We start from the raw sequence: 144,179 nt of genomic DNA, 5'->3' as shown, positions 1-144,179 counted from the left end.
GGGCTAAGGACATCTTGCCCAAGCATTATTCTTGAGTAAAATTCTAATAAGAGGTGTTAACTGGCTTCAGTTTCTGTCAAGTCAATATAGTTTCAGCTGTGAAATATTTCACAATGTTGTTGCCTGACAAATGACATTTCTTCTGTGCTTGGATGCTGTTGATACCTTTTGGGAGTTCTGTCTCTCCACTTTATGGAATAGAAAATACTTACGTTGCCTAAGAGCACAGGTTTCATTGATTTTCCAAGAGCATTAAAGGAAGGTATATGTCACAGGCTGAGGCAGAGTTCACTGGTTATCATGCCATATGACATATTTCTCTGAGGCTTTTGAGGCTTTTATATTGCTTCCTACCTAAGCACCTGAGACAGTGTGTTTGTTTGTTTGATTGTTTTTTCGTTTGTTGGGGTTTTTTTTCTGAATAGGCAAATTTGAATGGTGCTGCAGGGGTATGACAAGGTGGGGCTGGAAAAATACAAAAGTGCTGATGCAGAACTGTGTAGAGCTGTTATGTCAAAAGGATATCTGCTTCTGCTGGACTCTCACAGGGCAGCTAGTATTTGCTTTGCTTCTCTGTTGCTTCTTCTTCTAGGCCTAGAGAGGCCCCAGAGAAAGTGGAGAGGGTTGGTATGTTTTCAGCCTCTTAATATAGACATACCCTAAGTGATTTGCCTGATGTCCATGGCACTGCAGTGGAGTGAACCCAAATTGCCCTGCTTGTACCTTCAACATTTTCTGCCTAGGCAAGAAGACAGAAAGCCATCAGCGGTGACAGTGCATTCAGTTTCAAGCCTTGCCTTGGTGCCCCTGCGTCAGAAATGGGGTATGCACTCTGCTTGTGAAAAGACAGCACCTAGTAGAAAGCTGAGATTTTTTTTTTTCTTCAGCCTTCCTAGGCAGGAATGCGGGCTTGGACCTTGCGCTCAGTCCCTTCATTTCCATCCAGGCAGCTTCACAGTGGTATTTGTCATGCCTCAGGGTAACAGAATGACTTGTTTATCTGCTGCAGCTAACCCTGCTGAGTCTTCAGAGGAGTGGAATTACATTCTGGATGGCGACTTGGGCTGCAGTCACGTTACTGGACATTGGTTAAAATTTCCCCTGGTTGTTGCCCTGACTTTAGCCCCCATCAGTGGTAACAATGTTGGGAGCAGTAACACCGAAAGATCTGCGTAAGCTGTTGGCATTTTATCCACTGTGTCATCTTGCTGTCTTCAGCTGGATGACACAGTGCTGTAAATATTGTAAATATTAGCCAGCTCTCATTTTGTTCTCCCTGTTGGTTCTCCTGGTAAAGCTTAGGTTCATTTTTATTGAAAGTGCGGATAGGACAACAAACCTTTCATCCAGAAGCAGACAACTGCCCTTTATTCAAAATTTATCTTAAAAAAGAGATAAAACACTGGATTCCTCAGGGTTTTCAGTGTTCATCTTCAGGAGCTGGTGAGGAAGACAGCCATATTTCCATTTTAATAGTAGCTGCAACTCTTGTTGGCGCAGCTCTGAGCAGGGCAGCTCAGACTAGGGGTCATGTGGGGTGAGGAACAGCTACAGAAAACAGAGAGGGGCTGCCTACCTGCAGCCAAGGATGCGGCAGATTTTAAGTCTTGCTTTCATAACACAAGTTTGAAATCTTTTGTTCATCCAGGTTTAGGGACAGGGACTTGGGTGCACTGTCTGTAAGCGTAATGACAACCTTGCGTGTCTGCTCTGTGCTGTCCCCATGGTCTTCAGGAAATTACATAGTCTGATGTCCTGCCATTCATGCCATGTGTAATTTGTGTCATCAGGGGAATCATTTGGACAGAGGAAGAGATTGTAATTAGGAGGATAGAATTCCTTTGGGACAAAAGTGGCTATATATTAGTGTCATACTGTCCCTTCTCAGCACTGCAAAGGAGAGGACAAGGATTAAATATTTAATGTGAATAAGAGAGATTATTCAGCTAAAAACCCCAGATATATTTCTGTAGGGATGTCAAAGTCAATTCCTTACTGGGAATTTACAAACCCATATCTGTCTCACTCATGCATGCACAAAACCCACTCCCCTACCTCCAGTGGGTCCCCACAAGTCCTGGGACTTGCAAGAATGGACCCTGGAAGTTGGCATGCCAGGTGAGGACAGTTCCTTTCAGCCACCAGCCTACTGTATAACAACTGCTGTGGGCACTCACTAAACCTTGTCCACAGCACCATGGCCTTGGATTTTTAAAGCAGGTGTTAAAAAAAGACATGAGGGTGGAATATGGAACATGATCCTGTATGTCATCCATTCCCTTCAAGATGGCAAGAGGGACTCGGGGGAACTAAAGCATAAATAGACCTTCTTTGCAGTGATCACAGTTAATGCGTCTGTACGATAAAAGAGGGGTGAAAAAGGGGAAGGAGGTATGCAAAGCTGATACTGATGGAAACCTTATTACTTAGGCAATGTTATTCAAGAACAATTTATCTGCGAGAAAATATGACACTTGTAACGTAGCCAAGTCCTTTGCAAGCTGTAGAGCCAGCTGCATAGGCTTGCCTGAGGCACTGAGTATGCCATCTGAGCAAGTTACAAGGAAATCTCTAGTTAAATAAAAAGGAAAAAAACCTAGTTCATGAATATTAGGCACTCTGTGTCCTGCCAGCATGTTCTCTTTTCATATCAAGGGTCTGATTCTTCAGAAGAAGTACTTTTTTGTCCTCTTTCAGACTGCTGACCAATTCAGTGGAGAGAAAGTGTAGGAAGCAAAAATCATACTTATCTATGAAGTACCTCTGAAATAGAGCTTTCTGGATTGTCCTGTATTTCGAAGACTCATTTATGGGTACATGGCATGTGATTCAGCCACAAGCAGAATGAGATGCCTCTTGTCAAACTGCAGACATCTGCAATGTCTCCATCTGAGTAATCTGTCAACCCATCCTAAAATAATCAATGGAGAGAAATAAGTAGCTACATGGGACTGCTACTTCTAAAGCGTTTTGGATGTCAATGTAATATAAGGTGGTCTGTGCCTAAGGAGTGCCTACTTCTTTCCCCTGACAGTAGAGACATATTTAGATGTCCACTGTAAAGTTAAGGGAAATGAATCCCTGCATGACAGTATACATCATGGTAAAAAGGTTAGCTCAGGTTGTCTGGATGGCCACAAGGCATCCAAATCTTGCCTTCTCATCTTCTCTTTTTCACATTGTCTGTGAGAGATTCTCAGTTTTCCACTCAAATTCCTCCTTTCTATCAAGGCACCATCATCTTCTATCAAACTTTTATCTCATACTTCCTGAAGGCTGCAGACAGCACAATACCCCTTGATAGCACCTACCAGTACAGCAGCTTCCTAAACAACAGGTGTCTTAGGCACCGTGAGGCAAGCTCTGCTGTAAAGTCTCAGCATGTTAGGTGATGATAAATTGGGATGCCAGTGCAGCTGGTTGGGATTTTTTTATGAATATTTGTTGTTAGAAAATGACAGTTCACAGAGGCAAAAAGGACTGGTAGGGACATACTAGTTCCAAATAAATTTTCCCTAGTTCCAAACAAATTTCCCAGTGGACTTTTTTGCTTTGTGGTACTGTGAGAAACAGAGCAGGCTTGATCGGCTACTAGGAATAACCTGGATTGGTGTCCTGGGAGTACTCTAGTTAGATTTGGAGGTTGAACTTCCCTCTCCCACACATGAAGTATCTACTATCAGCTACTCTAGTGAGGGTCAAAAAGGGAATAGAAATATCTCGCATATTGTGGAAAACTTTGGGAGTTGTCAGCATCATTTGGATCTGAAATGAGAACAAATGTTTCCCCTAAAAATGTGAAAGAGAAAACTGTTCCTGCCCAGGAGACCTCAGGAAAGAGACTAACATTTAAAAGCACCTCACGCTTGCTAATACAAGAGAGATGAGCAGTGGAGTTTTAAATTTGACTTTAAATTGAACTAATCACCTTTAAAAAGTCCATTTGTTTTAATAAAAAAATTATGATGGGGTCCAGACAGATTCGGTTCTAGGTGAAATACTGGTCATACTGTTACTTTCCCTGCTGCAACAAATGTAGGTTTCTCTGAAACCTTCATGAATGCAACAGAAATGATACTGGAAAAGCGAAGGAGGGACTCAAATAATTGCAAAGGTTTATTTTCCAAGGTGGGTATGCATGATGTGTCTAACACACACTAAGACTTGCAGCGAGTTCCTGCTTAGCTGGAGGTGTTCACAAATGCTGGCAATGCTTCCTGTTGCTAAAAGATGCCCAACTTTAGATGACAAGGACAACTGAGTTTGTATTTAAAACACTGCCATGCCCCAAACAATCCAAGTGCCGTGCATTGCCTTTGGAATAGATGAGGTGAAATGCTGTAACAGTGCAAGATTCAGAGTTGTTTGGGATTTTTTTGTAAACATGCTAGTGACCTTATTGTGAGTGGTAGGTAGCCAATAGCCACTTCAGTTAGCATTCAGTGCTATAATTAGCTATAAAGGGTTTTGACAGGATCAATAATTCACCCATTGATCTTTCACATTCATTATTTTGCATCTGAAGGGTGCCTAAGAATTAACTGGCAAATTATTTGGTTAGATGGTGTCCTATGAGACCACTCTCTGCTTCCTAAAAGGTGAGGGAAGGAGACGTCGCACAGATTTTAGGTGAGCTACTTGTCACCCCTTGTCTGTGGTTGGCAGGACCCAGCAGCAGGGAAATGAATGCTACGCTCGTCACCATTGATTGGAGCCAGCACTGTGCTCTCTTTAGGCACCCGCTGATCTGTATAAATCTCCAGGGCTGACCTACACCGTTCTCTGCTTAAAGGCTTTTGGCAAGATCACATACGTCTTTCCGAGAGCTTTGTTTGCGGGATGGTGTGGGAGAGCTGGGGGTGCAGGGTAACAGCATCCACCACCCCAAGTGTGTAAATAGTCCAGATGAAGGACAAAAGACAGGTGGCAAATTAGGACATGAACTTTTGTCTGTGGGACCAGCAGCCAGTTCCCTGTGTGGCCAAGCACACAGCTAATCATCAGGAATTTGTACCCTCCCCATCCTCTCCCCTTGGCTGGCACCCACCCACGGTCTGCCTGCAGTTTTGCAAGGCATTCACACCATTTCTCGTGGTCCAGTCTCTAACACAGTCAGTGCCATTAAGTATATAAATGTCTGAACGCGTGGGCAAAAGGCCTACAAAGAAGAGAGGCAAACAGCAAAGTGGCTAGGGGTGCAGCAGAGGCTGCAGCCTCCTGCCACTGGCAATACACAGGCTAATCCCAGCCCGCAGAGAGCAGCTACCACTGGTAACCCCGGAGCCGGCCTATCTGAAAGCAGCCCATCCCAGGCTAAATTTTATCTACCTTGCTGCATGCTTAATTAAGGAAAACAGCTTCCACACTGGTATCTCTGTGCCAGTTCACGCTGTACAGTAATTTTCGCCAGCTAAAGAACATGGTTTTGTTCTTCTGCACCAACTTTTACTCACCAGGAAAACCTTTGTTTCCCCAGGCCCCTTCCATCTCCAAGCTCAAATAAGTAGAAAGTTAGTTATTAAGAAAAAATAAATATGAAGCCAGGAAATACGTTATGTGAAAGGAAAAATAGTTGAACAGCAGCTGTAACATGTCTGTATTTCTTGTCCTGCTTTCCTTCCAAACGCCTTTGGAAACATGCCTGCTTCATGCAAGCTGGATTTGTATTTCAGGGAATGCATGTGCACTACTACTGTGCTATAAATAAATGTCTGCTGTAACAGGTCTACTGGCTAAGTTCATCCAACTTCTCTGAACCCTCCTACCTATGCTTCTTGCCTTCGCATTTGCACTGCCTGGCCAGAGCAAAGAGCCCAACCAGAGCTAAGCTTACCTGCCCTGTGTCTCAGAGATAGAAAACTGGGGTCTTGCAATATTTTTGTTGTTTAAATAATGCTGTAATCTGGTGCCAATTAAAATGGGAAGAGTTTTTGTGGGTTTTAAGTCTGACATATCACTTCAGGTTGTGTCAGCAATGAATTTGAAACATGCTTTCACACATGCAAGTTCTTCGCTTAAGTTTCAGTAAAGCTGGTGTGCCTTCTGCATGTAGACATGGCCTAAAGCTCTAAGGGAACATAAGAGGAAAGAGATTGCAGAAGTGAGAGCTGACAATACTGTGTCACGGCTTCTCTCTCTTCGTCCTCCTCTTACTAGTTTCACACTGCAGATTAACAGCGTAAACATCTGAGGTGTGGCATCCTGCGCCTATGCCCAGCAAAGCTACTCTCATTATACTTCTGCAGCTTTTCATAGGAATCAAATGTCTGTTCTGGGGTTGATGGTGAAAATCTCTTTTTAGGGTAGATCACAGCCAACCTTGGGAAAAAAATTCCTGGTTTTGTTGCAAGGATGAAGTCAGTTTTATTACTGCAACAATTTTATTGTCAGTTTTTAAACTGAAATTTAAATGAAATTTAAAGGGAATAGCACAAGTCATCTTCATGAAGATTTGTTGGCATTTTTAAAAGCTTTTCTCTCGTTCAGGTTGGATTCCCTTTTGTGCTCCCTCATCTTTAGTATGGTTGTAATATTCAACTACATTCTTTGTATTTGAAGGAAGAAATATTCACTTAGACGGGCATTCTTGAACTGTCAGAAAAACAATCCAAACTCATTTTGTTGACCACCCTACAGTACGGAGACTGACTCTGATAATCACAAAAACTTGCATCAGAAGCCATACAAAGCATGCCGCTCCAGATACCTTCTCTCCGAAGCTACAGCTTTGGGAAGAAGTTGTACTGAATCTCGGCTGAAGGTGAAGACAGATTCAGGGAAAAAGGTGCTCCATTACAATTTGTACAGGCTGATTATATGGGACAGCAAAAAGATTTACATTAAAGTCAAGCTACATGTATTTTGATCCAATACTCATACATTTTTTCAATTCCTTGGCATCACTATGCAGAAATTATTTCAATAATTTTACAAAGATGGAGAAGTTCAGATTCATTAATTTAAACTTCTCCAAACTGTGAGAGACACAGATTTTGAATCTGAATCATATGCTTTGGACCCATTTCTCTCCTATGTAATTAACACCATAATTAATTCCCAGGGAGCACAATGCCAGCATAGCAGGCTCTTGCATTACCATTTCCCTAATCCCAGTGCTGGGGACGTACGAAGGGGACACTGAGAGGCAACTATTCTGAGTGCCCTTCCCTGGTAGTCAGGCTTTTGGTAACCTTACTTGGTGATCCTGAGTCAGGTCCACTGCAGCTCTAGTAGAGTAGATTGAGTAGAGTAGAGTAGAGTAGAGCAGATTGAGCTCTAGTAGAGCTAGCTTGAGTAGATTTTTTGGAGCCCAGTACATTTTCCCCTTTTCCCAGTCTTCCCTAATCAATCTACCAGCTCTGTGTTTGCAGTGGACAAGGAGCAGAGTTGTGTGTCGGCCTACTCCTTTGCTCTCTGCCCAGATGTCCCTTCACATCCTGGAGTAAATATGTGCTGCACCAACATTATTTTATTTCCAATTTCCAGGTTAGACGCTAATGCTGCTGCAGAGGCAATGACGCTTCTTAGCTCCTTTCTGAGATATTCTATCATTGTTAAATAATGCCTAGTTCTTTTTTTCTTTTTAAGAGCAGAAATTCTAGATTATTACAGCTAAATTTCTGAATCCTGAGATATTTCAAGAAGTCGATTGTTCAGAAGTCCAGAGATATTTCATTTCCATGTTAAATTTTGGATCATGAGTAAGATGACCTGCAATTTGATGGGAGTGCTTGCTCTCTTCAAAGATGTTTTGGGGGATGTTAATGCTTGGAGTGGCAGAAAGATCAAATTTATCACAAGTCAACTTGTGATTACGCTGAACTTTGGAAAACAACAGGGCTTGTTTTCTGGCTGTTGTGTTCAGTGTGAAGTAGCAGCACAGCAAAAAATGTGGGGGTTAACAGCTTGTGTTACTCTCTGTGCCTTAAGTCTTCCAGTTTCAAGAAGGAAAACAAACCTAGTTGTTCTCCAGGTAAATAACTTTTCACAGTTTTTACTTTTATAATAGGCAGTTGTGTGTAAAGTGAAATATGAATAAAAGATAAGAGTTAATTTAGTCATATGCTTGCATTTTGTGCAAAGGCAGAATGGTGTCCATGCATTATAGATCTGTTAAATATCCAAGGGAAGTTGCATCATGTCAGTTTTAGCCAAAGTTTAGATATTTAGCCTGTAAAATCATCAAGATAAGGGGTTTTCAAGATTTCTTTCAAATTCTGTTTAAATAGTTTATTTCAAAATGTTCCCTCTAAGTATTTATAACACAAGAACTGCAACATAGGTTTGCTGCCTGACAACAGAACTGACTGAAGTACAAACGAAACTGTCACCATTCAAGTTGAGTGAAACATAAAAAGGAAGTAAATGACACAGATGATGAAAGCTAGTTTAGCTTTTAAAGAGGTTCCATTATCATTAATCTAAGATGCCGTTAATGCAGGCAGTTTACAGCACCTTGCATTCTCCATCTTTCTGTACATATTTGAGGTTTTTTATCTTTAAAATCCTAGCTTCAAGGACCATCTTTTTGAATTTATGTAGCACCCTGGGCAGCTGAGTTCTGGTCCAGGTCTGATGCTATTGCAAATTGTAGTGATTGTTCATACCAGACATGGTGGGAAATGTGTTCTCATGTGCCTTTTCCAGAAAAAAAAAACAACTTTTATCCTCAATCAGTTTATGATAACTCTTGTGAAAACCATTCACAGAGAAGACAGGAATGAGGTAATTTCACTGATGAATCCCTTCAAAGACAAGCAGGTTTTAAGGTAGGAAATAAAAAGAGAAACATGGCACATGTGAGCCCATTAAAAAAAGGGGTATAAAATCAGAATGAAAAAGGAAAAAGGCATTGCTAACTAGCGACCAAGGGCACACTGAAGAAAGCTGTCTTAGTGATAGAGGTTACAAGATGGAAAGTGGGCATGCAGGCAAGCAGGAACAACACTGTGTATCTCATTAGCTCTCAAACCTTGGTTTGCTGCTGTCAGAAGTAGTAATGGTGACAACAGCCACAACTCCAAAGTTTTACTTTGTGGTATTCCAGAGGAGGCATTCAGCTCTTCAGGCAGCACTTGCAGCTTGATAACCTCTGGCAACCATCACACATACATCAGCTGCACTTTGGTAAAGCTTGGGTCTTTAATTTTGGGAATAACATAACCATCTTATGTGAGTGGGGATGAAGGACTAGAGAAGGGATATGAGAAGTAGTTGTTATAGTCCTGGGAGCAGCTGAGGCACACAGAAAAAGTGATCTAGGTAACTACAGAACTGCTACTCTGACTTATCAGGATACAAGGAGCTGTGTAATACGATAGCAGAGACTCTTTTCTGGGAATTATGATTAAAAGCTTCAACATCTGAGCTATGAACTGGAGAACACATTACTAGCAATGACAGAGCTTAGTTATTACTGAATAACAGTTATTCACCAATATGACTTTGATCCGACAAACAGGAATGCCATTTCTGTGTTTGCTTTCGGTGAGCATCGAGGACACAACAGAGAAGCTGTTTTTGCTGAACCAACAAGCCTTGATATCAACTGGGGAGAGGAACTCAAAGACTTCAGCATGGAGGAGACTTGGAATTTCATTACACCAGCAACTGTCTTGAGAAAAAGCTTTGGGAGGATGCATGTCATGCTACCCCTTCCAAAGGGCAGGGAGGAAGGACACGAGTCTTGATGAGCTCCCTGCCCTCAGTGCAGGCAGAAGTGACTTTTCTAGTCACTATGTGGTAGAGATGGTAGTTGCAGCCTAACAACTGCAGATAACGTTTGCAACCTAGCCCATATTGTCTGCACTGATGCCTTCGATACAGCACCGCAGGAGAAGTCATTTCAGTTGGAGAAAAGGGCTGAAGGACTAGCTACAGGGAGACAACTGTGGGCTGTGTTGGAAGGGTCCCTGTCAGACTGGGAAGAGGTCATGATTGTCCTGTTTTGACCAGAAGAGTCTCTGGTCCTGTTTTAGGTGTTTGCTAATGACCTTGTCACAGAGAGTACTGGCTTGTTAATGGAATCTGCTGATGACATGGTTTTAGGACAGAGAGAATTCCTACAGGGAAAAAAGGGGATGACTATGATAAATAATGGGGTAATAGAAATAGGATTAGATTTAACACTACAAAGTGCAAGCTCATGTGTTTAGGGAAGAATAACAGCAGTTTCTTGCAATATGGCAGGAGTTCATCTGTCAAAAATTACAAAGAAAAAAAGTCAGAAGCATCTCTAGTAGTAATGGAGGAAAAATCACTTAGGGAACTGAAATACATCAAATGTTTCACTTCCAGCAGAGACTTCCACAGGGAGTAGCTCCGCAGGGATAAATTCCACTATATACACCCCTCTGCAAGGCACTGGTGAGACTTCTCTGGCAGACTGGGTGTTGTCCTGGTCACACATAATCATGTATTATGAACTCACATTATAATACTCGCAGAAAACAATATTGTGATTACATCAATGATGTTTTAGAACATACTAAAAACATGCCACTTTGCCCAGCAAAATGAATTGCTTTCTGGGAACACCTCAAGGGCACAAAGGCCAGGGAGGGAAGGAACTACTTAAACTAAAGAGCAATGCTGACATTGTAATAAATGCTTACACAGAACAGAAAGAAGTGCCTAACAGAGAAATGAGGCCTCAGATGTTCTAGTTGGATTAGTAGGTCCAAAAATCCTAGCCCTTCCTCCTCAATAGCACTGTTTGACAGAGATAGGCAAAGAGTTACAATGATTAAAAAGCAGACTAAGCAGCACAGAATAAAGATTTAGTCATGAAATATCAAACACAATTTCATTATGGTTCTATTACAATAGCTGCTCTGCCAGCTCATGGCTGGTTTTGCCACTGAAATGCCAGCTGGATGGGACTTCTCAGAGAGGTCGAAGACAGATACTGTTCCCAACACTACAATCCACTGGAGTTTCATGGCGAGAATGGGGCAGGAGTGATGTTCAAGTAATAAAATCTCAAATGCAGTGCCAAATTAAATCAACAGGTGATGTAACTGGACACATCTCCATTGAGTTGCTGGAGCTACACCCACTTAAACCAGCTGATAACTTCTGTTGGCAGTGTAAGGCCCAGCACACAGAGCATACTGGATGCGATTCTGCCCAGTAAAGGGCAATGGTGGAGATCCACAGCACACCTAGCCTCACAGAAGTGTTATCAGTAGTATCTCACTGGAAACTGAGGCATAAGTTATTAGCCACCTTCAAGGTTTCAACAGGATATAGTTTTTTAATCTAGTCCACCTATCTCCTCCTACTAAGAAAACAAGCAGAAAGGATCTCTTTGTCATGTTCAAGGCTGGACCCTTCTGGACGTTCTGCCTTTCTTAAAATAACTCCTGTCGTACCTTGATTAAGGACCTCTCCAGATACTGTTACTCATGGTGCTGGTGCAAACCAAAGCACAAACACGTTATTACCCTTTTTTTGTGTGTATGCACCTGAGGGGGGGTGTGTGTGTGTGTGCATACCAGCCTTTTTAAAAAATTTATTTAATTTACAAAGTATTTACTAGCAATTAATTATATAAATTACATAACTGTAGCTGCAATCAGCCAAACAAGCAGGTTTGAGAAAATAATGGAAAGGTAGAAAGGCCATACACTCAGATGTCTTTTGGCTCAATGGATTTACTGAATTACCCATTTCTGGCCAACAAGTATGTACTTACTAATGGACACTGCCTTCACTTCTGACCAGGGTCTATTAGGGAATAGCAGAAACAAATACCTGATTTAATACTGATCAGTTTTCCTGGGGTCAGATGTAGGGTTATCAATGTGATAAGGAGGTGTACGTGCACCCTATGCGGTTGTGGGTTAGAAGGAAAGGTAAGTTATTGTTGTGCAGAAATGGCTCCGTTTTGGACTGTTTTGAGGTTTGTCTGCCATAAGTTATGAATTGAGGTACTTCTTACAAGTGGTCTCCTCTATATCTTTTTCTTACATTTTTATTTTCATAGAAAAAATTTAAGCAACTTTACCTTCATGAAGAATGCCACCTGGGAGAAGTAATGGAAATACTTTCAATTTTTGATATTATTATGAACTTACATGAACTTATAGGTACATAGATTATTTAACAGTTCAGGATGAATAATTATTTTTCTGATTAATTTAGATATTAAGAAGAACTTGTATAATATAGGTGTATTACTAATTACTAGATTAAAGACTTTGGGGAAGATTCATTTATGTAGTTCATTGGCACAGATTTACTGGATGATTCTTGAAGTCTTCGAAGAACTCTGTGTTACTGTTTCAGCTTATAAAACTGTTGTATTTAGGGATATATGACTTATGGAAATACTTCAAGAAAATGTTTACAAGGTATTGTATGCTTTTTTTTTTTTACAAAGATCTTGATCTAGAAGTGAAAAGCAAAATAGTAAATCCAATTATAAGCTCTTTGAAATTACAGGATTTTATTTTTAAGTCTTGTTCACTGCTTTTTGGTTTTATTTTCTTTTCCTTGTCTCTTCTTTTATATTTTATAGTAAAGAAAGAAGTTTAAATACTTGAATAAAGTGAAAAAGAAGATATTAATTTCATAGCAATTTCATTCCAATTATTACATTTTTGTCCAAGACCAAAGGGTAAAAAATTATACTGGGAAGTGAGATATTTACTAAAATTATTAGCTCTAAAGTATTTTTTTTGCCTCAGTTGTTAACTTGTGATTACTGGAGGGGTGACTTCATAAATATACTTTACTCCATCTACCACTGTGTAATAACACTCAATCTGTTTCACAGTTCCTAGCTAAGAATTCACTAATAAAAACATGCAGCTGCCTCAAATTTTACTATTTTCAAATAGCAAATTTAGGCCTCAGAGTTTTTCCAAGCAAACAGAAGGGGTATCTATTCTAAGGGTAGCAAGAGCCCAGTACTAACACATTAGAAAATGCTTTACATCTGAATGGCCGTGTTTGCCATCTGCGGTGACTCAGGGGGAATAAAACTTCTTTCACAGAGCTGAGACGCTGCGTGCTGGTCACTCACTACATGTTACCACTCGCAGCTGTGCTGCCTGAGAATGGGAGAAGAATTTGCCTCATTTTATACGCTATACATCACTTGCTTATTTAGCCTAAAGTACCCTTCCTTCCAGTGTGGGAGGCTGCATATACCTAGGGTCAGATAAGGGAATTCTGTTCCTTATTAATGAAAGCTGGTTTAAAATAAACCCACTACGCATAAAAAAAAAGGAGAGTTAAGCAAGGTTATAAAATCTCAAAATGCATATTCATCCTTTTTTTTCCACCCTAGGGAGAAAAATATTTATAAAGAGGTTTTTTCCTTCCTGGGACTTTGTTGCTCACATCAGAAAGCCCAAATTAACGTTGCACTTCGCTGTATAGGTGAAAAGCTGTATCTTCAAATGACGTAGATTGTGGAGCAACGTAGCACTCTCCAGATTTAATGCTGACAGGCAGGAGCAGGTGGATGCCATGCAGCATAACCTTGGAAAGATGACCCCATATGACTATTAATTTACATTTGATAGTTGCAAGATAAAGTAGGGGTTAATTAAGGAACTTCTAGGAGGGGCGCAGGATGTTCAGGTGAAAGGTGGAGCAAGGAATGTACTGACCCAGAAATAGGCCAGCTGGTTTATATTATAATTTTATTCTTTCCTAAGAACTTCAAGTGATTGTAAAACTCTACAGTAAAATGTGCTCTGTGATAACCTGAGTATAATGTGTCTTCCAAGTCCCTGAGTGGCTGAGGCACTGGTTTACCATTGCATGCTGTGAGAGTATTGGAGGCTAGGACAGTGCCTTGTAGACAGAGTGCAAACCAGGTACACTTTGTAGTATTTTTGTTTTATGAAACTTTGAAAAATATGCTTTTCACTGCAGGCAAGCTTGGAAAATTGGCAGGACCAAAAAACCTTTAATAACACTTCTTTCCGTTCCATTTCTGCCTTTTTTTCTTTTTCTGCCAGGGATCATCTGTGTTTCTCAGCAGCAGGGTAGAAAAGAATGAACATTCTTGCTCTTAGTAGGAATCCTGCTGTTGCAGCTTGTCTCTTGTACATTGTACCTGCTCATCTATTTTGTGGTTAGCAGTAATAACGCGTGCAGATGCGCTATTACATCATCAGCCAAAGAGCCTGTACTGGGAAGGGAAGAACAAGTTTTCTTTGCTTCAACCCCATCTGTCTTCTTTTTTGGCTAATGAGTTATTAATTTAGTAAGAATGCAAAAAAGCAGTATGCCCTGTTGCTGGAGGGACACTTCTGTTTGCAATATTTTGTTCTGTTAAGAATCCAAAATAACTACACCTTCCCAGGGTGTGGGGAAGACTGTTCTCATTAGCCAGTGAGTTGGACGGCTCTTTTATTGAGAACAAGCCTTGGATCTGGTAGGCTGTGGTTTCCTCATTTCTGATAAATATCTCCTTCCCTTTCTCATTTGTTCTCAGGCATTGCAGCCCTCCACCTTACACCATCTGGACTGCACACACTGATTCATGTCATTGGAAGTATGAGAGACTTTTGCTGTTACAGGGAGAGCTACATTTTATAGCCCTTTTGATCATCTCTGAGTGCATCTCTCAGGTGACACCTCTGTTCCACCTCTCCAGTGGAAGTTCATAATCCATCCAGTAAGACTGCCTGACTGGTTGGCTCTGTCGTGATTTTCTAGCCATGGTATGGTAACAGGAATAGCACAGCTCTGCACCCAAAAATCTTCTTTCCCCTGGGATTTTTGAAGGTGCTGGGAGTGGCTCAAACCCACCTGAATCACAATCAAAGGGAAGCTTATAATTTTCCTTCCTGTCATTCAAACCTTCATCGCTCCACACAGGCTTTATTAAGAAAGCCAGACCTGTTTCCTCTGCCTCTGAGCCAGAAGCAGCACAGTGCTCTGCTGCCTTTCTTCCTTCCCCTTTCTCCTCCCGGGGGACCACTGATTGCTGCTGTATTTACTCCCAGCCTGGCCACAGTTCACCTACCTCGGTCACTCACGTGCCTCTTCAAAGCTCTTTGCAATAATAAAAGAAACACAGAACTGCTTATGAGGTAAGGAATGTACTTTATCCTTTCCTGTCCCCTTAGTCCCTGTTTGTCAGACTGTTGATTTTGCATTGTTCAAGTTTGGTGACAAAACTAAATTCAGGTATTTACGTGTATGTTTTCAGTGTCTCCATGTCTCTCATATTCAGGCAGTTGGATGGATACTCTGAGTCAGTGTCTTCCAGGCATCCAGACCAGACACTGTCTTGTCCTGTGCCTTCAAGGCATCTGAGGGAGCAGGAACACCAGCACTTCTTCAGTTCCCAGGTTATCTGGATTTTCTTCTCTGGGACACAGAGACCAATGACACTCACCTCTCTTATGCTGCATACTGAAGGAAAAACATTGCTTTGGCTCCAGACTGACCAACGTTTCTGTATGTCACTGTCCTCCACAGCAAACAGTACTTAGAACTAACCGGGAAACTTCACAGCCATGAAAATTTGTCATGTAAGTGACTGAACTTCCCTACCTGCCAGTAATGAAGCATTATGTAGGATCAAATTTTTCTAGCATTCTTTTGTCACCCTTAACTCATGAGTGACAAACACCTTTGTAACAAAGTGACACAGTTCAGTAAAGATCCTTATGGCATGGTCTTCTTACAAACAGTTCTCGTAGCACCAGACTTAAATATTCAGGCCTGTTTATTAATTCAGGGCCTGGATCTACTGCTACAAAGTTACGCTCTAATTTTGTATTTGGTTATTTTGAAATTAATAAAAAATTTAGTTTTCTTAATTTTTTTATAAATTAAAAAAAATATCTGTGTGCCAAAACAGTAGGCTTGAAACTAGATGACTCCTGTATGTTGGAGAACTGGGGTTCTGGAATAATCTTCCAAACAGAGTCTGAGGACAGAAATATGAATTCGCTCAAGGGGGTTCCCTCAGCTGATGAAAGGGATTATGTGATGTGGTTGCCTGTGGTATTCTGGGGCTGAAGACATCCCTTCTAGTCTTATGCTTAGCAAGCAGGAAAAGTTAAAATGCCTTTAGTTGCAGTTAACCATTGTACCTAGACACCTTCGTCAGGAGATTATTTAATGCAGGAAGATGCGCTTGTGGATTTTGAAACATCAGTCCATAAAATAACACAACCCAAGGCATGGGAGCTCAGTCAGGTCAGGGGAGAATTGTCCCTGTACAAGTGAACGAAACACGAGGGCACTTGGTTGGCTTGAAGAACCCCTCAGGATCCAGGCGAGCAAAGCTCAGAGGGTCTCTATGCCAGGGCTTCTGGGCAAAAATAAGCAGTTCTGTAGCCAGAGATCTTCCCCCTGTGCCCCAGCCGCAGCTTTTCCTAGGGGCGGAGCAGGTGGGTAACATGTCTTGCTGTGCGGGTGTGTAAGATGCTCAGGCTTCAGCCTTGACCTCCCTGACAGACCCTGAAAGGCTGATGGGGCGCAGGACAGGAGACGGGGGCCTCCGTGCCCACTGCCCTCTGCCAAGCTAGCAGGAATTTTCCTGATGCAGGTTTTCTGGGGCAGAACTCTTTTCTTTATCTGCGTACTACACCTTACACTTTGGCATGAAATCCAAGAAAGCCTCAGGAGTGAAACGTCAGCCTTTCCTAGACCCTGTGGAGGGAGAGGTAGCACCAGGGCTGCAATTTTCACCTGTCCCAATATCAGTATTGTACACATGAGCATTTGCATGGTGTGTTTTTAGCCAGTACTGAAAAGTCTCAGACCTTTTGATACCATATAAAGTCAGTGATTACCTCCAATGTAGAGAAATAAATCAGCATTTTTGGTCTTTGAAATTATTTTATTTTTCTTACTTCTTGGATTTGTTTTTTTTTTTTTTTTTGTGTTTTCTGGGTCTTTTTAAACACAGTTTGGTCTTCAATCTTTAGATCTTCCATCTTTTATTGATAGGATTATATAAACCTGAGAAACTGTTAAGGCTGGTGATAAATTTCTAGGTTTTCTTAAGCACAACCAGAGAAATAAATCCAATGGTAAAGCAGAATTTGACCTAAGACTCTGAGAATGTAAATGCATGAAGTAATTGGCCTGCCAGTAACTTAAAACGATACTGTCTAGGTATATGAAATTCATCTTGCAGTGGATGAACTGCAGTAGATCCAACAGAAAAGATAGAGGCAATATTAATATTTTGTCACCAATATGTTTATAGATGAACGGGAGCTGTATGAAAAGGGCAATGTATCTGCAGGAACAAGAAAAGACACCACGACCATTATCTTTTAACTTTAAAAAGAGTAATTTTGATTAACAGCTGTTAAATTTGAAGTATATTTGAATTTGAATATACAGGAAATAATTTAAGTTAGCATTAAATTATCAATGTTTTTCACTATTTCAGTTAGACTTATAATTCCTAAAATTCCTAAAATTGTTAAGAATCTTTTAAACAATAACAAAACTCCTATAATCAGGTAACAAAGTCTTTAAGATATTTTGAAATTACTGGAAGGATATGGAATAATAGAATAATTTAGGAAAAGATTGTTTCCAATCTTCATATTCCACACAAGGCACAGAATGGTCTTCCTTTTTGAACTCAAGTTAACAAAGAATGTAAGCATATATGAAAAGCATTAAGCTGAGTATAAAATGAATGCATTAATATGAACATAAATATGTTTGTATGAATACAAAATTATAAGTATACAAGCATAGACTTTACGCACTGGAAAAAAATCTGGAAGTGAAAAAGTTCTTTCAATAAGGATAAAAACTATAGCAACCTGAACATGCAGGGAAACACCCAAAGAAATAAAGATTTAACTTAATGAAGGTTAAAATTGCCTCATAAATTATTGTCATGATCCTGGGGAAAAAGAAAAATGTTTAAAAATTATATTTATCAGGCTGTTGCATCATAGAATCAAGGTACTTAGTGCTAGCTTTTTGCTTAGAAAAAACCTCCAAAGGTTATGGAAGAGCAAGGGCTTAAATTCAGTGACAAGTGAATTAGGAAAGCCTTGGCATGCTATTTGTTTGAGGAATATCAATAGTACAAGCTAGAAGCGGGCAAACAGTGCAGTAAGAAAAAGTGACTCAAGGGAGACGAGATGCCTCTTCTGATGGGAAAAGAAAAAAGAAAAAGAGATTTTTATACATGACAGAGAAAGGAGAGCTTTTAAAAGCCTGCCTGGAAAGCAAACTCACTCTTCCATTTTCTCCGTAATTTCGTCGGATGTGTGAAAGGTTTGATACCTTGAGAGACTGAAAGTCCTGCTCCCTTTAGTGCTGCTGAGCTCAGGGAATTTGGTGGCCCCCTGTGCATCCCTTAATAACAGGTCACAGATGAAGGTAATTAAAGTAACACAGATTTATGTGGTGGGAGAAAGTAATGGAGGCAGCAAAATATGTGCTACTGCATCAGGCATGGACTCCTGCAAAGCAGCTTCAGAGAAGCCAGAGCAAGCTGGTGCCAGTGGTTATTGATTCAGGGATAGGATATCTCAAGGACAGGGCTTGTCATGTGGGAACCACAATGGGATAGCAAATGCACTGTCCAGCCCTGACAAAATGGGCTTAGCTAGGCAGGCTGGCATGCTTAAGCAAGTTTTTTGCTGCTTGATATTACTCTTTGTGGTGCATTCCCTTGTAGTCCCTTTAGTTGTCTGTAACTCTCATTTTCCTTTCTAAAATAAATGATGGTCTTACCAAGATGCCTTCTCCAGCTGAGCAGGCTGTCCATTGCCCCAGCACTGGCATCTCTGCCTGTCCACACCTTCCTCACAGACACATCCACAGACTCACCTGACTCACAAGGAGTCACACACGATTTATGTGAGAAGCTACACACAGGTGGTCATCGTGTAAGAGACCTGGATTAATTAGGTCTCCTTCTCCTTAAGGCAGATTTAATCTGGCCAGTCAAAGGCTGAATCAGAGGAAAACAGCCTTTGCAATCTTTCATTATTTTGCATGTACATTTTTTTGAAATCCAGTTATTACCATGACTGTTACCACCCAGCTAGGACTAGCCGAACTGCAATGAGCAGTGCTTTGTGAATGAAACAGAAGCCCAGCACAGGAGTGACTGCTAGCAGCCTGCCAGAGCCCCTTTCCAAGGATGCATGGAGGAGCCAAAATAGAGGATCCCCCATAACTCGGCAGCTCCCTGGGCTTCGTGGTGACCTGCAGGCTGGCTTCCCTGCGGGGAGGTGGGTGCCTGGTGCACGGGCTCTGTTGCAGGGGGTCTCAGAGTCAGACACCCCCACTGAAGGGAATGTTGATAAAAGTGCTCTCCTCCAAATTCCTCTTAGTTGCAGGTCATCCTGCCATTTTGTCCTACTTAGCTGAGTAAAAAATTGCTACTTTTGGTAAATTAGCTATTTAGGTGCCTGTCATCTTAACATGTCCTTTTTCAGGAGTCAAAAATGGACCTGATAACCACCTGAGAGACCTGGACCTTAGCTAGAGAAATGTCTTTGCAGGAAAGGCAGGCAATTTTTTTACACTTACTTATAAGACCAACAGCAGATAATTTGCAGCATTGCTACTGAGCTACAGACAGAGAAAGTTTCATGCAGAAGACCTCAGCAATATGATTTAGACAGGTCTTAGATTTCCACATTCATAGACTTGAGCAAGACACGGAAAGAAAGCCTGGTTTTGGTTACTTGTCCAGCTTTCTTGGAGCAAAGCTGCTGGTAATGACTGTGCAGCTGGAGATGGTGGAGGAGAGTGCTCATAACGAGTGCTACAAATTCATTCCCCTTAGCTTTACAGAGGGGATAAAGTATCAGTAAGATGAGCTTTCAAATTGCAAGCTCACAGTTTTTCACCCTGTCAGTATTGTGATACTGCAGCCCCCCCAAAGCACATGGAAGTTCGGGTGAGGAGTTTCAAAAGCTAGGCTGGATATTGCCGAGTGTCCTGAGAGTGCCAGGGCTCCTGTGCGCAAGAGAGAGGTGCTGGATGCGCGTGCCAAGGCTTTCTGGCTCTCCTGCTGCAGGCAGCTAATTTATTTGCTTACAGGTAATCAAAATAAGTTATTTTTAATCAGAGTAAATAGGACCATATTTCTTGACATGCTGTGAGGGCAAATGTATTGTTTCTGTTACTGACCAGGAGCTGCAGCTCTGGGGCAGGACTGGCTGTGCTGGGCATCATACACTGGATGGGAGGGGAGCTTCCACTCTGTTTGGATGATGAGGAAGCTCAGAGTCAGTGATGGGCAGCTTCACACACCATGGTCTGTCTGCACCAGTGAGTTTCACTACATTATATTCTTACTCTCACTATTCAGTGAATGAAAAATGGGGAGTTTGGGTGACATTTAAGTCAGCATCTTAACCACCTACTCAAATATAGGCATGCTGTATTTCCATGGCAGGTGTCAGTGTAGTGCCCTGATTCAGCTAATTTATCATCATTAAAATGTAAATAAAGGTAATACAGCAAGTGTAACGTAATATGACAGAAGTAGGAAATAAGGCAAAATCATATTAATCTCAGCCCATGTGATCCTTCTGTGCCATGTGCCAGATGGACAGTAAAGGTTCATTAATTATGTGAGGAGCTGTGGCCTGGAGAGAGATGACCAACAGGCACATTCTTGTCCTGGCAGTCCCTTTGTTTGGACATGGAGTTTTGGGAATATACATGATTACTGGGTAAAATCATGGTTGTCTAGAAACATTAGTGCTATAGGAATTGCCTTTGTCTTCCACTGAAGTCAATGCAGTAAATACGCCTAAGCATTTTATTGGTAGTGGTGAGCGATTTAGCTTCATTATGTGGGAATTAATGTGGTTTTGCTACTACTTAATGGATGTCTTGGCTGCTCGTCCTGCCCTTCTCTGTGTCTGGAGACTGAGCCTATGGCAGGCAGCCTCAGCCTGTGGTCCCTGTCTGGTCTTCCTCCAAGAGGTCAGCCAAAGGCAACTGCCAGAAGTGAGGCTATTGTGGGTAGGTTTAAATTCGTGAGACTGGAAACCATAACCAAACCACTGGGCACATATTAGCATCTCGCAAATCAAAACAGCTTGAGCATTGCTGCTGCAAGTATAAATAACCACTCAGGTAGGTACAAGAAAGAGCCTTAAGCACAGATGCCAGCTGTGTTTTGATGCAGCCAAGGCTCTGATTCGCAGATTTTGCCCTCCTGCACTATCTGTACATCGGCCTCACTTGCTTGAAGCTGCAAATGTCTTGAAATGGAGCCTAAACCCGCAGACTATTTTTTCATGTGCTTCCTCTTCCCTTTTCTTTATGATTTGCTCCGTGCCTTTTCCTGACTTGGCTAGCTATGTGAAGGTAATTACTTTATAAATATATACTATATATATATGTAGATATAGAAATATATACTTCATAAATACGTATTCCAGGGAAGCCTTATCGCAGCCTTCCATACTTAAAGGGGTCCTACAGGAAAGGTGGGGAGGGACTCTTTTTCAGGGAGTATAGCGTTAGGGCAAGGGGTAACAGTTTTTTACTGAAAGAGAGTAGGTGTAGATTAGATATTAGGAAGAAATCCTTTACTGTAAGGGTGGTGAGGCACTGGAACAGGCTGCCTATAGAAGTAGTGGATGCCCCATCCCTGGAAGTGTTCAAGGCCAGGTTGGATGGGGCTTGAGAAATCTGGGCTAGTGGAAGGTGTCCCTGCCCATGGCAAGGGGCTTAGAACAATTTTATGATTCTATATAACAGAAGTTACTATGAATGTGGTGATTTTTATCCCTCCTTTTTTCCCCTCCTTCTTGCCCAGTGCTGTCTGTGGGCTTTCTGTTGCTATTGCCTGTGTTTTTCTGGCTGTCGTTAACTTAGTTGTCCACGCTTCTTCCAAATCCATGGCAGGATGTAAATCTGTCAAAAATTAAGTGCTTTGAATTAATCTCAGAATACTCTATGTACAGATTTTAAATTATTTCCTTTGACACATACAAATATATACAGTTTGGCATTGATAAGATGATCCTCTCACAAAACAGACTGAAACAGTGCTACTGGCTTGGAAGAGGAGACATCATCTTCTTAAATCTCATTACTCAGTTAAAAACAAAAAAGCTCCAAACAGAAAAAACCCCCCATGTTTTGTCTTTGCTGTCGTTCTGTACTTATTCTGAAAGCAGTTAGTAGTATGTTTCAATTTTACTGTTTAGGTTTAGGGCTATAATAAATCCTGATTTATAATATAGCACAATTTTCCTTATCTTAAATTTAAATATGATTAAGAACAAATGCTAGTGTCTGGTCTAAGTTAGAAGCTATGTTAATGGGTGTTAAATAACACCTGCTAAAGCATGACCAGCCTTCGCAGCGTGACTACATCCACCCCAGTGAAAACGTTGTGCTGTTGCGAATAACAGGCTTTGAAATGAAAACTAAATGAGGAGCATGGGCCTGAGCAAGATGGGGAAAGCAACGAGCTCAGGAATTGGCTTTAGAAGCTCTGTGTTCTAGGAAGCTCTCAAAATGGTCCAGCTGAGTGCTTTTAAACATAAAAGCTGCCACATTTACTTCGGGAAAAGGCACCTCTCAGCAAATATACATGGATATTGTCTTCACTGCTCTCTTACCTTCTCTTTTTTTGGGAAAAAAATAAAAAAGAAAGAAAACCCTCAAGTTTTTAAAATGATAATTTTAAAGTATCAGGCATGAAGTTTTAAGCTGTACTCCCTATAGTCTCCTAAGAAATAGTTTTCAAAATCATGAAACTAATAAAAAAATCTCCACCTCCTATAATCAAGTTTTTATGCTTGCCTTTCAGATTTAGGAACTGGCCTTCCATGTGTCTGGGATTTGCAGGCTAAAGCTTGATGGCTGCAGTTCTAGAGTCCAAACAAAGTCTCTTTTACAAAAAACCTCCCACAACCCTACCGAGTGGGGTCCTGCCTGTCAGTCACCTATAATTTCTTTTGTTGGCAACCCAGAGAGATAAGACTGGAGCAGCCTCAGCCCAGCAACTGTTCCCAAGCAAAGGACCCTGCAAAAGCTGGGCGATGGGAGGAGGTTTGTTGTGATTAATGCAATCTGATAGTCCTTGCAAGGGGATGGCAGCGCCTGGGGGCCGTTCGCCTCCTGTTGTTGCAAGGGAGCCTGTGGATAGCAGGCTGGGTCAGGAGGAGCTGTTACTATTCCCTCTCTGGAAAAGCAAATATGTGCCAGCATTAATGAGAGTGGAAAAATTCTGTGATAGCGTCCCTGTGTATTTCAAAGGAGCAGATCAGGGTTGAAAGTAATCCTCGCCTTTCTTCTCTTTTCTTTTTGAATTTAAGGTGGCTAAATAATAAATATGCAGACACGAGTGCTTTTGTATTAGGATGTACAGGGGGCTTTCGGTGACATTGCTTGCTAGGAGGGGCTAAAATATGGGGAACTTCCCTTTTGGTGAATGTGTCGTATTTGTTTTTTAAATGGCTATTCGTTTATCACCACATCCCTCATTTCCCTAGCTTTTCCTGTAACTGGCCCTTAATATGCCTTCTAACACATTTTTTTCTCTCTTCAAATTGTTTCCCAAAATTACTTATACTGTGACAAATAAACCATTATCAGACATATTACCTTCTTTTGGATTAATAGCCTTTTCATCAGATGCTGCCCGCAGTTTTCAGGCCCGTTGTCCTGCTTTATTTTGAACCTCATCCTGAGATTCCCAGCTGGGAAGAGAAGAGAGAGCTTTTCCTTTGCTTTCTCCCCAGCCTGCTACTCCTTCTGTGGTTGTCAAATGTCAGATGTTATTATGCTGTCCTGAGAGAGCTCTTTGCTCTGGCTCCACGAGAAACCATGTAATTGGCGGTTTTGTGGGGGTGGTGGAAGCAGAATCAGCCAGACTTGGGCACGAGCGATAATCTAGCCTGGTTTTACACGCCCAGATCCCTGACCAGGCTCACAGTTTAAACTGCAAATGATGATAGGTAAGAGGGTGATAATAATAATAAGTCACCGTGGGTGATGCCGTTCCTGCCGCCAGGAAATCGGCGGCGCTTCTCGAGGACCAGGGTGACCTCAGGCACCCTTCTGCAGTGAGATGCTTTGATGGCAATGTGAAGCAGACTCTTCATTAGCCTGCCTGCACAATTTAAAGAAAAGGCGGATGTGTGAAGTTGAGGAGGGAGGGGAGGAAGCTGTAGAGAACATTTTAGGCTCCTTTTAATGAGGCTTTGCAGAAATAATTATGAATAAGAACAGATAATAAAAACATGATACGCAGCGTGGGTTTTCAGCAGAGTGGGGAAACTACAGAGTACTGAAATATTTCTGCTGTGGTAATAAACACGCAGTTACCTAGAGAAAACCTTTATGGAGCCATAATAGGAAACTCACCTCCAGCTAAATCCTCAGCATGATGGTCAGCAAGTCCTTGTGCAAAAAGGGGAATCATGGGGTTCAAACACTTTCCCCACCGTACAGCAAAGCAGCTGGATGAGGAAGGGTAAGTGAGTAAAACTGGTTATTGCCAGGTCAGACCCCATGGCCAGACGGAAAATGCTGTGTTCTGGCAGCAGCTGGGTTAGCTGGCACTGCCCAGGGCTCGGCGACAATTGGGAGCAGCCTGTGAAAAGAAGCATTGGATAAGTGGGATACGTGGGGCACTGTGTCCTCCCACCGCTGTTCTGCAAGGGGGCTTGTGTCGCTGCTGCTTTGCACTTGCTACTGCTATTTCTCTTCAAGCACACAAGCACCTATGAACAAAGTGGTCTGCGAGTTCAGGCCGTGTTGAAACGGTCATTCTGAAATGGCTGAAATGGCTGGAAGGGCTCTTAAATTGAGGCTTTCTAATTTAGTCATCCAATTGCTTTTATTTAAATGTAAATAAGAAGACAACACAAATGAAATCTGCAGCCAAAATGGTGGTTGTTTGGAAAGGTTACATAAAACCAGCAAATTAACTCTCTAATAAATAGAACAAGCATCTTTTAATATCCTCAATTCTTTCAAAATATAGACTAGTTTTCATAGAATCACAGAATCGTAGAATAGTTTGGGTTGGAAATGACCTTTAAAGGTCAACTAGTCCAACTCCCCTGAAGTGAGCAGGGACATCTTCAACTAGGTTTCTCAGAGCCCCATCCAACCTGACCTTGAATGTTTCCAGGGATGGGGCCTCCACAGCCTCTCTGGGCAACCTGTTCCAGTGCTTCACCACACCCATTGTAAAAAATTTCTTCCTTGTATGTATTCTAAATCTACCCTTCTTTAGTTTAAAATCATTACCCCTTGTCCCATCGCAAAAGGCCCTACTACCCCCAAGTCCTTCTCCACAGGGCAGTTCTCAATCCCTTCATCCCCAGTCTGTATTGATAATGGAGGTTGCCCCAACCCAGGTGCAGGACCTTGCACTTGGCCTTGTTGAAACTCATGAGGTTCTCATAGGTCCATATCAGGCCTGTTAGAATGGGGGGTACACTTTCTTTGACGTTCCTTGTCTGGATGACATACTCATAGAAGCCCTTATTATTCTTTACATTCCTTGCCAAGTTCAGCTCAAGCTGCGCCTTGGCCTTCCTGTCCCCATCCCTATACAACCAGGCAGTGTACCTATACCCTTCCCAGGATACCTGTCCCTGCTTCCGCTGCCTGTGCTGTTCCTTCTTGCCCTTTAGTGTGACCACCAGGTCTTGACTTAGCTGTGCTGGTCTCTTCCCTTCCTTGCCTAATTTCTTCCACCTGGCTATCGAGAGCTCTTGTGCTCTATGGAAAGCTTTCTTAAAGATCTGCCAGCTGTTCTACTCCCTTGTCCCTGAGGGCATTTTCCCAGGGGGTCCTACTGACTAACTCCTTGAAGAGCTGGAAGCTTGCTTTCCTAAAATTCAGGGTCCTGACTTTACTCTTCACCTGACCTGTATCCCTCAGGATTGTGAATTCCACCAGTGTGTGATCACTGCAGCCCAAGCTGCCTCCAGTCTTGATGTCACTGATTAACTCACTTGTGTTGATGACTATCAGGTCCTGTATAGCATCTCCTCTGGCAGGGCTGTCTATTACCTGGCTTAAGAAGTTATTCTCAATGCAATCCAGGAATCTCCTGGAGACAAGGTTCCCTTTGTTGCCTTGGTCCCTAATTCTTACCCATAAGCTTTCAATGGCTATTTTTCAGAGGCAGCTCTTCACACTCTATCCATTTCTTGATGTAGAGGGAAACACCTCTGCTCCTCCTTCCTTGCCTGGCCCTTCTGAACAGCCTGTGGCATCAGTAGCCACACATCAGCCATGGGATTCATCCCACCAAGTTTCAGTAATGGCAACAAGGTTGTAGTTTTCTAGCAGCATGGTGGCTTCCAACTCCTGTTTGCTGCCCATGCTGCTCCAAAATGTTTTCTCATGAGTTTTGGCAAAATCAGTGGAAGACAGAGGTACTCAGTGCTTTTGGAAATAGATCTGTATGGCTATCAAAAAAAAAAAAAGTTCAGTGACTATTGATGATCTATGTCCTTTGTTGTCTTCCTGAGTACCTTTGCTGTTCAGAAGTCTCCATTGTTTTGCTTGAAGTGAGCAACCCCAAGCTCCAAGGACCTTAATCTCTGCAAAAGAAGTTGAGTTGATGGTTTGGAAAGCCTGAAATCATAGAATAATAGAATAGTAGGATGTGGTTTGGGGATACCTAGTCTAGGAGATAAATGTACAGAGGGAATAACCTAGGTTAGAATGATTTGCCTATGAAAAAGACAACATCTTTAGAGATCTTAGAAAAAAAATGCATCAGTTACAACTATGGGACAGGGCTACCTAACCCTTGTCTTTGTTTTAAATTAATTTACTAAATTAGTGACCTCATTGTTTTAAAGCAAGACTCTAAATAACTGGAAAAAAGATAGTAGTTTAAAGGATCTGGCCTAGAGAAAGGTATGTAACTGATTAGTTCAGTGTTTAAAACTCAGGAATAGGAATAGCTATTTTATATAAGTGTCTTTAAAAATCTTTCTTTGGTTAATGACTGCACAGAAAAGCAGTGCTTTTCAGAAACATGTATCTGAAATTGTCAGAGGAAAAGTTAGTGTCTTAGGGAAAAAAAAGAAAAAAAGAGACAGAACCTAAAATTTAGAGCTTCAGATAAAGAGATCTGGCAATCCTGCCATGATACTACTATCATGGCAGACCCGTCATCTCTGTGATTAATCACTGGTTTCCTGTATTTTCTTTCAAGAATAGTTTTGCCACTTATTTTTGAACTGCATACACTGATTTTTTTTATATATATAATTGGGTATTTTGGTAAAGAATTACTTGTTTGTTATTTATCAAAAGTGTTTTGGTAACAATGTATACATTACAAAGGCTAAAAATAAAAGTAATTCAAGTTGATCAAATTATAGAATTATTGTTACCATACTGTAAATGTCACTGTGACAGAATAACAAATTTTAAAATACTGAGCCATAGACATCTGTTAGTTTCTGAACTGTTACCAGTATTTTACTGCAGTGAATATGATTCTCATTTTTCTGTACCATTTTTAGGTTGTTTTTGTGCCATATGGACTTCTTTTCATATTTGGGAAAAACTTAGAATAGAGTCACTTTGATGTACAATATCTGAATTTGAATGAATCCTTTGTTCTCCCTTTATTCCTAATTTGCAGGGACTATGGTCCATGTTACAGAGGGAGGACAGAAACTGGGCACTGCCTTTGTGCTATATAAGGCACTGACTTCTGTTGTACTCTTGTGAAATCCTCCCTCCAAATTTCATGTGTTTGCAAAATGTCAATACCGTTGCCTTCAGATATGATAGAGATTGTATTTTAGCACCAGGTCAAGGTCCCTCCTGCAGACTCCTTCAACACAGGACAGAAAAGAAATTCCACAAAATAATGAAGAATCTCTGTCACCCTTGCAGTAGCATGAGCAGGACTTTCTCTGAGCTGTACCATTTAAGGACTGCTCTTCACGTCCTCTTATCGGCATCTCCAGCGCCTAGCAGAACACCAGCACTGGTTTAAATAATGTCTCTACTCCTGGTGCCATGAAGTGATGAGTACAAAAAGCTCCTTCTTTCCTGACTGATAGAAAATGTTAGACAAGATGCTCTGAGCCAGATCCTGGGCTGGTATTAGTCAGCACATATACATCATCTGAGCTTTTCTTGTCCTCAGCAAAAGACACACCAAAGCTGGAGGAGCTGCATGCTAGTGAGACTCTTCAGACTGCTACGCGTGGTGATGGGCACAATGAGCCACACTTGACGTGCTTCTACACAAATGTATACAGCATGAGGAACAAGCAAGAGGAGCTGGAAGCCTTGGCCTGGTCCAAGAGATAACAACATCATTGGCATAAGTGAAACCTGGTGGGATGAGTCCTGTGACTGGTGTGCTATAATGGATGGTTACAAGCTCTTTAGGAGAGATAGGCAGGGCAGGCGAGATGGGGGCATGGCATTGTATGTAGCAGAGGAGCTGGAATGCATGGAGCTTGCAGTTGGTGGTGGCACAGTTGAAAGCCTCTGGGCAAAGTATTAAGGGACAGACAAATACAGCGGATGTTGTCATGGGAGTCTACTATAGGCCACCCAGCCAGGAGGATTACACTGATGAGTTATTCTTTAAGGAATGAAGGGATACCTCTAAATCATTGGCCCTTGTCCTTATGGGAAACTTCAACTTGCCAGATGTCAACTGGGAATACCACACAACTGGGAAAAACAGATCCAGAAGGCTCCTAAACCATCTAGATGACAACTTGTTGGTACAGGTACTAAGGGAACTGACCAGGAAGGGTGCCTTCGTGGTTGCTTATTAACAGAGAGGGCCTCATGGGTGAAGTGGAGATTGGGGGCCGCCTTGGCCACAGTGACCATGAAACAGTCAAGCTTAAAATCTATGGTGACAGGAGGAAAACTGCAAGCAAGACTCAACTCTGGACATGAGGAGAGCAGACTTCAGGTTGCTCAGGGAAATGCTTAGTAAGGTCCCCTGGGAAAAAGCTTTTGAAGGTGCTGGGGTCCATCAGCGCTGGTCACTTTTTAAGTACCACCTCCTAAAAGCATAGGAGCAGGCAATCCCAAAGTGTAGGAAGTCAAGCAGGAGAGGCAAAAGGCCAGCTTGGCTGACCAGGGATATTCTTCTAGAATTAAGGAGAAAAAAGGAAGTATACAGCCAGTGGGAGCAAGGTCAGGTGACATGGGAGGACTATAGGGATGCTGTTTGCCACTGCAGGGAGGAAATACGTGTGGTCAAAGCTCAGTTAGAGCTGAAGCTGGCCAGTACCATGAAGCACAATAAGAAGGGCTTTATTAAATACATTAACAGCAAAAGGCAGGCCAGAAATAATGTTGGCCTGTTGCTTGATGAAAATGGTCATATGACAAGCAGGCACATAGATGGCAGAAGATGTTTAACACTTTCTTTGCCTCAGTCTTCAACACTGATGGTGGGCTTAGGGACCCCCAGAGCCCTGGGCTAGAGAACCATGACTTGGGAATGCTAAACTCCTAATAAACCCTGAACTTACGCAGGACTTGCTGCTCCAGCTAGATCCTTGTAAGTCAATGGGGCCTGATGGGATTAATCCAAGGGTACTTAAAGAGCTGGCTGATGGCATAGTGAAATCTCTCTCAATGATTTTTCAGTGCTCTTGGGAATCTGGAGAGGTCCCAGTTGACTGGAAGCTGACAAACGTTGTCCCAATCTTTGAGAAGGGCAACAGGCATGACCCTGGTAACTACAGGCCTGTCAGTCTCACACCTGTGCCTGGTAAAATTATGGAGAAGATTATTCTGGGAGTTACTGAAAAAAACCTGAAAGACAATGCAGTCATTGGTCCCAGCCAGTACGGGTTCATGAAGGGAAAGTCCTGCCTAACAAACCTGATTTCCTTCTATGACAAGGTCACCCACCCAGTTGACCAAGGGAAGCCAGTTAATGTGATCTTTTTGGATTTCAGGAAAGCTTTCGATATGGTCTTTCACAGTATCCTCCTGGACAGAATGTCCAGCGTACAGCTGGATAAACACGTAATGCAGTGGGTGAGCAACTGGCTGATGGGTCGGGCTCAGAGGGTTACATCAGGCTGGTGGCCAGTCACTAGTGGGGTTCCACAGGGATCCAGCTTGGGGCCGGTACTCTTTAATCTCTTTGTAAATGACTTGGATGCAGGACTTGAAGGAATACAAATTAAGTTTGCTGATGACACAAAACTGGGAAGAGCTGTTGACACTCTCAAGGGCAGAGAGGCCCTGCAGAGAGATCTGGACAGACTGGAGAGCTGGGCCATCATCAACCATATGAAGTTTAATAAGGGCAAGTGCCGGATTTTGCACCTGGGCACGGCAGCCCTGGATGCACATACAGACCGGGGAAGGAGAGGCTGCCGAGCAGCTCTGCAGGGAGGGGCCTGGGGGTTCTGGTCGATGGCAAGTTGAACATGAGCCAACTCTGTGCCCTGGCAGCCAAGAGGCCAACCGTGCCCTGGGGTGCATCAAGCCCTGCATTGCAGCCGGTCAAGGGAGGGGATTGTCCCGCTCTGCTCTGCGCTGGTGCGGCCTCACCTTGAGTGCTGTGTGCAGTTTTGGGCGCCACAGTACACTAAGGATGTAAAGCTACTAGAGAGTGTCCAGAGGAGGGCCAGGAAGCTGGTGAAGGGTTTAGAGGGGAAGCTGTATGAGGAGCAGCTAAAGTCACTTGGTTTGTTCAGCGTGGAGAAGAGGAGACTGAGGGGAGACCTCATCATGGTCTGCAGCTTCCTCACAGGAGGAAAGGCAGGCTCTGGTCTCTTCTCTCTGGTGACCAATGACAGGACCGGAAGGAATAGCAGGGAGATGTGCCAGGGTAGGTTTAATTTGGATATTAGGAAACGGTTCTTCACCCAGAGGGTGGTGGAGCACTGGAACAGGCTCCTCAGGGAGGCAGTCACAGCACCAAGCCTGAAGCTATTCAAGAAACACTTGGACAATGCCCTCAGACATACAGTGTGAACGTGGGGTTGTCCTGTGCAGGGAAAGGAGTTGGACTGATGATCTTTGTGGGTCCCTTCCAACTCAGGACATTCTATGATTCTATGATTCAGCAGTTATCTCTTAAGGAAATATCCTACCGTAACTAAAACCAGTTGGTTCATTCTCACTTCTGCTGTGAGAGAATAGGCAAAGGTGTGCACGGGGTGAAGGAGGGAGGGCTCCTGACCCCTGAGGCATCCCATGCACACCCGCTTATCCTGGTGTCAGCCTATTGGAACAAGGGACATCATCAAACATCCCCAGTCATGGGGATCCCCATGGGTTGCCCAGCTCTTGCGAGGTCAAACCAATGACCTGGTGCACATATGTGCTGGGCATTGGTCCTGCTGTTGTTGGAGAGCAGGGGTAAGATTTGTGCACACGGCAGTGCCCAAAACCAGCTCTGGCCCCTCACTAGCAGGTCTCAGCTTTTCTGCCCTGCTGTGCACTTGTTGTGCATGTCACACAGTTCAGGCTTACGACTGGACTGCCATGATCAGTGGTGCATCAGCCACGTCATCTAATAACCGCTAAATTACAGTGTTTACTTTGGAAAATAGTGGTAATGTTCAGGAGTGACTGAAAGGCCATTTGTCTGTTCTAAATACTCAGTGCAACTCTAGTTTATTTTTCTCAAATTCATAGTGTTAAATTCTCAGGAAGACATTTCCTCCTATATTTTAAGCCTAAGTAGAGAGCACTGGCTTATTTTTTTTCACACAGAAATGTGCTTGTTAGAACACTAATTTAATACACTCAGTTCATCAGTGATTTCTGGTTCTCTGATTCATGTGATGGAATCAAATTCCACTGGAGTAAGCGAACTGCAAAGCATAACCTTCTTCCTACAACATGTATCTCCAGATATTAGAAATGTACTGATTCTGAAACAAAAATAACTGTAAGCCCCCATAGTGAATGGGGAAGAAGCCAAGCATGATTTTGCTCAACTGACAAGCTTGGGAAGTCAAGAGACAACTTAATTGAACAATTGGTTCATCTACGGGTTGAAGGCTTAAGTTACACGAATGACAAAACTATCAATTATTTTTAAAAAAACCCCACAGTATTTCTTGCAGCAGAAACAGCATGTAGTAATTAGGGGTTGGGTTTTCTTGCTTTTACAGCTCAAGACAAGGGCTAGACTCCAATTCCAATTGACACAGCATGAATTAATTGTAGTTTCTCATAATGTAGCTTTAGAAATCTCTTGCATCTTACATGTCACTTTATATTTTTCATAGGTTATAAAGAACAGTTACAACAGATCAGCTGTCTTACACCAGACAGAAAAAATATCTTAGTCCTCCCCTCCATGCCCCCTTTCCCCCTTATAGTTATTTATCTTCTTCACTTGCTTTTCTCTGGGGCTAGCAGGCAGATTGCTGACGAACAGACCAGGTAAGTCCCCAGCAGAGCTAGCAGGCAGCAGCTGAAGCCCAGCAATGGGTTGTTACGAGAGTGATGCCTTGAAAAACAAGACTCCCAGACTTTGCAGAAAAACCCAGGAACTGAAGGACTGGCGAGGTACTGAGGGGCACGCTGGAAGTGTGACATCTGCCCTCAGCTCTGGCACCAACCCTCAGAGCTTCTGCACGTTACTGCAAAGCTCTGCCCCTCCTGTGTATTTACTTGTTTGTAGTACTTCTTCTCACAGGTCAAGCAGCATAAACCCAGAGTTGAGACTTATGCAAAATGGGAACGTCTTTCCAATCCACAGGTTTCTCCTTATCTGTGCTCTATCTACTCAGTGCTACCACTAGCTGTATCCTAGCCCTCTATTCTGCCTGTCTTCTGATTTATGCTGTACAAGCGCCTCCAAATTGGTCTATTATATTTATATTTATATCCCCTTGAAACTTCCCAGTGTTGGGTCAGACTCCATAGAGTAAACTCTACTGAAAATAATCCTTTCAGATCCCTTGGGAGCAGTCTTTGAGCTCCTAGGTGTTGGTGAACAGCAAGTTAAAAAAACAAAAAACAATTATGTTCAGTGAGCTCTTGGGCTTGTTAATGCTATGAGACCCATAGTACAGGAAAATCCAACATTTTTCTCTTTAGATCTTGCCATAAATAAGAGGGAGAGCTGTCCTTCATCTCTCTGATACTCTATTCTGGTGATAATATCTAAACAGAAGCATTTGCAGGACTGTGAACATAAATGAGAGCAGAAAAGTATTTTTTTTGTGAACAGGAAAAATCTTCAAATTTACAGCACACACCCCCCCCACCCCCCCACCCCCCCCGCTTCCTGGTCTTAGATTCTTCTAAGTTTCAAAATGTCACCAGTTATCATGCATCTGGGGAACAGACAGACGGACAAAAGAGAGCACTACAACTTTATCAGTTTGCTAGCAAGTAACTTCTGATCCTCTCTTTGGTTAAAAAAAAACACCCAACATTTTAAATTTGGGATGCAGAGACTATGTATACAACCAGTTTACACAGTGAAGGCAGCTCAATGGTGAGACATCACTAGCACCTCAATATATTCCTAAATTGGTGAGAAAATGGGGAGAATAGCAGTGATAATGGCTACAAAAGATATAAAATTATCCAGAAGACTCTAAAATATTGATTATGAAGAGCCACAACACGATCTCACAGTAACAAGTCAAAAAAGGCAGATGAGATTCAGCGCTGATAAGGGCAAAACACGCACACAGGGAAAAGGAGGTTCAACTATATCCACGCATCAAACTTGCATAACCTATTAGAAAGAGATTTTTAGGGACCTGCTGTGATCTTGCAAAGTGTCAGCTCAGGGCTCATTGGTGATGCAAAAGATACACAGATTATCAGGAATCTTGGCAGCATTATTGAGAGACAGGCTTGTTTTCATTATTATTATTAATAAGTTGCAGAACTCTGTTTTGTAACACTGGGGATACAGATAAGGTGCAGGACGTGTGTGTATTCTGAAGCTCAGGAGTTCTGAAATGAGAAGACAAAAGTAAAGCATTATTCTTTGTCCTTTGAAATATTATTAGAAATCTGTCACTCCAATCTTCAACAAGGGCAAGAAGGAGGACCCAGGAAACTATAGGCCAGGCAGCCTCACCTCCATCCATGGAAAGGTGATGGAGCAGTTCATCCTGGAGGTCATCTCTAGGCATGTAGAGGAAAAGGAGGTTATCAAAACAGTCAACATGGATTCACCAAGGGACGGTCATGCTTGACCAACCTGGTAGCCTTCTGTGATTGTATAAGTGGCTGGGTCGATGAAGGGAGAGCAGTGGATGTTGTCTATCTTGACTTCAGAAGGCATTTGACACTGTCTCCCATAACATCCTCATGAACAAGCTTAGGAAGTTTTAGTTAGATGAGAGGACAGTGAGGTGGACAGAGAACTGATTGAACAACAGAGCTCAGAGGGTTTTGATCAACAGAGCAGAACCTGGTTGGAGGCTGTAACTAGTGGTGTTCCCCAGGGGTCTGTGCTGGGCCCAGTCCTGTTCAACATATTCATCAACGACCTGGATGAAGGGACAGAGTGTAACCTCAGCAAGTTTGCTGATGATACCAAGGTGGGAGGAGTGGCTGATGCACCAGAAGGCTGTGCTGCCATCCAGCGAGACCTGGACAGGCTGGAGAGCTGGGCCGAGGGGAACGTGATGAAATTCAACAAGAGCAAGTGCAAGGTCCTGCACCTGGGGAGGAACAACCCCATGCACCAGCACAGGTTGGGGGCTGAACTACTGGAAAGCGGCTTTGTTGAGAAGGACCTGGGAGTGCTGGTGGACAGCAAGGTGACCCTGAGCCAGAACTGTGCCCTTGTGGCCAAGGCGGCCAATGGTCTCCTGGGGTACATTAAAAGGAGTGTGGTCAGCAGGTCGACAGAGGTTATCCTCCCCCTCTACTCTGCCCTAGTGAGGCCACATCTGGAGCACTGTATCTAGTTTTGGGCCCCCCAGTTTAAGAAGGACAGGGAACTGCTTGAGCAAGTCCATCAGAGAGCTACAAAGATGATCAGGGGACTGGAGCATCTCCCTTATGAGGAAAGGCTGAGAGACCTAGGTTTTTTTAGCCTGGAGGAGAGAAGACTGAGGGGGGATCCTATCAGTGCTTATAAATATCTAAAGGGCAGGTGTCAAGAGGATGGGGCCAGACTCTTTTCAGTGGTGCCCAACAACAGGACAAGGGGCAATGGGCACAAGCTGGAACACAGGAAGTTCCACCTCAATATGAGAAAAAAACGTCTTTCCTGTGAGGGTGACAGAGCAGTGGCACAGGCTGCCCAGGGAGGCTGTGGAGTCTCCTTCGCTGGAGACATTCAAAACCCACCTGAATGCATTCCTGTGCCCCCTGCTCTGGGTGTCCCTGCTCAAGCGGGGGGGTTGGACAAGGTGATCTCCAGAGGTCCCTTCCAACCCCTACCATTCTGTGATTCTGTGATCTGGTTTTGTTAACATATTGACTCTGAAACCTCCAGATTAATTACCAATGTATCTCAATGTTTTGGGAAACTGTAATATAGGGAAAAAAAAGTCTCTTTTTGGAACAGAATGGTAGGAGCTTTTCATATTTGAAATGAATCATAATCTTTCTCAAGAAAGTTTGCAGTCCTCTTTAAAAAAAAAGGCGGAGGGGCAAGGGATTTAAACACTTCAGCCCAGTTGTGAAACCACTTTGTTGTTTGCTGGTCTTACTGACATCTGTGGAAGTTCTACTTCAGCCTTAAAAACAATAAGCCAGTAGGATTAAGAAATGAATACAGTATTTGGCATTTTAATTATTGAGGCATGAACATAATGCATTAAGAAGTGAAAGCTGAATTCAGGATGTGCTGCTTGTTGTTTATGTTAGAGTTGCACTGGTCTGACAGCAAAATATGAACAGAGACACTGTTTCCACATTTTTTTAAGAAACATATTAAGTGTTCTTTTTAGCTGATTAAATTTGTTTCCTTTTAAGTACAGCTTGTGAGCTAGAAGCCTGTATTTTCGTTATAGAATTGCCATCCCTAGACATTCAAAATGCATGAATCAGGACATTAAAATTATGACATTTTGAAATACACTAAAATCATAGATTTTTTTTTGCTTCCTGGATTTTGAGCTTGAAAATGCCATGTTTTCTCCCTTATCCTTGTAACCACAAGAGACAAACAACCTCTTTTTTTTTTTTATTTTTTTATTTTTTTTAATGCAATTGAGCTGCTTCAGGAGTTGAAGTCTCACTGTCTAGTGTCTAGTCCTAGCAGATATGAACTAAATAGCTGTGAATATGAAATATCCCAAGACTTGTAATAGGAAAATGCGAGCTGACAGCTGGATGGTTGACATATAGGTAGTGTAAAAAGGTTGGAGTCCAAAGCCTTACTCTCAGGGCTGTGCCTGTGAGGTTGATGCGGGGTTTGATGGCTGGAGAAGTCCAGGCAAGGCGCAGGGTACCAAGCTCCCAAAGACACGGTGCTGATTGATTGGTCCTTTTGTGGCCATGACCCCAGCATGCTGCCTAGCCATTCTCCTCTAAGCTTCTCCTAAAAGTTCATATTTAACTCCAGAAAATTGTGCCTACAATAGTAATCGAGGATCCTATCCTAAATGTTGGGTTTTTTTTCAACTTCTGAGGCCAGGAGAAACCCATGGCTTACATTTCGCTGTGGATGGACACTTCCAGAGAGATTAACTGCATTTAAGCACAGGCTTATGGGACAGATGGATGTGGAGAGTGTTTCACCTCATCCTGAGAAAGGTGTTTTAAATTCTTAGAATGAGTTGGCTGATGGAGAGTCCTCTCCTCTTTCATGTCTGCAGAAGGACCACTGGCACTTGCTTGGCTGTGACTGCGTGGGCTCTGGTGCTGTAGACAGCTGACTGACCCGGAGAGGGGAGGAACAGCTTTCCTCACCTAAATTCACCTTTTCCCTGAGCCTAAACTAAAGCTGGTCCCACTCTTCTATAGTTTTTGGGATTTGAAGATGAACATATTGTGCTATCACTGGGAGACTGTGCCTTTTGAAATTAGCTGGAGAAAAAGCTCCAATTTCTGTTGGATTCTTATTAGTTTCCAGGAAGCCAGTAATGGAAAGACTTTTGTAGAAAGCTGGCAGCAAACACCTAGAAATCAATCTGACATTGATTTACTTTGCCAAACAACTTTCACTCTCTATTCTTTTTTTCTTGGTGGGCATTACCTTTGGGTTATTTCAAGAGAGATATGAAAATCCCATTATAGGATCCTGTCAGACCCCACATATCAGCCAACGATCACATTCCACGGCATTGAAGTGACCTGTAAGTCCGATCACGGTGCTCTAAATGGGAGCATGCTTATACGCTGTCCCACTCAGATTCTTAATTTTGTTCAGGAATGCAACTTTCAAAGTGAATGTGGAAGGGGTTGTGGTTAAATGGGTTGTTTAATGGCTGCGTTCACACTCGCATGCCCAGGGTGCATTTGTATTTTCTCTAGGAAACCGGGCCTGGTAGATGTGATTTTGGTAGAGGTTCCTATTCTAGACATAGAGGTAAACTGCTATTTTAAAACATAGCATTTGCGAAGGAGACTAAAAATATATAGCTTTGAGGAACTGCTTTATTTTGAGGATGCACTGCATCTTACTAAAAAAATCATATTACCAAAGACAGGACTAGAAAAAGGTTCAATATAAATACTCAACACAAGTCTGCCAGTGAGCTAGTTTGCTGATGCCAGTTAGCAATGCTGGCATTGAATTAATTTCTCTGGTGCTGTTTTGAGCATGAAAGCACCAGCCTGGTAATACCGAGAGTTTGATTGCTCTTGGTTCGGTGATCAACTGCTTGTGTCCCCAGATGCATTGCTGAACAAGGACTATGTGTTTTTGCCTACGTTATTTGTAAGGACAGTAACAACATGCTACACTTTGTGGGAAAAGTGTGCCTGAGATTTGGGTGTACAGAAAGACTTTACACGGAGCATGCAGCACTGCTCAGTTATGAGACTGGTTTGTTCAGATTTCTGCCTTTGTTTATCTATCCCTGACGCCTATCACTTAAATACACCCACTTCCAGAAAGAAATGCAACAACAGATTGAAAGCTCACAGCATCCTTCCTAACAGTCTCTGTCAGAAAGTACAGAATGACATATTAAGTTGAAACTGCTGCAAGAATATCAACATTATGTACACAAAAACTTTGGCTAATATGTTTACCCTCCATTTTGGGAGCAGCGTCATGAGATCTATATTGATGACAACTGTCAGACTTCAGCTAGCAGCGATTGAGACTCTGTATCTTCAGCATCTGTTCCCCTTTCTTCCTACACAGTATTTTCATTTAAAATAAGACACGAAGATCTGAAATATTTTATTAAGTATCTTGCTTTTTTCATTATATTGAATAACTCGAGGAATATAGAAAGAAAATGTTAAGAAATTGAACCCCTTAGGGGAAAGTAAATTTCTAAAAGCACAAGCCCAGAATAAATGTGGCCTAACATTTTGCCAAATTCCTTTATCAGGGGCTCTGTCACAAGGTAGAGAAGAGGTGATACGTGTAACCTTTCGATGAGAACCATCTTTTCACTGTACCAGGCAACCTGCTGGAAAAACATCACCCTAAGACAGGCCTTTTTTTACCCATCTTTATCACAGGCCTGCTTATGAGAATGTTTCTAAAACATTTTTCATCTTGGACTGGTCATGGATTTTCTGAAACTTACTCTGCTTGAGTGTTCACTCCAGTGAATTTGAAGTAATCTCATCTGAAATGTGTGAACATTCATGTATTTAGACGTTACAAACATTGGGTTTTTTCCACATAGGACTTTCTGAGCAGGCTGCCTAATGAGCTAGGGCAACTTGCATCCCTGGAGAGGTTTGGGACCAGGCTGAGCAGATGCCCTGAAAGCATCATAGGTGCTGCTGGTGCAGTGTAGTTGTAGCTGTGAGAAAGGGGCATGAACCTTTGCAGACTGGTTTTCTATGAAGCTCCCTGATGGCATCGCTTTGACAAGCTAAGAGATAGTAGCTTGCAGCTGAACCTGTCCTGGGTTTCTGGCAGAAATCTCCATGTTTGTGAGTGTGAGCTGAGAGTAAAGGCACCTCTGCTGGTTGGAATTCATTATTTTTCATCCTAGACTGATTTGCAGGAGAGTTCAAACTACAAAACTCATAATTCTTTGTGACAATACCATCTGCCTTGGATGAACCATATAATCAGGAAGACTTTACCTAGGACCTTGTTGCTTCTATAGCTAGAAATAAAGTTTGCTATTTTATTCATATAGCAGTACTTCTATTTACTGCAGGCCAATACATATGACTTCTTAAATAATTAATAGAGAGATGGATTGTATTTTTAGAGCTGACACTGAAGAACCTCCTAAATTATGTTCAGATGATTAGCTGACTCTCATTTAGGATGAGATCAAATAGATATTAACTTAAATGTAAATGTATGTTTGATGAAATAGTCACTGTCAAAATTATAAGGGTTTTTACATTCCTCTGGTCTTAGGATGTAAATACCGTCAACAGGAAAGATTTGGTAAGTCTTGAAGGGACTGAAAATTTATGTAGCTGTTACAGAGTGATTCTTTGCAATTTTTGCATTCATTGCATTACTTGCTAGATATTATTTTTAAAATGGGCTGATGTCCATTCTTTTTTCTGCTAGCAGTGTGAGCTACGTGCTTCTTTCCTGCTGAATACTTGTGACACGGCCTATGTATATCTCATTTTAAATTATGCTGATACATTAGAAATATATAACACAGAGACACCAGAAAACAGCCTGTACTTTAAACACTTCTGTAGTCATTGGCAGGAATACTCAAACCTATTAAGGTATATTTAAAAATCCAGAATGTAGAATATATAGTTTGGTCTTAGAGTGATAAACTTGGTCCTTTTCTGCACAATAACTTTAGTCTAAGTACTTACAGTATCTTTATGGGCTCAAAAGCTTTTATTGTTAATTTGCAAGTAGGCCTTTTCAGATCTCTTAGGATTCTCTTTTCACAGCTGGATGGAGACTTGCTGTGAAAAGAAGCGACCATGTCCAATCAAATCAACCAGATCAGCTGATGATCCAATTTCTTATCTCAGTAATGGGGATGCAACTTCTCTGAAGTCCTTAATAGCCTTGAGATGAAAAATTGGCTTAACGGAGCTGCCGGCGATTTGTTTGTTTTCCTGAACAGTGCTACACTATGCCAGAGCCTCAGGATGGTTTGAAGTTAACAAGCAGTATCGATAAAGTAATGCTAATTGTAATAATGATTTAAATTCATTAATTATTCCCAGTACTAGATAACTATTTTGCTGATTGTGTGTGAACCAGAATATAATCAGACTGCGCCAGTTTTTCTTTTTCCTTCCTACCATAGCTGTGTTGATGCTAATGTAAGTCCGAGCAATCATGACCCTGAACAAGCAGAAACAATGGTCAGAACATACAAGCCGTGAACATAAAACTCTGGTGTGGATAACCTGTCACCCTTTAGGGCCTCGGTGGAAGATAATTTTCATGTTCCCTCCATGACTGCACAAGAACTGAATTCAGTTCAAACAGGTCCTCACATGGGACCAGAGTCTGTTTCTGAGCTGGGTCCTCACTGCCTAGCACCCTCACGGGTGCACCAAGGAAACTGTGGACAGGGGAATTGCCAGGGACACATGTCTGCTCCCAGGTGGGAGCTCCTACATGGTGTTTTGGCTATGCTAAGTACATTTTTCGGGACAGATAAAACTTATGGCAAAAATCTCCTATCAGCTCCATAATTTCTAAGATGGGAAGCTGGGCTTCCAGAGCCCTCGATGGAAGCCCTGAGTGCAGAGATTTCATGACACTGAAGAGCTCTAATGCTAATTGCAATCTGTAATCTTTCCGGTAGGAGCATTTCTTGGGTTTGGAAACAATGGTGCCCATTTGCTTAGCTCACCAGCTTTATGCTCTCCCCTCTCACTGTCTCAGGGCTCCATCTGTTTCCTTGATTTCCTGCTTGCATGCTCTTCTGGGCTGATCATTAGACCCACCCCAACCGTCCCCACCGGGGAAAGCTCCTTCAGATGTGTTTGCTCTAGCTTGGCCTCACTTTGCAGTGGAGCAGGTTTTGGAGCCGTTTCCTGACAGCTTCCCATCCTTCTTGCTCTTAAGGGGTTTCTAAAAGTAGGGTGGACCGACAGAGTCTGCTAAACAAAAACAGGAATCCTTTGTTTCTCAACTGGAAAGGAATAAAGTAAAATTACACTGGAAAAAAAAAAAAAGTTGCATCTTCAAATAGACTCCAGATGATGGTAACAAAGAAGTAAATATTATTTACTTGTAAGCTCTACAAGTGAAGTGTATGCTGTACAAAATAAAAGTATTAAGTCAGTCCCATCCAATCCCACCCCAGGATCTTGTCTCTGCTACTGCTCTGCATGTCTGGCTGCTTAGCAGGGCCTCCAGTGATAATAAATTTGTCGGCATGGTTTCCCTATTGTCATGTATAAAACCCCCAGCACTCTGCACCTGAAAATCTGTGCTGTGTGTGTACTTTGCCAGCTTAACAAGCAGCTGGGTGTTGTTGCTGGTTTGTAATTTTTTATTTGCGGTGTTAGCTGTGAGCATGTGGCCTGTCATATTTCATAGCAAACTGTACACTTTTGTATTGCCAGTTATACGTTTTCTCTGCCATCATTCATTCACATATGCATTAATCTTATGCAAATAAAACGTAAGTGACTACACTCCAGAAACATCAAAGGGAGTTAAAGTACAAAACAATGTGAATTTCTATCTATCAGTATTCAACCTTCTCTTTTTAAAATTTATTTTAGGGCACAAGGGGAAAAATTTGCTGTTGTTTAGCTGGTTAGTAGCAGCTGGTGACACTTTATTTTAGTTGTCCTATCATTATTAATACAGCAAATAGTCACCCTAATAACAGTCATCAAAATAAATTCATAAAACGTTCCCATCTTACATGCTTCAACTGGAATTTCATCGCAATTTAGCACAACCGCATGGTCATTTGAGCCAAAGTACTGTTAATACCTGAGTTAAACAAAATAATTCTCTTTATGCCTGAGCTCTGGGATATTATTTGCACTGGTTGCTTTAAAGTTGCATGGTCCTGAACTAAATATCCAAAAATGTTGAAGAACTTCAAAGGATCGTAATGCTCAAGTAATCCAACAAGTATTAACAGTCTCTCCTCCCTAAAAAGAGAATCATTTACGCAACTAATTAATTCGCCATAGCAAATAATCCTCTGACATTTACAATAAGCATCCTTATTGGAGGTTGAAATAAATATTAAGTTGCACGTAAAACTATAAATAGTAAGAATTCTGATGCCAGGCAGTTTCAAAATACTATGGAAAATAGATGAGTGCTGGCTATGTGAAATAAATTTGTAGGTCTCAGAAACATGAGCATGTGAAGAGCACAACTATCTCTGAAAGTAACCACTGAGCAGACCTGCCCAGCACCCTGCTGCCACGCCGGTGGTGGGCATTGGTCAGTATAGCCTCTGCCTGACTAATGTGAAGTGTCTGAAGTTTGTTTTTAATAGCTTTAGCTTGTCTCATCTGGAGGGAGTCTCAGCATGAAGTTGCCATTTAAAGGCTGGCACACAGTGTGTGGGGGCTGGAGTCTCTCCCCCACCACTGCCATGGATGGTATGGACAACCCCTTGTAGGACGGAGTCAGAGATGAGTAGCTAGGGGAGCGTGGGACCTTCTAGGCGGGGGTGTTGTGCAATTTTGGTTTCTCTCACACCTGCTGATCTTAGGTTGCTGGCCAAAGCTGCCCATCATGGCCCCTTCCTCAGTGGAGGTTAGGAACCCCTTTGGTTTCATGGCACAGATAGTCTTGTCCTGTTAATGCACTCTAGGTGCTGGAAGCAGCAGCCTCTTAGCTCAGCTGCAGGTGAGGTTGCAGGACTTGCAAAGCAATTTTTAAGTGCCAAGTATCAAGGCCGCAAGCAGAGAGTGCTCCTGAGCGTGGGGGGGATGCTGTGCAAACTCCAGTGCTTTGGGGTGTTGTAGTAGTATTGTGCCTTGACTGAAAATTACTGCAGGCCCTGCATAGCTCTGACCAGCCCATAAATCTATTTTTGTTTCTGGCCAAAGATAGCGACTAGGCAGGCCCAAGGCTTGACTTCCACAAACCAGTTCCTGAGCAGCACATGGACCTGGTTGAAGGTCTGCAACAGGGGATCCACCTTGGCCAAATCTCAACTAGTCATCCTTTCCCTCACAAAAAAATCAGCATTTTTGTAAGCCTTGTCGCATATTATTTTCTTATGGTTCATAATTATTTAGTACTGCATTTATACAGATGTAAAGATAAGTAAGAAAGAGCATTATTGTACTTATTTTTTTTCACAGACTTTTGATGATCATTCCTTAAGATCCCTATTTTGGAAGACCAGCCAAAGACCAAGATCAGAACATGTAACTGGAGTCTGGTCCCACAGAAGTTTGAATACGGAGCCCTGCAGTCCTGCAGCTCGGAACGGTTTAGTTGACCCAGAAAGCTGCCAATTCACAGCTAAAATGGGGAAAGCCAGGAGTCAGAGGATGCAGTTAACTGAGCGTGATGTAACTGGAGGAGGCTTTGGGGGCACAGGGAGCTAAGCAAGCTATGTAGTGAGCAGCACGCGTGAAGGGCGTGTTTCTGCTGAGAAATGAAAGCTAGTGCAGAGGGTGACATTAGAGTAAGTCAGATCCCTGGGAGGTGTAACATAGGTCGCAACGGAGAATGCTGTATCACAACAAGAAAGGGATAGAGAATAGTCTTGAGCATAACTGGTGCTTAATACAATCTGGTCAGCAGTGGTAACACTAAGTAAAAAAGGGTGCTCTAGGAGCAAGGAGGCTGAAGCTGGATGAAAGACTTGGAGGTATGGAACATCATATGAATGTCAAAATTAAGCAATAAGACAATTTGGCAAAACAAGCCAAAGAGTAAGACAGAAATGTACACAGATATTTAAAAGACTAAAGGAAGTGAATTATTCCTCTGATTTACTCTTTCACTTAATATAAGAGCAAGTAGACACATCTGATGCCGAAGATACTGGCGCTTTTAAACAAAATGAGCAGTTAGCATCTCAATTTGTACAATGGCTTATAAATTAGACCCAGATCCACTGATGCATGTAAACCTGATAGGCGTACCTGTAGGTATATTCTGATTTGATACTTGGTTTTGTTATCCTAGTCTCTTTGATTAGTTGCTGCTCTTGAGCATTTTTGTCCCTTGGTAGTGGTTGTGCAGGAGATGGGGATGTGGCCATTGCAAGACAGTGACTTGAGGACTGAGGTCTAGTGACAATTCTGCTCATGAATCAGTGAAATCTCTGACACGTAAAATCATCACCCGAGATGTTAGGCAACTCCACTCCCTTGGGTAGGTGTGTGAAGCCAGTCATTACATTTGGACAGGCAAATGGCTGGAGTGCTCACCACATCACGGGCTGCGGGGAGAGAGGACTGACTCTCGCCAGCAGGATTAGCCTGAGCTCTCTGGCACACAGAAAGATAGGTAGGGGAGACATGGGACTTGGGGTCACCCAAACTCCTACTAGAGCAAGGCTGTGATTAATGAGAATATTCACTGGATTACTCACCAGAACAGAGGGATCAGCACTCTCTGCCATTGAGCAAACGCAATCGATTACAAGAATTATGAAGAAATTTTTACTTTCTTGCTTCAGGGTTTTGTTTGATATCTCTGGTACAGGTGCCCACAATAACATCTCCTGCTTGCTTTCGTAGCTACTTCATTTAAGGTTTAAATGGTGAATATGCCAACTGTATTGCTTTTTCCTTAAATGATGTGTTGCAAGGGGCTAAGCTTTAAATGGGAGCGGTACATGGAGTCCAGCGGTGTAGGAGAGTTTCCACAGGTATTTGTTAAAATGCAGGATGACGGAGGATCCCAGGCAGAAGCAGCAGCCTTCGTAGCGTTAGAAAACCAGGATGTTGCTTTGAAGTTTCATGTTTGACTACACTGACATTGGCACAGATCCTGTTACTATGAAAAGGTATAAAATCTGCAAAAGTGCTCACTCAAGAATTGAAATCCCATCAGTATCACATATTATAAAATTACACAAACACGTAAAAGCTCACGTCCCTCCCCTTTCGGTGAAATATAGGTCCCTTTGCAAATTCTATCCCAAATATGTTAGCAGAAAGGCTTCAGTTTCTGCTTCAAGGATGAGCATCCCAACATTTACCATAGTGTCTGCCCAGAGTTGGGGATTCTGCAAAATCCCACTTGAATTCTGCTGAATGCTTAGGAGCAGATTTATTAAGGATTTATTTTCCAAAGGTAGTAAAATACCAACATTTGAGAGATTTCATTTAATTTCATTGTTTAATCTTGATTGGGATCTAATCTTTAAGCAAACAAGCTAAAATGTCCTGAATATACCCCTTCCTCTCCTAAAGAGAGCATTCCTGCATTTGCATGAATGTTTGTTTATTCATTCGTTGTGGTAACACTATGATTAAGCAGATGTTAATTACATCCTCAATGCAATTAAATTAATGTAATAAATTATAATCTATCTTTTTATTAGGTTTCAAGTAATTTTTTTATGCCCTTATCATACTCTGATTTTGTTTACATGGTATAAAAGCTTAAATTTGCTATTCTTTCTGGTGAAACCTGTAAATTCGTCAGTGGGAGAAGGTAAGTCACCTAATGTTTTGTTCTATGTGAACTTTTCAAGTGGATGGGTAGTCATTTTGAAATCATATGATCCTGACAAGAATAGTCTCTGTGAAGTCAAGGAGAAACAACATCTAGAGTCTCAGTGGCCTTAAACGAGCTGCACATTTCAGTGAATATCAGAGATTTATTGGTGAGCCAGAGGCAGATGGAGGAAAGGCTAAGGTTAAGACTGCCATTTCTAATTTTCAAATCACTAATGAGCAGGGTGAAAATTTAGCCCTTTGAAGTCTCCCAGGCTGAATGGTGTGAATGTTTACTATCGACCCCTTCTGTTGCTTCTCTTGGGAGCTGTGCCAGTGCAGCACATTTTGCACCGATGTCCTAAATGAAGTTTGTCCCTCAGTAGTTAAAAAGAAAACCAGTGAAGAGTGGAACCTCTTGCATATTCAGTAATAAAAATGTTACATTTTGCATTGCTGATTCACCTTTGTTTTAAAGACCAAAAAGCCAAATTGTGTTAATCACTGAAGAATACGGAAAAATTCAAGAAAGTCAGGTGAGACAGGTATACCTTAACGTGACAGGAGGAAATAGGTAGCTCTTGTTTCTGGTGTGGCTTTTCTACTTTTGCCATTCATCCAAAGTCGCTAGTCAACGTTCTTTCAAAATCAAGTAATTTTTCCTTGGAGAAAGCAGAACAGCTTGTAAGAGCTCCTGTTCAGCCATAGAGTAATTTTGTTTGACTGCAATTGTGTTTTCCACAGTTTATAAAAGGTATCGGTTAATCACCATTGCCACTGAACTAGAATATTAACTTTCTGTCTTGTGACTTGAGTAATGCAGCAAAGGTAGGCAAAAACAGGCTCTCTGATGTGGATGTGCCACGAGCAGCACCTGTGGCTTCCGGGAACAAAGCCTCTTCTTCAGGAAAGAACGTCTTCTTTAAAAGACGTGAATTGCTAAGGATTTAAAGGCCGATCTGGAGCAACGTGTGCCAGACTGCTGTATTAGATCTGATCTTATGCTTGATTTCAACTACTTCTGCTGTAGTGAGTATTAAGGTTATAAATATTGGAGTGGCATTTTGAAAAACAATAGGGAACTAACTGTTCAGGGTGGGGAGGAGAGAGGGGCTTATCCCATTCCTAGTTAAAGCAGGTCTCTAAACAACAATGGCAGTTCAGGTCTGCAAAATTCTTTCACCCGTTTCATAACTTCTGGAAGTAACAGAGTTATCTCCAACAGGTTCAAGGATTCCTGTTATGAAAAGTGACTAATATATTTTATTTTTTAGGCTCTGGGCAGTAAGAGAAATGCGGGAGGATGCAACCATACAGCCACTATGGACAACAGAATGCCACTTTTCACATTTTCTTACCTTTTCTCAGTTTTTCCCAGTGTCTCCACAGCGTGCACTCCAGATGCATTTCAGGTCTCCACTGCTGTCATTGTCTGGGATAATACCCCATGTGTAATTCCATTCTAGTTAAATATGTTAATAAAATTAATATACTGTAAATACGTCTGTAACTATCCCCGTTGGAATATCTGATGTGCTCTGAAACAGGCTTGTGTTTAGTCCCCTGATTCAATGAGAATGTCTAGAAGAATAGGAAATAATAACACAGCCTTGCAAGCTCATGACATGCCAGCTATTTTGTGCCAAATGTTGTTCTCAAGCACCTGGCAAGCACAATTCATTCATTTTCCAAATGTCAGTGGCCAGCCAGCTCCTCAGGACGTTCCCTCCCACCACAGGGACACTTGATAGGCGCAATCAGGCAGCTTTTGGCCGCCAGCCTTGTTCCCAAATCACGTGTGCAAACTGTAAGGACGGAAGCGCCTCTCGTTTCTGTTTTTGTCTTGCAAGCGGCAACTTTTTCTGTTATTCTTCCTGTTTATTTTACTCCACCATCAGTATTTCACAGAATTTCAACGGGGCTTTGATAGGTGCATATCTGGAATACTGAAAATACTCCCTAGGTGCCTAGACGCAACAGCTGGTTTCTGCTGCAATATGAAAAATATTCATGGCATGCTGTAAGCACCTAGCTTTCGGGGGCCGGTGAAGCTGCGGAAGTCGGGCACACGTGGAGATCTGCTGTACGCGCCATTATTCATCACCGCCCTCTCCAGGGTACGGTGCTCCAGACCCAGCGTTGGTGGGGCGAGCGTAGCTGTCAGAGGCCTCTGCCCACCAGCGGCTGAGCCCGGGGCGCTGCTCCACCACCTCCTGCTTTCCAGCTGTACATCACATCGCAGGTCCTCTACCCTAAAGCTCGTACCTATAGTCAGCTGGCAGCTGTGATGTTGTCTGAACAGTGAACTGAAGTGAATAGAAGCCTTGTCACCGCACAGAGGGTGTCCTCAGTAGGCTATTTATGTACAGCTTTTCTAGCCAGCCGTTGAGTCGCAGGCTTGGCTTCCGTGGACACGATACAACTGTGTACAAATGGTCTTTGAGGTTCTCTGACTCATAAATGAAACCTAAACGCTCTTGTCATTTCCATCCAAAATAAATTCAAATCATGTTTCTTCCTATGCCTGAAAAGACATTTTCTTCAGTGTTTTCAATATCTCTCATTTTAGTATGAAGAATGCAAGATGGGTGAACACAGGTTTTGAAATGTCAGCCAATTACCTAGTAGTCACAAGGTAAATTGAAAATCTTTTTCCTTTGTTTCTTTCATCCCAAGATGGCATCTCACGTATCTGAACACTTAGCAGTCGTATCTCTGGCAGCTGAAGCCATCTTTTATTTTTTGTGTCAGTCGCTACAGACTTGCAATTTAAACAACCGTGAAAAACACTCTGATGCTTAAAATAAAAAAAAAAAGTTTGTAAAAGTGGCCAGAAGCATTAATGATAGACTTTACAGCTGGCTTATATGGTCTATGCATCCAGTATTTTTACCTGTCTGGCAGCAATGGACTACAGAAGTGCTCCGTCTCCTGGGTAAGGGATGAAACTCTCATGTCCACGCTGAGCCTCTGAAATGTGTTTGCTGCCTTCAGGCTGCTTGACTGAGAGAAACGGCAGCAGTTGCTGGCAGGAAACAGTAAAACTGCTGTCTCTTTCTGTCTGAGAAGAAAGGACACTAGACAACAGCGTGCATGCACCTGTGCGTGAGTAGAAAAACCCCAAACCCAACCCCTTCCCCCCACCTTCCATGAGGAATTGGGGCATCGATGAAGCTCCAAATCCTCAAAGGTGTGCAGGTGCCACACAGCCTGTTGGGGACGTGGTGTAAACCGATTAGCACTCAGGTAAATCAGAGGAGATTGAGTGCGGTTTGGTTTACTGGAAGGAGTCCTTGGCTAAACGTCATTCTTGATCCTGGATTTGTTCACTGTTAGGGAAAAGCTCATCTTCCCTCCCAGCGTGGTCAGGTGGGAGACAGGCTGAAAGGTGCACGGTCAGAGAGGGAATGCTGATGCTTTGGAGAACTGACATTTGGAAGGAGGGCTGTATGTATGATCGTGCCTTTTACTGGTCATGTTTTGTAGCCGTTTGCTCTGTTTATGTTAACATTTGCACTAGTGTGTAGTACGGAGTAGTACTCTGGGTGCAATTAAAAACCCATGCAATAGATAGCTTTGTCAAAGATGAGGGGACACAGTACCTGATTACCAGAACATATGGCCATTGGTGCCAATGGAGCATTATAGTTTACTCTCGGCTGAGTCATCTCCCCCTGAGGAAGTTGCATGAAAATAACAAGGGTGATAAAGACTATAGAGATAAAAGAGAGTGAAGAATCTGTTAGCAATATTTCTGTAGCAAGCAGATGACTGGGTGTATTTCCAAATGTTTCAGAATTTCTTGCGTGACTCACAACAACAGTCTATAGAGCATATGCAACATTTGGGATAGCAGCGAATCAGCGTAAATACCAACAATACTTCTGTAGTCTTAGGAGATGCTCACAGAGAAGTAGACCTGCAAATCTGCATTAACGTGCTTTCAAATGGGGAGAGTGTATGATTATATGGGTGTTTTTTTCTTGTTTTATCACATCTTTATTAATAGCAGGAAATTCCCATTGTATAAAGTATTTTTCTTAGAGAAGTTTTAAGCAAAGAGTCAATAAAACATACTGCTACCATGTCTGCATTATTGACTTCAGTGAAACTCAAGCCAGCCTGCTGTAACAGCAACATGTTGCTTTCTGCAGATTTTGCACGTGCGTTTCCTGAACATTTAATAAAAGAAGGCCTCCTGATAACTTAAATTATTCCCACAATTTAAAAATTGTATGAAATACAGCTGAGTATCTTCAGCAGAGAAAATGAAGGAGATGATGGACACCTGTGCTGTCGTTGAAGAACTGACGCTTCCTTGGTGTTGCTTCTTGGGTCTTCTTTGGGCTCCTAAGCCACCTTTGCTGTGCTTCAGTGTGGTGTTCTTGCAGCACTGCCTGAAGCTTCTCAGCCCACTTCTTGCTTGTGCTCTTTTCTGCACTAGACATCTTCTTCAGTTTAGCATTTGTGGGTTTTGGCCAATTATCCCCTCTGCTCATGTGTGCCTTCAGTCAAAAGCCTCATATTCTTCCTGACTCTCTACTGCTCACGTTTCCTTCTTCCTACCATCTGTCTTGTCCTAACATCCTCCTACCTTACTTTTTGCAGCAGACCCTCCTTTAAGTTTCTCTTCCTACTGTGTAATTTATGTGTTCCGGTAAAGAAGGGCTCACTCCCCAGTCCCCCAGCTCCTTCCCATCACAACTAATGCCCAGATTCCATAATAATTAGCACAGTATCACAGAAAACAGGCTGTAAGGGACACTCAACAACCTTTCAATCTGTAATCTTGTCCAGAGTAAAAATATGAAATTCTACCATTTCCATAGAAATGGTAGAATTTTTCTTTATGCCTGACTTGGATCTCTATTTTTGTGCAATTTAAGTCCATCTTTTTTTGTCTTAATCCCTGTGGGCCAGGAAAGCAGCTTTCCAGAGCAGCTGTTTTTGTACCGAGGATGGTTACTTCTCAGTCTTCTACCCTCCTCATATTCTTATCTGTCAAACTTGACTTTCTTCTGTGTCTGGTATTGTCCATTTTGTTTGTATTTTTTCTCTCCATAAACAGTCCTTTTCCCTCTCATTCACACATATAGGCCCCCCACAGCTTCTCATTTCCCCTCACTTTCTTCCCCTTCACCATACTTTCTACTCTCTTCCATTTTCGATTGCAACATGTCTATACCTCCTTGTTCCTAAATATTTGTTTCCAGACAACGCCTGTTCTGCTGTACATCATGGGTGTATGTGGAGGCTCCTTGCAATCTATGCCAGGAATGTGTTGCCTTGGTATGGCAGGAATGCATGGAAGCCATCCGCTGTGATGTAAATGTCTTTCAATTACCTTCTCTTTGCAGAATGTCTTTTTTAGTCCTAGCCCCTGAGAAATGCTGCTGGTGCTCTTCTGCTTTCACCGTTTCCATGGTAGCCGATCCCATCCTTTTTGTGACTTTCTCATCAGTGGCCTAAACAAAATCTAGAACTGTCATAATTAAAATGGAAGGCAGTTTACAATATTTTTGAAGACTGGGTGGTATTACATGATAAAAGTACTTTGCAGCTAAAAATGGGTAAGTAATTAAGCACCATTATCTTAAATTATGATACTTTCAGAGGTATTCTGTGGAATATGTCCTGAATATAGTAAAATTGTAATGTTAAATACAGTTAATGACACCATTCCAAAAGTACAGAATATAATGGTTTAATTAACCCAGCCTTATTGCAGGCTGATTTTAACTAACTTTCCCCCCACCCGCCTTCCTTAAAAACACACCCAGTTCAAGCATTTCAGCTGTGTGCCCTTGGAATCAAACCCAGGTTTGGATTCTGACTGAAATCCCACGCTTCGAGCCTCTCACTCCAACGGCCGATCCAACATCCAGATCTAAATGCTTTCAACCTTTGGCATATTTGTAGGCCAGACTCAACATTTTCATAGGCTGCGGTTTTCAGCATAACACCTGATTTCCTCCCTCTTTCCGCCTTCCCCTCCCCATGAATGTCTTTGAATGGTAACTGTGAGGTTTTCAGCTGGAGAACTTTTAAATTTAAGTCATTAAATATAGACTAAGAACTTTAAATAAAGGCAGCCTTTCTCAAAAATATTGGTCAAGATCTGTCTTTTGTGGTCCAATACAGCGTCTCTGCCAAGCTGCTATTCAGTGAACCACAATTTGGAAGCATGAGAAGGACACGTGTCCTCTCTCAAAGTCATGTATTGATCTCAAAGGAATGCAGGTATTGTCACGGATACCATACAAATTATTATTGTGAAAGATAACACCTGGAATTCTACTGCTTGACTATATTATGTATTTTTTTCCAATTTGGATAAATCAGCATGAAAAAAAGCAGAGTTCAAAATCTACAGCTTAAAGCCTATCATTCACCTCTGTCACTTACTGCTCTTTCCTTAAATAACACTGAAGCCACTTACGAAAGTAAACCCTACTCCTTGTCTAAAGGTATGTGCTTCAATTTCCATATCGCTGTCTGATTAACCAGTACAAGATACGGAGGAAGCCATATGAAAGCTCAGGCAAGTGAGCAAAACCAAATTTCCAACACAGGGTGCATTTTATTCCATCTAACAATCCACATGTTTGTATACCAGGTCCAGAAATCATCACGCCACACCGCCCCAGTAAATCACAACCTTCACCAGGACTCCCTGATCTTCTGAGCTGGGAATCAGCTTCAGCTGCATGGCCAGACTTTTTCACAATCTTACTGTGGACATTTGTAGTGAGGTTCATAACCCCGCTGATACCACACTTTTCCCTCAATGAGGACAGCATTATGTTGGTTTCCATGAATTACAAAGAGCCATTAGAAATTTCTTTGTATAGAGTTTTCAGCTATTTTCTCTTTAATTCCCACATATTGTGTTTGTCCTGATATTGGAGACGGTGAGTACAGATTTGGAATTACAATGCAGCTGCATACACCAGCATCAACAGCATGCAGAAAACTGGACCAAACGAAAATTGTGACGTGACACAAGCAATTCCATGTAGGACAAACTGCAGGAGAGATGGCTTCCATAGCCATAGTGAGCTAAACTCGCTGCTTCAACAAGGGTGCCCAATAGAAAAAGCATGAGTTACTGGAGTAAGAGGCTGAAGTGTGGGGAAAAGGATAGTAAGTTGAATTTGCTGGATTTGTGGGGTGGGTAGGCAGTGGAGGATAAAAGATAATTTAAAAAATAGTGGAAGTACAGAAAAGATACAAGGAAAACCATTCCAAGGGTGATAAGGAAAATCCTGTTCTCCATCACTGAAAAAAATTTCAAAACCTTCCCTGTGGAGAAATGGCGCTTGATATGCTGCCGCTTTGCACCTAAAATCTCCCAGATAACCAGTCCCAAGTGATTGTGAAAGACATTAGCTGAAACAAACACATACTGACGTGATGAAATTTAGATTAGCGGATTAAAAAAAAAGTGTCTGTTCCCTGTTTTTTTTTTTCCTCTTTCTACCAAACAAAGGGAACGAATATGAGGCATTTTAACACATTCTGTTACCAGCTTCGTTTTTGCTATTGTTTTTTTTTGGGGGGTGATGGATTTGTTACAGTGATGGTCACAACATAAACTGTTTAGATAGACAAAGTTTTTGCTTCCTCCTCCTAGTCTAAAAGCCACTGACATTTTAGACAGTTTTTCTTAAAGATGTTATCTATGGAAATTACATTTACTTCCTACTATGGTAGGAGGTGTAATGGCTCTTATTTTGCAGTTTCTGCGTCCAGTAGAAAAACAAATGAGATGGATACTGTAGGTGGCTCAGCTACAGCATGTTGCCGTACACAGCTTCTTGCTCAGACTTAACATAATTTCTATTTTTTCCCGTTTCCGTGAATATTAAATGAGAGAATGAGAAGACTGCTTCATTTGAAAGGCTTATTTAATTTCCCTTCTTTTCATTTGCTTTGTTTACCGAATTACATTTCCATAGGAGAATGATATGCAGAACTGTCTCCCCTGACTAAATGGTTCAAACGAGCTGAGTAAAACCATTTAGATATAATTCACAACCGTGTTTTATGAATAACAACTAGCTAAGAATATTACTGTAGCTCAATACGTAGTGAATTTCTGCAGGCTTTTATTGTTGCATCCACATTATTGTCAGAATCTTTTAATATTGTGTAACTGTACCTTAATAGAGCTTTTAACAGATATGCAATGTGTCATTAAAAGTAAATAACTATTTCAAGACTTAATCAAATGCTTGTAAAGAGGCGTTTACTCCTTTTAAAGTCAGCACTCAGTTGCATTAATGATTTTTTTAACATATGTCTGTATCTGAAAGGCAAATTGTAGTCATGTGTCATGAAATTTCTGCTTCTAAAACAAACCCCTCCTTTTGGAATGCAAATGGAAAAGATTCCACACTCCTTGCGTTCCTTACTGCTTTCCTGATGGGAAGGTGAAGTAAGGACTACATACATATATACACATACTAAGTAAAGGAAGGACTAAATACACGAAAAAGCAATGGTAACCAATTATATTTTTTTTTGAGCCTTTGGCACCTCAACATCATTCACTTGCTGTTTTTCTGTGCACACTATATATATTGTTTAATCAGATAAATGGAGCTGCCCAAGAAACCAGACCTCAAATTCAAAGATGGGAGCTCACTGCCTGCTGGCGTCTGTGGGCAAACACACAACTGTGCCAGGAAAAACTACTTTGCCTGGGAAAAAACTTCCGTGCACTGGAGTGGGGTTAAATTTTCCATGCCAGAGCAAATCTTGGAGCATTAAGTTGCATTGTGTGTCCATGGTTTTTGTTTTTCCCTTAGGCATAGCAGATGCATTCCTACATAAACCCACTTGTAAGTTCACAACTGATACAAACCACTGGTTTTATACTGTGTATATAGCGTGTACCACTATAAAAACACTGATACAACCGTATCAACCACTGGTAAAAACGTCGCAGAGCAGAAATGTTCATTCATTCATTCATTCATTCATTCATTCATTCATTCATTCATTCATTCATTCATTCATTCATTCATTATGTGAACTTCTGTTTCTGGGCAAATCCTTTGCTTGTTGCTGTTAAGATTGATATATGCCTGAGTATATTATCACATTCTCAGAATTTAAGAAATATTTAATGTCAAATTCACTTTCATTATTGAACGTGTTAGACAATGTGGATCACAAAATGCCAGAGAAGAGCTGTCTCAGTGAACTTGACTTCAAAATTTTCTGCCACTGCAGTTATTTCTGTTTATTTTTCTTGAGAATGTATTTTTCTCTACTTGAAGAGCCAAAAATTTTCTTCAGGGAGTGTGTTATTCTGTAGAAAATACAAATTCTTGAAGTTAAGCTTCATGCTGGTAGAATTATTTTAAAGAATAAAGCAGTAACAATTACTTCCTAAAAATACGTTTTCATTAAACAGGATCTACTAAGAACACTTGCTCTCCTTTTCAGCTAAACATTAGGATTTCAGTACTAGTTGGCTGGTATTCTGAATTGGAATCACAGAAAATAAAATTCTCAGCTGATTTACTTGTTTGACAAATGTGGTAGCTTTAAGGCAGCTGTAATGGTGAGTTTCTCAGTGTCGAATATGGGCTCACAAACTTCATGTTAATTTTGAACCTATGAAGACCTCAGGAAGGAGGGATCTAAAAAGTTGTTCATTCACTTACAGCAACAACTGTTAATGGACCAGTCACTCACTGATTAAAACAAGATTGATTAAATCATCCCTGTAGGAGAGTATAATTTAAGATACTAAATTTATAAAGATGCGAAAATCCTGTATCAGAAGATAAGAGAAGACAAATAAGTAAACTTGCCCTTTTTTTAAAAAAAAACAAACTTTAAATTGTTTCCCAGAATTGTTTTGTTGGAAACACTAACTCACAATGATTTCAAAGGGGCCAGGGCTTCACCCATTTTTTGCTCCTCGATTATTGAATTTGTCAGAAAAATTGTTTCCAGAGACAGAACAAAGTAATCCATAAACAGGAAAAACTAGTCTGAAACTTTATTAATAACCAACTTATTTTTATTGGAGCAAATACAGTTGTGAAAACTGTACATTGTACATTTTGGGTCAAGAATTATAAATAGAGAAACTCATAGATAAAGAGTTCATTCTTTGACAGCAAGAAACTTTAAATAGACAAAATGACATTATTAAGTACATTGGCAGGCTTCATTGTGCTGTCCAAAATGTAGTGTACAGTATAACAACCATTTATAAATAGCCTTTCATGTAAAATACAGCTGTGCACATTTTAGAAAAATACCAACAATTTGTTTGAGCTTTGTTTTAAAAAAGCTTATAAATCATACATATTTATAAATGGTACTAACATGCTTACTTAAATTTATAAACATTTTCAATAGCTTTGTTACCCATTATTTCCCGAGCATAAAGTATTTTAAATAAACATTTAGTAGGAATTAAATACGTCAGTTACAAAATTACCTCTCCGTGTAAGGAGACAGGGGGTTATTTCACTGTTGGATGGAACATTTTGTCCATAACGTCAAGGCTTACACAGTAACTTTTAAAATTTTGTTCTTATTTAGAAATTACTTCCCTAAATTTAAAACACAATTTAAACTTCTTTAAAAAATAAATATACAAGTTTTATTTTCATTTGCTCTCTTTCTGCTTTCTTCTTTATCCACACTGGTCAAAACACAGGATTCTCAACATACTTCTGTAAAAAACACCATGGTGTTACTGCCCTGCTCGGAGCTGCTCTGCTGCACAATATTCAGTCCACACCTACGTTACTTTAATATGCTGCATCAAAAGATAGCTAATGTACTCTGTAAGAATGTTGCCCATTAAACCATGCAAACACTTAGAAAGTTTACAAACAGGTTCAAAAACTATATCGTATGAAAGATCTTCTAATAGAGATAAAATAAACCATAATACAAGCCCTTTGCTTTTTGTAGCTTTAAATTAAAATTTACTTGCCAAATGATCACACCACATCTTTTCAGCAAATAAGCATGCTTTTGATTAATATAGGGTACAAGAGTTATAGTATAATGACACATAAAAAGAAACATAATCACATCATTTGAACAAAGGGCTCTGAAACTACTTAAGACAAACTTTCCAAGTGAAAAATTTTGAGGCTTTTTTAATGCTGAGGTAAAATTATAAATGGACTTTAAAGACACTGAAGGTATCAAATCAATAAACAATCAGTTAACATTTCTAACCGCTCTACCTGAATGTATTCAACACAAATCTAGTATTTTAAAATTATGATAATTTATTATGAGCATGAGCTAGCTTAACTGTCATTGGCATTAATGTGCACTCAGACAAGACTTTATTTTAACTGCTGGCAAAATACCTCAGTGTTGAAACATAATAATTCAAATCACCAATTACCACAGCACCAGAATTAAAAAAAAAAAAAAAGAAAGAAAGAAAGAAAAAAGCATCAACATGCAAACCCTGTATCTCATCTTTCTTGGCTTATTTGGCTTATTCTGATATTCCACCTACTGTTTAGAACGTGCTGATATCAACTTAAGATTCTTATTCTTTTATTATGAAACATTTTGCTTGCTACTGTCATAAGCATTTGAGCACTTTCAGGAAGATATCAACACCTTAAAATTTTGCAGTCATGGTGTATTACTTACTAAACCTTAAAGCAAAATGGCTCTTCAGGTTAGGAAAATGAATTTAAGAATTTTATCTCCAGATTAGAAAAAGAGATTTTGTTTTCTGCTTCTGCTGCTAGGCAGAACTGGTAGCTTTCTCCAGGTTGGACTACACACTATGTTATGGCTATACATCAAATTTCATAAACAACGAATGAACAGAATCATGCACAGGCAAATGAAATTCTATCTCCCAGAACACTGCAGGAGATGTTAAAAGCAGCAGGTAATGGAATAAGACTGGTGACTGATGCTGCTAGCTATTTCTTCTAATGAGATAGGAGTGAACGCTGGAATCACTTCCACAGCAACAGAATCCTCTGACCACATTCCTCTGGCAGTCGTTTTCCCATCTCCCCACTAAAAACATCAGACGGTAAAATAGTAAGGCAGCTGTTAGCTTCCATCAACAAAAAGTGCAGCTCCGTACATTTCCAGTTTAGTCACACTCTGCTGGAACAGATGGAGAAGCCAACGCACTTCACTGGTGGGGCTGCTTCAGCAGATTATTTTGTTTGTTTTCCAACATGGCTGCTTGCTTCAGCTTTCAGAAGACCCCAAAGCCACGAGCCATCAGCAGAGAAACTGATCTGGGCCCCTGGCTGAATTTTCCAAGTTTCATCTCTCTTGCGTCCCATCCTAATTCCAAGCCTCCTTCCCTGTGTCTGAGTTATGACAGGTGCCATTTAAAAGGCTGATGACACAACTGCAGAGAACTGTGGGCTAACACCACTAGTTGTCATGACTTCACTGAAGGGTCAAAACAGTTACATTATTAAATAACTATGTTGAATCACATTCAGGCATAGCTAAAATTAAAGTAGGGAACATTAAAAGTATGCAAAGAAATTAACGCTTTATCATTTGAGGTGGGGTGGATATGGTGATTTTATACGAAAACAAGACCTTTCTTACCTTTCCTAATTCCAGTCAAGTTAGAAAATGGACAAAAAGAATGGCTAAACCAATATTCAACAGCATTACCAGGGCGATCATGACTGAGTTAGGGCCCTGAAATAAAATAAAGATATCAGGATTAATGCAACCTTCTACACAGTGCACAGTGATGAACATGACCTGACTTTATAATTTCTACCTGTTTTGACCTTGGTCTGAAAGGTTACCCAAATATTAAACATACAGACTCTGCTCCTGAAGCACAGCCATTGCCTGTTGTATTCAGGTGAGCTAAGTATCTCCTCTGTGAAAATGAGCTGGATAAATGCAGGTGAGAGTATATTATTACACTCTTCTTAATCACACTGAGGTTAAACCGTCTGACAAATATGACTGCATAAACAAAAGAAAACACCCATCAACACAAAACCAATATCAGCTTAAGGCAAAACAAAAAACTTTGGCTACTTTAGGAAAGCCAGAGCACTGCTCTTCATCCTTACTGTAGGTTCGTTCTCTAATTCCAACCTGTTTCAAAACAGACATGACAATGTGGTTTATGAAAAGAATACCCTTGTTTCGATAACCAAAGGGAAAAAAAAAGTTACTTATCAGTGCACTAACATACCTAGCAATGTTTCCATTACAGATTAAAAAACAACTTTACACCTGCAAAATTAAACTCATTTTGATTTACTCTGATGTTTATCTTACAGACCTATCAAAATACTCCTTCCCTTCCTAGCTAGAGCTCAGCTTGGTTAGAAAAGCTACTCATTATGTAATTTTAGTCTTTCTGTGAACCACAGAACAATGTTTTTAACTCTTTTCAGCGACTTTGGATACATTTTTTAAAACATATATGTTTCCTAATGAGCAACTTGAAATAATGTCCTGAACAGATGGAAAAATCTCAATTCTTCTGTTTTCCTCTTAACATATTTGCTTTACTACAACATATTTTCAAAAAGATTTGTATATGCTTATATTTTAAGGTTGCACATTTACTTGAAGTATCAACAGAAAAACTCTTCACTCAGACAATACTTTCCTAAATCACAAAAAAGCCCGCCAAAAAATCTCTGCAGAAAACTATCTTCTGAGCTACATAAGGATCACTGGCTTGCATAAGAGGGTATATATTTTATTAGAAATGACATAATTTTTTTCATTTTCCACATGAGGCGTACTTTGCAGAGGTTCATTGTGCTTCATGACAATGCTAACATTAGCTAGAGAATTTCTGGAATGCTGAGGTGTAAGAACTTGCTATTATTAATTTGCTGCAGCAGTGTAACCGGGAAGCTACTGAACAGTACTTCTGTCATTATTACATCACATGCTTTCATCCTGAAACAGCCTCATTAAACACCTTCTACCAGAACATACCTTTATGCGGTAGTTAAGATGGCAGGCCAGATATGGACTGCTAAGTTCATAAAATCATGGAATGGTTTGGGTTGGAAGGGACCTTTAAAGGTCACCTAGTCCAATGCCCCTGCAGTGAGCAGGGACACCTTCAACTCGATCAGGTTGCTCAGAGCCCTGCTTTGTTTATTCAGACCAATTTAAAATTCCCAGACTGTCTCCACTTTTTCTGACAATAAACAGTAGTTAAATTTTCTTGGTTTTGCGATCATCAATGCCATTTCAGCAGATGTCCAGTTTCTGGGTACCCAGCTGTGGTTCAAAGAGGCCAGATGCATGTTTCAAGGATGCTTCCAGTTCTTGAATAAGTCACAAAATATGTTATGTCAAGTACTCCTTAAATCTCTGGGGAATCTAAACCCAATCAGCACCTGTATCTGAAGGGCCATAAAGTTCCCTTTGCGCCTACTGAGAGGTATCTGTTCACATTTTGAGGAACTAGGTGTTCAAGCTCAAGCAATGATTGAGACAATCAGGACACTACTTAAATGCTGCCATAGGGGTAATGTTATTGCCAGCAACATTCACATTTTGCTTCATGGCAGAATGTCTAAATTATTCACTAGGAAATTGAAGACTAGGTTTACGGCCACCGTAGTCCATGGGATTTTGAGTAACAAGTTCCCACTTACCAGTGGTATGTTTTAACTATCGGGTCACAGAACAGAAGTGGAACCATGTTCCTTCCTTCTTACTGGAAGTGAGTCACTATGTGCCAAAGAATACAAGACACTTGGTAACAGAGAACAGGCATAAAAGGAAAGCATGACTCCAGATATGATTATATTTCTGACCACAGCACTATAAGCAGCCTCACTGTAGTAGTGAGTATCTTAAGGTTAATTTCTTCTTTCTCTTTCTGGCACGATCACAATTGTGCTAGCTTGGGTACTTCTACGCATTTCAACTGTGAAGGAAATCCAAGTTCTCATCAGGATTCCCACCAAATACATCTGGCAATTGTGAGACTTACGCATGAAAGCCATATTGGAAGACTCTGAGCAATAAAACATGCTTTACTTGAAACAATAGCTACTTTGAGAATCTCTCAGTTTTGCTGTCTTGAAACATCAGCATCAACACCCTTAGAGTGAACCTTCTATTTAATGACTTCTTTTGCAAAATGAATCCAGGATCTCCTGACAAACGAGAACAGTACATACATGCTAATGTTACATATCTCTCTACAGGAAGCGTCATTACACTGTTAGTATCCACTAAGATTTGGATTCAGCACCTTTCACTCTGGTGCTGAGACACTGGGACAGGTTGCCCAGAGAAGTTGTGGATGCCCCATCATTGGAAAGGTTCAAAGTCAGGTTGGATGGGGCTTTGAGCATCCTGGTCTAGTGAAAGATGTCCCTGCCCATGGCAGGGGGGTTGGACTACACGTTCTTTAAATGTCCCTTGCAACCCAAACTATGCTGTGATTCTAACAGGGACTCCCTGTGTGATCAAAATCAGGTCAATAGTTCCTTTATTGTTCGGGATGCCACTTAAAGATTTTACAGTTATACTGCACCAGGAATTGCAAGAAACTGTGAAGGAGATCGTTGCCCAATACCATTAAAATTCACTGGGACTTGGCCATCTAATGCTTTGCATATTTGAAAATAACATCAGTGGAAATCAAGTTGATTTACTACTACTGAAGAAAATTTGGACCTATGGGGACTTCACAGGAGCCAGGAATTCGTTCATTACCTGAAATACATTCTGAAACAGCATCCTGATAGCTGCAAGACAGCTTTTGGCTGAGCGGCAAGTTGGGACTGCAGCTCAAACCGCAACTCGGTATCATCAGTGCACAGTCTTACAGAGTTAAGCTTGGGGGGAGGGGCCTTCTCGATTGATGCATCTGTCAGTCAGGTTAGGTATAACAATCTCACCACAATAACATTAGATAAATTAGACTAAAAAACCTAGGGACTATGGCCTGAATCAAGAAATCTCATCTACATGAACAGAAGAAAATGACACCTTAAGAACTGGGATTTTATATGAAGATCAAAGAAAAATGTGTTATCTCTTTATCATAATGAGTCTATGCTTTATACAAAGAAGTAAATCTCATCTCCATTGGCCTGCTATGTGCATTTTGTTTCTTCTTCTGATAACTGCAACTTCCAGCCTAAGGCAGAATTTCTTGATATACTGAAAAATGATCAAACAATATTTGTGGAGCACATGGTTCTTACCCAATAAACTACTACCTGTTTTGTAGACACCTATGAAATGAGCATTTAATGCTTTAAGACAAATACCATAAATAAGACTTTAGTGTCCTGCAAGGGCTTAAAATAGCAAAAGCCAAAATTAGTCTGAAGAGTCCAAGAGTGACTAGAGCAGGTGCACTAAAGAAGCTGTAGTAGAAAACCTCCAGTCCTGCTTAAAAACTGCCCTTTCAGCTTCTAGTAAGTCAGACTCTTACGTAGTTAAAAATGTAACTATACAAGTAGTTTTCATTTGGGGAGGGAAGAAAGCTGTTTTCCTCAACTGCAGTGCCAGAAAGCATTAAGACTAGTCTTGTAAACCCACTACATTAAGAATGTCCATTAAATTTAGCATAACGTTCTTGCTAAGAGGTTTTTTTTAGGATCAGGCAAATACTGATCTGTTTTTCTAACATCATGGTAGTTATACCCCTTACTAACTGGATGCTAAGTGAACAAAGAGATGAGAGGAGAAGCACACTGGGTAACATTCAGCAAAATGTAATGATTTTAGATACAGGTAAACACCAGGCTAAACACTCTGTGTGGCTTAAAAATCTTTACCTGCAAAACGAAAAAATGGCAATATAGTAGAACACTTGTGCCTGGGCTTGTACCAGACCTAGGGCAATGTACGGACACATATCAGGCAAATAAAATGTGTATTCAGTACAATGGTGTTTTCTGCAATTCAATCCTACTTTTTACCCAAATCCAAGACAATCTCAAATTAGCTCATATTCAAGGGGGGATAGCAGCATGTAAGCTGATGCTGGGGCCAGAGGCTGCTAACGAGCAATTAGAAACAACAGTACTGGTTTGTGGTCAAGTGTCTCTGTGTACTCTACACACTGTGGTAAATATAAGGTAATTTGAAGGTAGCTAATTTTCAGTGAAGAAAGGATGATTTACCATTCATTTATTAGGGTAAATGCCTGCAGACAGCTATTTTGGAGCAGCTGACAAACTGTGACTTTGTCATCATGCTTTATGCATATTTTCACCTTGATGAAACTATGACTTTTTCTTATGAGCTCTGAAATGATTTTAAGCTTTGATTTTTGAATATTAGAAAATACGTACATAGAGAAACACATCTATGTGTGTGGCATAAGAAGTATGTGCTGCTATTTTTCAAATATAATGCCAGAAATGGGGATACCTAGTGAATCAATACTGTTCCTATAATTAACTTATTGCACAGATAATATTCAATGACATTCTTAAGGATATAACAGATTCACAGAAAATATTAAACATGAATTTGATTACTAAAACAGCTGCTGCAGATTTCTGTAAATAAAGTTGTTTGAAGTTCTTAATCTATATTAACGTTTCTGTTTAATTCAGGTGTGAGGAATGGCTTTGATTTAGATACATTAAAGGAACAACTGAAAATCTTACATTCTGGATCTACGTTCTTAATGCATTATCACTGGAAACTTGGAAAAAGCACAGCACAATTTTATACAGCACTTTTGGATAATCTAATGAAAGTGCTCAATAAATGTGATATATTTATTTTTGCATTCCAAAACCATGTTTCCTCATTCTCTTGAAAAGAGAATGAGAGTACTTTTGTCTTTGTATTCCTTAATAAATATATTTTAAAACTTTTATGGAGGATCTAAGGCAGATTTACTTTCAAACCACAATAAAATAATTCGTCAGGATGACTATAAAGCAATCGCTACTGAATAAAACAAATTAATTCCCCAATGCAGCCCTAGAATTCTGAAGTCTCTCAACATTCAGAAGTATTTGGGATAAAGAAAAGTACGTTAATCTGGCTTCTCCTCAGTAACCATGTGCTCTTAGATTAGCCGCTGCGTAACTCCAGCACACTAATGATCTCAGTCCAGGAGCACTGCAGAAAAGGCTACTCTTTTTCTGAAGTTGAAAGGTGATACTAAAAATTAAAAAGAAATGTCTCCAGGCAATGTTAACATTCATTCTGTACTTAGTCTTTCCCTCAGACTGCTAGGCCTGTAGGCTGCTCCTTTCTGCTTTAATTGTTTCAGGATTTTTACTCATCTCAGCATTTTAAATAAACATGCAGGAAATTTATTCTATAAGGGCAAATTTACAGACACATATAGAAGACATCTTTGAATGATACCTTGAAGACATACATCTACATATATCTTAAAATACCATTATATTAAAAATGAGTTCCTAAACTCTACCTTCCTTCCTTACTGAAATGCTGATGATAATAATGCAATTAGGGTGCTCCAAATGAAGCAGGACACCTCGCAGATGACCTGTAACATCAGTAAACAAACAGTATCTAAGGTACAATATCTCATCACTTTTCCACCTTTCCAGACAACGGTTATAGGTTCATGGCCCTTATCCTGATTGTTCTAGAAGGTTAGTAAACTGCTGTTTAGGTGCCCTACCTGGTTTCTTAAGGTGAAGACTCCCTCAGCAACAAACAATTATTTGGTTTGTATGGAACGTGGGAAAAATGACTCTTTCTAGCTACTTACTTTCACCAGAGCTGAACAAAGAATTCCAATTCAGGCTAAAATTCTGTCCATGCTCACTCAATGTTTACAAGCCTGAAGCTTTGTGTTACCCTACATAGGAGTCATATCTGTGAGATTTGAAAGGTTAAAGGGCTGATATCAGCTGTAATACAGATTTGCAGATTACAAAACCACTGTGAACATCTACTTTGATCCGCACAAAACAGAATATAAGCTTCTTGCTGAACTAGGGAATATCATCTTGGCAAAACGCTCATTATGGAACTATTCAGTGACGGCTGCAAAAACTCGGCATCTGAAAACTGATGTTACATTTAATTAATATCATTAAAAGCAACTTAAAACAATACTTCTATCTAAATCTGTCCAGCTGTTGGATCTTCCTACATATCTGCCTGTTAGCTTGCGAAACTATTTTATAAAATGTACTTACAGAAAGTGATTAAATGTGTCTGATTTTTTTTGCCTTGAATCTTTCATTGTAATATATGTTTTAATCGTTCTTGCAGCTCTTCGCGGGACTTTCCCTTAAGGTTTTTTCATTTTAAATCCCTGATTTATGGACACTGTATTTTATTCCAGAAGTGGCTGCACCAGTGCCAGAAACCAGATAAAACAGACTCCCATGTACTCTTGCTTAATCTTTCCTGTCAATAAATCTAAGGATTATATTAACATCTCTGAACAGCAGCAGCAGACTGGGAGGTCATGTTCAGTAGCCTCTCCTGCTCCTGATCCACCAACCTTTTCCAGTTCTGATCCTGCATGGCCAGGCTCTATTAACTGTCAATGTACAATCTTACATTTTGCTGTGCTACACATGGATAATTACAGTTGCACCTTTCTTAGCAGGTGATTTGGCCTAGCTTGTATTCATGATACGTTATCTTCATTGTGTATCAGTTTCCTGGTCTCTGCGTCTTCTGTAAAGTTCGTGGGTAATAGTTTTATGTCCTCTTCCATGTCATTAATAAGGATGTTAATAAAATAGAGCAGCAGAATTCATAAAAAAAATTACCTCACTAGAATAATACCAAATTACTGATGTTCTTCTAATTACTTTTTATGAACCATCAGTCAGTTTTAAAAAATTATTGTAATGTGACATTTAGCCTTTGCATTACTCTGGCTTCCTTAGAATGAATAGCTGTGTAAAAGCAAATCAAGTGACCTTCCTGATGGAGGATATGATTGTTCTATCACACCTGAAGATGTCAAACTTGCTTGGCAAGATCTTTTACAATGCATGTTGGTTGGCAATTCTTACACCTTTTTATTTTTACATTCTTTATTAATGAAGTTTGGTGTCAATTATTCATCTGTTTTACCTGAGTTCTGTGCTAGGCTATCTCTATCTCATTAAATGGGTCATTCTGTTGCTCCCATCAATAATGACACACTTTTGTTTTCTACTGGAGTACCAAAAATGGTTCACAGAAACAATGTTTATAAAAAAGAAACATTATGACAATTATCTAGACCTCTTCATTTGCTGAATATTAATTTTAGGATCTACAATTAACGTTTTCCTGAGTTTCTCTTGGCCCAGAAATAATTTTAACATCATCACAGATTCTGAATTTGATAACTTGTCTTTTTCTTCTAACATGGAATAGAAATGTTATTAGTCATCTCTCCTTTTCTGCATAACTATTGATAGTTCTATTATTTCTAAATAATAATGAGATTCAGAGATCTGAATGTATAGTTTTAAAACTCCTCCTCCATTTCCTGATGAAAAAGGAAGTAAAATTTCATACAAGCATAGTCAGAAGTACGCATTTTAAAACAGTTTATATGTTGATGTAAATTGTCTGGTTTTAGAGCCTACTGTCAGCACAGAGAAGAAGATGAAAATGGGAGATTGTCTGGACTGGGTCAGACCACAGTCCACAATCCTGTCTCCAACAGCAGTCAAAAGTAGACCTTTGGAGTAGAGCGTGAGTGTAACTCCCAGTACTGCCCAATTATCCACTGAAGTATAAGGAACATTGTTTTGGTGGGGGGAGAAGTATATACCTATATGTATATCCTCAAATATGTACCTACATGCACACAAAATATACGTGTGTGTATATATATACACATACACACACTAATACACACACTAACACACTTTTGTGTTTATGGATGCATGTTTTGAAAGTCTGTCAGTATCTGGCTATCACTATCCCTTCCCACTTTTTCGAAAGGATAATATAAAGAACTGGAATATTTGCTCCTCACTCTAATCCGGTGTAGTGGGTTCTAGCTAGCACATTGTATCCAGATGAAGATTTGACAGAAGTGAGCTTTGCCTGCCTTCAGATTGCAAAAGGGCAGTGAAAGTGAAAACATTTCTTGCAGTACTCACCGAGCTGTTTTCTACTTCTTTTTCCACTGCTGAATGTATCTCATTATTAGCTGGGTTCTTTGGTGCAGCAAATTCTGGTTTCGTAATTTTTGTGTCAGGTTTGTTTTCTTTGGCATCTGGCTTACCCCCAGATCTAGCAGGACTTGGCTTCTGTGAGGGTGGTAACCGTGCAAGCGTTGATGGTGATGGGTTGACATATTCATCTTCTTCCCTGAGCTCCTGTGGAAGCACTGGTGGATTCATTTTTACGTAATAGCCATGGTAGTGACCATGCAGCTCCCCATTCTCTGTGCTGATGGGATTGTGATGGGCCGAAAACTTTGGCTGGTGTTTCACAGCTACTTCCTCCTTCATTGGTGCTTTTGAATATAAAGGCTTGTTAATTGTGGGTGTTATATTCTCAGTGGCTAAAAGCTTTTTATTATCTTGACCGAGTCTTGCCCCAGAAGTGGAGCTTTGCCTTTTCAGTTGTTTTGAAGGAGAAGGCTCAGAAGAAAGAGGAGGACTATGCCTTGGACTCGCTTCTGGGGTTCGAGGGGGTGTAGTACCTTTCCGATAAAAGTGAGGTGACTCTTTTGGAGTAGGTGGCTTTTCCTGAACCTTTTCTTCAGACTTTTCTTTCACTTCCAATCCTTCTTGAAATTTTTGTTTGATATAATCTGGGCCTGAAAAATAGTGCAATAGAAATATTATGATTAAAACAAAAATAAGACTTCACAGTAAAACTATTGCATTGGGATGTCAGACTGGACTGCCTTGCTAAAACGCTGGCAGTGGCAAGCGTTACCAAAAGTTCACTGGCATCTGTAATGTTTTACTGTAAATCACTCAGTAGCTGAAGTTACTGTACTTTTTGGTACTTACTAATTTCGTTCGGTCACTTTATATCCAGCTTTGCAAAGGGTCATAGGACATAAATTGTCTCCGAGTGAAGTCTGAGGAGCTGAAGATTGATTTACACTACATATCTATCATTCTTTCTTCTTCCAAGAGGCATGTTTTGAGGTATGTTTTCCTTAATTACCCTAATCTGTTTAACTTCTACCCTCATGATCATAATATCTACTTAATATGGAAGCAATTAACCATTAGAATAAAACATCTCTTCTGCCCTTATAACCTACCCTTTTTCCCTTTGTGGGCATGCTAGCTTGTCTTATATATATGTATCTCCATGCCTTGAACTCGCACACACTGGCTTTGCCTTCCTAATCCAATCACTTACCATATGAAGACCCAGGTTAACCACTCTAGTGGTAACACAATTCTGCTTAAAAGCTAGGAAGTAAAAATCTCTCACAATCACTAGGGAAACAGTTACAGAGCAGCCAGTATGAAGAACATCCTCCCCAAATCCGAGCTAAACACCCATGAGCACATTCACCACCAGGACTCAATTATCAAGGTGCGTTTCTATGCAGCTGTTTACATAAAGACAAGCTGGCTGAGATGCTTTGCTCCAGGTTTTGGTTGTCTGATTTAACAGGTCAATACTAAGACTTAAGCAAACACTCTGTTGAAGAAACAAAATTGCTGTAAATCTTTCTGTATTGTCAGCCCTGATTTCTATTTTTCTTCCCAGAGGCCACAGCCCAGATTCCAGGATCAGGTACCGTAAGAAGTCAGAAGCTGGGGAGCTCTGTGAACAGAGAACTGCAAATATCTTTTTATATGTTCAGTAATGGCTTCTGCCAAACATATCACAACTGTTTCTCCACTTGTATCTTTGCTAGCACCACTACTTTCCTTTAGTTTTTTTTTATCTTCTGTAAGTGAGGCTTATCTGTCTTTTATGTCATAGAGAAATTCTGCACCCAGGGAAGAATGTCTGCACATAGTTTTCTGCTTCTGGGTTTAAAGGAGGCTCTAGCTGTGTTAGGCAGATACAGTGTTTTTACAGATGCCAGAAGCATATGCATCACTACACAGCGCTAAGATGAGAGGAAAGAAGAGCAGCATGAATTTTTTGGAAGTTACTGAGTCATCTGGTAAGTAAGCATTGCTGAGAAGAATTACTCGGTATGCAATGTCTTTTGAGCAGGAAAATCACAACATTTTTGGCATCTCTGAAAACCAGGGGTTGAAACAGGGAGCTGTTGAGAAAGAAGGCTGCACGTAGACAAGCCAGGATTTGTTCTCATATGATATTTGAGGAGGAAGCTTTGAGGAATTAAGCCTGCACAGCAGGAGAGGACTAGAGGCTTGGTTCTTATGGCTTTTTATAATCTTCCCGGTAAAAGGGAAAGGCGGCACAACACAAAATAAAAGTTGCCGTATATAAAGTTACAGTTACAATCACCATTCACAAAATTCTCCATCATATAGGGTATTTTCTTCTGTCTTTCCCAAGACGCATAAGTTAATACTGAGGGTTTTAACATGCATAAACTTTGGTTTTCTTCTCTTTTCACATGGGATATAATTAGGGGTGTAAAGAGAAAAGGATAGCTACTACAGTTTTGCCTAGCTTTTAAGCCCAAGCCATGGAGCTGTCAAACTGCAATGATTATTTATTATGGACACATCCATGTTCACATTAGCTTGCCCCTTATGACTGCTGTGGTGAAAGCATCCCAATTGGAATACCATCTCTTCAGCCTTACAATGCTGCTCAAACAGCACCTCATCTCTTCCTCACCTATCTAGAAAATGCACATCTTGGGACAGCTCTCCACTGCCCAATATATGTAAATATATGACTTTTATTAGTATTTGAGGGCACTTGACGGACTGAAGGCGCTTTCATAAGGAACATATCTGGGCCTCAGAAATGTCACCCCTCTCCACTGTTTCCTACGATCAACTAAACGCCTCCCAAAGCTCGCCAGCAGGACAATCTCTCCTGCTGATACCTCCAGACTGTGTAGGAATTTCTGAAACAAGAAAGGAGCCAGGTCTCTGCTGCCCATATCTCCATGAGAGACTGTTGAAAAAAACCAAAAAACTTAAACCAAAACAAAAATATCATCTTTAACTGGAGCTTCCTAAAGAAGTTAAGTGTCAACAGGCTAACAATGCCATATTTCTACTGGGTGTTTGGCAATATTTGATGCTAAGTGACACTGAGCCCCACCAGAGAAAGCTGTAGCCATCCAAGTAACATAGTGGGGTGTCTGACCAGGCATTGAGCAATTGCCTTAACACAACACAGCAGCTCTCCCTCCCACCCCCAGGTACATCACATATGGCTATTAGAGGTACATCCCTTGCCTCCAATCTTGCCAGGCAGGTCTTTCCAACACTCAAATTCTTGGCTCTGTTGCTGAAGTTAGCTTTGGAGACTGTCCAAGGACTTTCATTATGTATGTTCACTGTATTCAGTACAATCAGATGATTATTCACCTGTCTAAACCACTGACTTCAAGCAGCAAGAACACAGTTCCCACACCTGACCAAGAATACTTGTCAGGACTCACCTTGTTCCCTTGGTTAAAGGCATTATCTAACACTACAGATACAGGCAACAGAGTCCTTTTTCTTTAGCATATGAGCACTCTATAGCATGAGTTTAAAGGAACGAGGGCCAAGGGAATTTGGAAAGGGAGTCACATTTCATTGATGGCTGTGGAGTGAGGCAAGCTTTGCTTTGGTTGCAGACACACTCATAGTTGTTCTAAATCTAGAATTTCTTGTAGAGTTCTTGTGTAACATGCCCCTCCTCCTGGAAGGGCTCCAGTAGGTGATGTGACAGCATGACCAGCCCTGTAAATGACAAGAGAAGGGTGCCTTGGTTCTGCCACAGCATTTTTAGAGAGGTGACAGCTGCATGCTTTCCCCCATGGCCTACTGAGGTATACGTATTGGCAGCACGTGGCTGTTTCAGGATTGTGGCTCAAGCGTTGTCTGAAAATGCCATCTTGCAGGACACTGTAAATGCAGCCAGTGTTTCCCAAGAAGGGTAAGAAGAGACCTTGTGCCTTATCAGCTCAGGATGAAATTTGAAGCTTGAGAGGGATTGCTGAATGCACCTAGGATAGTGACGAAAAAGGCATAGATATATATTTATATATGAGCTTCAGGTCATCCCCGTGCCTATTCAATCCAGCCAGTTTCATGTATTTTGGCCTCTCTGTGAATGAGAAAAGATGAGGATATGGGAAAAGGGTGGGACTGAATGAGGATGAGCTCAGGAGTGCTGAAGGCACTGGGATTCCTTACAGTAGGGCTGGTGATCTTTCAAGGAGCAACTCTGAATTCCATAGTCAATATGCATAACTAACTAACCTGCCATAAATCTCATTTCCATAATTTAATGAGCTTTTGCTTCATTTTAGCATAATGATTTCTATATTCTCAAAATTATTAGGTTAATACTTCTTTTAACTGGCAAAAAGGACTTCTGTAGTAACACATCAACCAAACAAAAAAGTCTGAAGTTTTCTGGCAGGGCTGCAGGACAATGCATTTTCAAGTAATACAAGAACACTGCTGTAGTTTTCTAATATTATAAAGAAACACAGCAGTTAGTAATTTACAGAATTAAAACATACTAGAATATTGAATTAAAAATAGTACTATGTAAACTAAAATATACTACATTCTAGTACAATCTAGTTCTCTATAGCCCTATTTTCTTTAGGAGTTAATCCACTGCATCCTACTCTGGCAACTTTCCGTGTACTTCTGTACTGCCTTGGACATGTCATAATGTCTTACTTGGTCCACATGTAAAAAGAAAGTATGGAGTGGACACGCAGGTTTAAAAGCTTTTCCCTGAACCAAAATTGTTTAAGACAGGGAATTCTGTTCATATGAACAAACAATTTCCATAGCAAACATTTTTACAGTGCCAGATGCATTCCTTCTTAGAGAGAATATTGTGAGAAACTCCACCAAGACTCCACTAGAAACTCCACTCTCTGGGAGCAGCAACAAAGTTTTGGGAGAGTAGGTTTCTCTGAGCTAAGCCTGAGACACTGTGCAATACAGATGAGAGCCTCTCAGCATGCTATGATAGAAGATGCCTATTCCTGCAGCCCTGGACTCGTATGTGACTGAAGTAGGTTCCTGTAAGACACTAGATAAGCACAGGCTACAGGACTCTAGTAGCCTTGTCATCTGGCTGTCTCCGGTCCCCATGGTGGACTGCTACTCCCAGTCTTAAACTGCTTGGCTGCTGCACAAGAAGGATCCTCCTTCCCCTTCTCTGCCTTGAATTTGTGAAGGCCCAGCCACAACCTTTAAATCAGTTAAAAGTGATTTGGTTGGAAGGTGCTGTAATTACATATCCTGTGCAAAACTGCTAATTTGGGAATTACCTGGCATTACCAATAAGACCATGCTTAATTACATCATCATAACTTGCAAAAATATATTTAAAACCTAGAGGTTGATGTGTTCTTTACTGTAGAGACTGATTTTGTTCTTCAGACATGCCCTCTATTTGTTTTTCAGAGGAAAATGAAAAATGTGGCAAAATCACCTTCTAAATATATGGAAATAGCATTTAGGCTTTTACTCTGTGCAATTTTACAGTAAAAAAGAAAAAAAAAGACAGCTTCTCCTTAAGAAAAAAAACCCCAACTTTATAAAAAATTTTACAAACATCTTATAATTTCTTCATTACACTTCTTCCACTCTTTTGTCCCCACAGCCTCACCATTTTTACAACTCAGGAAAAACAAGCATTTCATATTACAGGTTCATTAGACTTTTGAAAGGAAAAAAGATTGCAATGCCACTAATGCAGGCTCTAGAATATTGCATTTATGGAATATCATATTTAAAATGATGCCATTTTGATGTGGTTGATGCCAAAATGATGTGATTCTTTTTCAAGGTATATTAGAAATAGTTATTAGGGAAGGATGCACCTATTTCTGCTTTTTAAACTACAGTACATATTATATGATCTAACTCAACTATCATTAGTGCTACATGAAGAGTTAACAAATATATAGTGCTATATAAAGAGTAACCCAGGAAATAAATGGCATTATAATTTCACAATTACAAGAAAATTTATGTTGCAGTTATAAATTCCACCCACGAAGCAGACGATACTCCACTCCCTAATTTTGTTTATGCATTGTTGGCGCAAAGACTCTCAATCTTCACTGCAAGGTTTACCAATTGTCTGAGGGGTAATGACGACACGATCAAAGTTTTTTGCTCAGTCAGGACACCGCAATCAATATGCAAACCTACCAAGAGTAAAGGCCCCTTTTTACTAAACTACTGAACACTTGTACAAAAAAGAGAATTCCTGCTCTGAAAAGTCCACAATTTAAAAGCACAATACAAAAAAGAGCAAAAAGGTTATACAATAGCCCATTTTACAGATGGGGGAGCTAAAAAAAAAGAGGGAAATCATGACCCAAAGAGCATGCTTCACCTGTATAATGTCTCTGAATTCAGTGATCTGTTGTCAATAAAGCACTGTCATGCTCAAAGCTTTGCTAAATCTTTGGTAAAGTGATAGCCTAAAGTTGCACAGGCAACCTTTGTCAAAACTAGGAATGGAGTGCAAGTCTTCCAAGTAATCAAAAGGCAACACAGCACTTCGGTTGTAAGTTTCTCACATATCTTCATAAACGTCACCTTCCTGGAGAAGCTGAGAACTGTCTACTGAATCAGAATTCAAAGACCAGGAGAAGGAAATAGTAAATGACGAGTAAGTTTCTTACTGCACATTACATCCTAGTACAAATCCAGGGCATGATATTGTTGAAGCAAAACCTGAAGTCTTTTGTGTTTAAATGCACTGTACAAAAAAAGGAAAATATATAGTTTGGTGTTGGTACTGCAGGTTGCTATATACTGTTGGAGAAATAAGCCAGCAAACACCATCGGATTTGTAATCTTCTGATGTGATCAATGGTCTTCCAAAGTATCACTGTTGGCAACGATAACTATGCTCTCATGATAAGATTTGTTTGCTACTCTGGTGAACATTAATAAAACTTGGAAAGCCTGGTGACCCATTACAAGACCAGTTAATATAGGATCTTCTTTCCTGCAAGCATCCAAAATGCTCTTATGTTAGGATTTTTTAGGATAGGACATCTATTTTGTAATAATTTCTCATTCAGGATGGTAACTGTAGGTGAAGGAAATAAAAAATCATCATTTATCAGTCTGCCAAAAGAAGTGATTCAATGAGTCATTATGAAAGTGCAAATAACTGTAGTCAGTAAATTTTAGAAAGACAGGGTTTTTTATTATTGCTTCATTGTGGAGATGTGTAGGGGGGCAAGAACTATAATTAATGTCATTAGTACTTCCTCTGTTTTATTCTTATTTTTCTGAAGGTTATAGTGATAACAAGCAAAATAAAAGCTTTTAACTGCTAGGCTGCTGGCTTGAATTCAGCCCAAATGAATGGAGGGCTGTGCAATGTCATGTGTGAAATGTGTTCATGAGCTCAGCAGAGCAGAGATATGGTTGTGGTTTTAGTAATCTTTGGCAGCCCTGTCTGCCATCTTGGCAGACTGAACTGGGACTGAATGGGGCTGGAAATTAAGACAAATTGATGGATATAATGCAAGGTGCTTAAAGAGGCATTTCTGCCTGACAGATACGGTAGTTTAAGAGGTTATCGCCCCAGATGTCTGCAGTATCGTTCTGATGGATATAATGCCCCAGCAACAGGACATGGAACGATGCAGCTGCTTCATGATTGGGTCAATGGGCAGCAAGGTATGTAAGATATCTGGCCTCCAGACAGTAAGTGGGCACCTGACTTGATTGCCAAGTGGGATTTCCCTAGAAAGAAATGCCCTACTCCTAGTAATGCATATATTTAATAATTCCTTAATTCAAAATGACATATGTAGGCTGTGTTGTCCTGTTTTGGCTGCATCTAAAGTTGGTTATGCCAGCTGGAATAATGGCTCTCCTTAACTGTACTTGAGAGTGTCCTACAGAAAAAAAGAATAGCACATTTGCTAAAGTTTAAAAATAAAGAATGCCACAAAAGACAATGAAGAGTTGAAATGGAAGGGATTTTTGACACTATCTGGCGAGATTTAAAAGAAACCCAAGTCTGGATGCCTGCTTTAACATTTAGCCCTTGATGGCAGATGCATTTTGGAGAGATACGATCAACATTTTAAACACCAGTAAACAGCTCCCCTAGCAAGGGCCAAATCAAAAGCCTTGCCTGGACTAATTTTTAAATTCCATTTGGCTGCCTTACCATACTTTCTTATTTTTTTGGACTTACTACCACTAGCATGCAAGTACCATGGCTGCCTAGGAAAGCAAACTACAAGGTAAATAAAAGCGAGAAGACTGCATGTTTTGCATAACCCAGAAATACTCTAAAATATAATGTTTGCCCTTTGGGATGCTTTTTATTCTTTCTTAATTCACTCTTAGTCCCAACTCCTCATTTCCTCTTCATCCCCCCTTGAAAATACCTTCCCTTTGCTGAAATTTTCTCAAGCTTAAACTTCTAGGGCTTCTCAATCTGTTGTTAGCACTGCTGCTTCCTTCAGCACTACGCCGGGTAGCCTTTCTTCTCCTACTGCACTGGAGGCAATACTGAAACCAGTATGTGCCAACAATTGCTCACTAACTAGATCCATGAATGTCATGGAGAATGATGCCTGCATGTATTTATTTTATGGAACTGTTGTGATTTGATCTGGCAGCCAGTTGTCCTTCAAACCATGTACCACTGACATGACCTAGAAGTGTAACACAAAGACAGCACATAATGTGATATTACACTATTGCCACAACCTGACAAAGCCACATCATCATTCAGCGATGTGAAAGATAGAATACACAAATATTCCACCTAGGACTAACTTTAAAAGGTAGCATCGCTGAATACAAGTGGGTTTTAATGCAGCCTTAAATACAACCTTCCCTTCTTGTTAAGTAAAGATAAGCATCTACAATACATAATCACTGGTAGAATTTGCTTATTAAGTGTCTCATGCAGAAGAACTCCAAACATACAAATTCATGCATATCAAGGGTGCCCTCTCAACTACTTTCTTCAGCTCTGCTCAGGAAGTAGTTTTGTGCAGTACATTAACAAATTCCAGGTAGTTTTGCTAGAATACCTATATACCATCTTTAAAATATCTGCCAGTACTTTATTTTCCTGGTTTTGACATCAATTAAAATGATGGGACATTCTCAAAACCCACATCAAACATTTCCTGTAATGGACTAGACAAAGATCAATAGTGCCGAGTTACTTATTTACCAGCCACACACACAGGGATACGCATGCACTTTGGCCAAAAGCAAGGCTAGGTCTTAGGCCTCTGTGTTTGCTCTGATTTTTACACCGCACAAGAGAGCTACTGGTGTGGCCTGTGAACTGACTACGGTACTGCCAGTCTCTCTCCATTTCACAGGGACATTAGTTGAAAAGTATACAGCATTGTTATCTCACAGTGCTACAAGAAACTTCTTGAAAATATTAAAGCATCTACTCAAGCACATGAACTTGGGATGCTAGCAACAGCAATGAACAAAAATGGAAATAGACTTCCACCAAATGATCCAAAACATATGCAACATCACAAACTTGTGAGCCTAGCAGCAGGATGACAAAACAGACGTTAGTGCAATTCCTAGCTATATGAAATTCAGACTGCCTCTTCTCTCCTTTCTTATCAGTTCCTCCAAATCTGAAATCCATTTGAGTCGTCCTACCATTAGGATACCTGAATATAATGCATAAACAGTATTTTTGTATTTTTAACTTTTTGCATCCTCCAATAAATAATTAAAAAACAATTAAGGATAAAAGCATCCCTAAAAGTATGATTTTCTTCCTCAAAAGGTTTCTAAATGCATCATTACAAAATAGATATATACACACTGAAAGATCTGAAGGCAGAAAAGAATAGACTAATGAATCTCAAAAACTGCCTGCAGTCAGCACTAAGTAAGCAGAATATATTTATTCTGACTGTAAATCTAATCTCAGATCCATTTCTGTGACTGCTTTAGTAGGTGACTAAAGTAGCCATGACATTTGCAAAACGGTACAAAATTCGTAACTGTATCTGCATAGAAGATTACAGGGTGTAGGCCCTTATACTGTTGGATTCATTACCCTCAGAAAAATGTAACAGATTTACCCTACCTGACAGACAGCACTATGACCGCTGCGTAGCTCTCTCTGGGACATCAGCTGGGACATCAGCTTACGGACACAGAAATTGCTCATGACCAGCGATCTTATGTATGGCTTGCTTTACTTACCCTAACACTCCGTTGATGGATACTGACAGAACTTCAAAAAATATTTGCAAGATTATATGGTGTTGCATATGGCTCCTGTATATAGGACAGACTTCATTTTTCCAGGCTAGTTAATATACACGCATTGTATTTAATGTGAATGCTCCCAGCTAAATAACACACGTACTATAATCTACTTGAATGCTTCTGAGCCTGCAGGCTGCTTAATATGAGATAACTGAGAAGGTAAGCTTGTAGCTTTTTCATAGAAAATCTAAAGCCTACTTTACTTCAGCTGAGCTGCGCTAGGGCATGAGGGAGACTGAAGCCTAGCATCAGTGGATGTTTTACGTCTATTATTAAAAACGGTACATGAACCTCTGATCATGGGAACATTTTTCTGTAAACTAGAAAAAAATCCACTGGAAAATTTAGCAAATGTTAACTGTGGCAGCAGGGTTCTTTAAGCTCCTTTATATCTATCGTAAAGGATGGGCAGAAGTGAAAGGCTGTAATTCTCTTCTCATCACAACGGCATATTCCCTGAAAAGATGATTGTATATACATGAAGAGACTGTTAATGTGCCATAATATCTGCCCAGTAAAATCCACACTTCTACATTTCTCCCAACATGTCCACATCTTTCTGGTATGATGATGTCCAAAGTTATACGCAATATTTCAGATTCAGTGTCACTTGGATCGTGCAGAGAAGGGACCATTATCCTTCTCATGACGTGCTGCTTCTGTATATGCAGCCTGGAAGAGTATTAGCTGATTCTCCTGCCATATCACGTTTCAAGTGCGTGGCTATCATCCTGTTCCATGGGCGTCCGGCAACTGACTGCACCAGGAGCAGGTTCACATCTCACCTACTGGCTAAGTCTGTCAGCCCTTAAGGACTTGTCATAGCACTTCTGAGGAACAAGTCTCTGTCTTCAGTTTAAATTCTGGTCTGGTAATTCTGCAAACTAGCTTGCATTTGGTGAGTGATCACTACTCTGATCAAAGCTTTTAACATAAGCATCCCAGTTCTCAGTGGGAGACTGGTAATAGACTGTCAAAGTTGTAGCAGATACATTGCCTCTTGGGCCACATACAAGTACGGAGGAAGCAGCAGTTTCTTCTTCCTTGCATTCCATTGCACTTGCAGAATTTGGTATCATATACTGAGAAAAATTTTAAACAAAATTTCTTACACAAGCCAACCCTCAAGCTCCTGGTCCATCTGTCCACATACGCAGGTTTACATAGATACCAGAAATGACTGAAATTATAGTAGTTGTTCTGCTGATAGGGATCAAACAGCTTCAGAAGAAAAACTGCAGCCACTTCCACAAGCAACTTGAAACAACCACAAAATGACATGATTTTGAGATTTTAGGAGGAGGAGAAAAATATCATTCATAGCTGTCAGATGCTTTCCAATACAGTGGAATCCTCCAAATCTATCCTCTACTCTTCACAGTTTGGCAATTGCCCCTGACAAAATACCTTCTGCTCTTCATCTGATACTTGTTGAGGTTCCTCTGCTGATTTCTTAGTCATAATCTCAGTATCAGTACTCTGTTCTCATCCTCTGACACAGCCGGCCATTCTCCTCTTCTGGAACAATTCTCCTCTGTTAACTTCAGTGATTCATCCTTTTATTTCCCCTTCATTTTTCTTTCACTTTTTAACTATATTTTAAAAGAACATAATCTCAGATTACTCTGTTCTTGGTCCCTCTACGTTATCTTTTTACAATCTTCATCCTGTTTAATCTCACAATACAAAACAATTCAACTACCAATTCCATTCTGGCTGTGTTTCAATTCTAGATTTAGCTCTTGTTCAGATTATGATCTGAGTCAATAATCGTTACAAGACTAAAAGGTAGAAAGCTTCATCTCCTCCAAACTCTCAGCATCAACTTCTACATCACACTGAACAACACTACATTACATTAGTTAGGTCTAAAATCTGAGTAACATCTTTCTTTTTCAGATTTCTCTCTACCTCTATGTAAGTCTTAAATCTTGCAGACTTTCTTGGAACAAAATGCCATGTTCATTAGCCATCTGTTTCTCTGGCCTTGACAAACGTAGAACGCAGCTCCGAAGACTATGTTTCTCTAATGTGCTACCTTTTCCTCTGGAATACATCTCTCATTCCCCGTTTCCTATAAAAACAACAGCAAAAGAGCCCACAGCAAGCATTAACTGCTTATGGTCAAGTAGTACAAGGCGCTGTAACCAACACAGCTGTGGAGATGTGCTAGTGTAACCCATATCACATATTAAAATAATAGCATGAGAAACCTAACCTTTTCCAACATTATTATACTAGTGAAGGCTTATATTAAGTCCTTTCAAAATAAACCACCATACTCTAGTGAAAATGAGCACTGTAAGGAATGTTCTCAGAGGACAGACCTTGTTAGCTGAATTTCAACATGGAACAAATATTTATGATGCAGTTATAAATAGGATTTATAATGGAAATGTTGACACTGTGACAATACTCCCATGTGACAGACCCTAATTCATCTTGTCCTTGGCTGATGGACACTGTGACAGACCAATATAGAAATTTACTGGAGCAGGCCAACAGTGTCCAGGTTCTGTGTCCTGGAAGGAATGGTTCTTTTTGGAAGCAAAGGAATAATTCTGAACAGAAGAAAGGAGGCAATTAAAACTCCAAGGTAGCACTGACCTCTTTCTCTCAGATTATACTTGTAATTAACACTCCTGTGGTTGCAGCTAAGATAGACACACCTAGGTACACCTAGTTCAAGAAGGTACTTCAAGATAGCAACGGAGCCTGAAGCTAGTCCAGGCTAGTTGCCTGACTGTCTAGCTAGCTTCGTAGTCAGATCCTGTAGCCTTCCATGAAGATAATCACAAGTGGTATCTAGACGCAAATTAACTTGCTCAGTACTTAATGGAAGCCTGTGAAAATTACAGTGACGGTAACAGCTTACAGCTTTATCTCTCTACAGGAAACTGGTTCTCCATTATTAGTTTTAAAAGTTAATTTGCTCAAAACCAATTATGTGCATTTTTTCCTAAGCAAGTAATTTGATTATGTGACTCGAAAGTATCTGGAGAGACTGAAAAAGCATCCTGAAGAATTAAGGCTACTCCAGTGCAACCTCTCATTCCTTTGTCTTCTCCCAAGCATGCTCTCTTGTCCCAGATGCATTCAAGACTGCTGGGGAGTGCGTTGAGCCAGCATGCGTGTACGAAAGTGAGGCAGGATGGGTGCAGACTGCCAGCAAACTGGATGGGCCTCATTCAGGGCAAAAGGAAAGATGTGGAAGGGTGGGAGCATCTGTACCTAGGGCTTGGTGAGACTGGTGATAAATTTGGAAGTCAAGTCATGAAGACTGGTATGACAAGAGTTATAGAAAGAAAGGGAAGAACAAGAATAAAGCTTTAAACTGATACCTTTTCTTTTAATGCACCTTCTTTAATTACTAGATAAAACAGAAGTGCCTTAGCATACTCCTTTAGGCTCTGGCTTCTCCAGAGTTGTGCAGAAAGAGGACAGCAGCAATAAAAGTTGTAGAGAAAAGATGCCGTAGCAAGGATCCTGACAACAGTTGTGTGAGGATGATGAAGCTGTATGTTGAATAATTTCAGAAAATGAACAGGCTCTCATATGACTAAGAATAACTAGTGAGCTTCCGTATGCTTTAAGGCACAAATTGATGGCATGCCTGGTAATTCTAATCAGGCAAAATGCTCATTGTAATTGGCTTTTTAAATAAAAATATCTGGCCTGGTCCACATGCATTTAGCCAGTACATTCCAGTTAATTAGCATCAGGCAGAAATCCCCCTTTCCTGTCCATATGGAGTTTGCATTTTGTGAACTGGAGGAGGTAGAGATGGCAGAGAGGAAGAAGATGGGTTTCTTCCAAGGCTACAGACATCCGCCACTGGTCAAAAGAGAACGGAGAACACAGTTACTCTTTAAGGCTTTAAAAGTCATTAGAAGTTGCCTTCTCAAAAGCTTAAAATGCTTATTTCTGAAACAAGTAATGTTCAGCAAGTTAACCCTGATGCTGTAGCATAACCAAACATTACAGAAAAAAAGGCTGGTAAAAATGACAAATTCTTGTTCTTTTCATTAGAAAATCTTTGCTCATACACCATCTCTTTAGAGAGTGTTAATTGATAAACTGCTCCTTGATTTCTCTCTTGCCTTGTTTAGGAGATCAAAGGCTGGATGAATTGTTCTGGTGAGCCATGTATGTTTGCCTGGCAGCTGGTTGGCTTGAAAAATAATCTGCCATAAAACAATTCAGATCTAAATTTCCAGACCTTAACTGCTCCATGGTAAAGAGCCCAGACTGCTCTTACCCTGCAGCAAAGTAGTTTTACCCCTCTTTCATTTAATCAAACGTTATTCATTCAAACTGAATGAAAGAGCAGTATCCATTTGCTGCAGGATATATATGCACACAGACAATAATGGCTTAGCCGTCCAGTCTGTGCAAGTTCATACTTTAGCCTACCTCCTGGTAGTTTACAATACTATATCCTAGAGATGGCCTGTAGAATTCAGCATGAATGGGTAAGTCAAAGTATCCGTTAACCTTGTGCAAGCATAGAACAAAATTCCCCCTTTTTACTGGGTGTCAAAAGGCTTTCTTTTCTGTCACACCTTTGATACAGCACTCCCGTTAGTATTTTTGCCTGTCTCTAGGTTTTAACAAGAGACACAAAATGGCATTTATTGTTTTTCTTTAAGCAAAGGCAATCTCGAACTGTCCCTGTACGACTCCCTTGAATGAGGATATGACTCAGGTTTCATTTGTTTCCTGTCCTGGTATGCTCTCTTCTGACACATCTACAAGTTTAGTGATGCCTGGAGGAAACAAACAGGCGAGAGCTGGGATTTCTCAAAATTCATTTTATTTGGTGATAAAAAGGCCTGTAAAGTATGGCCTCTATGAAGACTGCAACATTTGTGTAATCTACAAAACACATACCATTGTGGGTAGGGCTCTGCAAAGATATACCATCCTGATAGCTATTAACCATTAGCCAAACCTCTGCTACATCAAAAGCAGAAGCAGGGTCTTGCCTGAGACTAGTGTCAACAAACTTAGGGAAAGCAGCTCCCAGTAACCTTCTAAATCCTTACACCACGGCACTGACCTTTTCAATCATACTTGCTTTCCTTATATGCAAATATTAAGGTAATCAATTACTGGCAAAGCTAAATTTCAAGATTTCTATGGTACCTCAATATTAATGATTCAGACTGACATTATTATTCTCACCTGCTGAATGTTACTTTGCTTCCTACCGCTTTGTTCTCCTTTCAGTCTCCTTTTAAACTACATTACAAAGCTAGAACCTCTTGGCAGCTTCTGATAAATGTCTTAATGAACACAAAATTGAATGTGAGAGAAAGTAATTGGGAAGTAAGAACTGTCATGGTACAGAGTGATGAATATTCACTGTAATTATAAATTGGGCATAATACTAGGCTATATGGCCCAGAAGGTTGCTTTTTAAGAATCTGAAATTTAAGAGCTTTATCAAAAGATTTTCAAATATTTAAATGGACTTAGGCTGCAGGTAGTGCAGAGATCACTCATTAAGACAGAAAAAAATGCTTAACTGTTGTTTACAGGGAGGTATTTGTATTTCACTTTTTTCCTCTCTCTTTCAAGAGGCTTGTTGATATACTACATACATTTATTTGTTGCTGACAGCATGCTTGCCTACCATACTAAGGAGTTCAAGCAATGAGAGAAAAATTACACTTTCCCACAATAACTTATTTTCAAGACAATTTAGCACAATGGAAAGCTTTCTCTTAACTATAGTTTCAGAGACTGAGATACAATACTTATCATTACCTTTTAGTAGCACTAATAGAAGCTTATAAAGGTACTGTAAAAATAAAAAGCTCAAGCAACAAGAAAACCGAGAAGTTGCTATTAGGAATCCTATAATGGTTACCCGGTTTTCATTCAAACATGCAAAAAGTGCTATTTGAAAAGCAGATATTTACTGCTGTTTGTGTGAGTGAACACAAATACTTAAAAATATTTATCTACTTTATTACTATAAACACCAAAAGGTAATGATAACATTGTCTGGTAACTCATAGCATGACACTTAGGAAATACTTAAAAAAGCAAGTATGCATACAGCTGAGACTCAGGGTTAACTGGTACCAGTTAGAAAGAACGTATCTGAAAGGCACTGTGAACACTGAGGACAGAAAGTATCTCTGACATGATAGTATTTGAAAGGATCATAATGATGTATGAACCCAGAGTTCTGCTGCAGCTTATCTGGGCTTACTGAAACTGAGTTAACATCTTGGCATCTTAAAGTTACTTAAGCAACGGGAATGGCATTTTTTTTTCCCAGTGTGTACAAATATGCTGTATTTGGCCATCTTGAAAATAATGAGGCCATTTAAAACTTAGACTCCAAAAAAGGTATTTATTTTTTGATAGATAGCTAGCTAACCGACAGACATTTCCACACAAAGAATAGAGTAAGTAGACTTCCAGAAATGTTTTGTTACATCACTGTACACATATACAGCAGATCTGGTGAAGGGATATAAACTCCTCCCTTCTGTAACTGGAATAAAAGTTTTAAATGAGAGGAAAGTAAGAATCCTGCACCTTCTCTCCCCACATCTCAGCCAATTTGTCAGCAATGCTTCTTCACATCCTGTGGCAGGAAGTAAAAAAAGACATCTAACAAATTCCTTATCTGGGGTATTTCTTGAAGTAAAATTTCACGCCATCAGCTGTTTGTGTTTTCTCTCGAGTACTCCAGTAATTTCTTTATTTTAGGGGCTTGGCAGTTCTGAAAGACTTTCATTCCAAATGCTTTAATTCTCTCTTACTTCTACCCTCTATCAAGCTCTCCTTTTACATTAGTTATTTGTATGGCTAAGCTTATGACTTCTTAACTTATGACATAACATGGACTGCTGCTATAAACTGGGAGTTCATCATTGATGTAAGAATAAAATAATGGAAAAAGAAAAAGACTTGGGTATCATAGGACCAAGTATGGGCCACTAATGGTCCACAGGAGAGGTTGTATTGAGGTAATTTCCAACAGTGAAAGGTACGTATTGATACCATTTTAAAGCTAGTAAAGTTGTACTACTGGAAATAGTTCCATTGAGCTTTACCTACAGTTCTGTACAGCCATGTTCAAGAAAGATGAATTTATGCCAGGATGAATACAAAGAAAGGTTGCAAGACTGATAAGGGGAATGGAGATTCTAAGCTGCATGAAGTGACCAGCCCTTGGCCTATGCACCAAACAAACGAAAAACAGCACTCTAACCCACCCAACCCCAAAATATGCAGATTGCTCTCTACAACTAAATGCTTAGGAATAAAGAAGAAAACAAGTATTCTTTAAGCTAACTGACAGTAATGATTTATAACAAGTTATAAATAGCTGTTATTTATACCAAAAATTGAAGGAAATATGTAGATTGTTAGAAAATGTTGAGGAATGTTGCTGTTCTTGGATTTTGCGGGTCATGATATTAGCCTGCATCCATCATATGGGTACATTTAAGGATAAAGGTGTTTGTGTCTGAAACAAGGATATGCAGAAGATGAAGGTAAGTGAAAATGAATCTGAGCTATAAAGTGTATTAACATACAAGTGCAGGCAACTCCTTGAGAAGTAATAACAAGATATAACTCAACTTATTTGACAGGTGAAAGAAAGGACAGACTTACGAAAATTAAATTGGCAAGTGGAGTTGCATTTTATCTATTCAATCTTAAGCTAAAGAGCAGTACACAAAAATATTAACCTCATGGAGAGACACCAGAAAAACAAAGCAAAAACCACTTTGCTTCTTTTTATAGCAACCTTCCAAACTAGTAACAGGTAAAAATGGGTTGCAATGTTGATATAGGTGACACAGACTTAATTCTATGATATCTTGAGTATGGGACTAATGTTCCACAGAGCACCACAGGCATAACAGAGGAAGATTCTCTCTCAGGTTATGTACGTGTAATGGTAAAGCATTCTCTAGAACTCGGCCATACTACCCAAGACTGTCAAGAATTCCCTTGTAAAAAAGCTAAGGATCCTTCCCCTAATAAACACACCCTAGAAATAACCCAAATTTCTGTTGATTTACATTCTCTGAAGTCTGTTTTGACAGCATCCTCGAGAAGCTATTGAGGCAAAGTTGTATGCTTGATACTGACTTTTTGATACTCAACTGTTTTTATAGAAAGCAATAGTCACGAAATGATTAAAAATTGAAAACAAAATCCCCTTGAGCAACCTACAGTCTTCATTACCTACATGACTATTGTTCCTGTATCAATTACAACATTCAAAATGAAATAAACTTTTTAACATAACACAGAACCTTTTCACCACAAGGAAAAAACTAGCCACAAAAACCCCAATCTATAATTACCTGGTTGGTAGAAATTTGGTGAAAGTTCTCTGGCAACTGCTCTTGCAATATCACATTCCTGGCGAGCAGCCTGAGCAGCCTGATCCGCAGCATCAGCTTTAGCTCTTGCATGCGCAGTTCTGTACAGAGTAGAAAACAGTTTAAATGCAGAGGAGTCTTTTATGACTTACATCAATAATGTGAGAGCAAAGGACTACTGTCCTCAGCTACCATACACTATACTGTATAGTGCACTCTTATGCCCACTTGCTGTGAGTACCTGCAAATCAGTTGAAGTATTTCACAATCAACACATTATTTCTCTCGGCTCTTCAGTCCTGCTCACCCTTGCATCAAATTTACTTGTACATACTTAGTTTACAGCCCAAGCTTATAATTAAAATTTCTAACTAGGAAAAAACAGTACCTGACCAAAACCTGGGATTATGATTTTAGTACACGGCACCAGAATGCGTACAGAAGGTCAGACAGGGCCACCACACTGACTCCTAAACAGGGGGCTGTGAAACCAGGATACATGGTGTTGAAGGGGACTGTGGAATCCTATTACCTTTATAACATTTCAAAGTAAATGCTCAATGCTGGGTGCCACGTAAATTTTTTTGAAGAGCAAAACTGAGGTATGTTGGCCCAAAAAACTGAGAAATGCCTTCCACAATCAGACCATGTTGGAAAGGAATGGGATGGAAAACGTGTCTGATGCTTCAATAGGCATTTGTATAAATGGGGACATAACAGTTTTAAATTATTCTAACTCACTGAATTTCAAATCTAAAACTATCTGAAAAGGCAACTTTTCCGAAGTCAAGACAACGGTTTGGAATACTTTAAGAAAGTATTCTGCCCTATGCTTCCGCTTTTTTCCTTCTGCTATTTCTTAAAATGCCTCAAGAACAGCTTGTGCAAGTGCCTCTGATTCCAGGCTGTGCAAATTGATAGTTGTGTTACTGCAGGATTGCATCACTGTGTGTCCCATCTTCATTTTTTAAACAGTCATCTGTTTAAAAATTCTGGATGGCAGTGATCTCTCCATGCCTCTACAGCATTAGCACATAGCCTAGAGCTATGAAATAGTTCATTAGAATGGAGGGAAGTTAAACATGGCAAGCCAGCAGAGGTTTTTGAGCCTCTAGAGATATTAATAACATTTCTAAATCAGATCTATTAAATTGCATAATCTCAGGAATTTTCTTGTAACATTCTGGTAGGAAACTAACACTTAAGTAAGAAAAAAATTAGTTAAGAGAACAACAGCAGCAGCAACTTTTATCCCATGTGCCTGGTGATAACAATCAACAGCAATCAAATAAATGAAAACTTTCAACAACTTCACTGTAAAAATTCAGTTTTATTTTCAAGGAATAAAGAAGAGACCTATGTCTTTTAGACGAAGCAAGAATTAAATGTTAGCATTAACCAGAATGAGCACCAAGAGATTAACAGTACAGCAGACTCTGCATTTCTAAAAGGATGTTTAATCCCGTAGGGTACTAGTATAAACACAGACATAAAAAAACCACAGACAGTTTCATCTGTGGTGCCTGGAGAATATTTATTTAAGTTACATCCTCCCTAAAATGTGTGCGGGTATAAATGTTGAATGTATTTCAAAGCTTAGCTTGACATAATTTACTGGATAAATATCAGCTCATGCTGCCTTCTCACAGGTCCCTCTAGGTCTCTGAGAAAAAAGATAACAGGCAAATAAGCAGTAACACCTCCGATTTGTAATCAGGATGGGGGAAAGAAGCTGTTAATCAAAACAAATACACCGTATAATACCATATGTGTTCCATGCAGTTCATGAATGGTTGTACAGTATGTGCTTGCTTAGTCGCAGTAATCAAACCCGTTCTTTCTGTATAACCATTATTTTCAATTAGATGAGCTATTCGTAGCTCCTGCATAATTATGTCTATGTAGCATAAACTTAATGAAGCAATCCTAGCACTGGGACATTGTTTTGTGAGACAGTAATGTAGTCTGCACATAGATAAACTAGACACTGATCATCCTTTTGTGATGACAGAACAACCAGACTATTTCCATATAAAAATAGTCTAATACTATTGCCACCGCTGCAATAGACGTTTTAAAAACTAATCTACTCAATGACCAACATCAGGAAAACATACTGCCAGGAGAGTACAGTTATTTATTGATGCCTGTGCATTTTCAATATTATTGTATCCAAGAGGCAAACCACACATCCTGTCCAAGCATACAGTATCAATTAGTTAAGGAATTAAATGGTGATTTGAGTAATAAGCTCGCGAAACTTTGACAAGTGAATCTGGGCAGAAGCAAGTCACAGCAGGAAGAAGCCAATGGAACAGAAGGTAAATGTGCACTGCTTTCCTTGGCTGCTTTATCTCACGCTTTTTTTTCAACACACACTTCCTGCTGTTCTGCCCCTTTTGTACTCACAGTCAGGAGTTCCAGCAGACCAGAGCCGGAGTGACTGTTCAGACGTGAATGCTGCCAAGGCATGTCTCAGCGACACACTCGAGCAGAGCCTCAGTGCTGTACTGTCGTTGAGAGATGACGCAGCAAGATGAACTAAATAGGCACAGGAGGGTAAGGCACAACAACAGTGTTTCTGCTCCTGAGCAGGCCTTCAACCAGCCAAACAGAAGTGTGTGCACGTGGCTGCGCTGAGACACCTCCCTGACGGCCTCTTCAGCAAGCATCATTGACAACATACGGCAAATGTGAAAAGAACAGGAGAAACCGGCAGAGCTGGTGCTTATGTACAGAACAGAATCATTGTGCTTCACCTGTGAACACAGGCTCTTCGTTATTTTCATTATTTGCTATTTATCACCTCGGCATTTGGATGGTTTACTGGATAACTTCAGCAATGTGTACTTCATTATCTCAATTTGTGGATGTATATTCAGACATTTCTTTCACTTCCTGCATCACTTACTTGAAAGTGTCAGACTCAAATGATCTTTTCTGTTTGTCCTGGTTTTGGCTGGGATAGAGTTAATTTTCTTCCTAGTATCTGTGCTTTGGATTTAGGATGAGAATAATGCTGATAACACACTGATGTTTTAGTTGTTGCTAAGTCATGCTTACACTAAATCAAGAAATTTTCAGCTTCTCATGCTCTACCGACCGAGAAGGCTGGAGATGCACAAGAAGCCGGGAGGGGACGGGGCACAGCCAGGACAGCTGACCTAAACTGGCCAAAGGGATATTCCATACCATATGATGCCATGCTCAGTATGGGGGCAGTTGGCTGGAAGGCACCGATCGCTGCTCACGGCCTGGCTGGGCATCGGCTGGTGGGTGGTGAGCGGTTGCATCACTTGTTTTTCCTGGGTTTTGTTTCTCTCTCTCTCATTGTTTTCCTTTTCATTACTACATCATCATCATCATCAATTATTATTATTATTAATCTGTTCTTAACTCACGATTTTTGTTACTTTTCCTCTTCAGATTCTCCCCCCATCCCACCTGGGTGGCTTGGTTGCTGACTGGGGTTAAACCACAACACTGTTGCTATTTGATTTCCTGGGTTTTTTTTTATTCTGACTTCCACACTTGATTTGTCCGTATGTTTTCCAAATTACCTGGTTATAGTTACTGCCACCTGGCACTACATTTTGTTTACACTTTTTTTATTCTGCCTTGCACTGGCCCCCACACCATTAGAGTGTTATCATCAGATACCATGGAGAAATATGTTAATTTTGAATGATGACTTTTATAAGGGAAAGCTGTCAAAACACAGTAGCCCCACTGACATAGAATCCATTTGCTCCATTTGGGGAAGTCACCTTTACGTTTTGTTCCTGGAGTAATTTTGTCACTGTTAAGTTTTGAAGTTTTGTTTATTATCAGTAATTACTCATGGAAATTTAAGTTTATGACATAGCAAGTCAAAATGACCCACATTTGAAAGACGACCACCTACTTAAGAATTGCTTTTCTTCCCAGAGCGCTCTACATCCTTTGCTGTGACAAGAAATACTTACCAGAACTTTTGAAAGAGAAAACTCAAAAAATGTCTCCCTTCCTCTCCCCCAGCCCAGAAAAAGACTGCAGTAGGCTTTGCGTGCTGTTCCACATGTTGTACGGGAAACGTCAATCTGAAGTTTCAGAAGCAAAACGGACACTAGCAGGGAAGTAGGCATCATCCACAGACCGCAAAACAGTATGGGAAAATGATGAGTGACTTGCTTTGCAATGCTACATTCAGGTTCTAACCCGGAGCAAAGCACCTTTAATGACTTTTCTTTTAGGTAAACAGGCAGTCCTTTGTAAAAATTCATTCTCAGCAACTGTAACTCATAATACACATTACTAACTTTTGAACTGCCATGGGTTTTTACATGCTTATCTACTTGAAAGTACCACCCTACCATTAATATTCCATGTGATGACTCAAATGTACTTGAAAGCTTTCAAACCAATATAAAATTAAAGTATTTAAAACAAAACCGATTCATATTTAGAGGGACAATCTACCACTTAACTAATGAGTCAACAGTGGTGGCAAACACAATCAAGACAGGGACAAAATTAAGTTGTGTCTGTGGCAGGAATCAAACTGTAGTTACATTAAAAGGGAACCCACAGCTATAGCTCATGCAGTGTTAGTACCAGGTGACTGCACGTGGGGTCCCTGTATCTACCAGTCTCTGTCATCACTGAGCGAGGGCTGGAATAACTTTGCTGTTGTTAGAAATTTTATTTGCACTCGTACCAGGGTCTGATTTTGACAGAAGCCTAAGCTTTCTGTACTGTGGGACAACTGATACCATTAGCGATTCCTTTCTTTTCTATGTTTGGTTGGGGAGGTAAATGTATACATCATCTTAGCTACACTCAAGAGATTATAAGCACAGAGTCAGGGGCTTCTCGCAAGCAATCTTCCCTTCCTGCAATACTACAATCAGATTTCTATCTACTTATGTCTGAAAAGTGACTCGAAGGAGGAGTATTGAAGGCTGAAGAGCTTAAACAACATTATCTAGTGTCCTGCAGCAACAATGCTTATATATAATGCCATGTGTCTGGAATGCATTATGTAATGTTTATCTAAATTTAAACCCTATTTAGAACTGTCCATTACCCTCCAGATTATTTCATATTTCCATGGCATCCTTCAACGCACTTGCAATGCTGCTTCATTCAGAGTCAACTAAAAATGTAAGCAACATATGTTTACTTTGTTTCATTTTTCAGCTTTTATTAAACACAGTGATTCCAGCATAAAGCTTTCCAGGGGCTTGCTTTCTGTTTCGTAAAATGATACAAATAATTGTCTCTGTTTCCTATTTGGCAAATGTATGAAACACAATTATGTTCCTATTAAATTATCCTAAATTAATAATCTTAACAATGTTACTTATTAACAGATTTCCATATTATAAAAAAAAAACAAACCAACCAGTCTAGGCTAAACCTATATGAAGTTCTCAGAGATATATTTAATTAATGACAGTTATTAGGTTTATCTGAGTAACATCACATATTGTAGATTACTACACACATCGTCCCTTTTGACACTGGAATTCTCTATTAAACAATCCCATCTTCCTAAATTCTAAAATTCAGTGATTTTTCTAGAAAGCGAAGAATATTCTGTCAGTTTTTTTCCAGGCATGATACTTTGCAATATTTTTACATTTCTTTCTATCTGTTGAATACTCAATTCTGCAAAACCAAGCTACGAGTGATAAAATTGCTACAGAGATCAATAGAATTTCCAGGAAAAGAAGAGCTGGAGAGGAAGAGGAAAACTTTAAGGAATGATTCTTTTGTAGTTTAATTTTCTCCTTGTCCCCATTTTATTTCCATATTCCTCTGATATTATATATCAGTAATGAATGCTAGATAGTTATGCAGTTTTTAACACTGCAAGTGAGAGACTGGCATTTATCAAGTGTGCTAGTCTTCCTCAGCTTCTTTCAGTGATAATACGGGGTAAAGAACAATATTCTGCTGTGGTAGGATTAAAGATACATACGCGCATAACTATGCAGAGCTACCCTAAGAACCCTTGGCTTCATCACTCTCCGAAACTCACTGCTATAATATACCTTGGAAGTGAGGGTAGGTCATTGAATACCAGCAAAAAATGGGCCTCTCAGAGAGAAACAGAGAGAGGAAAAAGACTGATTTACAGATACTGCAATACCAGAGCCTCATGTCAGTGAGAAACTTAAAGTGCTTTTAAACTACAGACTGAATTGACCAAATGAGATATGTGTCCTCAATCAAGAAGTCTGATCTTAAAAACTCTTCAAAGTGCTTCACTCGATCAATCTCCTTTGTGCTTTGCTAGATTTTAGTTCAACCAGCCACTCCTCCTTCACAAACTGACTTCACTCAGGAACTGAACTACCTTGGTACTACCAGTAGTGTCTCATGTAGTGAAGCATAAGCAGATCTATTGCGTACATACTGCTGACACATTAATCTGTACCATCTTATCGAATGTATTTTGCTTCTGAAAACTCCTCCTTCCCAGCCTAAATCCATTTCTCAGTTTTTTTCAGTCCTAACTCATATGAGAAGAACTGAAAAAATACTAACCTTTAGTTAACAACTCCTGAAAAACTGAGGAAATTCCTTACAATTGGACAACCTGATTTCAGGACTTGAAAATATAACCTGGGGGTGATGACTGGTGAGCCAGATGTCAGTCTTGGCCATAAATAACCGCATATATAAACTGGGTCTACATCCATGAAGATTTACAGGCTAATGTAAACATCATGCTTTAACAAAGACTAGATTTTGCCAAACACTTCATAAATATGTAAAGAATATGGGTTCTATACCTCATCTACATTGGCTTGATTTAACATACTTGGATTGTTTTCAAGGTTTCTGATTTTGTACCCTATGGCAACATAATTAAACAACAGCATAAATTATATGGAATTAATAAGGCACATCAAAATGGATTAAACGCTAACTCTCTGACACATCTCGAAGCTTAATGCAGAAGACATCAAAGAAAAGGGTTGATATGTGCATTTTACCTTAGCAATTGGGTTTTGCTCCAGAGGTGTTAAATATTTATTTTACTTTTATAATGTCTCAATACAAGATAAAAACATACTATGGTGGAGTTGACAGATTATATGACTTCTGGATTCCAGAAAACCCCAAGAGGACACTTTACTGTAACCTGAAGTTCAATGACAACTTCAAAATGCATTGCATTTAACTGTACTGAAACAGAACACTGAAACAAAAAATCTAGCCAGTATGGGAGACTGTCGTGGAAAGTAACACAGAAGGAGCAGGAGATGACACTGGCTAGCTCCACACACCATGGCAAAAGGAAGGCTTAATGTGGTCTTTATACATGCAGATGAAAATCAAGTATAAACAGGAATTCCTTCTAACTGTACTACATAACGCAGAATCCATAAAACCACTAATGCAACAATCTCATCTAAGTCTCAAGGAGGGAAAAGAGATGTTAGGACCACAGAATAACTAACTGAGGTTCTAAAAATAAAAGCTTTTTAACTTAAACTTCTTGAACCTTATATCTACTCATTATTGAAGAAACACTGAGAAGCCACTTATCATGATGTACACACAGATATCTGACAGTGGAAATGGGGAAGACAAAACGGGGAAGACAAAACAGGGAAGACAAGCGTTTCAGATAAAGACATAACTGGCCCAGCGACTAGAAGCTGAATTTGGGCATAGTCAACCTTGAAATATTTTGGGTATATTTTACAGAGAAAATGTAGATGGATCCTCCTAAGTCTTTAAAATTATATTAGGCAGTGTACTAAAAGCCTTCTGTAATCTGTTTTCTGAGAAAAAAAATGACATGGCCCTTAGTTTACAGGAAGTGAGACTAGAGGATTTAGGGACTGTTTACACTAGGTATTTCAGAGAGCTGACATAAGTGCTCTGATCATTTCATTGGAGGCACCTCTCTCACTCCATTAAAAATAAGAAACTTGAACTATTCACAGTTTGGTTCTCTGAACTGTGTGGATGTTAGACTCCTGCAGTGGTCAGCATGAACACACCCTGCTGTGCCTATGAATATGTGAGTAGTCTTACAGCAAACACCAATCTATGTGCTTGTTGAGGAATCAGGCACCTTGTTACGCCAAGATTCAGAACTTGTTTGCATTCTTCTTTAGACTTCTATGGTCCACATCAATAAAACCAGAACCACTCAGCAGCTCAGGGTGCCAAGGTACGTGTTTCTGTAACTTATACTAGTCACATGTGTACTCAGCAGTTCAGAAAAATTTTAGGTGAATGGAAGATAGCATCCCAAAAAAGAAGGTATTTCTGAAAATTCGCTTTTAACAATTGAGATAAATTAGTTCAATTTCCCTAACCTGTCTGCAGGCCCTCACTCTTGATCACCTGTTTGGAAAAAGACTCATATGCACATGTCTGAATTTAAAAATTCATTTTACATTGCTGTTAAGCATCACTAGAGAAGTTGTATTTACATGGTACTCTCCCTAACCTTAGGTGTCCCGCTAGCTCAGCATTATTTGTGTGCAGGCCCGGTAATCTGCCTCAAATAATGGAGCTGGCTCTTCATGTGATGTATTCGGTTTTATCCATCATTCTGTCAGGATCTTGGATGAATGAAGTTTTGCTTTCATATTGATGCACTTCACCCTAGCACTGGCACAGAGATCTTGAAGATGGCAGAGTCTTCAACTTCAGCAAGATGAGCAGCATCATTTCAAGCAGAAAGCAAGTTTTCATGTGGGGCAACTTACACTTTGGGCAAAATACACTTCTGTATACTATGTGCATAGGGTTTTTTCCCGGCTTTGCCAACGGTGATTCACTGCCAGTACCTTTTCACATCACTAAGCGTCAAGTACTTCTAGAGAAAAGTATAAATCTTGATGTGCATTTGTCTACCCTACTTTACAGGACAGACTATATCCTATTCTACTTTATTACAAAGTCTCCTTAGTGAGCAACATCTTCTTCCAGTTCCCTGGCCCCATAATGTTAATTCCTGCAGACAGGAAGTTTTTTGGAAAAGGGTAAAGGAATATCTGCAAACAATTTGTTGTTTCTGATCACCACAGCCAATTATATTGGTTGACTGAAGAGAGCCTCTGAATCTAGCCGGAAGCATTAAAAAAATAGATGCACATTTGAGCTTCAGCTGTTCTTGATGACATAGTTAAGTAAAGGGAAAAAAAGGAGATAAATATATTTCTCTTCCCTTCATCATAAAATATGAGCTTCAAGGAAAAAAGAACCCCATGTAACAAGGATTTGGCACAGAGAAGGTAAGCCTGTCAAGGAAATGGCAAAATGTGGACTGTTGTGATTATTTGCTCAGAGAATTTCCAAGGTATGGTTAGTGCATGGCACTCTTCCACTGCCACATGTCTGGTTTTTTTTTTTCCAGCTGTTCTCTACCTGGGATAAATGAAATAAAACAGTAGGTATGACAACTTTTATCATAAACACCAACATTTGGCAGCTTTCTAGACTCTGCTTGTAAGAAAGCAGCAATGTATCATCATCTCAGGAATACAGCTAGATGAAAAATAAGAACAGCTTACAGGGAGAGACTAGACATTATTTTTGTCTCAAACTGCACTTTTTTTTTTAAATTTAGAAATACTATCTTAACATTTTGCAGCCTTCTACTGATTTTTACTGATTTTAATCACTTGCAAAAATAAGAAAAAAATTCAGAAACACAAGATAAAATGTCAATTTTTGGAAAACAGTAAATTTTACATTATTTTTGTTAGAAAAACTGTAGTTAGGAAAGTTTTAGAAGCTCTATAAATCAGTAAACTTATTCATGAAAACTGTGTCAAATATTGTCCTTGGCAATGTATTTCAATTAAATCTCTCCTCTTTACAGAGTTGGTGAGCTTTTTTATGGATGTTTTTAAATCTTAGGGCAAATAAAGGCACACAGTGTTACAGATATTTTAGCAAAGAATAAAAAAATATTTGTAGAGCAAAATACATAATCTGTATCTGTTCTCTCTTGACATCATACAATAGATAACTTGCAACACACTAGTTGCATGAAAATTACATTACAGGAAATATGCAAAAATTTATTTAAAATTCTGTGGTTTTTGCTGACTTCAAAAATATAAGATAAACTCTACAATCATAAACACTTCTAGAAGTATGCTTCATGCTTTTTGTAAGTGACTTTGGCAGTCTGTAACTTATTATAGTTCTAATACGCAAATCCAAAGACTTCATTACTGTGCTTTATGGAGGAAAATATACTAAAAAAAGAAAGCCACAACTACAGGTTTAGTGGCTTGGTGCTTATTTGTCATTCTCTCTTCCAAAAGTTGTAGCACACACATTTATTTTTGCCATTTCACAATAATAACAACAACAACAATATGGAACTGAAATCTTCATGGCAAATGAGAACAGAACGGATACATTGACCATGGAATATAGTTTTAACCTAAAATAGTTTTGGGAAGGCTTGAAAAAAATATCTAGAACATAATGACAAAATAAATCATTACGAGACACAATAGTGCAATTTATGAATGTGTATTTTTATAACAAAAAAAGGGATGTGGCAATCAAGCTCTTTAAATAACAAACATATTGATATGAATTCAAATAATCTGTGGCAATGTTAATTTTTTGAACAGTCCTTTTAATATCTGTAGGCATTAAAATCTAGTGGGGAAACAAAACTGCAGTATTTTCATCCTTCTAAAGGCATAAACCCTATGTGTTTAGATTTAATCTTTGTGTCCTTAGCAGTCTGACAGCCAAAACTGAATTGGGCTTTTCTTTGCATTGTTTATTTCTGTTCCCCAAACAGGTGCCAGATGTCTAGAAAAATAGTACTGATAGAAAAATGCCTAACAAACCATTCTGGGATTAGTTCTTCCATTTTCAGTTGCTACAGATTCTCTGACACGTTTAAAGATAACTGTTAAAAAACCCCACATAAATACTTAGATAACAGAAAACACTGATGTGTTAGACCTGAACAGTTTAATTAACAAAAGGAAAGGCAAGTGCTCAAGTATAGGGATGGTTGTATGTGATTTGACTTTTCTCCAGGCTGCCAGATATGAATCAGCTGCTCGTATTATACACTAAACATCAAGAGACTGAACAGCATAAACAAGCAACAGAAAGACTTTGATGATCCTTCCATCTGTAAACATGTAATTCCTCTTAACTGAAGAGCACTGCAGATTGAAAATAACGTCAGATCATTCAGACATTGAGCAGGTGACAGATATTTCACAGGTTTTGTTGTCTCCAGCATGAAGGAAATGCAAAATCTGGATTTAGGACAAACGCAGTTAACAGCTTTAAAATAATCTCTCATATACATAACCCCCATAAAATAAACATATATATATATATTTATGTACCCGCTGTAGATACCTACAATGCTGCCAATAACACACAATTTGAATAAACAACCAGCACGTCCTGTCAGCTACCAGAAAATCTGAAAATGTTGATCTCTGTTGGTTCCCATAGGGCTAATGATCTTGCCTAGATTCCCAAAAAGCTTTTGTGGAATCCAGAGACTGCTGAAAAACAGTTCACAGCAGCCTATTTATTCCTGCTTAGAGCAGTCCTTGACTGCTTTGTTCAGCTGAAGTCATGCAGATCTGCACGGTAAGGTTGAGGATTCATTGTTGTATTCTTACATACTTAGCAGTAACTGCTCATGAAAGTAAAAACTTACTGCAGACTCATGAAGTCTACTGCTTTGAGATCCTGTGAACAGAGCTAGTAATTGCCTATTTGCTTCTTTTGTTTCCTTACTACAGCCCTTGTATGGAGCCCTGATATTCTCACCCAACCTCTTCTGGAAAGTAAATATTCTCTTTTCTGAGTCACTAATAGCAGAATTATAGTGTAAATACTACTGCATGCCACGAAGGAGGAAATAAGTCCCAAAATAATCAATCCTAACAGCTTCTTGTCCTCTCTCCAGACAAACACAGATTTGTCAGACTTTCCAGATCTATCTAAAGGTTGATGGGTTTTACTGACTCTCGAGACTGTGACACTGGAGCAGCTGGTAAGACAAGAATCTCCTATTACGCAGTACTGTGCCCTTCCCCTCCCACCAAAAAGCTGTTCCTACTAAGGCCCGGTCTTGAGACCTGGTGCCTCATAGGCAATTCCTAAGCATCAAAAATCACTCTCCCAGTAAAGTATCTTAAAAAAGTTACCTTCCTAAACTGCAGGAAGGAACCGCTCCTCTGAGCTTTCATGAGTATTGGAGAAGGGTCACATGCTGAATCCTCTCCCATTTCCACAGTAGGACTACAACAGCTTGCCAAAAGCACCAGATCTGCTCTGCCTGCACTGAATGATGGTGTTGCACACACAGAGGAGTGTTTTCCAGAAGTGCTTATTATATGGGCATTATTATATACACAGAACCACCAAATCACAGCATTGTTTAGGTTGGAGAAGACCTTTAAGATCATCAAGTCCAACCATTAACCTAACACGACCAAGTCCACCACTAAACCACATCCCTAAGCACAATGTCCACACACCTTCTGAATATCTACAGGGTTGATTACTAAACCACTTCCCTGGGAAGTCTTGTCCAATGCTTGAAAATGCTTCCTTTTCGTGAAGGAAGTTTTCCTAAGATCCAATCCAATCCCCTGGTGCAACTTGAGGCCATTTCCTGTTGTCCTATCGCTTGTTACTTGAGAGAACAGGCCGACCCCCACCTCACTACAACCTCCTTTCAGGTAGTTGTAGAGTGAGAAGGTCTCCCCTCAGCCTCCTCTTCTCCAGGCTAAACAACCCCAGCTCCTCATAAGGCTTGTCCTCTAGACCCTTCACCAGCTTCGTTGCCTTTCTTTGGACACGCTTCAGTAACTCAATGTCCTTCTTGTAATGAGAGGCCCAAAACCAAATGGAGTATTCAAGGTGTGGCCTCACCAGCGAAGAGTACAGGGGCACAATCACTGCCCTGCTCCTGCTGGCCACACTATTCCTGATACAAGCCAGGATGCTCTTGGCCTTCTTGGCCACCTGGGCACACTGCTGGCTCATGTTCAGCCGGCTGTTGACCAATGTCCCCAGGTCCTTCTCCTCTGAGCATCTTTCCAGCCACTCTTCCCCAAGCCTGTACCGTTGCATGGGGATGTTGTGACCCGAGTGCAGGACCCGGCATTTGGCCTTGTTGAATCTTGTACAGTTGGCCTTGGCCCATTGATCCAGCCTGTCCACGTCCCTCTGTAGAACCTTCCTACCCTCGAGAAGATCAACATTTCCTCCCTATCGGATGTTGTCTGCAAACTTACCGAGGGTGCACTCAATCCCCTCATCCAGAACACTGATAAAGATATTTGGCAGAATATCCCCAGTACTGAGCCCTGGGGAACACCACTTGTGACTAGCCACCAACTGGATTTAGCTCCACTCACCACAACTCTTTGGGCCTGGCCATTCAGCCAGTCTTTTATCCAGCAAAGAGTATGCCTGTCCAAGCCATGAGCAGCCAGTTTCTCCAGTAAAATGCTGTGGAAAATTTTATCAAAGGCTTGTACACACCCGATTAAGTTCTACACTCTTCAAGTCTTCAATAAATAACACATAGGAGTAACTGCTGCTACTACAGCAATTCATGTGGCTGGCAGCCAGTGGTAACTGCGAGAGTCTGAACACCAGGAAGTGAGAGGTAAATATTTTTGCCTGCTGTTTTTTTTGAGGACATTAAAGGATATTCACCATGGCAAGGGCATGCATCATGGCATGGAAAGGGTTGATAAATCCTGGAAAAGGCATTGTGCTGGAACAAGTCTGTGGGCTGGATGAATTATCTTAGAATCATAGAACGGTTTGGGTTGGAAGGGACCTTAAAGATGATCTAGTTCCAGCTCCCCTGCAATGGGCAGGGACATCTTCCACTAGATCAGGTTGCTCATGTTGCCCTTGAACACTTCCAGGGATGGGGCATCCACAGCTTCTCTGGGCAACCTGTTCCAGTGCCTCACCACCTTGACAGTGAAGAATTTCCTCCTAATACCTCATGTAAATCTACTCTCTTTCAGTATAAAACAGTTACTTTTTGTCCTGTCACTACACTCCCCAATAAAGAGTCCATTCCCACCTTTCCTGTAGGCCCCCTTTATATACTGGAAGGCTGCTATAAGGTCTCCCCAGAGCCTTCTCTTCTCTGGGCTAAACAACATCAACAACAACTTAACTTGTCAGGTTGTGTACCAAGTTAAGATGATCCTTCTTAGAGTCCATACAGATACACCTTCACCTAAATATGTACTTTATTTTATGAATCCCATGGGGACACATGGAGGTCAGCAACAGGAAAGGCCTCAGTCTTGCCTCAGTTGTTCTGCTGAAGCCTATGTTGCTTTGGGCTTAAGGAATAGAGAACATTCTTGAAGAGCCAGTGGAAGAGCAAGGAAAGTAAACACATGCTTCCTTGAAGAATTTGATAATTCAAGATGACCAGTGCAAGGTAATTCAAAGATTATCCCATTTTACATAATTAGCAAAATAATAACAAAATCTCCTCTCCAACAAACAATAGTCAGATTTTCAGCTATATCAAAGAAGCGGGTGTCTATTGAACATGGAATTTGATCTCAAGTTATGCTTAGCTGACAATATTTGATAAAAACACAAGAGTCTGTTCCATATAGCAGTCCTGCTGCTCCCGCACGAGCATGCTCAGGCAGCAAGTGGATGCATATGGAATTTGATTTCTCATTTGAAAGGAGAAGTCACTTGATAACATGTAGAGACTTACTCTGGAACCCTATTAAATAACATTTTCACTCTGTGGGAGACAGATGTGCACTGAAAGGCCTGCTGAGATAAAGAAAACTTGTGCTACAAAGTACAGTGCTGAAAAGACGACTTGCTAAAATACTTGCAAGGAATTCTGGACAGAAAGTGTAGAAGTCACAACATGAATCACTGTTCTATAGTTCTCTCTCATTACCTAACTGTCTAGGTAAAAACAGAAGTGGAGTTCCTTACCTTAAACACATCATACATTTTATAGAGTGACAGATCATGGAAAAGTTCAAGATGCAGCACCCTTTATTGATAATTTCTGGTACACCATGCATTATGTCCATAGAAATGCCAGAAACAGTCTTATACTTTAAACATGACAAATCAAAGATTACCAGCCTACAAGTGAGATAGCAGGGGGACGACTTTGAAATTTTTGAGAACAGGAAAGAAATGGCCTTCCTTATCTACCTTGAGAAAATACATGGAATTTCCAGTGCCAAGAAAGCAGGAACATCATCTACAGATCTTATATGCATCAGGAAGGTCAATTTTGTTTGGAAAAGGCTGCATCTAGAAAAAAATCTTTGGAGAAGGCAAAGAAATAAAAGCTGTCTCTGGCACGAAAGATTGAAACTGAATGGGCTGGTCAGGAAAGGTTATATTTAAGAACCCAGCCATCTGAGTTCCTAACAACTGGTCTTGAGGAAACAGGGCAAGATAGAGTCTGAAGGGTTACATTTTCTAGTGTGGCTTAAAAAGAGATCTTTGCTTTCTTGTTAAATCTATTGGGTTGTCTCAGAAGCACGAATATTGTCAAAGAAAAAGAAAGGCTGACTCCCATGGCAGCATCTCAGAAGCATTTGGCATAAGACTTTGTCTGTGATGCTGGGACAATACTCAGTGTCAGTCCCCTACTGCCCAGGGTAAGAGGTCCCAGTTCTTTTGGTATACGGCACCAAATCTACGCACTGAAGAACCATGAGCTCTAAAAAGGTCCCACTTCCTCCAGAAAACCTGCAGTTACACAGCTACACGCTCCAGGCCATAAATGGCCAGGATATCCAATATGTCAATTTCTTCCTGCAAGGCTACTTGGCTAACAGTGTACCCTTTTGTTTCACTAAAATTGAGCTCTTTGTTGTCATGAGAACAAGGTGTCACCCCACCCTGTAGGAAAAGATGATTCTTTGCCAGCAAGACCTGGCAGTCAGCCAAACAGCTGTAGCAAGGCTGAGGTATAGTTTCCTCACAGTAAGGTCAAGTTGTTTGGGGTCTTTGTCCTTAGGTGTACTTTTGCTTGACAGAAGCCCACTTAGGAGACTCAACTGGAGTTGCCATAAAAATATTCAAGCTCTTTTTCTTGCCTCTCTCTATAAATTACATCTTTCATTGGCTGGGTCCACTACAGTGTTTTCAGTGAATTTAGGAGCCACTCATTAACACGGAGGATGACCCTACATAAATAAGAAGCTGACATGACATAACCTCCTAGATGTTAACCATCCATGTGTGCCTCAGTCTTTTAAGCCGCCAGACACAGTAACGATGTGCCACGCTATGCAATTCTTCTGCATATACATTCATCAATGGTAAACCCTCAGATCATGACAGAAAGAAGACTCTTCTCTCATTGGTGCAGACCAATACCTAAAAGACAGTGCCTGAAAGATTAGACAACATTTGGATTGCCAGCTCTCAGTCAATCCTGAGTATCACAAAGTCCATCAATACCTATAAATCTCATCAATACCTATAAATATCTAAAGGGTGGGTGTCAGGACGATGGGACTAGGCTCTTTTCATTAGTGCCCAATGACAGGACAAGGGGCAATGGGCACAAGTTGGAACACAGGAAGTTCCACCTCAATATGAGAAAAAACTTCTTTCCTGTGAGGGTGACAGAGCAGTGGCACAGGCTGCCCAGGGAGGCTGTGGAGTCTCCTTCCCTGGAGACATTCAAAACCTGCCTGGATGCACTCCTGTGCCCCCTGCTCTGGGTGTGCCTGCTCAAGCGGGGGGTTGGACAAGATGATCTCCAGAGGTCCCTTCCAACCCCTACCATTCTGTGATTCTGTGATCACTCACAAGACACTCCCATAAGATGCCAAATAGGCTGACATTGGGTAGAACACTGAGCACAGGGGAACAGCCCCCTGTTCAGTGAGGAAGACAGAGACAAGAGAACCAAACTTCTTCCAGGAACATTGTATAGATATAATGGGCACCTGGTACTACAATTTCTATTTGGCATAACTGCTATCACAAAACCAGTGATGGACCAGATTAAGGAGATTATCATTATCTGTAACTGGGATCAATACGGAGACCCCTGCTGGAGTAACAATAGCTATTGATGGACATGTTGGGAGCATCAGCGGTGCTGTCATTCTGAAATTTTTATCTCAGCGGGGTGTAAGAGTATCAGTATGTTGCTAACTCTATTATTCTGTGATATTTTGCTATGGCAGTTGGGTGTTAGACTGCTCTTGTGTGTACTTAATGGACACTAATTGCTTACAATAGAAATGCTGGAGCTTACTTCAATGTTTGATGAGGCCAGGAGCTGCTGCAGAAGATAGAGTTTCAGTCATGAATCTCGCATATTGTGCATTCCAGCAGATAAGGGCAGGCATACGAAATACCTGAACGTGCAGTTTCCCTAGCAAAAGGACCACTGACTTTTTAACCTTGTGCAGGGAAGAGTATGTTAGTTGCAAGGTAGACTAAATTTAAAGCATGCAGATTCTTATCTGCTCAGTTTAGGAATCTCTAGGCAGGGACATCTGAACCAGAGAATACTAGATCAGGACAGAGACAGAATTCTGGATATATTTGAAGGTTTTGGAAACGTTTGAGCTGAGAACAAGTATTTTCAATACCCTCCACATTCTCTTACTGACAGTGAGAGGAAAATAAGGAAGCTCCTTCTGCGCTATCCATATGACACTACACGGAAGTGTGAAAAGGCTAAGCTAGGTGTAGGTCCATAAAGTATGCTGCTATTAAAAACAAACAAAACAGCCCCCTAGTCTAACCTGCCTAAAGCAGATTGACACCTCAGTGACACACACCTGAAGAAGAAATGCCATCTGGTGAGACTGGAGCATGATGTACTGCAGTGCTGCAACTGAATGTTGCTTCTGTGTGAATGAAATTTTTGCCAGTGTATGTCAGAGCTGAATTTAGCCCTGCTGGAGATGGGATAATTAAGCAAAGAAGAGCCCACCTCCAGCTAATTACTTTTCCTCCTACAATATCTCTGCATCAAAGCGTATGAATTACATCTAAGACAAGTTTTAAAAACTTTTGACAGTATGAAGTTTGGAATTCAGAAACTTAAATACCCTTAATTTTTTGGGTGTTTTTTTTTTTTTTTTTGAGATGTTTGGTATCCAGCTGCCCTTGAAGTAAACTAAAGAAAAAAGGTCTGTTATTTGGGTCAATTAGTATGGCATAAAGTGTAATAATCAATGCAAACTTCACTACTTTTCTCTTAGTACTGGCAATGTCACAGATGAAATAACTCGAACAGGTTATACCTACTTTCTCTTAATGTCCTTTCAAGTAAATCAACGTATTACCTCTAAACCCTTGTACAGTCCAATGCCCTTCATGGTATCTGCAGTACTGATGCTTTCTATCTATTGTCTTCAGTGGTCTCTTTTGCTACACATGAAAATGATTCAAGAATAAGATTTGTTTTACATGTAAAATATAACAGTTAGTCTGGAGTAAATCCATGAAGCCAACTGCCTTCTGCATCAAGTACCTTTCCCAATTTTGCAAAATTCAACCCACTTTCAAATCGCACTAGGAGAAGGCACCGTTATCCTGAAGTGCAGGAGAATTTTGAATAGTTAATCCAGAGTATTTTATATATAGAAAATTTTACACAGCTAAAATGTAATTTAGCTAAGGAAAACAATCTCTACATTGGTGTTGTCTGTTGATTTACTTACTAAAATCAGATTTTTTTTTAAATTAAAACACATTTTTTCCCCCCTTATTATAATGCTTTTTGGACAGAGCAATGTTTCTCTTGTAATTTGCTGGGATGAAAGGCTGTGGGACACAGAAGCAGCATCGCTAATCTTAGACGAAAATATTTATGAAAGGTCTGATAGTTTTTCTCTCTGTTATCCTTCAGATGACATTTCTTCAGAGTGCTTAAGAGGAACAAAGCACACGTTGTTTAAGCAAGTTCCCTGAACAATGGTATTGCCTCTTAGCTGCGGCAGGCTTATGTCAGAGAACAGAAATGTTAAAACGCAAGAAGCCAAACAGGTTAGTAAGGAAATAAAATATGCTCAGCAGAAATAAAGCTGTGAAAGCATCTAGCTGCTACACAATGGAAAGACAGAAGAAATGAAAGTATTTGAGAGTCTCTGTAGAGAATTGAGTCAAGGTGAAGAAAACAAACATTTAGAAAATTCTTTGGTACCTCTACGATCTTTGATATGGGCTGTTTTTGTAATTTCCTTGTGAATTACTGAGGCAGGAAAAGCATTACGGATAGTCCCTGAATTCAGGGGAAGAACTATGTTCACTCGGACAAAATGCTGCATCCTTGACACTTAGGATAGAAGACAGAATTGCAATTCTTGACCAGGTCCAGAGCAATCCAGAAGGAAAAAGGGTTTGTTTTTTTTTTTTAAAGCACAATTTATCATTTCTATCTTAAACTGTTTTTGACACTATACATTTCAATCTATAGCAACAGATATTCTCTGGTGGGCACCGACAGCCTTCTTCGTCTGTTTTTCCTTATACGAGTGACAATGAGAGGACACTGTCTCCTTGCCAGCACGTTAATACTAAGATAATCAAAACTGTAAATTTGTTTAAAAATGTGTACTTTTTCTGCACAAATAAGAAATTCAAATATGGAACTTGTTTATCATTGTAGCTGTATTTTCTAATCTGTTTCAACACTACTAAGAAATTAGAATTATTTCTTAGAATATTCTTAGAATATTATTAGAATTATTAGAATTATGTTCTTACATAGCCACAAAGTCTATTTACCACTACCTACAGGAGAATTTAGAACTAGCTAATTGAATTAATGGCCAGTAAAATAAACAGAATACTGGATACAGAAAACAAGTAGATTTTAGCAAGATTAAATAGGGCAACCTGTGCACACTTTCACACGCCCAAGGAGAATGAAACACAGTTATCTTATGGCCTTTTATGTGGCAAATGAGGGTTTATGTTGATTTTACATTTGTCTTCTATTGAACAATTTTGTACTATATAAATGTGTTCATGGTTTTAGAAAGAATAGCAACTGAAGCATTAAAAAACCCCAATTATTATAACAGGAAATAGTACAGAAAGAAATACTAGATTCCATGTGCATAGTCCTACTGTTCAGAGGACTCTGTTCTCTGGCTGGCATTTTGCCTCAACACATTTTTTCCAGGTCATCAAATTCCCGATTATACTCATACAACAAAGGAACACACTAGATCCCTTTAAGGGACTGTGTAGGACAACAAAAAAAACCTGGCAAAACAAGACTACAGTTTGGTGTATGTTTAAATCTGAGGAAAAACACAGCTGAAAGGAATCATCTTCTCTTCCCCACTCTCAGCCAGTCACTCCTGCACTTGTATCAGTCCTTGTCTCACATTCACAGCCAATCCCTGGTATTGGTTCACTGGTACTGCAGGCTAAAATGTACTTGAAACTACAGGCTTCTGGAAAGAAGTATGGAAGTCAGAGGGTTGAGTAAGCAGAGAGCTTGTTATAAAGACTATTCAATGATATTTTTTTTTGGCACTGGGGGCTACTGAGCCTTGGGACACACTGCTCCTGTTCAGTGAGGAATTATTCCTGGTTATGCAGGAAATGCTAGGATCAGGAAAATGCAACAACAAAACATGGAGCAGCTGCTTCTCTTTGACAAACAATTTTTGCTCCAAATACTGGAATTGTTTGTATCCCTCCCCAACAAAAAAGGATCATGACAAAGTCCTTCTGGGGTCTATTCATGTGATTGTGAAATATGTGCAAGGACTTCATGCCTCATACAGTTTGGTATACTCTTTTGCAGGTGCTCAGTTTGTACCCATCATAGATATGGTGATGGCAAATTAAGCAAAGAGATAGCTCAGAAAACTAAGATACGTGGATCCACGAATAAAATACCATACCTGATAAAGTTAGTCAATGCAAACAGACACCACAAGAACACCGTAATGGCTGTTTTGGCTTGGGTAACTTTACAATATGCTTTCTCAATAACTTACTTCTCATCCTCTGCAGCTGGAAGGAAATATGGCATTCTTCACTTCCATGGAATACTTTCTGTCAGGCTACTTAGTGAACTGTGTTTTGGTCAAAAGGATTAATCCTGTGGTAGTCATGCAGTAAGTACTTCCAAAAGACTGAGCAATTCAGTAATTCAAGATACCTTCCCCTAAACTTAAATCGTGCAATGATATCCTTCTTACTTGAAATATCAGCCCAATTCTTAATTTGCCTCCATAGGTAATGCACTTATGTTTGTACTGTAACTCTCACCATACCCTTTAAGGGACCGCTCTACTGAGAGATGATCCTTGGCATTATTTAGCAAAACATCCCTCTCTGCAAATTTAGGTCAGGAACATCTAATGGGAAGTCTGCCTATGGCAGCACAATATTTAGAGATGTGAAAAATACTGTTTCATATACAGAACCCAAAAAGACTAGTAACAAAGAAACCAAGATTCTTATTTACATTTTCACATATGATAATTAGAATGCTTTTATGTGAAATGATAGACTCAAGTACAGTCTTTGAGAACACTTCTCTATTGTGCAGGTCCTCTTGTGGAGAATAAAACAGGTAATAAATAGAAAACTTCATTTGAGATAGATAATGATCTTGCTCCTTTATTGATCATGACATACAATTTAAAACAGGTGCAAGTAATGCAGATGAAATGTAGGGGAAAAGTTCCCCACCAAAATAAAACCAACTCTCCACCCCCCCCCACCCCCCCAAAACAAACAAACAAACAAACAAACAAAAACCCCAAACAAACAAAAAAACCAGCAAACCACCACAACAAAAAGACCCCAAACAAAAACCTGGAACACAAGTAAAATCAGAACACACAGTTGCTCATCTGCTGTCTAGCAATGCAGGACTCAATATGGTTACGTTCTTAAATGCTTCAAATCTTATATAAAAAGGAAAGACTGATTGTAATGAACAGTACCTAATTGAGTTTATACAAATACTGTCTTTTAAAAGCATCACTTTAAGTTCAAAGAGGTTATTTAAAAATTCATGTTTATCATGAAAGACCACAGCGTCCCACCTGTGGTTCCAAGGCTTGCCATAATTTCTGGCCTATTTCCTGAAATACCTCCTGCTGATGCTGAGAGAGACTATCTCTGGCTTCAGGGCAATATTCTGATGGCCCACACGCTCATTCTGCCCTTCTTCTTGACACAGATCTGCTGTGTAAATGCATAGGACAACATCCAGACCACATTAATCTATTTTGCCCTTTGGTGACCCTACAACAGGTTACCCAACTTACTCTCACTACAGAACAGGCACCTCTCTGCATCTGAACCATGCATACCGATTTACACTCCAATAAAATAAAGCTGCCCTGTGAAATTTTCTTAAACTACCTGTTTTCATCACCATAGCTAACAAACAACAAATTGCTTAACTGTGGCCTTATTCAGATATTTACCAAGTTTTTAATGTATTTACTACAAAATCTTATAGTGTTTCAAATAATGAAAAAAAAAAATCAACTATACACACCAAAAACAAGCTTCCTTTAAGAAATCCACTTGAAGTTCTTGGCATACATGAAGACTGTTTTAATGAGTGCACAGATTTATGTACTACAAAGCCAGAACTACCTTGCTTACATTCATTGCATCTTGATGCTGACATTAAGTCCCAAGACAATAACTATGTAGCAAAACAATATTAACTGATATAAAAAAATTAATAAAGATCATGCTTTGCTTGCAGCTATTCAGTTGATGTGGAAAACCAGGTTATAGCTGATGAGATGGAAAGAACGATCACCATAGCAACAATTTACCACTTAACAATGAAGGGGGAAGGGTGCATCATCTTTTCTGACTTGCACATGTAAACAGTATTAGTTCAAAATCCTCAAGTTCAGCTACATATTTTCTTCTTTCAGGAAGATATACAGTGAAAAAATTGTATTAGTACTACAGTATTACATTCAGCATCATATGTTAGTCCTATTGGCAATGACAAGAAATTCAGTAACAGTAAAAGGAAATAATGATGATTTTAATTTAAAAAGCCTCCTTAGTAGCATAAGCTATCACGGAAAAGCTTGTCTTGCTGAGTAATAAAATATGCCAGTGAAGTAATGAATCAAAAATATAAATTGCTTGTTTTCAGCAATGTACTTCATGTATTAAAAGAAAATCTAAATGATATTATCAACTTATTTTAAAATAAATCTTTTTGTTAAATAAAATAAAGATTGCTAGGTACCAACACAACTTTATCTATTACTGGTCTGGCCAATTTAAAAATATGATTTAGGTGTGCTTTCCTAATTTTCTTTGTGGTTATTTGTCTTTTGTCATAGAAAGGACGTGCATAATTAAAATACACTTTAACTGCTTTCCTCTGTCCGCTCCCCCCCGCCCCTCCCCATGCACACAAGAACACCTAAATATCTGTATCTTGCCTCACCTTGAGGTTTACTTCAAACATTTTCAGCATTGTACATACAGTTCAGATACATTAAGATGAAAAGACCACAGTGAGGAACTGTCAGCAGCCACTGAAGTAAACTGAACCACACCAGAATCTTCATGAGCTGTTTTGGGTACTCAGCCTTTGAGGAAGGCATTAAGCTCATCCACCCACTATTTTACCTGGGTACTTCTACCCCATCTCTGCAGCATGTACACTTTATCCTCAAAATGCCTTGGTAAAATAGGGAAATGGAAACTGCTTGTATTTTACACTACACGGGATCAGGAGCAAAGCGGTATGAAGCTTAGCAATACTGTGTTTAGCTACGAGGAATAAAAATCCTAATGCTTAGAAGTAATGACTAGATCCTCTCCTTGTGAATGGGAGAGAATCTGACGTATGGATTAGGTACTGGGGAGCACGTTACACACCAGGAAGCTTAAACTTGCCTAAAGGAAATGCTCAGAGACATTCAAAATGCATCCTCTCATCTGGACACAAATGACTTTGTGATAATGAGTTTCAGGTCATAAAAATTTTCAAGAATTCAAGCTCTACATTCATGCATTTAAATACAGATGAGTGGCTTATGGTCAGTATTCAGAAAACATTGCCAAAGGCAGAATTTGCAGTGCTGCACATCCTTTGTGTGTCTGTTGGTAATTAGGACACTGAACTGGGAAGTGTGAAACCTGGATTGTGGGTGCCTGCTCCCAGTTTGAATCTGTACTACCTACATACCAGGAGAACGACTTAAGCTAGCAAACTGAAAGGTTCTTTTATGATGATTGGATACTGCCTTTTTGGTTGAAGGTGGGGCACTCTACTGCCAGCATTACAGAACTAGTTGTTCCAAAAATAAAGGAAGAAAGAGAGGAATGCAACTTCAGTTTATATTAATGTAAATAATTTTGGGGAAAAACAAAGAAAACAAGGAAAAGAAAACCCAACAGCTGCAACAGAAATATGCAGGATCTACACAAAGCAACACTGTGGGGCACTAACAACTATATGAGATCACTTCAGCTTTTTTTCCCCAGCAAGTTTTTACTGTACCACATACTATATCTAGGACATGTGACTAAACTAAGAGCAGTGAAAGAAACATTCCCAACACTGTGCTTGAAATATGGTGCTGTAACAGAATGAATGGCTTTAGGTAAACTGCCAGCATAAGAGAGCTTTCGGAGAAGTGTGGAGAACAGTAGAGCTTTGGACTGGAGGTTATCCATGGCAGTTATACCTAAAAATGATCCAAAACCACCAAAATAGTCTTTTAACATTACCTATGATACACAGGGAGTACAACTCAAAATTCAGTTACAACAGAACGCAAATCTGCGCAGAGCTGGTTAATTACTCTGGAAACAGCTCAAAAGAATCAGGAAGGATGCACTCAAGTACAGCAAAAACGGCAAAGGAGTTCTTAAAGCAATTTTCCTACAAGAAGGAGGTGCCAGACTAGTCCTGCTGATCAAAGTCCCTTAAAAAAAAAGGGGGGGGAGGGTTGGGGAAGCTAGTTAGCAGTAGTGTGACAGAAACATAAAGAGGATTTTCATGTACAAAGGGTTTAATCACCTTCAAAAGCTAAACAAAACACCACACACACAAAAAAAAACCACTACAGAAGAGAGACAACATAAAGCACTCATGAGTGTCAGTAGCATGGCTGCATGAAAGCACCCTGAGGGGAACAGGATCAACGGCACTCACGCTGCCACACAACTGCATGCAAATAAGTCGTCATCTGTCACTGCACTCAGACATCCAGAACACTATAGACATAGACATGGCTGCAGCGTAACAGTTGAGATCTTCCAGAATAAACACAGCCACATCAGCTATGCTTGAAGCCCATTTTTCTTTTCAGGCAGATCAGCACAGATGCAGGAGAGGCATGGCTCTGCACCTGGCTGACGATCTTGGCAGGGCCTCATCTACAGATGCAGACGCTGTTCACTCCCACCTGGCAACAATGTGCTGCCCATCACTTGATACTTGGGAAGACAGAGAATGGAAAGGTGGAGAAAAATGGTTTCCCTGCTCTCCTACTGCTGCTAAGTGACAGCCTCTGCCACAGAGCAACGGTGCCCAAATGCCGCACCGTGGCAGGGCACGGAGCATGCCACGGTGGCTCTTTGCTCCACTGTTCCGCCAGTTACACAGAGGTAGTCGGTGCGCAACACACATGCTCATCCAGCCTGATGTTTCCCGCCTGCATTACTTCCATCCAATAAATCCCTAGCCACTCTCAGCTGTGTTTGAGAACCCCTGGGAGTCAGGAGTGGGCTGCTGTCAGCAAGACAATCCATCCAGCCTACTCCCAAGCCCTCTTGTTCAAGGACACTGGGAAGCCAGCTGCAGATGGACTGAATGGTCACCCCCACTCCCGAGTATATTCTTAACAACTTCTAGCTTTTGCATCGCCAAGACTTTGGCACATGATCTTACGGCGACAAAGGTAAAAACTTGAAAGTGAAATACAACCCTGAAAGAGAAATTCCTGTGGCAGATCTTCTTTCCCTCACCCCTTCTCACCCTGCATTTTCATGAAAGGACAAGATGCAAAAGAGGAGAAAGATTTAGAGGAACAGGTGCACATCGCAGTACCAAACTTACCAGCGTCTACAAATAAGCTAGCAGAAATAGCGACAGAAACATAGAATGACAATGCAAGGAATCTTTCAAAACGAACAAATTTAGGACAGCGTAAGCAAGTGTCTCCCAGTTCCTGTGGTTATATAAAACCTCTACAATTCAGAGAACTTGCAAAATAGCCAGCCACCACCCACCAAGGCTGGAAGGGACTACAATAGACAGGTGAGGAAGTAAGACTCCATAAAGGACCACCCTCAGAAATGTTATCTTATAGAAAAAGCACTGGATTAAACATGGAGAAGAAACCATTAGAAACTGTTGCATTTGTGTGAAATGCCAGGACAGAGCAGCAAAAAGCCCTACAACGATTCTGTCACACACTTAGCAGAGCCCAGCAGCAACTAACACAGCCACAAGCACAATTACTAGATGGTGCTGCAGCTGTTTGTATTAAGTGCTAAAAAAACTGCTCAGAGACACAGGGAAAGAATCAGAGCTGAGAAGCAGATTATGGATCCAAATTCCTACTCAGCAGAAACATTAGTATTTTTAATTGTGGCTTACTCGTTGGGGATGGAAGCAAAGGGGGAATGAACTGTGTTTGTATACAATGAGGCAACTAAGGTGGTATTTGTGAGAGGGGCAGAAGCAACTAAGCTTCCTAGTTACCCAGGATGTGTTGAGTGCAGTTGCTGACATTGCACTGCCTCTGAAAGGCCTGTTAATAAATATTTGCTTAGTATATTGTAACTTGAGCATAGGATAGAAAAAGTATCCCTCCGTATTAGCACATTATAGACAACCCTCACAAACCTCACATACTTTTCATAGCACAGGGAAGAAGAATATTGCTCTATTAGGAGGAAGAGGTTCTTCCTAGAGAATACCTCTCTCACATGTAATTAAAAGAACAACCCAAGTTTCTTAACAATCTTCCCTCACAGCCCTTAGGGAAAGTATCGGGGGATTTACCTCACAACATAAACCACTGCAAGGAAACCAATTATGTGTAGAAGTTTATGCTTTTTATGACAAAAATAGGATTTCTTCTGGTAAATTCAGCATTACCAGAAACGGAGGAAATATTTCAAATTAAGCCAGTTTGTATGAGAAAATGAGGAAAAGTCACGATAAATCTGGAGTAATCTCATCTTCAGAAAAGTACAGGTTTACACAGAGACATCAGAGTATGGCCTTTTTATTACACAGCCTATGTGCTCAGGACCTGTCCTCATTTACTACAATACATAGCTTGTAATATATGCAGCGGCATATTCCACTTTCAAGTCTCAGGCCTAGTTACACAAAGTAGTACTTAGGCACCTATGAGCAATGCCTTGCTGCCTCAAAGCAGAATTTTTATTTACAACCTGAAAACTGCATCCACCAAAAGCTTAAAAGTTTCATCAGAAACAATAAGGTACCTAAGCAGGTGGTAAAATGTATTGAAAGAAATTTTTTTTCCATTAAATTTCTTTTATTTGTTCTATGCAAAAAGATAAAGCAATGTGAACTACAGTTTTGGAAGTAAAAGTATCTATTTTAAAAATAGATTTCATTATGAAAGCTTTGAAATTGGTTCATTTTAAGATGATGAAATCACATCTGCACATCACAGACTCTCTCCTGGAGCTGCAGGATGAGCAGTAAACACTGGAACCTGATGATGCAAATTCTGAATGGATGAACTACCACACATGTGGGACTTCACTTTGTTAACATATACTATGACCCAAAAGATAAATCATAGTTAATAAATGTAAATGTTAAAATCATCTAAGAAAAGTTCAAATTTAGAAGTGAAAATTTAGAAGTGAAAATATAGCTTCATCATAGCAAAATTAGGTGTTTCATCTCAGCATAAAAATGTCTTCCCATGATTAACAACAGTCATTTATTATTATTAGTAGTAGTAGTAGTGGTATGGGCATCATACTCTGCCAATAACTTTCAAATTCTAATCTTCCCAGCAGAGGGACTGAAAGGTGGGGGGTTTTGAAGATTAAATAATTCTTGGTTATTTTCAAATACACTTGATTGGCTTTTTGGTCGCAACATTTATATTTAATTCTGAAGCAATTATTAAAAAGAAAATATGATAGCATGGGTGGGGTCAGGTAGCTGATGTCAGATGAGTAAACTTCCTTCTCAGAAGTATTTTTTAGTTACTGTTCAATAGAAAACTAGAGTGATTACATCTCTAAACCACACTAAAGTTAAGCCCTTTATCAGTCCTTGATGCATGCCAAACACACCTGCCACGAAACACGTTGAAAATTGACACAGAATAAAAATTTGTAGCTAAGTACAGCCCTTAGCCCAAGATAATGCTTTTCTCTAAATTCAGTGTAGACATGATTAACCAAACTTGTGCAAATCTAATCATGTTGTCTCAATTAGCTATTAAAAAGACAGCTATTAAATGGCTTATTCTTTAAAGTTCAAGTACTATTGATTAAGGTTTCATTTCCATGATAAAATATGATTAATAATATATAACAATAGTGCTTGCCAAACTCTTGCTATTATACATGAACAGATATTCAGGTGCTACAACATATGTTTTGCAGAGCCCTGAACTGCTTCAAGCTTTTTTTTTTCCCCCCTAAAGCGAGACAGCCATCATTACAGAGTCAGTAAATTTGTGCAGTATGAAAACATGATAAAATATTTATAAAGACTACGATATCTTTAAAATAACCAGAAAATGTGAAAATGTAAGTCTGCCTAATTAGTATGGTTACAATTAAAATATTTTGAAAATGTATTTTCAGAAATTAAAAATATAAAATTCATTAATAAAATTCCTCGAAATAAAGCATTCCTGAATGACCAATGAATTTTAATGGCTTTACTATGCTTTTCTACATAGTCACTCCACTTAAATTCAGAGCTATACAGCTTCTGTGTCACTATGGACACATCATACTGCTTTCCGTGCCCATCATGCAGGTATATGACATTGCATCCAGCTCAATACTGATGGTTTGCAGACACATTCTAGAAAACCAGCAAAGTATTTTGGGCATAGCAGAAAAGTATCAAAAAGGCAGCCTGAAACTGTCCTTATTAGCTCTGTAAAAGTGCTCTTATTTTGGAGGGGAGTTAGATAAAAAGCTGTGTGCAAGAGCTATTATACATGTGGCAAACAGTCCATTACACTGTGCATCTACTGCAGACCCTTCACACGTGCTCTAATGGCAAAGCATCCCTATCAATCGCTTATTCTTTCAGTACCATCATCAGAGACGATTCAGAGGACAGAAAGATCTCTCTGTTAAATACACTGCATACAACAATGCTACTGAATTGTGAATTCACATTAGGATATTTAAGCCAGGCTACTGAATTGGAAAAGATGGGTATCTCAACTAAAATTTCCGAGCTTGTTTTTTTAAGCACTGCATTGAGTATGATGAAAAGGCACTTTGAAACAACCAACTTTGGAAAAAGCACCACTCCTGATCAGGAATTGGTGTATTTTATTCTCTCATGATGCTACGCGGTACATAAAACTACCTCCAGCAAATACCCAGTTAAGAGTGTACACAGGTAAGCATTCTTCCCACATGCAAGTCCCTTCTTTGTCCTGACAGCAAAGTCGTTTTTGAAGGAAAGAAACCTGACTCTTCATTCCAAGCTTAGGAAAGAGATAACAGGAAGAAGAAAAAAAAACAAACCACACAAAAATAAAAAGCCTCAATGTGGGGTTTTTTTTTCAGATTTACCTGTTACACTTTCCTAGGACTGTGACTGATCCAAAGTTATCAGAAGTCTCTTTCCTAAACTGCTACAGGAGTTTAGTCTTTCTCTATATCATGTTGCATAGAGTATAATGAACAACTTTAACAAGATATGAGATTCCATAGAACACACTCTGAACTTTCTGAATGCTCTCAGAAGGATGCCAAGCATTCCCCATTCCTCAGCTAGCTTCCTGTACAGGAGAGGAAAATCAGGGGGTGAACACTGACAGTGCTGTTGTGAGAACAGGAAGACAGTAATGGTGCTATATGGAAGAATAAACAAGCAGGATACTGACTTGCCGAAGTAGAGTATTGGGTGGCAGAAAGTACATACAATGTATGATGAAAAGGCAGAAGTACATTGGTCCTGATTTTATATGGAAAAGTTTATAATGTCTGCTTTACATTTACAGTAAAATCAGAATAACTAAGTTTACCAAGACTACTTTTAGCTGCATGTGTAAAAAACAATTAGGGGTACACATCGGAGCTCAAGATAGATGTACAAGGATTAATATGAAAAGACTAAAGTTGGTGCAACCAAAAAAAAAAAAAGGTACATCACGCATCCACCCCTTTCTTCCTCCCTCCCTGACTTGAGAAGACAGTAGAAAAAGACAGGAGGAACAATAAATGAAAAGTGTACTATGAAGAAGTGAAGGGCATTTTTTGCTATTGTCTTAAATTCCCACTTGGCATAAAAGGTATTTATCACTTTGAGTAACAGAAACATTTGCCAAGAATTCAACATCCTTGTCCTTGCAGTTTAATGACTTGAACTTGCAAGAAAAGGATTCCCGAATCATTGATTTGTCTTCAACAGACGGAATGATAAGAATTTAATGTCAGATATTTTTCAGAAATCCCTTTCAAAAGGCCATACATGCACAGAAATTTACATTCATTCCCAGTATCAAAAAATGTTTGCAGGTCACCAGTTTGGCTGTTTTGGGACAGTCTGTAGCAGACCAGGTGCCATCAGAACTTAAAGGTCATTTATTGGCCTAGTAACTTTATTCATAAGATCTTCAAATCCCAAACTCTTGCACAACACGGGCAAAATCTGACAACCAAACTCAGTTTAACAGGAAAACTGATACTGAAACAATGTTAAGGGTATTTTACTCTGGATTTTTTAAAAGCACCTACAAACATGCCAGGTGTAATACTATTCCCAGAAAGGTCACTGGGAGCTCAGCTGCTCATTTGAGTGGTATCAGTCCCTCAGAGTGAGGAAGGCAAAAAATCAGTCAGGACTTGCTTTCATAATGTTATGGACACTTTTTACAAGCATTTTTTAGTGCACAACAGCACCTTAAGGGCACCCATATGCATGAAGTTTCCTACTTTTTATTTATATTATCAAACAATATTCACTCACTCTAGACTGTTTGGTGGGAGAAGAAACAAAAGGGACTACTAGTACACTTCCCTAAACTTTGGAAGCTGATGACTCCACATACATTTTTACATAAATACAAATACATTTGTCTTTCTAAGGGTTTCAGCCCACTTGTATGACTTCTGGCATAAACTAACTGAAAAGGTGGAGAGCTAAGTTTTGCGCACAATCAGCAACTAAGCAGACAACAAACATACATCTTTGTCCAGTGTAGAGAGACAATGATAGCACAGAAAAGATGGGCTACTGTATCAGCTGTTGGTGGACTATATTCCTGTCAAACACTGATAAGCTCTACTCATGCATTGCCTTATTTAGTCAGACTTCTCTGCTGACACACCAATGCACAGTAATAAGTGCACATGATGTTTCCAATACAGAGAGGCTTCAGCTCCTTCTTTTACTAAAAGCATAACAAATATTAAACAGCTCAGTGTCATTTTCTAAGGCATACTGAAAAAGTCTTACTTGCTCATTTAAGAATACACTGGCAGTAAGGAAACTGCATCCTTATCTGTACTTAACATGGAAACACAATGTAGAAAAAAACTGGTCATAAAAATAATGACAGACTTTCACAGTTGAGATATTTACTCTTTATTTTGAAGACTAAGGAATTTACTAGAACATATGAGTAGACATTCAATAAGTCTGTAGTTAGTTTGGGAATTACTATTTTAAGAAGGAGCATAAGTTAGCAGTTTAGCTCTCTAGAAGTAAATCATCCTGAAGATAAAACTTTTCATGCACTTTCTACCTATATACCTGCATATTACTACTAGGCTAGTCAGGATAACCCTTTTCCCAACTACGTTTAGCTGCATTTATTGTATGATATGACACAGATGAGAACATTTTTACTATTGCTAAAAAACATCTGTTACCTTCAGAACCTCTTCACTGGTCTCACACTGTCTTAACTAGTAGATTCATCCTGTTTCTTTGAAGATATTTAATAATAGGCTGCTGTACTGAAATGTAATTTCAGGAGATCATTGTTGCTTTCATTAATGATACCACTGTCCATTAACTCATGTACTGCAAATATATTTACAACCAAACTGCTCTTATCAAGATAAATTAGCAGAGAACATACTGTTAAAGTGTACATCTCTGAAGTTTTGTCATCATGTTTCACTTAGTCGCTAAGTTGTAAAAATCAAGTAATCCATGATGAGTGTCTTAAGTCATTAGCATGAATTAACAAGATTCTGCTGTATATTATTTCACAGCTACTGCCAAAAGGTCAGCTCTCGAATACAGGAGATCCACTGAATGTCACATATTTAGCTTCCTTTGGAACTATGATAATATATTCTATTAAAACTCACTCTGTATTGCATAATGCCATTAATCATGTTAGCTAAAGTACTCCGTTCATATCCTACTTTTTTCAGTAAAGGCTATACAGCCTCCACTACTGTATTAATCAGATTTTATTTTTAGAGCAGACCAGCTAGATTAGCCAGTACCTTCCTTTGTACAGGTGGAAAGTCCACACACAAGTTTGAAGAATATCTACAACATACAATGTCGCACTGAACAAGTCTGCTCCAGAGGTGGAAGCTGTGTAGTTGTATCAGTGCAGTCCTGGGCCTGAGCTAGTTAGCTCAGCTGGTAAGACTGAGAGTAGTAAGGCTGGTTTCCCACAATACAGTGAAAATGCAACAGGGTCACAGCCTAAGACAGAACCTGAGCTTGTACACTCACCACATACCCCTGCTCTCTTTCATACAAACCTAACAGAGTACTTGTAGCCAGGTCACATATCTCCAATGTGGTGCCTCACCATAACTAATTTGCTGGAAGGCCACACTGAAGTTTGTGGCGTGCCTGGAAAGTAACTCCCATAACCAAGTTCTGCTGTGCACCAGATCCATTGGACTAATGTCCAGCCTGTGGCTTGAGAGCGTATGTAGCTCATTAGGCCAGTTCACCAAACCCAAGGCTGGCTCTTGGCTGGACGAACACCTGGGGAAGAGCAGCACACAGGCAGATTGCTGACTGAATTATTCTGGAAGTAACAGCAACCCACTCCTGATCATCATTTTTGCCAGAGCTGCTGCCTCTATCACAAGGCTGTCTGGCTGCCACTACCAGAATTTCACAGCACATGCCATGCCCGCTCCTAAAGATCCTTTGGGAACAAGCACAGCCGGGAGCCAGCTGTCTGGATGGCTCCAGCACCCTCTTTTCCTTGGAAGCCTCTGTTGTACTGCAGATGCAATAAGCCACCTAGCATTCCCTGTCACTAGGTAAGCAGTACATGCACCTAGTCAGGCAATTTTGGCACCATGATCTAGATGACCTTCCAGAAACATGCTGAACAAGCAAAGCTGAGTAAAACAAATCATGCTTCCTAAGATGCTTTTATCTAGTTAACTAGTACACTGAGGATCTTTGCAATACAAAAGCAGCTGCACTGCAAAAAGAAGCAGCAACCTAGATAATCAGCTATTTCCATTGCAAACCCATGTAATCTGTTGTTAATTTTTTTCATATATATGTAAATCCAGAAACCAGATTCTCTAGTACAGCAATAAAACACAAAATTGTATCCTCTGTTACACTTTTCAAAGAAACTCCCCCACCCCGATTTCCAGAAATATGGATATCCTCATCACCTGAGCCAACCTATCTTTCTAGAATAAATTCTGTCTGTCACCCTTTCTCTTACTGAGCTGTACCATACTCAAATCCCAGATTTTTTTGGGACAGTGTGTAGAACAGCATAGCATTCAGCATGAGTAACCGCAGACGGAATGTGACACACGGATTCATTACAGAACATTTATTGTTTGCAAAGGGAAAGGACTGAATCTCAGACAGATTAGTTCCTTTGCAATTCAATGGGCATAAAATAAACCCAGAATTTTAGTTTTTCTGTGGATTATGAAGAGTGGACACCTAAGACAGCATACAGAGAACCTAAAGGTTTCCTTCAGTGGCAACTGGAGTGTCTCTCTACTTGATTATCCCTTATGGTCCAGCTGGGAACTTCTAGTATCTTGGCCTTTTAACTGCCTGTGAGTCCCACAAAACATGGAACTCACAAAACATCAGTTGTATTCTGCTATCACTGGAACCAGTAGGAGTTTGCTGTTGATGTCAGCATGGCCAACATTTAATATTTCACCAATGGATCATGTGAAGAATAAATTAAAAACCTGCCAGGTTGAGCTCACACTTTTATCCTCCAAAGCTACCGGGTAAATGGACTATAAGCCATTTATCTGTTCTTTGATTAAATTTCAGAAAGTGACATTTTGTCTGTTCCTAAAGAGAGTAACACCACAGGAAGTATTTTAATAGTGAGGTGAATTTTTTAAAAACTCTTGACCAATTTTTTTCCTCTTTGTCTGCTGAGAAGCAAGCTGTATGCTCCTTTCCAGCTTTTCTTCACCTCAGAATTAGCCATTTAACAGCCACAATAAGTTGTTGATCAGAGCATGTGAAGTCAGCTATTTCCTTCAGAATGAAAAGTACAATAAAAAGTGGCAAAACAAACACATTATTACCATAGTCTCATGATAATTTTTTGCATAATTGACCTCTAGGATTAATAAAGACCACTTTAAGGTGTCCTTCACAGTCATGAAAGGGCAGATTATTTCAAATTATAATATGGAAGCATTTGAGCTTTTTCATATTAAAATTCCACAAAATTATCTCAATTCTGATTGTAATTTTTAGATCAATTTAATAAGAAAAGAATATATTAATATTACTATACCTCTATGCATGACAAGGATCCCCCCCTATTGAAATTCTCCTGCTTTCACTTAGAAATACCAGAATCTGAATCATGCCAATCTTTCTTTGCTCTTGCTATTAAAGAACATAAATCTTCCACTTAAATGCTCATGTTTGAACTGCTTTATTCACTAGGTTCAACATAACCCTCTTATCTAAGATTTTTTTTAATTATAAAAATTTGTGACTATTTTCTTTGGCAAAAATATTAAGCCACATTTCAGCAGTAGAAAGGCAGAAGACACAGCCATAACGCCTTGATACCATGGTCTCTAGTGACTTGCTGCAATTGCATACACCCCAACATCCATGGGCAGAGACTAGTTATTTTCTTTTGAGAAGAAACTAGAGACTTGAAGACTAGAAGTCCATGATTTCTTTCCTGCTAAGTCACAGGGAAAAGACAGACAAAACCCCACTTGTTTATTCTTACAACCACAATGCTTTTGAAGATTATATTCTTGGATTTAAACAAAACAACAGAGTTCTACAAAACCCCCGCAGGAAATCATCTTCTCTTTGCTCCTGTTATTATTAGCGCATATATTTTGCGAACACTTGCACGATGACAAGTATACGAGGTTCCACCATTTCAGTCATTTAAAAAATATATGGGGAACAGGTCCCAGAGTCCGTACAACTTAAAAGATGAGATGGAACATGTAGAGACAAATATTCCAGACAGAATGGAGTGAGAGCAAGCAGAAGAGCAATACTAAGTTGTTCAATCAGAAAAGAAGTAGCAACTTCTGCTCTCTGTTAGTACTCTACGAGACACATGACTGCAGAGATGAACTCTGAGAAGGGTCTCACTTGTTGAGTCATCATGACATCATCATGGGTAAAAGCACAAAAAAAGCTTGCTGAGGAAAGTTTGACCTCTTTGTGCACATACCCCTCCAGAAGCAGTACATGAACAATACTAGCTTTAAGATGATGCCGTATACTACAACAACCACATTTTTTGGCGCTGAATAAAGGGAAAAAGGCTTAGTATTGTGCCTCTGTCTACAGGCATTGTTTCTGAGCAACACTGAACAAGTTAATGGGATATATCAGAGTATTTCAACAAAAGGTGCCCAATTACCTTTCAGGACGTTCTCATGCCCTTTAGCCAGCTGATTATATGCAGAGTCTTTTCCCTTACATGCAAAGGGATTGCTCTGATGGCATCATTTCCTTTTTTCATGCATTCAGTTTTTTTCTTTTTCATTACAGCTACACAATAGAAAAACAAACAGCAGGAAAGGATGTAACTGCAGCCTAAGGTGACACTTGGTTGACCTTAGGATACAAGTGGACTTGTCTTGTCACAGTCACAAAGAACAAAATCCTGCAGCTCTACCACAGGGAGCCCGGACCACAGGCAACAGTTCCACTGCAATCAACATGAGCTTTTTGCCCTGAAGAAAGAAAGAAAAGCCAGCAGTCTCCAAAGTTATCACAAACATTTTTGGTGAGCATTTCAGTCAATTATCTAGATGTTTAAATTGAGCCTCCTTTTTCTTCATTCTCCAATGAAAAGAGAATTTTAATTATAGCATCAACTTACTATACCTCCTATTTATACAGTCAAGTAGTGGAATAGCGTACTGAGAGATAAATCACTTTAGATCGTTAAGATAAATTTAGAGAAATATCTTGAAATTACAAAGATTTAATTAATCTAAGGGCAGATTAACAATTTTCCTCTTGTTCTCTCCTTACAGAGGTCTCTGGAATAGATTAACTCTAGAAAATCCTTATTTCAAATGTTACAGAAAGTGCAGAAAAAAAGACTACACTTTGCTCTACATCTGGTCATTTTTACCAAATCTTCTCTTGCATACGTAAAGACCTTTCTAGAGAAAGTACTAATCTTATTTCAGAGTACCATGGCCCTCAGCAGTGGAACTGACCTAAATTACTGTTCATTAAAGAATACCCCCCTGCCAAAACAAACCACAAACCCACAGAAAACATCAGACATACCAGCCCAGAGAGACAGGAGAAAAAAAAAAAAAAAAAGGAATATATCTTAGAAAAGCAGCAGCATTTTCAAATTTTGAAGTGACAATAGTTATCAGAAGCTTTCAGTAAATCCTACTTTTAACCTTCTGAATGAAAAATTATATTTTAAAAAAATTGAAACTCTGAAAGAAGATCTGATGTAAACCAAAAACTTTTTTCACTTGATGTGCTGTAAAAGGTAGATTCCTAAAACGCACCACAGCATGAGACAAGCAGCCAACAGAAATCGGATGGTTATATAATTTGGTTAAGCAAAGATATTTTTAGTGCTTTGCTAATCCATGTAATGCATTTCTTTCCAACAGAAGAAAATGCATTATGCTGATAGGAGTAACAGGGTCAAAACACAGGTATATTGACAAGGAATTTACATTTTCTAGAAAATTAAAAAGTATCTGAAATTATTCTTAATGGTAACCATTCCTAAGGAAGGTTTATCAGTGATTGGGACTGGATGACACTTACACATAAAGAATTGAACAGAAGACCTAAAACAGAGAAGGAAAACTCACAAAACTGCTTCAAACCGCAATCTCATAATGCAAAACAAGCTGATGACACCTCAAGAAAATCAAGCAAATAGAAATTTAAGTGTGTAGGCAACTTCTGAGCAGTGTATGAAGTTTATGCTACATGGAAATCCTGAAGCAACTTCTATTTTTCCTGAAAAACACTACTTTTTGGAGAACAGACAGTAAAGCAACCATAAAGGGATACTAATATAATTTTATAATAGCTCTTAAATTTAAGACTTCTGGTTTTTTCTTTCAGCTCCTTTTTATTATACTGTTGCTGTATTAATGTTAAATGCTTATTGTGTTAAGTAATAAATTCTTGATATCATATTTAAAATCTTTCACAGAAAAATATGAGTGTGAAAACTAAGAAAAGATGGGTTTATAAGACTTACTATTGGGGATATTAGCAGAATCTTGTAATTCTTTTCCCCTTATATTCTACTTTATATTAATCTCAGAAGGATTTGTCTCAGAATAAAACATATTTAAACTGAAAGCATGGGAATAGGAGGGACAAAGCACACCAAAAATATTTTTCTAAACAGTAAATATTCTTGAAAAAAAATAACACTCCTTACTGTAATCTGAAACAAAATACAGTGGACTTAACTCTTAAAATATTTTATTTGATCTACTCCAAAGTTTCATTTATTAATAGATGGCAATGTCAGACTTGCGTACAACGTACTTGTTTTCTCAGCTGACTCGCACCTAAGGAAGTTCAATTTCCATCTCCCTTGAAACTTTTACTTGCAAAATGAGACAATTCAGTGTCCAAGAACAGAGGAAAAGATCAGAACATGTCAAACATGCATGTTGCTTTTACTGAGACAATAAATGGTTGCAGGGTCAGACAGATGTTATCAAATGGCTTTAAGTGAGTGCATAAAAGCAGATAATCCAAGATGAAACTGTCACCATAATTCTGCAAAGTGAATTTCTATGCAAAATGAGAACTATTTTCTTGAATGGATTAAGCAATGCTAGGTTATACATCCACTCAAATATGTATTTTCATGTACCTGCAAATTCAAGGCAAATTCATTCTCTTTTTTTAGAGAAACATATATTTTTAAGTATCAAATTAGGTGTACTGAAAGCAGACCAGAATTCCTTAAACTGTCAGGGCCCATGAACAAAAGCAAGCAAGGTTTCTGAAGATAGTTTAAGCTGACTTTTCACAGGCTGGCCTAGGGAAGACTCAGGCAGGATGTTCTTTGAACTGTCAACCAAAAATGCCTGCATTATTACAAACAACTGATAAATATATTGTGAAAGAGCAAATAAATGGAAGGACTTTTGCTGCGAGGAAGCCAGCGCACAGGTTTTGCCACACTTGCTTGTATGACCCCTGTGCAAACACCAGGGCATAATTCAACATTTCTGAGGACTTTTTTTATACTGGTCCAAAACTTAAGTGTTCTATATTGAAAGGATTCCAGTCTGGCTTGATCCTTGCTGGAAACAGTAAAAATCTAGGCATGCAACAAAGTGTCAGAGATTTCTGATAGCTTACCTAGCTGTACTGTATTCCAAGCTTCCTGAAAGAGACATCAGCTCTTTCATATTGTCCATTCACCACTAAGGTCCATGGCCAAAGTTCATCATGTTATGCAGCGACTGTATCTCTCTGCAGTTAATTCACAACTATTATACAGACCTCAAGACCACTTTTATAGTTTTTTTATCATCTTAAGTGCAAGAGGCAGGTAATTAAAATCAAATATCTCAAAGTTAGAACTTACAAATGAACTGTTAAAAGCCATTTAGAGCATATTCTGAAGAACTAAAAATTGAAGAAAACATCATAACAGATTTAGGACAAACTCCTTGGAGAACTTATTCAGAACCATCATTTTGACTAATTGCTCTTTGCATTCGTTGTCCAGAAACCCAGCAAAGCTAAAAGCTATCCACTTTTCCAACCCTTCTGCTAACAAAGGTTCATTCCAGGAGCTCCACTAAGCAGTTTTTCCATCAGAAACACAGCACATCTGTGCATATCACAGATACAGACTTTGACATGAAAATGTTGAAATGAAAATGTGTCTTTTCTTCATAATAAGTATTAATATAGCAAATTATATTTTTTTATAAAGTTCAATTACGAACATGTAATAGGAATATTTTTTGCAGGTGATTTAATTTTTCAGCATACAAAATATACACTAATTTTTATTTGTCCCATTTCAGTCTTTAAACAAAACCTGTTTCTGAAACAGGTATAAACTCTGCATTAGAAAAAACCCAGACTCTTCACTGATGTCGCATACCGTAACAAACATCGCTTGGGACTGTAAAACATCCAGTATGAGTTTTTTCTGATAATTCATTATCAATTGATAATATAAAATAATCAATATTCCTACTTGTACATTGCACCATTAAGAAACACTGAATGCCTGGCAACATTAGACCTCCCAATATGAATTAGTTTTGCACAAGGAATTTAACCACCATGAGAAGAAAAGGAAAACCTCTTCACCAGAAACTATCAGATATTAGTTCAACAGATCTGTACAAATCAAATATTTCTGAATATCAGGACAAGTCACCAGTTTACATATTCTGTTAATATTTTTAGAACTGATAAATGCTATTCACATTTTGTTTCTAATCTGTAATTTCCAGAAACATACTGTTCTCTGAAGCACAAGACAATGCTATGAATGGTAATACATTTGTAAACATTACTGGATTTTTAGTAAAACTGAAATTAAGCCCTTGATCAAGATACGTTAAGGTAAAAGCAGAACTCCAGACAGGAGGTGTAAAAAAAAGACACCTAAATGCTTAAGGTGGTTCACCACTGTGTCTGCACAAATCATTCTGATGACTGACATCTGTTGACTCACACTCTTAACTTTTGGTTCATTATTCCTGAAATACATTTTTTATCTTACTGCTTGGCAATATGTTTTTTTCCTTCAAGATATTCCTATGATGATTATACAATTGACATCATAAATTCCTGTAAGTGACAGAACTTAAAAAGCGAACTTGGGCTGAGTACACACGCAGAGCCAGTTCCTATGGAGTCACTTCAGCTTAGTCATGACTGAGATTTATTGGTGTTATTTCTTTTCCCTATGGAAGTCAAGTTTCACCTCAACAGTGAAAAAATATTTGAGTCTTGCTTGTTTCCACATTTGGATTTTAAGTCCTTTTGCGTAGCTGTAAGACTGGCATAATCCAACACATTTATTTCTAAAGTGGTCTAAAAATTCAGAGAAAGACAGACCTTGTAAAAGCAGCAGCAAAATGACCTCTCCCTCATCTTATATAATATGCAAGTAAACTGAGGCAAGCCCAAAGTGGAAGTGCTGCATTATAGCAGCAAGGTGACTAAACAAGCCTTAACAGCAGCCTACCAGATTCCTGATAACTCCAGATAACAGACTCCAGATAAGTGGAGGAAATAAAGATTTAAAAAAGAGAAGAAATGCTTAAATGAATAAAAAATTAGTTCAGAAACAGAACATAATGGGATAGATTAACTGATTGTTTTTCCCAACCGAGAAGGTTCACCACTGGACCATGACATTCATAAATGTTGGGGAAAAGGTGTGAACAGCTGTGTAGCAGAACTTGTGAATGTCAATGTTACAGAAGAGAAGTCTGAGGAACAATTGCAAAGAAAGGCTGCACAAAACTCACTGATCGCTCTTAAATGGCAAATGAAGTTCAATTTAAGTGTAAGAGTGCAAGGCAGAACAATCCTAACCATATATAAAGTGGCTTTGAGGTGACCTCAGGAATGAGCTCTTGGAAGACTACATCTATATAACAGAAAAGGGGAAACACCTAAAAAGGACAACAATAATAATCAATAGGCTGTTACAGATGTTAAACATTTACACGGGTTTGAGGGGAGACAAGCTCATAAGGAAAGGTCTACTCCTGGACACTAGCCATGAAGAGACTGTGCCTCTGCCTCCCTGGACAATGAGAGCACAGAACTGTAGAAGAACAAAGAAGCAGAAAACATAACAATGTATGAATAGAACAGTAATAAAAGAGGAAAATAATAGTGAGGTAGGCAAAAGAAAGCAAGCTGGTATATGTACCAACGTCTATTAGATATATAAAACAGAAAAATATATTAATTCCCAGAAAAAAGAACAGAAGTCACAATATGTATCATTGACCAATTAGTATTCAAACAAACAGCATTACTCATTGAACTACTCCAGTTTTCAGAAAATAATAAATTAATAAATTATTACTTGGGAAATATACAATTAGATCAACATAGGGGACATTAACTAAGTAGTTTAAATGACTTCTGCTGTAGTTGTTCACTTAAAAACATCCTACTCTGTAGAATACTGATCAACAATGTTATAGTTACATGACAGCATGCTTTCTTATTTATTTGAAGAAACAAGCTGGGAAGTTCTATATTAATTGGTTTATTCTTTGAGCAAAACATCAAGTAAATTACTCAAGCTCTGACTGGTACTACTAGTCATATCTATGTAAGTGCACTAAATACAGTAAAAATATAAAATATCTGTTTTTGAGAATATTTTTACAGCAATCAATAACAAAGTCTAATGGCTTTATACTACAGTTCAGATGTGACTAACCAGTACAAACGATCAAGACTGTTTTTTAGATGAAGATTTATTTCCACCATAGAAATTTTCCTGAAAGTCAGTAGACAGATGCGGCTTAGCTTTTGAACAACTGTTGTAATACAGATCAAACCTGACATGCTATGTAAAAACTAAGGCAAGAATCTGCATAACAGCTCATCTTCTTTGGCTAAAAAAAAAAAAAAAAAAAAAAAGTTATTCTTTCGCTAGTGTACCTCAGTATCATAAAAAAAAAGGCATTACTGTTTTCACATGTATCTGCTGGGCTGCCACGGTAATTCTTTCAGCTCCTAAATTAAGTACTCTGGAAACCGGGCAAAAAATCCTCAGCCATCTGAACAAAGAAACATTTCAAAAAGGTTTGTATATTTTAAAAAGGCTTTCTTAGATGGTTATTTTAAAAGCAACCGTGCAGTGTAGAGAATATTTTCAATCTTACGTTAGCAATCTCCTGATTTTAAACAGGTTAGAAAAGCAATTCTGGGGTAACAATTCTGTGGCTTATACAAACACAAAGTAAGACTGCTATACTCCAGAACTGCCTTTTTGGTTTTTTTTAAATCTATTCCTATTTAGATTTATGGCTGGCTGTAGGTAGGCGTGTTTGCATACAGGTAATTTGATAAAAAAGTTAAATACTTGAAGCTTTCTTAAATTTCCAGCTGAAGGATAGCACAGGAGTAATTTCGCATATTTTCAGCCATGTAATCTTACTGTATTAAACACTAAGAAAAAAATCAAATCTGTGCAGCGATGTTTATACAATTTGTATATTTCAAACAGATGTATTATTCATTCCCCAGCAAATAACAGAGGAACAGTCCAAGACTATATTCTTTTACCAATGAGTTGTTTGTGAAATCTGAGTGAAAATGTGCCCCACTGAAGTTAGTGGTGTAACTCCCACAGGATTCAAGGAACATATGGTTTCTTCTAAAGAATGCAGAATTAACATTAAAATTACTATCCATAGTAGCTCAAGACTTATTTTAAGTTTTACCACAGCACTTTATTTGTTATCTTCAAATAGACTGTATAGTAAAATGATTAAAACTGATTTTGTTTTGAACTTAAGGCAGCTCTTTGTACTAAAGCAAGCAGTCTTATATAAATACCTTCGGTATTTGTTGGATCCTATTCCTAAACACAATGTTCATATTTCAGCTATAATAAGTAAAGCATCTCAAAGATGTGTGAGGCACTAGTCTTGCAAGTGTCCAGTTTAGTTTCTTGAGTAAAGTGAGATCAGTAGAGTCAGCTAAATCCATCACGGAAAGCTGTGTGCAGTGCACATAATTCAGTGCTGTTTGGAATGATTGGCAGCTGCCATCTAGTGTGGACACAAACTATACTCCCACAGGCATATAATTCCAGCTCTCCCTAGAAATCGCCATTTGTTCAGGTCAAGCTGAGAGGACTGATCATACAAGGCAACAAACGCAACGAAGGAACTGGCTACTAAGCCATTTAGTACTCGTTCCATACACTTGACATAAACCCACCACATGCAGCACAGAATACTGAAACGTACACTGAATTAAGGTTATGAAAAGTATAAGCACTGGTTCCTTATATAACCGCTGTAGCTGCGAACACTAGTGCTCTGAGGCAGACAGCTGAGCCGCCCCGTTCAGAAGCAGGTGCCACCCAGTGACTTGAAGCCCAGGCTAAACGAGCAGGCCCAGGCCGCGCCAGGCCAGGCCTCCGGGTAAATCAGAGTTCTCTGAATCATCCTTGGTGTCGAACATTACACAAGCCAGCTACCGGCTCCAGGAGACCACTGGGACAGCGAGGGAGAGAAGGGACCCAAGAAAGTCCAGGCTGTGGCAGCAGGCTCACTCCCAGTTGAAATCAAAATTGTTATACTGAGTCTCTGCTACCAAATCAATCCTCCTGTGGCCCCTCCATCAACTCGAGGCTCCTTCGCAGCCACGCAGAACAAAACAGGCTGCTCATGACACAGGATCACCACACCAGAGTTCTGGTAGTTTCTATTAAAAATATTTCTATTAAAAACTAAGCCATAGCATCTGTGGAATTGGACACAAACATGTTAAAAATAAAATTGTGCTGTCTAAAAAAGCTGCTCTGAAAAAGAAATCACTGCAGAAAAGACACCACTTAATCCCTGTTCAGTGCCCCCCCCTTAAAAGGTCTTCCTGACTAGAGGCATGCTAGTCACTGCTATCTGAGCACAGACAGCTAATTAACAAGGAGGAATTACTCTATGTTATTACTTGCAAGATATTAATTTTCCTCTTATCTTGATTTCGGGTCCTTTCAGAGCCTTTTGCCAGTTTCTTTCCATTTGCTGGGCACTGCCATTTTCCCAGACTGCAAGGTCTCTAGACAGGGTAATTTGTGTAGTGCCTAACACAAAGGCACCATTATCCTTCACCAAACCTCAGGTGCTCATGTAATGAAAACCCGTGACAATATTGCTTTTAAGGTGGTCAAAAGTTCTCACAGCATATTACGACAATACATCATACTTAAAACTCACAACTTTGGAGTAATTGAAAGTATTTAGATTCTGTGGAAAAGAGAATAAAAAAGAAGATACAATTCTTAAACCGGCTTGTTTTATGACCTGAGAGATCAATGGAGCATAAGGAAAATATCAACAAGGGAACATTTTTTTTCTTTTGATTTCTTTCTCCCTTTCCCTCCACTCACTATCTTCTGGGATTCACATTTCTTACTCTTACTGTACTTCCGTCTTGTCCCTCTGTGTCCCTGAAAAGATTTTTTCCTCAGAGAGTCAACACTTCTAGTTGAGCATTAGCTAGAAAAAATGCAAAGGGGGGAAAAAACCAGCCTGGCTCTGAGAACTCAATTCTGAACCCCTAATATTGACTCGTCTAGAAAGAATCTGGTATATGGAGGGTTGTATGTAAACAAACATCATTCCTTCTGCTTCCAGCACTACATGTTTACTTACAGGACTGATACATTTAAAAACACCCAGTGATACTGAGTATTAGAAGGTAAGTTTATGTCCAAACTCTGAAAATTAAATGTAAGATTAATTCCAAAAAGAATTAATGTTACAGATTATACCATCATAAGTATTGATGAAGGCAAAGTTAATATAATACACTTAAATAGCTCATCTAATCAGAACGTAAGTGATTTTCGTACTAGGAAAGAATTGCTCTAATATAATTCCAGTTCATACTGAACCACAGAGGGATGTCTCCTTTGAATAAAACACATGACAGCGATGAAAAGGAAGTTCAAAATCCCTACAGTGAGAATTATTTCATATCCTCAAAACAAGTTTCTATTTGATTCTTGGTTGAGCGGGCATTTGGGTTTTTTTAACATCTTCCAAAGCACTCTTCCAAATTTGCGTCTTCCAGCATTTGAAGCATTTCACACGTGCTTGAAATAACAGAATTTATTAAAAATTTCTGAAAGGCAGCTTTTCCTTTTAGACACCAAGCCCCCCAAAAGGCATATAGAGTAAACCTGACTGCTTTTAGCACAAATGGGTTAAAGATTAATTTGACCTAATTACTGCCTATAATAATGATTAAAAAGTGGCTGTTAATATATTAAAAGGGAAAAATAATGAACATATTTCTGAAATTCCTAAAATTCTGGGATTCTTATTACCCCTTCACATTTTCTCTAAAATATAGCTAGTAAAACTGTAATATATAATCAAGACTGTTAAGCTGTGCTATCATTTTAAAAGGATTTTTATTCATTGCTAATTTATAATCTGTTTTGGATACAGATCTGTGTAGTAGAGGCTGCTATTTCCCTGAACAGCAGCTTTCTGTACACCACACAATTTTGTGATCTGAAATCTTTTGAGAAATGCTGCTGTTACATCTAAAACACCGCAGTACAATTGCCTCGAAAACCCAAAGGCTGAGCCAGGAGAGCCAATGTAATTTTAGGCTCAGAGAAGCAACATTTAACCCAACTTTTGGATTTTTCTTTGTACACCAAACTGCCATGATAGATAAAAGAAGACTACACAGATTTTTAGACATAAAAAGGCATCAGGAATATAAAGCAAAACAGTGGTTGGTCTTGTTGATGACTGTGTGGACATCTGTCACAGGTCAAACTACCAGCCAAACCTGCCATGTCCAGCCGGGAGCCATGAGGAGGAGTATGGTCCGGTTTCACTTGGCTGAGCAAACATTTTGGGAATCAACAATATGGGAAGAACAGTATAGAACTCAAAGTTGCATTGAAAAGAAAGGTATCTGGCCGAGAGCATTTCTAGCTCTTTGGAATGGAAACCTGGACATTCCACAGTTTTTGGGGTGAGAAAAGGTCTATCTGGATAGCTCTTCTGCCAATGGAACGGAAACCCACAGTAAAGCACGCATTGCTGGTGACATCTGCCAGGTCTGAAACACAGAAGGTTTTTACAGACCAGCACGTGATGAGGCTATGCCACGTGGGCAGAACCACCTTTGTATTACACATTAAAGAAATGAAAAAAGGTGCTCCTCTTTGATTTTTTTGTGTAGTGAGGACTGCAATCCTCACATTCATCTAAGACATTGCAAGAATGCTATTGTCTGAAAGATTAATAGATTATTAATTTATCAGTTTGGTAAAAAAGCAGTCACAATACTGGTCCTCCAGTTTCAGTGGGACAGAAGTTCTCTCATCCTGAAACCGTACCAATCTGGTCAGCCTAGAGTTTAGGAACTGTCCAGAGCAGTAGTTTCTTCCTCAGCGCTCTTCTAGAATCTCCTCCAGATGACCTGACTCTTATACATCCAGCACTACTGACTCTGCCAGTATGGCAGTCCCTTATTTCACATAATGCTGAGGCCTTGCTCCCACTGGTTGGTACTAAAGGCAGTTCTGAAAACTTGAGACATGGGAAGGGTCATGCCACGCTTACTAGCCGAGTCCAATGCGCACTCACAAGTGAAGTGAATGTAATCTTTATGCCTGCTGTTGCCTGGCTAGGTGTCAGGTCTCTTTGCCCTTGACTCGGTGCCAGTAGTCTAGTTAGTGCAAAGGCTACTAAAAGAGAGGAAACCTGAAACTGCAGTATTGCTGCCCATACTGGTAGTCATGGACTGTTTCAGAGAGATTCTCAGCTGAAAAACCAAAGGAATAGCCCATGGTCACAGCTGTACTACAACTGATGCCTTCTGTTGTTGCACTTTCAAAAACATCTTTTCAAGAAATAAACATTGTTTTCAGGGACTGTTCTAAAAGAAGCAATTTGAACTCTGTTCTTCACCTAAAATTGAAGGGAAGGAACAGCAAACAAAACACTTCAGAGACATCCCTTCTTAGAGAGGAAGTGCATACCTGTGCCTTGTAACTTAATCGTCTCAGAGTACAGCTTTTTAATAGCTTTATATGGACTCAAAGTGCCGACTCCCCCAGTCCATACACAGTTTCTTCATAACTAGGGCTTATGTACTGACAGAACATGAATGGGATCCAGTAATTTCTTAAAGTTAGCTATTACTGCTCTGCATTGCTAATGTGGTATGTTGTCATATAATGCCTTACATACATTTACAGAAGTAACTGACTATATGCTACCCTCTAGTTACTTAGGTGACCAGTGCTCAGAAAGGTTCTTTGACAGTATGCTAACTGCTTCATGTTTGTGTCTCAACTAGTTTTCGCTATGAGCCATCCATGTACTCAAGCTTTCCCACTTAGGCAGTTTTTGGTCTTTTCTGTATTCTTTGTAACTGTCAGAAAAAGGATAGACACTGAGAACACACTACTGACCACACTAAATCAGGAATCAGTTGTTCAGCTCTTAAGTGTAATGGGACATCCTCTTTCTAAAATAGAATGAAGATTTTCTTTCATGCACATTTCTGGGCTCTTTTTTTTTTGGTCCACAGTGTATTTCAACAAAAGCCTGCCTGAGGAAACAAACTAAAACCAACAACAGAGAAACTACCACAGAAACTTAGGGAAAGGCATTAAAAATTAAATAGCTTTTTAAAGACCTCTCAGACCTAATAGTAAAATCTATTAAAGCTGTCTATACTGATATAATTTGTAACAATTCTGTTTCAGACTGCTTTGCTTGGTTGTTGGTTAGGAGTTCAAAGTGAAAATGACATTTTTTCTCCACTACTAATACCCCTAACACTTCTCCCGTCTCAAACACTTGGTGGGGGAGTGGGGAGAAAATGACCACCATTATTTGAAGTGGTAGTCATAAAATCCAGATTAATTCAGACTGCAGAAGAAGCATGCTCCTAAACTAAAGAGTCCTCCTCATACAGAACTCTCTTGGCAGATACTGTCCTGGCATCCAAATCAACAACCTCTGAGCACAAGAGCCTCAACCATTATTCTTACACTGTTCATACCACAGTCTCTCAGATAAACAGAGGCATCTTAAGATATTCAATGTCAATGGGCAACTTTAGTGACGCTCAGATGCTACCCAAAAAATCATCAACACCATAAGCATAACTGGAGCATGCTTATGGGAAGATATCAATCTCCACCTTACATCCCCCAAAACATCCTCTACATTTCCTTGCTAGTTTTAGTTTCCAAACAGCTTTAAATGCATAATGCAGCAGCTCCTGAGTGAAAGCAGAAATGTATGAGTGGTGGAATTTTACTTTTGCAGTATATTATGGAACATATACAAACATCTTTACTCAAGCAAGTTGAAGTTCTAAGTTTTGTATGTGTAGTGTCCTAAAGACAATGGAGTTACACATGTGAAACTGAAAAGTGAGTAAATACTCACTAAAGACAACATTTACACCCTTGCACTTTTGAGTCTTTTGTAAAGAACAAGAGCTCATATACTTAACACATTTTTGTTTCTGAAAATTCAGTGATGAACAAATATATTTTCCGATAACATACCTTGAAGTTGCAATTTCCACTTTGGTTCTTGCCATGGCAGCTGCTCTCTGTGCACCCTCTATTGCTCTATCCACCTTTTCTCTAGTTTTTGTGTTTCGTATTGGTATAAGTTGCTTTCTTATTCCACGGACCAAAACGTTATTTTTATATTTTCCCTCTTCTTTGGTGCCATCTGGAAACATGGTACATCCATATCCATGCCTCCTGTTATTTAGCCATTCTCCTTCATATTTCATACCATTTGAACGCTCGCTAACACCAAAACCGCTGCGCTTGTCATTCTTCCATTCACCCATATAGGTTTCTGTAGTGGTGGCATCAACATGGTCTTCCACAGAGCAATAATCACAGTCACCGTCTCCAAAACTAATTGTAGAGTTGGCATCACTAGAACTAATTCTGCTCATAGCAGCATCACTCCGGACAGAGCTCCGTTTGCTAGATATCGATGACCTAGATTCAGATTTTCTAAGTTTTATACTACCAAGAAGGGATCCTCTTCTGAATAAGCCTCCTTTTTTCTTAATGCCCATGGCTTCCGGATCACTGTGAAAATTGAGCACAAAGCCTCCTCTTGTCCCAGCTGGACTGTCTGAAGTGACATCATGCAGAACAGTGCCATTGCTCTGCTCACTTCGAAGCGAAGCTAGAGACGTTCGGAGGGGTGAACGGATCACAGTTGCCATGCCATAGGGAACACTCTGACGTACACCATATCCGTGCCGCATCCCTCCTGTCCATTGCCCCTGGTACGTACCTTTTAAAGGAATGAGAAGTTAAAGTTAGGAAGCTGCAGAAGACCTACTACCCTACATCCAGTATGCTACAAGCAATACTATGTTGTCAGCTCTGCTTCTGTTAAGAAGAAATGCAGAAAAATCACAGCACACGACACCGTAGAAAAACTACTTTTGTTGCTTGTTCTTCCTATAAATTATTTTTCTGCTGAACAAAGCCTTCACTTTCCCAGCTGCAGTAATTCATTTTGGCAACTAAGACACAGTAGCTATAATCATAAGCACTTTTTGAATGGATTTGTCCATGGAAAAATTTTCAAGAGAAATTTCTGAAGCACAACTCCCTCAATGGTTTTTTTAAGGTGGTCAGAGAGGGAGGTAGTCAGCAGAACCAGAGCCATACTATATGCAGTCAGCTGGGGAGGGAGGGAGCACTTTTGCCTACAGTTGCTTGCAGAAAGAGTAAGAAGGAGTAGTAAACATCCTGTTATCCTGGGTTTAAGGTGACTACAGACCTCACCTTTGTCAGAACATATTTGACAATTCACGAAATTGTCTTGTCTTCAGATGGGCTTTTGGATCCACTGTTATAAACCTCTATTGTAAAATTAAATATTTTAAAGTTTTTGCATGTACTTGAATGGAAGAACAAAACCTTGGTATATCTTACTCTCTATGAACTCTTGATACCAATCCCCAGTATCGTAAACATGGCACTGCATTCTATATTATGTTGTGACAGAAAGATCAGAAACATGAATCCTTTAGCACTTCTTTTGCCTTTCATTTGTTCTACAGTACGTAAGAAAGACAAGGCAGTAATAAACAGAATATTGCACACCATTCTATCGTAAATACATTTCATTCTTGCAACCATAAATATTTTTGTAATTTTTTAAAAAAACTATATAAGGAAAAGCAACTTGGTATTTGATACAAGAAGTCATGGATCATGTAACAGAGTACATGCAAAGATGCATCTGAGCCAAAACCCAGCATTATCAGATTATTACTGCAGACAATTTTTTCTTGTATTCTTGAAAGACATTTTCATTTGGACGAGATACATACTCCAGCATCTGGTCTCTGAGAGTCATTTGTACCAGATGTTGCGAAGGAAGGTGCCAGGAACCCCACAACTGGCAAATACAAGATAATATGCTTTCTAAGATCATTTCCCTCTAATTCCCATTAAACTGCTTTAAGCTCCCCAAAATGAAGTGTCTTGCCCACCTAGTGCTTTTTTTTTTAAAGCTATTTAGAGTCTGAATATTCTTACAGAAGGATGAGTAACCAATCATTAAAAAAATCTTTGATTTTGATCTGCTTTAATTGGAGCACCTATTAAAAGCTATTCTTCAGAGAACTAAATATTAAATGTCAAATTCAGTGACTGACTAAATTTTTGTGAAAATATTTGTGAAATACCTGCAGTTTTAGATGTAGCTCAAAGCTTTGTTTGCTTTGAGATTCAATCTCCTCTGTATAAACATACTATTTTGGTCGTGTACATTTCAATTATCTATAAACTACTGCTTTACTCTTTTACTCTTCTGCTAAGTTATATTTCAATGTTAATATGCAATTGAATTTGCCAAGCGTGCTTTCTTCATTATATAATACTAGATAGGTTCCACAACATAACTATTTTGTGTTGGTAGAAAATTCTACCGAGTGGAAGGTTTTTGTTTTAACAGATGGCTGCTGACACAAACAAACAACTTTCTTAGTTTCTTTCTCCTTCTCTGTATCCTGGATACCTACTGCTGCACTGGTTGTAAGGGTGATGAATCTGAAACATGATTATTTTAAAAAACTCAGCATATGGAGAAGAACAAATAGAAACATGAGCAAAAAGCACTGGTATGATGCATTCTGTAAATACTGCAAAAATACAGCTGCACTGTCATTTTTTTTCTTTATTAAACAGACATTTCCTATAAATATATTAATATTTTATGAGCATAAATGACTACATTTTGTCCATAATTCTATCTGGGATCCCTCTAGTGTCATAATGATATGCTGGAGCTAAGAATCTGGCTACGTGTACTAACTGCTACATACAACAATCCATGTAACATTCTGCACCATTTAATTTCATTTTAAAATGATAAATTTAATTCTAGTTTTTACTATACCACAGTATTACATTAGAGCAGCAACTCATAGCTCTCCATGTTGCTATTTAGGTGTCAGACTTTAAGTAGAATCAACTTATTTCAGTGTGAAATTTTACAAAAGTACAAAAGGTCAGACGTTTTTCTTACTAATATTTTTTTAATTAATAAACATGCAAAGCTCAAAAATACTTAATTCATGTAGGACTTGTATTTTTCACTACTCTGTAGAAAGAAGCGGAAGTGGTCACTGTTGCCCAGAAGGGCATTAAAACAAGGAAAATGGATGTGCTATTTACTTGCCCGATTTTTCTTTCTACTGGGGAAATAAAATCAATGCCAGCTTCTCCTAAAGAGAAAATAGTCAATGAGAAAATGGAAGATTCATACTGAATTCGTCCTTAGAGAGTACCACAGATATTTAGTTGGAATTTTGTGCAGTCTTGCGGGTAACAACTATCTCTGTCATTACAAATCCATTAAGGGAAAGGCTTCTGACACTAGCACTAGAAAGCTGACTCGTTTTCCTTGATTTTTTCAACTTCTATTTTAAAGGAAAAATATTTTAATGGCATATGGAGGACAGTGTCCAGAATACAGACACAAGATACTTAAACAGTAAGTTGATTGACAATAGCAGACTCTAAATGAATCATCTTCAACGGCAGGAATTTTAAAAACTTTAAATGATCAAGATAAGGTATGTTAATACTGCAATATATTTAAATACTGCAGCATATAAGACATGACAAAAAAAGCTTTTCCCATTTATGAAGATAAAAACATACGCAATATTTACTTATCTCTACATATAGATATAAATATGAATGATATAATAACAAACACACCTTTTCCCGTTCTACCTTATACTGTAATTGACTGTTCAAAGCAGTTCCAGTAGGGGTCAACTATTAAAATTTTAATTAACAATATAATTACCAAGCTAATTTAAAACTGTATTTGGCAACATTGCTCAGCATTCCTTTTCCAAAAGTTAGGCTTAGTATCCTTTGTAACTGATGAAACATTCAGCCACGGCTTCTACTGACCATCCATCTGGTGTTTAAGTTGTTCCCCTGAAAAGGTGTTTGCATTTTGAGGCTGAGATCTCTTAGAAAGTATACTTTTTTTTCTTTTGTTTTTGTTGGCAAGTTGCTGTAAGGTATAATTTCCTAACCTGTCTCCTTATATTTACGTTGTGCCATCCCTCCCAGAAGCCCTTCGGTATATCTTGCAGCTGTAAATGTCATTGCCTACTTGCGGCTAAAATTTAAAACTACGCTGTGTGAGAAAGCTGCCAGGCCAAGGACCTGTTAACTCCTCGACGTGCTCTTATCTTTTACTTACACCTTCTGTGGTTTAACAAGTTTGTTGTTACACCAAGATTTTTGCATGCTTTTCAGACTCAAACGTTAGATAAGCACACATCTAGAAAGAAGACTACTTAGAACTCAATGAACACACGTACTACTGATGACCTTTGCTTAAGGATTCATTTGCCGCTGACTGACCCCTGTGGAATGACAACGCACAACCTTACAGCCAGATGCCTGTTATTGCTAATGTTGGCAGGACCATAAACCTCTAACTAATTTACACATACTGGAGTTTCAAATTAGGCCTTAGTCCCTCCGTTAAAAAATGCTCGCAGGTAGGCTTGCAGATTCAACAAAATTTAGGGAGTTTAAAGGAGGCACGAAAGTCCAGGCTGCTGCAGGAAACAACCCGATGGGCCACTTGAAGGCCCAGGACAAGCACATGCAGTGGATGGAGGATCACGGATTATAATTCACAGTATTTTCCTCAGAGATTTGACTTGAGTGACCATTTCAAGCATTTAAACACAGCATGACATATATTACTCATGTCGTGCAAAGTGTTGTATGCAGAAACACTGAGGAACACTGTCAATGCTTATGTTCCTTTTCCCTCCCTTAACTACACCTCCTAATAGGATTTTGCCAAAAATGAATTTTAAAACAACATATTGGGGAATGGGGAAAAAAAAAAAAGCAGTGAAGAGTTTAGTGATTTTAGTGAATTTGAAAACAAATTGGCAATTGGTATAGTCTAAACAGTTATTTCCCTATGATGGTATTCTCAGGTCGTAATAAAGGAATAGCTTTTCTGCAAATATTTCATAGTATGTTAAAGACACATGTATATCTGGTCTCCTTGTAAAAACATTTCAGACATTCTTCTGGGGTACAAATACGGCTGTTGTTCCCAGAGCACGAAAACAAATACACATCTGCAAACATCTGTGACGTACTGCCTTGCTTCATTCAGGAGTACTTTCGTTAAAATCAATGGGACTTCGCGCCCTCTGTTCATACGAATCACAACATGTAAAAGACTGGGGCCATGGTAACAGATTTCAGTTAATAGGTCTAAAAATCTTACAGTGTTAACTGGATGCTCCATATGCCCTTTCGGACAAAGAATTTCCTGTGGGGTCTAAGTATAAACATGCTAAAAATTTACCTCCAATTATCAATATTACAGAGATTTTTAAAATTCCACAAGAAGACTAAAGAAAAAGATAAAAGGAACTTTAGTTTGAGAAAAATCACTCCTAGAAGATTTACTGGAATGGCAATTTACTTCTCCGGAAAGAAACAAAACAAAGGTCAGTGAAAATTCAGTTATTCTTTAGCTTCCAATTTATTAGCCAAAACAGACAGAGTGAAATTGAAGAGTCTACTGCGTGGTGAAAGTGAAACTAAAATCCTGATCTCTCTCACATTCTGGTTTTGGGTTTTTTTGGGGGTTGTGGGTTTTTTGTTTGGTTTTTTTTTTTTTTTGAATCCCCAAACATATATCTCAGCTGACTTTGAGCATCAGAACTTTCCGTAGCAGGAAACAACTTTCAGACAGCTACAAGTATGTATAAACAAGGGGATTAAAAGAGTTCAAGGTACAAAAACCACAGTACATTTCATTTTCTGAAGGAAATGTATCTTACCCAACTCGCTACATTTTGTGCTTCTGAAAGGAAAAAATAGGACCCCAAGTGTAAACGTCTCTTCTTCTGCTTAATACAGAAACACCTATCCTCTTGACACAATCCTGAAAGTCTGACCACAAATCTCTTACCAAAATTTCTTGAAGAAACCAGCAACAGCATCAATTAAGAGATCTGATACATGGGTTAGTCCTTTAGTCACATCACGTGAACATTACCTCTGATTTTGGTAAATTCTATTTCTTGCACGTTACCTAAGCACGTTGCTCAAAGCTGAAGTGAGCAGCACTTCTGTAAAAAAAACAAAACAAAACAAAAAAACAAAAACAAAAAAAAAACAACCAACCCAAAACCAAACCAAACCCCAACAACTCTCTAGTCCTAAAACCAAGACTAGCTCTTCCTGTTACACGGGAACAAACCAAGCTGAAGAGCAACTCCACAGAAGTTGCAGGTGGCACTTCCCCTGCCGCCAATGACATCACAGCAGCAAAGGATGAATTAGAGAATAACAGGTGGATTTTTTTGTGCAGTGACTGAAACGGCACAGGTACAGGAACTGTAACTGACCATTCAAATAAGCTCCAGGCCTAAGTGACCTTATTGATCCTTGAATCCTTGAACAATCCTAACTCAACTGCGAGGGCGGACTGCCCGATCCCCTCCGCACACTTACCGGGAGCTCAGCCCCGGAAACATTTGCTCTTTCATGGCAAAGGGTGTGAGAGACAGGCCTCTGTAATTTCACAACGTATCCTGTACTTAGAATCAGTGTTTTTTAAATTGTATTTTAATAAAATAAGGGTTATTACATGAGGACGGACCCAAGTTTCACTGATTTTACGCAAGTTGCGTCCCCACTTCGTTACCTTGAGCGTCCCGCTTAGCGGCCGAGCGTTATCGAGTGTACAACGCTATCCCTGCTGGTAAAGTAACAAGGCACAAGGGCTCGCTTGTTAAGTTCGTGCTGTTTTACCAGGAAGCCGCTGCAAAGGGAGCTCGCCAGCGAGCTCGCCTGCCTGCTTTTTCTCCGAGACAGGCGCTGCCAGTCCCGGTTATCGTTATCACAGGCGGGGAGCCCGGCAGCCGCCTCGCAAAGGAAAAAAGAAAGCTGCCTGCGGGCAGCCGTAATGCGGATTTCTACCAGGCGGCCAGGAGAAAGCGACGAGCCCGGCAGCACCGCCCGCTCCGGAGAGGAGCCGAGCCGAGCCCGCCGCGGCCGCTCACGCTCGGCGCGGGGCCGCGCGGCTCCTCACAGAGCGGGGCGGGGCGGGCACCGGGCACCTGTGGCGCTCCCCGCCCGCGCGTCCGTGCAGCGGGGCCCCGCGGGAGGGCGCGGCCCGCCTCGCGCCGCGCGATCCCCGCCTGGAGGAGCCGAGCCCCGCCGGGCAGTGCCCGGCGAACGCCGGCTGGGCAGGCGGGTGGGGGGTAGAAGGTGGGGGAGGGGCCCTGCCCGCGGCGCGCGCCCCCACGCAGGCGCGCGCCCCCAGCCCCCCCCACCTCCGCCGCCGCGCGTGGGGCGCCCCCCGCCGGCGCCCACCTCCGTCCCCGTAGGTCTCGACGCCGTATCCGTCCTGCAGCCCGTTGCTCCAGGTGCCCTCGTAGCGGGCCGGCGTGCTGAGGCTCTGCCGCACGCCGTAGCGCCCCTTGAAGCCGTGGGACCACTCGCCGCGGTACATCCACCTGCCCTTCGTCTCCACGCCCAGCCCGTGGCGCTTGCCCTGCGCCCAGTAGCCCAGGTAGGTGTTGCCGCTGGGCCAGGTGTAGCCGCCCGCCACCTCGAAGCCGTGGGACCAGGAGCCGGCGTACTCGCCCTGCCCCTTGGGCCCGGTGCAGATGCCGTGCCCGTGGGCTTTCCCGTCCTCCCAGCCGCCGCAGTAGGTGCCGCCATCGTCGAAGTCGAACCGGCCGCCCGTCATCCAGGGCAGCGGGGCGAGCGCGGCGCCGCCGCCGCCTCCCGCCCGCCTGCCTTCCCTGCCTTCCCTTCCCTGCCTTCCCTTCCCGCCCGGCCGCCCCGGCGCTCCCCGCGACTGCGAGCGCTCCGCCGCCCGCCCGCGCCCAGCCCGGCCCGGCCCCGCCGCAGCCCCGCGGTGGCGAGCGGCGCCCGCCCCCCGCTCCTCCCTGCCCGCCCCTCCACCCCCCGCCCGGCACCGGCACCGCCCCCGCCCGCCGCCGCCGCCGCCGCCGCCGTGGGGCAGGTACGCGCCCCGCGGGCCGCCGGAGGGCTGCGGCCCCGGGAGCGGCTGGGAGCCCCACGGGGGCGGCCTGCGCCTGCCCTTCCCTCCCGTGAGTCCGAGGGCGGGGGGAGGCTGGGCCCCCGCGGCGTGGGGCGCCGGGACAGGGCCCCCCCCTCGCCCTGCCTCAGCGCTGCCCGTCTCTTGGGGTCCCGGGCAGGTGCTGCTGCCTCTGCGCACCTGCCGGCGCCGGCAACAAGTGGTTGCCTCGAAGGGAGAGCGGCTTCAAGTCGTCCCTGTGATTTTTAATTTTACTCTTTATTTTTTACTTTCTCTGAGCTTTAAGGCTAGTTTTAAGCTGAAGTTGTTGCTGCAGAGCACGGCTGAGTTGCGCTTTATCCCTTTTCCCAAACCACACGCAGAGCCCACCTTCCCGTGGGAGCAAACCACCAGTGCCACGGGTCTACAGACACGGGGCACAAGGAACGTGAGAGGTACTGAGGCCTTCCAAGGACAGCACCGCTGGGGGCTTAGTAAGGAATCTCTCGTTATGCCTTCAGCTCCACGCTGTTGGGTGACTGAATAGCTCTAAATCCTGCCAAGTACTCCTATGCCAGATATTTGATAATCAGATAAAAATATAAGGGCAAATGACAGGAGAAATATGGATGTGTAGAAGTAGCAGAGAAAATAGTGGAGAAGAGATTGAAAGCTGTTGTTGTAGGGCACCTTAGCTTTTTGTTCTTTCACAGTTATAGACCCAGGGCAGGAAGAAAATCTGAAAGAAAATGTTCCTCTTCGATGGGGATTTTCTTAAAAACATGAATCATAAATTGTGGGGCGTGGTACTATCTGGACGCATATGGTTTGGAAAAGCAGGGAAATAGCAACGGCTATGTCAGTAGCAGTGAGTAAAAGCAGAAACTTAATTGCAAATGAAAGATTTGAACACAAACCATCAGAAGTTGAGTCAGTTGAGCTTCAGAAATTTATGCCAAATTCAGCCCAGTTATAAAGCGGTTTTGACTTAAACCTAAATTAAATTAAAATATTGCACATACTAAACATAACAAAACTTGGGTAAATTTTCAGGCTTTGTGCTTCACAGGACACCATTCTGTGTACATTCTTATGCCAGACTCACAGAGTTTGTTGCTGAAGAATCTCTGCTCTTTCCAGGAGTGAGCTGAGCACTAGAACCGATGCATTCCCCTGTTGTCAGAGGAAGCGTGTGCTATAAAGTCTTGTTTCTGTTCCAACAAGGGGCTTTGGGATTTTTTGTTCTGCTTGAAAATGTGTAGGTAAAAGCCTACACGCACATTTGGAGACACACATGCAAAGAGAAAAAGACAGATCAAAGATGTGCCTTGTCCATGAGAAGATGGGTGTGCTGGTTTTGGCTGGGGTAGAGTTAATTTTCATGGTAGTAGCTAGTATGAGGCTATGTTTTGGATTTCTGCTGAAAACTGTTGATAATTCAGGGATGTTTTAGCGATTGCTGAGCAGTGCTTACACAGCATTAAGGCCTTTTCTGGTTTTCACGCCAACCACCAGCAAGTGGGCTGGGGGTGCACAAGGAGTTGGGAGGGGACACGGCTGGGACAGCTGACCCCAACGGACCAAAGGGATATTCGACACCATATGACATCATGCTCAGTATATAAAGCTGGGGGAAGAAGAAGGAAGAAGGGGATGTTCAGAGTGATGGCATTTCTCTTCCCAAGTCACTGTTACGCATGATGGAGCCCTGAACACCTGCCTGCCCATGGGAAGTAGTGAATGAATTCCTTCTTTTGCTTTGCTTGCATGCGCGGCTTTTGCTTTCCCTATTAAACGGTCTTTACCTCAACCCACGAGTTTTCTCACTTTTACTCTTCCAATTCTTTCCCCAGAGCATGGAGTGAGTGAGTGGCCGTTTAGGGCTTAATTGCAGGCTGGGGTTAAGCCACAACAGTCCTCTTTGGTGCCCAACGTCGGGCTCGAAAGGTTCAGGATAATGACAGGTTTGATTGGAATGTGCTAGGTCAAATTTATAGGTGTTACTGCTGCTTAGCTATTAATGGGCAGGTCCCTGTGCTTGCCATGGGGCTTGCTTGCCGTATTGTATGTTAGTCTA

At 40.1% G+C, this 144,179-nt stretch overlaps 1 protein-coding gene across 5 annotated transcripts; it reads right to left on the bottom strand.

Annotated features, from left to right (window-relative positions):
• Window positions 1-53,625: 53,625 nt before the first annotated feature.
• Window positions 53,626-141,942, bottom strand: JPH1 (junctophilin 1). Of its 5 annotated transcripts, none has more exons than XM_064442528.1 (6): window positions 141,430-141,942; window positions 134,068-134,824; window positions 85,163-85,281; window positions 66,588-67,252; window positions 58,120-58,215; window positions 53,626-54,850 (listed from the first exon to the last, which is right to left on the bottom strand). In XM_064442528.1, the coding sequence occupies exons 1-5, from the start codon at window positions 141,806-141,808 to the stop codon at window positions 58,135-58,137; spliced, it is 2,001 nt and encodes a 666-aa protein (XP_064298598.1). In that variant the 5' UTR covers window positions 141,809-141,942; the 3' UTR covers window positions 53,626-54,850; window positions 58,120-58,134. The 5 variants fall into 5 exon arrangements, with proteins under 5 accessions (XP_064298598.1, XP_064298595.1, XP_064298596.1 ...); XM_064442525.1 differs by lacking the exon at window positions 53,626-54,850 and adding an exon at window positions 55,535-58,013; XM_064442526.1 differs by lacking the exon at window positions 53,626-54,850 and adding an exon at window positions 55,535-57,564.
• Window positions 141,943-144,179: the final 2,237 nt, after the last annotated feature.

The sequence above is a fragment of the Phalacrocorax carbo genome, chromosome 2, assembly GCF_963921805.1.
Source record: "Phalacrocorax carbo chromosome 2, bPhaCar2.1, whole genome shotgun sequence".
Taxonomy (NCBI): domain Eukaryota; kingdom Metazoa; phylum Chordata; class Aves; order Suliformes; family Phalacrocoracidae; genus Phalacrocorax; species Phalacrocorax carbo.
Note: the sequence above shows the minus strand (reverse complement) of the source record. Positions and strands in the feature narration are given on the sequence as shown.

Excerpts from the sequence above, each read along its gene's own strand:
- JPH1 (XM_064442528.1), bottom strand. The coding sequence starts at position 141,808 with ATGACGGGCGGCCGGTTCGACTTCGACGATGGCGGCACCTACTGCGGC. Across the intron at positions 134,825-141,429 it reads CGAGACCTACGGGGACGGAG|GTACGTACCAGGGGCAATGG; the intron begins GTGGGCGCCGGC and ends TTCCTTTAAAAG. Across the intron at positions 58,216-66,587 it reads AAGAAGTAGAAAACAGCTCG|GGCCCTAACTCAGTCATGAT; the intron begins GTGAGTACTGCA and ends ATTTTATTTCAG.